General features: G+C 42.8%; 4 protein-coding genes across 5 annotated transcripts in view; 1 reads left to right on the top strand and 3 right to left on the bottom strand.

The window, feature by feature from the left end:
- Window positions 1-37,170: 37,170 nt before the first annotated feature.
- rnd3a (Rho family GTPase 3a) lies at window positions 37,171-49,980 on the bottom strand. The gene is made up of 5 exons (XM_054623783.1): window positions 49,573-49,980; window positions 48,607-48,694; window positions 41,244-41,353; window positions 39,536-39,670; window positions 37,171-39,352 (listed from the first exon to the last, which is right to left on the bottom strand). The coding sequence occupies exons 1-5, from the start codon at window positions 49,720-49,722 to the stop codon at window positions 39,104-39,106; spliced, it is 732 nt and encodes a 243-aa protein (XP_054479758.1). The 5' UTR covers window positions 49,723-49,980; the 3' UTR covers window positions 37,171-39,103.
- A 16,349-nt stretch (window positions 49,981-66,329) lies between these two features.
- Window positions 66,330-69,184, bottom strand: si:dkey-154b15.1 (uncharacterized). Its single transcript, XM_054624054.1, has 3 exons — window positions 68,950-69,184; window positions 68,179-68,273; window positions 66,330-68,086 (listed from the first exon to the last, which is right to left on the bottom strand). Exons 1-3 carry the CDS (start codon window positions 69,146-69,148, stop codon window positions 66,803-66,805), a joined length of 1,578 nt encoding a protein of 525 aa, XP_054480029.1. The 5' UTR covers window positions 69,149-69,184; the 3' UTR covers window positions 66,330-66,802.
- A 328-nt stretch (window positions 69,185-69,512) lies between these two features.
- Window positions 69,513-107,035, bottom strand: LOC129111699 (R3H domain-containing protein 1-like). The gene is given in 27 exon segments (XM_054623764.1): window positions 69,513-70,608; window positions 70,610-70,644; window positions 70,647-70,844; window positions 71,724-71,808; window positions 71,910-72,007; window positions 72,832-73,003; window positions 73,583-73,767; window positions 75,062-75,165; window positions 77,150-77,283; window positions 77,707-77,864; window positions 80,626-80,755; window positions 80,860-81,246; window positions 82,014-82,130; window positions 83,163-83,317; window positions 83,767-84,039; window positions 84,941-85,173; window positions 86,079-86,132; window positions 86,459-86,484; window positions 86,912-87,007; window positions 87,344-87,452; window positions 87,675-87,815; window positions 88,222-88,281; window positions 88,915-88,993; window positions 90,121-90,244; window positions 97,283-97,481; window positions 102,096-102,257; window positions 106,806-107,035. Coding segments are annotated over 25 exon segments (3,423 nt in total). The 5' UTR covers window positions 97,442-97,481; window positions 102,096-102,257; window positions 106,806-107,035; the 3' UTR covers window positions 69,513-70,497.
- Window positions 107,036-111,349: 4,314 nt separating this feature from the next.
- Window positions 111,350-144,179, top strand: part of zranb3 (zinc finger, RAN-binding domain containing 3) — a 69,631-nt gene continuing 36,801 nt past the window's right edge. Inside the window, exons 1-12 of one of the 2 annotated variants that reach the window (XM_054623796.1) lie at window positions 111,350-111,577; window positions 113,168-113,340; window positions 120,558-120,576; window positions 120,874-121,052; window positions 123,993-124,224; window positions 128,874-128,959; window positions 130,260-130,431; window positions 134,450-134,584; window positions 138,001-138,120; window positions 141,454-141,573; window positions 142,146-142,325; window positions 143,416-143,589. In XM_054623796.1, the coding sequence (XP_054479771.1) occupies window positions 113,195-113,340; window positions 120,558-120,576; window positions 120,874-121,052; window positions 123,993-124,224; window positions 128,874-128,959; window positions 130,260-130,431; window positions 134,450-134,584; window positions 138,001-138,120; window positions 141,454-141,573; window positions 142,146-142,325; window positions 143,416-143,589 (1,563 nt within the window). In that variant the 5' untranslated portion in view covers window positions 111,350-111,577; window positions 113,168-113,194. The remainder of the gene's footprint in view (window positions 111,578-113,167; window positions 113,341-120,557; window positions 120,577-120,873; window positions 121,053-123,992; window positions 124,225-128,873; window positions 128,960-130,259; window positions 130,432-134,449; window positions 134,585-138,000; window positions 138,121-141,453; window positions 141,574-142,145; window positions 142,326-143,415; window positions 143,590-144,179) is intronic. The other variant, XM_054623795.1, reaches the window with a different exon arrangement.

The following is a 144,179-nucleotide window of genomic DNA, read 5'->3' as shown; positions in this document are numbered from 1 at the left end:
AGCACTCATTGGGAATGGCACTGGAATAACAAGTAGACCTGTTCAGGGTCAGTTCAACCAAAATAAACACATTTCATAACTGAACCCTGGTGTACTAAGTCATCTCATACGGTTTCTTCAATTAAAATGTTTAAGATATGATATGAAATATTTTTTTGTTCTTATTCTTTGTTTCTTACTGGCTTTGTATTGATCTTTTTTTTACTGAAAATAGCAGAGTTTGGCACTTGTTTTATAAGAACTTTGAAGATATGGCCAATTATTGGAGCCACAGTTAGGGGGAAAAAAGCTAATTCTCTGGAAATATTATCACTGTTTCATGTAAATTTCAAAATTATCCAACTTAAGTTTTTGACTTTAGTTTCAAAATAATGACTTAATTGTGAAACTATTGTGAAGTTATTCCCAAAACATTCCGACTTCAGCCATGTTCTCAATATGAAGTTATTCTGAAAATATAACAACATTCTTCTCAAAATATTAGGAATAAAAATTCATAAAAATTATGACTTTTTCCATACATTTTTTTCTTGACGTGGCTCTAATGACTTGATAAAACAAATATTTTTTGTTTTTCTGCGGCGTCTAATACCGCACACGGTTCTGGTTCATTTTCATGTTCAGGTTTTGGGATAGCTGTCAGAAATTGGAGGAATGCAGCAATAAGAATACGACATTGTTTCAGTGTGATCCAACCGGGCCATGTGAGAAACCCCATCCACCACCTTCAGGCTGAATGACACAAGGCGGCATTGCGATGACTGCATGGTGCACAAAGGGTGTGGACGGGGCTCTGCAATGCCACGGCTCATAATGCCCTGCTAACCTGCGCTTTCAGTTTCCATTCAAAACAACAGAAGATCATAGTCCCTGTCAGATCTGGGAGGGTGGCATCGCGGCGCGAAAGGCGACTCTAACACGGTTTGATAGAGGGGACGGGCTTTCACACTCTATGCCCAACGGTAATGTAGCTAATCTCGGAGTACAATGCTGCTGTTTATCGACCTGTTGGAGGATGAAAGAGCTCCTTATAGAAACCAGAAAAAAAAAATGTTCTTCAAGCCAATAATGTCATGAGAGGGGCCATACGATGAAAGATCCAATTTAGGCATACACATCAGAGCAAGAAGCTAAACAATTTCACAGTGTGAGGCCTAATGTGTATTGATGTGTTCATGTCAGCTGTCTCTTTGGCTTCGTCATACGCTCTGACGATCACCATCATGCCCCTGAGCCACCTACACAGACCACATGTGGCTTCGAGACAATGGTGAGCCTATGCAATGTATAGGGGGTTTGTGGTAGGAAGGGAAGACGAAAGGATGTCCGTGTTATTCCTGATAAATAATTCTTCTTGTTTGGTTCAGAGAGGTTCTGCATCTGGATGAAAATAATGTATGAAATGTATCAGTTGACCCACATTTGCCCTCACCACCAACCAGGTAGCGCTAAAACAATTAAGAGCGCGAATTAGCCTCCAGAAACTGACCGACGCTATTATACAGGAGGATGGGATAATGTTAGCTGACAGCTGGAGGTGATCCAAATGAGTTCATCACACATCAGGTGCCCCAGGGCTGATTTAACTCTTCATGGTTGGATACACGGAGCAGCATGATACCGCGCCGAGGGGCAAAGCACCTTTGAGAAACAACGAGTGACCACAGGAGCTAAGATAAATCGTTGCAGGGACCTTACAGTTCTCCACACGTTTGCATTTAAGGTAAAAAAAATAAGTCTAAGAGAATGCTAGTGTGAAGAATAATTTATAATAATTTAAAACTTATTTAAAAAAGGGAAGAAACTTGTGTTTCCATTGAGACATTCATTTTCTTTTACCTTGGCTTATTGCTCTAAGTACAGATGAGGCTGAAATAAATCTCAGTTTATGCAGCCATAAACCAATGTATTAGACACAACCTCATTGTGGTGCTAGAAGGCTCCCCAAGTTTCTAGGATACATCATCTGGGAACCATGAATGTCTGCACCGAATTTAGTTCAATTCCATCCAGTAGAGGTTGAAATATTTCTCAGTACAGGTAAAGACAAAGATTTTGACCTGCTGGAAGCAAAGTCAAGGGATCACAAGGGTCATAAGGATTCGTCCTCAGGGCACCATGATTGTCTGTACCGGATTTCCTGGCAACGCATTCAATAGTTTTTGAGATTTTTCAGCCTGGATACAAGAACTGGACCGACCGACCTACACTGCCATCCCTAGGCCCACAACACTAACATGGCTAAGAATGTTAATGAAACTGAGAAAAACAACTTAATGCTGAAGGGAGAAAAAATAAATCATTAAACAAATCTGCAGCAAGCTGCCACCTACCTTTCTCCTGTTGACCAGTGACATTCTCAGCAGCTCCTAATTGGAGCCAACCATCTGCTGAGGCAACTATTAGGTGAGCTCAACAGATACGAAGCACTAAAAGAACACACTATGACAAAACAGCATTAATTTAAGGTTTCTCAGTTACTGCTACAAGCGCACCAAACTTAATAAAATGTCACTCACCGATGAACAATTTGAACTTTCCTTCCTCAATTTGACAAGCTTGTAGCGTAATTTGTTTAACCCTGACTGATCAATTAATAGATACCTAAACACTGAACTGAAAGTAATGATTTAATAAGCAGGAAAACATTAATTTGGGGAAACAGGGCTAAGATTAAAAAGGAGGGAAGCAACCTTTTAAGAGGTAGACACGAACGTGATTGGGTGACTGTGTGGTATTTGAAAAACGCAAAGTACGGTGGGAAAAGCATGTTTGTTTTTGTATGTGTTTGTTCTAGCACAGCTCTTATTAATCAACATGAACTCAAATGTGAAAGCAAAGAATTCAGGCCTTAAACATCCTTCCAAAATTTAAGGCTGATGTTTATTCTCCCTTTTGCTCTATTTTGGTCTCCACCACAACTCCCGGGAGAAATAACTGGCTCTTTAGCTGCTGAATGCTCCACGATGTTCAAAACAAAATAAAAAAATAATAATATATATAGTATATATGTATATATAAGACAGCTTTAAGCACCCTAACCACAAAGTGTTTGTAAGTAAGGCTGGCAATCTTGTATCTTTGTAGTTGTAATATGCTCCTCTGAGCCCTTCACTGTTTGCTGCCCTGCAGTCCTTATGGTAACCTTTGCTCTGCAGCATCATTAAATAAAAAGCCTTGTGACATATCGAAACACGTCCATTCCACTTCTAATGGCTCCCACTCAATGAACCGGAGTGCCGTCACACTTCACTAGGTTTTCTTGCTTTCCAGTCTGCGGGCAGAGTTGCAGCAGTGGCGAGCGTTGAAGCGTGACCATATTGCTCCACTATCGGCGGCCTTTTGTCTCCCGGCTCCGTTCGGCGTACAGTGCAGGAACGTGCACGTGTGTGCGGGCCGTGCCAGGCAAGGTGAGAGCACTGACCTCGCTCAATCAGACAGGGGGCGACGATCCGACGAGCGCTGACCTAATTTGGTGGGGTATCTCTGATCCGCTCACGTTACCTTCAGCAACCTGTGTGCTGGTGAAATTCCCTGCAGCTGTGGAGTCAGTGACAGGTGGAGGGAAATCACATTGGTGATCCAGGTCTGTGTAATTGCTTTTTCGACTATGCCATTTTGTTGTCAGGTAGAAAAAAAAGGACTGTAATGTTTTTCTTATATTGTAATGGAAACAATGCCTTTTTACAACACGCATATAGGAAGAAATGTTCTAAGTCATTTTAGGGAATTTAAGGCAATTAGATCTCTGATCAGCAGACTAAAACTTTGCTGTAACTTCAAATGCCATGTCAAGAAGGAAGAACGTTAACTATGTCTATTAAAGTAATCTCAACAATGTAATTCAAAAGACAGTGTTGAGTTTGACTTGGGAGACATTGAGGAAATAAATAAAATACACTGTTAGCTAACATTTTTTTTTTTACATGAAGACTGATTTGTGAAGGTTTGTCCTATCAGATTTGTTGTTGTCACATAATTTAATAGTTGTGAAATAATCTACACTAACCTTCACTCCACTGATTTTTACAATGCAAAATGCACCTTTAAGACTCTAAATCCAATTTATGAAACTTTATGTGCATTCATTGTTATACAGTGGTAAGACTACATTAGGTTAATGCACAGAAATATCATGCAGGCACTCTTCCTCCACTCTTTGGGCCCCTCATGAATATAAAAAAAAGACAAACTGTATCTATTATGGTATTGATTGACCATTCCAAAAGGTCAAAATAATCCATCTGGACCAGGAGTACACTGAATGAATTTGACTAAATAGACAAATGTATGCATTTAGGTTATTTGTGTGACAGAAAGACAGGACATGACTTGAATCTTATTATCTTGGCATGTATTTCTAAACAATTACCAAGTCAAGATCATCTCCAAGTTATCAATTAAAACATTTGAAAATAGAACAGAATAGATTTAACCACACAAACCTTAAATCAAGAAATTAATCCAAATCCTTTTTTTAATAGTCATATAAAGCTAAACTAGAGGACATTTTGGGACCAGACCTCCCATTCTTTACTTCTCCCACTGGATTAAGACCATTGATTTACCCAGTGCACTCCGAGGTCAAAAATTGGCTGTTTGCCCAATCAATGGCCACCGTCTATCTGCCAATCAATAGGCCTACCTGCTTTAATCTTCCCCACAGCTCCCCTCTCAACATGTAACCCAGCGTCTATCCTCGACATGGCAGCACTGCATCCTCACCAGCGGAGAAAACTCATAGGGGAGCCCAAATTGGTCAGTGTCTCCTGAGTGAAGAGTTACAAATCGATACTTTGAGAGAGAGGAGCCGTGATGGATTCAGGCGTTGGTGATCGGTATGATTCTCTTCCAGCCAGACGATCGAAATCTCATCGCTATTGTGGATGTTGTGGAGGTTGTGTGGACAAACTCACGGTCAGAGATCCAATTGGGACTTAAGTGACAGAAATCTCCTGTAGCACGGGCAATCCAACTCAAATAACTCATTTTGAGATGTTACAAAATACTTGAACTCTACAAGAAACATTCATCGTCTCAAGTATATAATGATGGGATCCCATCCCATTGATAAGTATTGATTAGGTGTTCATACAAGGGACCAAACCTTCAGTGGCCAACAGTCGTAAACCTGCATCAACACGGTTTTTGGCCACTTGGGGGCAGCGTAAATAGCTATAAACATACACTGACATATGCTAATATGGCTAACGTTTTAGCAAACAGTTGCCTGTTTTCGCCTCTGGCAGACACAGATCAAGATTAGCGTTTATTTGGAGACCAACTGATCAAATATTCACTCACTTTTAGCTCTGTTTTTGGTCTCCACCATCTCCTGAAGGAAGTATCCAGGTCTTTAGCTGGTAAATGCTTTACTATATTCTCTAGCTTGGTGCTAACTGCTGTTTGGAGCTGGGCAAATGGTTTATAGTGGATTATTAAAACATTTGTTTAGCTGCCATCTGCTGTGGGAGACCACACCGATGAGAATAATGAGTGAATCCTAAAAGTAAAGCTGTGGGCGGTAAAACCATAGTAATGTGTTGAAGATGCTAAAAATGCTCTGGAGAGTGAGGGGGAACTGCAAAGTCGGTGATCATTCTCTCTGTTCATGACTACGACTGACCATTTTCACATTAAAAGCAGTCATTTGATATATTGTTAACATAAAAATATTGACCAGAGCAGCTTTAATAAGGCCTGTTTTGCTAACTGCGATGACTGATGGAACAAGAGGAAGCTGTGTTTTGTTTGGAGTACAAAGGAAAGGAACAGGGCAGCATTAGGAATGACAGCCGGAAACAGCCACTAACTAAAACCAAATCAATTTGATTTGATAAGTGATCTCTGGGAGGCAGAACCACCACAGCAACAACCACTTCACCAGCAACAGTAGAGTAGAAAAACAGGAAAAAAAGGACGATCTTGTGGATTACCACACTGCACGCAGAGACAGATAGTAGGCCCTACCAAGCCCAACACCCCCACGGTGCCTTCGTGGTGCGGCAGCGGAACAAGATGAAGGAGGTAAATAGGTTTTGACAGCACATTACAAAGCCTCTCGGCTGGACCGGGCAGCAGCATCCTGCGTTTTTTTAAATCCTGTGAAGGACACGCAAACACACAGAGAAAAACAGACTAACACATTCGTATTCACGGTCGCTCTGTAATCCAGATATAATGAGTGTTAGCAGGTACAGGTGCATGCTGTTGCCAAGATAAGGACACTTCAATAGGATGTGTGGGTTTTGAACTTAAAGCCCTTTATTTAAAAATATGCTACATATAGTATGGTTTCAAGAATGTAAAAAATATATATTTTAAAGGAATAATTTCACACATTATGGTAAATTCTTTTTGGGGCTTAATCATTTTGTTGCCCAGAGCTGGATAGGAAGATTGATACCACACTCGCTCTCATGCCTGTACGCTTAATATGAAGCCAAAGCCGTGAGTCGATTAGCTGAGCTTAGCTTAGTGTACAGACTGGAAACAGAGGGAAACAGCTAGCCTAGCTCTGTCCAAAATAAAAAAAAATAAAACTCTGTCCAGAGTAACTCTTAAGATCAACACTTTATATCTTTCTTTTTTTTTATTCTACCTTTGAACGCTCAAACTACAAATACATATTTTTTTCACCTCTAAGGGATTTGCAGGCCTGTGTGAATACGTCCTGCAACCTTGAATTATTGTTTGTGTAAATGCAGTGATGCACCACTCCTGTATCTCACTACTCTATCTGAACCAGCCAGGATTCAGCTGTTGTTTTCTAATACACTATGCTCTGCAAAGGTTAAAAAACTCTACCTAGGACCTCTGCGCGCACAATGTCACCTCTCCATTGCCTATTCATACGTACAAACACACACACACACACAAACACACACACACACACAACACACACACACACACACACACACACACACACACACACACACACACACACACACACACACACACACACACACACACACACACACACACACAGACACACAGAGACAAGCAAACACACACACACTGGCTGCAGAAGATGAGGGTCAAGGACAGGTGGGACCTCGGAGAGACATTGTTGAAAGCCGATGGCCTCTCCAAAACAAACACACAAGAGGCCGGGATGCAGAGAGGGGAGCGGTAAATGAAAGAAAGCTATCAGAGGCAGCAGCTGGATTGGTTGTGACAAGGCACTGATGGGATGGAGAGGCTCCTACAATATAGAAAAAGCCCCGCCATCAGCAGTTCTGTGCCTTCAGGTAATGGGCAAATAACATGAATTCACCTCCCCGCTGATGCACTCTCCGCGACAGTGCGGCACTTTGGATGTTGTGAGAGTGCTTTCCTTTGTCGCCTGGCGAAACGCTGGCGGGCGGGAGGAGAAGAAGCAGCAGCAGCATCTGGTCGCACCATTCCTCCCAGCAGATAAACTTCCATCTTTGTCTTCCTTACTGTCGCCGCATGTTTTTGCTGAGCAGCCAAAAAATTTAAAAAAAAAAAAGAAACCCGGTAATTTCAGGCATCTTCTGTTCACCACAACACAAAAACCAGCCTTGATATGAAATGGTTCTGATTCATTTTTCCCCTGACAGATGGAGGGGAAGGGCCCTTTCTTTTCTTTTTTTTTTCGATTTGCAGCCACTAGCCGAGCTTCACTCAATTACCCAGTGGCATTTTTGCGACCTTGCGTAAGATAGTAATGAACTCGCCGTCCCGCTGAGCTCTTCTTTTTATTTTTTCCTCCTTTTTTATTTTTTTTCAAGGGGACTACAAGTCCTACATCACAGCATGAGCTGATTGATGCTTCGACGGCGCAAGAACTCATGTTAGACGAGGATGACGGCAAATCTATTCTGAAATCTCTATTTCAACATCAGATTTTTTTTTCTCTCACACGGAGAGCAAGTACTTTTATTTAAGGGCAATAGATTTCTGCTTTTTAAAGATTTTTCCTCATCTTGAGTCGATTGAACTCAAGGCAAATGAGATTTTCCCTGTTAAAGATGAACCAAACCACATATTTGCTCCCCTTGAAACCTAGAAAAACAAAACAAAAACTATGGTTGTATAATCGGAAACATAAGAAGGAACTAAAACGCTGATTTGCAAAAGACAACATGCAAACTGCTCTGCTCCAATGTGGTTTTACAAAGAATGTACCGCTGAAAGCAATAACCACAGATTATGCAGACGGGATCATTCAAATGCACTAAATCGCTGCGATCATGCAAAACACGCTGCGTTCACGATTGCTGCGTTCACGATTGCTGCGTTCCTATTTCACAGTCAAACTGAAACTAATGCTACAAAGAGAAAAGAACCTCATATACAGGGCAGCTAGGATCCATATTAGCACCGTACCGTTTAAGTATGTAACATAATGATGCTGAGTTTGAATCATTATTGTAAAGTGGCTTTTACTATAAAAAAAAATCCTTGAAAACGAAGCAATGACCACAGAAGATCTCGCATGTAGTGGCATGCCAAGCACCTATGCTAATAAGATGAGCCAACACGCAGAATAAATCACATTTTGCATCATTAGAACAATCTGCAGTAGCTCTGAGATGAAACACTGCCCCACTTAGCTGAAGGAAACCTCGGCACGAACTGCTGCAGTTTAAGCTTTTGTGGAGAATATTTGAGGAAAAGAGCCTTGACCTTTGACCTTGCTTGTGATCATACCATAGGTTCCTCGTGTTTATGCTGTCGGAGGGAGTCACGATGCATGAGCGTGACGGAGGTCAAATGATCTTTGATCTGGTTCAAAGTCAGACGAAGCTGCAACAAAGAGCAGCTGATTTTTTTTCTCCTCAAAGAAACATTCTGCAACTCTATGAATGTGAAGTTGTTTCTATGAATGCGGGGAAAATTCACAGATATCTCTGGTTCCAGTGTCGGCAACAAAAAGGAGCTGATTTTACTTTGTAGTATCTGAAGCACCTCACTGGTTCCTTAGTGTTTGCACTAGTGTCCAGTGTTTGTGGACAGTTGTGGTGTTATGCTCCACCACCTGAGCTTTAAAATAGAATCACACTGATTAATTAAGGTGAAACACAGGACAAAACACATCCATGCAACCTAAAGTCATTTGGCACATATGGTTTTATCCCCCTGCACCTGCCTCATGTGGAGGTCATTCTTCCTCAGCTGGATACAGAAGGATTTTTATAGAGAAGAAATGATCATCATATTGAATATTTTATGTTTTTGATAGATTATGTCCACACAAATGTAATATCTATGCACTAAAAGCTTCACCAAATGAATCTTATTAATGTTTTCTACCCTTACCTTGTTAGTCTTTAGGTCACTGTCCCACACTGAAATTAACATTTGCCACCCATTCACTTCCATTCGATGTGAGTGAATTGCCAAAAAAAACGTACAAATTATCAGGAAACTGTGTGACATGTAAAAAGTGTTACTAAAGTCTCACAACATTGTGTGTCCATCATCAAAACCAGCATTTTAAGTGGCAACATTTTGCAAAATCAGCGATTTTAACAGAATCAGTTTTGAATGTGTTCTCAAAAAAACTAAGATTGAGATTATTACAGCTTTGTTAACAGCAAGAGAAGCTCACTTAATGAGTTTCCTCAGTCCGACCACAGACGTACCTCATTACTACCTCATCCTCATCACATTATTGCACACCAAAACAGCCTCAAGCTGCGGCGATGTCAGATTAGAAAGCCTCGACGAGCGGTGACAGCGATCAGAGTGCAGCATCACACTCACACGACACACACCTAACGGCCGCGGCGATATGAGCAGTGACAGTCATTACCGTGTAATGAAGCATCCATATTTAATGCGTCAGCTGCTCGTGTGTGTCGGTCTGGGGCTAAACCGTTGTGACTCTGAACGCGGAGCCCTGATACAGTAGCTGTTCAGCAGTGCTGCACTGACACCCTGAGGCCTCTGTGTCACTCGTCCTGTACAAGATGATGAAGTCATTCACAGGGCAGGATTGTTTCTTGTGTGACGTCACCATTTAAAGAAAGATTTTGCATTAACTTAATGTCGTTTCAAGCCCTGAAAACGTAGATGCAATTTGGAAGTTTTAAACCTAATATCCCTTCATATTTGGCTTAAAAAAACCTGATTATGTTGTATTCTTGTGGTGCAGTGAGGCAGCAAACGCACCGCATCCAGTCTGAACCGATGAAACAAATGCATTTAAAAGCAATAAGCGGGCCTTATCAACATTTCACAGAGTCTGCAGAACGTTGGCTCAGTGAGATATCATTTGTAGCTTCCCAGAGGGGAAACGTGCCACCGCTCATTTAATCTGTGGCTCCCCGCAACACTTTATTCCCTCAAAGCGGCAGAAAACAAAAGGAAGCTAAGAGAAAGGGAAACACAACTCATGTTTCATTAAATCAGTGGGAAACCAGAAAGCAATCAATAGCGAACACGACTGGTCCATTTACTTATTCACTGACTCAGAAACTGAAGGAGAGGGATGTTGTAATTTGAGTGACAGCTGCTGTAGTCTGTACATAGATTTAAACCCATACATGCGCATAAAAGTGCATCAATATTGTGTCAAAGCTGATTATTCATCACCTCTTTGTCGAAGTTCAAAGAGCGTACAGACACTGTCTTATTGATTAAAAGCCACATTAGTGTAAAGCTCTTCTTAGCAACTTAATCTATATTTCTTTTACTGGAAATTGACAGATTTAGGAGATAATGGGACATTAGAGGTTTTCCCAAAGGTGGCAAAAGGAGAGCTTCAATATAACATCATTTGAAAGTTTTGGAAAGGATAAAAAAGAACATTTTCGGACCCTGTTTCAGCTTTTCTGCTTTTTCGTACATCTTTTCTCTTCAAACCAGGCTGTGAGTCGATTTAATTTTAGATCCAGAAATGATGGAATATTGCTGTACATGTGGAGTATTTCAAAGACATCTCTGCTTTGCATCGTCCACTGAGTGTCACAGGATGTGACAGCAGGCTGCGGAGACCACCGCGCTCTGCAGCGACGCTCTGTCCACTCGCATCAACGGCGATCGTTCCCCACAGCGGCCTGTCACTATTCTGCCTTTAACCACCTGCTCAGGTGGTTGGGGGGATAGATAAAGCAGCTATGGCAACACCTGCCCACATCTGGCGACTCTGCAGCAGCGCAGTCAGAGCTTTTATGGGACACGAGATGATCGCTGGTCATTTTTATGATGGCCGGGGACAAGATGCTGCCAGGCTGCTGAAGTTGGTTTTAGTAATGCTGCATTGTTTTGATTTACTTAAACAAAATAAGTAGTACTCAGAAGATGTTTAATGCATTTTTTTGTAGCTATAAAACCCTTGACAAAATAGTTTGCCATTTTTGGGAAATACGCGAGATTTAGATGAGAAGATGGATACCATTCTCATGTTTGTATGCTAATTCAAACCTAGAGCCGGAAAACGATTAGCCTAGCTTAGCGTAAAAGACTGGACGCAGGGGAAAACTGCTAGGCTGGCTATTTAAGCTCGACACCTTCTCTGTACAAACACTGAAATGTAAAAGTTTTGGTCTTTGCTCAAACTCTTGTCCGTGTCAACACCTTTCTGCTATTGCTTGAACAAATAATTCTACATTAAAGTTGCTCTATTCAGTTTTGTTGTATCAACAATGTGTCAAATGACTATATGGCATATATAGTGACAATTCCATAGAAGATGTATCTGCAGTCCCCTCAGAAAGACTTTTAGCTAGTTGTTTTGGTTTGCGGCTAGCTGGTGAACATAATGGAACATTTAGCAGCTATATATTTTTCCCAAAAGGTGGTTGAAACAGAGTTAAAAAGGAGGGTGAATAATGGATTTCTACTTGGTGGCTTGAAACACAACCCCAAATGAATGCTAATATTGCTACTTGTGTGCTGCATGTTATAATAGGCAACTGTTTGCTAACACGTTAGTCATATAGACTTTATGAGGTGCTACTAGGTCTATGTTGTTGACGCGGAAGTCTTTGATATTGCCCGATAATCCTCTAGTTTACGTGGGAGGATTGAATCATCGTCACAGTTGGGCTCCGCATTTATCAGAAGATTAAATAAATTCAAATGTGAACTGATCTAACTGTGGAGATATCAGTCTGTCACACACAGAATCAGACACTGCGAGATAAAAAGTGTAAAATGAACTTAAATTACTTTGTAATGAACTGGGACATATTGAGTGCTAACCGTTCAAGTCTTTCATGTTCAAACATGGGAGCAATGAAGGAAAAGAACAAGAAACACAAATTGCCGGTATGTGCTTCCACAGCTGTCACTTGGATGCACAGAAACAGCTTTGTAATTACAGTGGGTACGGAAAGTATTCAGACCCCTTTAAATTTTTCGCTCTTTGTTTCATTGCAGCCATTTGCTAAAATCGAAAAAGTTCATTTTTTTTTCTCATTAATGTACACTCAGCAACCCATCTTGACAGAAAAAACCAGAAATGTAGAACTTTTTGCAAATTTATAAAAAAAACAAACTGAAATATCACATGGTCATAAGTATTCAGACCCTTTGCTCAGTATTGAGTAGAAGCACCCTTTTGAGCTAGTACAGCCATGAGTCTTCTTGGGAATGATGCAACAAGTTTCTCACACCTGGATTTGGGGATCCTCTGCCATTCTTCCTTGCAGATCCTCTCCAGTTCTGTCAGGTTGGATGGTGAATGTTGGTGGACAGCCATTTTCAGGTCTCTCCAGAGATGCTCAATTGGGTTTAGGTCAGGGCTCTGGCTGGGCCAGTCAAGAATGGTCACAGACTTGTTCCGAAGCCACTCCTTTGTTATTTTAGCTGTGTGCTTCGGGTCATTGTCTTGTTGGAAGGTGAACCTTCGGCCCAGTCTGAGGTCCTGAGCACTCTGGAGGAGGTTTTCTTCCAGGATATCTCTGTACTTGGCCGCATTCATCTTTCCTTCAATTGCAACCAGTCGTCCTGTCCCTGCAGCTGAAAAACACCCCCATAGCATGATGCTGCCACCACCATGTTTCACTGTTGGGATTGTATTGGGCAGGTGATGAGCAGTGCCTGGTTTTCTCCACACATACCGCTTAGAATTAACGCCAAAAAGTTCAATCTTGGTCTCATCAGACCAGAGAATCTTATTTCTCATAGTTTGGGAGTCCTCCATGTGTTTTTTGGCAAACTCTATGCGGGCTTTCATATGTCTTGCACTGAGGAGAGGCTTCCGTCGGGTCACTCTGCCATAAAGCCCCGACTGGTGGAGGGCTGCAGTGATAGTTGACTTCTCCCATCTCCCTACTGCATCTCTGGAGCTCAGCCACAGTGATCTTTGGGTTCTTCTTTACCTCTCTCACCAAGGCTCTTCTCCCACGATTGCTCAGTTTGGCTGGACGGCCAGGTCTAGGAAGAGTTCTGGTCATCCCATACTTCTTCCATTTAAGGATTATGGAGGCCACTGTGCTCTTAGGAACCTTGAGTGCTGCAGAAATTCTTTTGTAACCTTGGCCAGATCTGTGCCTTGCCACAATTCTGTCTCTGAGCTCCTTGGGCAGTTCCTTCGACCTCATGATTCTCATTTGTTCTGACATGCACTGTGAGCTGTAAGGTCTTATATAGACAGGTGTGTGCCTTTCCTAATCAAGTCCAATCAGTTTAATTTAACACAGCTGGACTCCAATGAAGGAGTAGAACCATCTCAAGGAGGATCAGAAGAAATGGACAGCATGTGAGTTAAATATGAGTGTCACAGCAAAGGGTCTGAATACTTATGACCATGTGATATTTCAGTTTTTCTTTTTTAATAAATTTGCAAAAATTTCTACATTTCTGTTTTTTTCTGTCAAGATGGGTTGCTGAGTGTACATTAATGCGAAAAAAAAATGAACTTTTTCGATTTTAGCAAATGGCTGCAATGAAACAAAGAGTGAAAAATTTAAAGGGGTCTGAATACTTTCCGTACCCACTGTATTTGTAGCCAGAAGATGTGCAGTTATGTGGCGGTATATGGTTTCGCTTTTTTAATTACAGTTTTGTCCATCAGTTTTGAATTAAAGCATCAAAATAACTGTGCAGCTGCGTGTCCTGAATTTTGTTTCATTATTGAGCGGAAATAATATTCCACCCTGTCGAAGATGTTATTAACAATAATTTAAATGCTGCCGGTGTTTAGTGGGGGAGTTTCAGGATTCATCCAAGAACACGGAGGATATTAAGTTTTTTGTAGCACTCTTGTGTTGCTGGAAGTAGGTTTTGGACCGACACAATCATCTATCTCAAAGTTTCAGAAGTTTTGTGCTTACGAACAGTTAAAAGTTAAAAGAATGAGGCTCCTCTGTAAAATAAGCAGTTTGCAGTCGGCTATAAAATGTCAAAAGACAGATCTATGTTCTAATAATACCCAAACTATGAAACTCTGAAGACTTTTTCTTTCTTTTTTTTTGTTGATGGAATGGAGAAGGTCATAAAACAATTAAACACTTAATATCATACCGACAAGAAAGTGAGCAACTGGGAATACCACATTTCAGATTCTGCAGTTTCACTCTTGCTTGAAAAAGAAATTCCAAATTCCTTTGCAGCAACAAAGGACAATACCAGGAGATTAAATTTCCTCCTGAAGTTAGAAAGCAGTAAATTACTTTTAAAGCCGCAATTATTAAGTAAAGTTTAATTGCCAGAAACACTTCACAACTCATTTTAAAGTTGCAGTGTAGTTAAAATGCACAATATATTATTATTCAAGTCAATCTTTACATACTGTTATACCGTTGTTAACATATAAGCAGGTGAAGTCAAGAACATTGTGTTGAATGTGTTTTTCCTTGTATTCGTTATGTATAATTACACTAAATTGGGACAAATTCATTACTGTGATGGCCAAGTGTTTTCCAGTGGTTTCCAGTATCTGGTTTTCAGCCCTCAGCAGCCTTGTATCACCATACTTTATTTTCTGTGTGTCACTTCTCAGCAGTTTGTGACTCTTCATTCCTCCCATACCCGTTGGACCAATAATGAGTTTGTTATTAAAAGCTCCGGCGCTTTTTTATGTGGAAAAAAAGATGCTCAGCAGGACTTTCACAAGCCCGGAGACAGCAGCATGCGGCAAAGCTAAAATGTATTTTCAGAAGAAAGCTGTCTTATAGGGTTTTTGCATGTATACATTTCTATCCTAACCTACACATTTATAGTCCTCATAAAGAAGTCCAGATGCCAAAACACTGGAGGTGAAAAGCACCAAAACATGTAAATCTGTATGATGTTCAGCTCCCACACAGCACCTGTTCTTTCTGTGACCGAGCCAATCGGCTGTCTCAAGCGGCTACATCTTCCTATGTGTGATTCCCTAAGGAGTCATAAAGGTACAAGCAACACACCGAGCAGGGCAAACCCTCTCTCTTACTTAAACCGGTTTTGTTAGTCTCCCAGAAAGCGAGCCACACTGACGGCTCTTCAGAGGTATGCAGCTTTCATTAATCTTCTGCTTGGAACAGAAGAGCTCGCTGTTTTACTGCCCCGAAACTACAAAACAAAACATAGAAAACAAAAGAAAACCACAAAGAGCCTGAAGTGTCTGGTCTGGTGTCTTTTATCATGAAAAAAGGCTGCGGCTGGACTTCCAACTGTTCGGAGACACATTGAACCTTGAACATTCACTTATTGTGGCTAACAATACTGAAATACCCTCATTTATTCCCCTCGTTCACCATTCATTATAGTCGATTGCTTTATTTTTGCCTGTCCTTCTTTTCTACCACTTTCTAAAAAAAAGTAATCCCATCAACTGTGCTTCAGTTTTCCATTGATGTCGGCACTGGAGAAATTCAAAAGGAATAAAGAGGTTTTTTCTTTGTAAACATATTCTGCAGGCCATACCATTTTCTTCTGATTATTTACAAAAGGAATGGGTGATTTTATAGGACTTCTCATTATTGTTTTTGTCTGCATGCCTTGAAATAATTTGATAAAAATCTATTACAAAAACTAATTATATTGCGTCACTCCTCGGAGAGCCGGGAAGATATGATTCAGCAATCCCTCCTCGTTGGCGATCAATAACAGATCATCCCATTCACGTTAATGTTACATCTGGTGCTAATGGATGGATTATGAGACAATGAGTCCCTGGGACAAATGCCTCAGTCTTTGCTGTTGGTGGAAAACACCTCCCAAACATGAGTATTCTGTTCATGCTGGAGAAGAAGAGACACATCGCTACATAGATATCATACATAACGGATAAGGCAAGGCAAGGCAAGGCAAGGCAAGGCAACTTTATTTATATAGCACTTTTCATACACAAGGCAGACTCAAAGTGCTTCACATATAAACATTGTCATACAATAAAATAAAATAATAGATAAGTAAAAGAAAAACATATGCAAAGAAATAGGTAAAATAGAAAAAGGCATTTTAGTATTAAAATAGAAAATAAAGGCAAAGTTAAAAAAGCTTTTTAGAAAGTGCAATGTATTTAAGATTTAGCAGAAAGCTATAGCAAACATAAAAGTCTTCAGTCTTGTTTTAAAGGTGCTCAGAGTTGGGGCAAGTCTTAAATCCTCTGGGAGTTTATTCCAGCTATTTGTTGCATAGTAACTAAATCCTGCTTTCCCATGTTTTGTGTTTACTCTGGGGATAATTAACAGATTGGTCTCAGAGGATCTTAGTGGTCTAGAACGCTGATGTAGTGGAAGCATATCAGTTAAATATTTTGGGCCTAAACCATGTAGGGATTTATAGGTTAGCAACATGATTTTAAAATCAATTCTCTGACCTACAGGAAGCCAATGTAACGATTTCAAAATTGGTGTAATATGATCAAATTTTTTGGTCTTTGTTAGAACTCTAGCAGCAGCATTCTGAACAAGCTGAAGCTTCCTCAGAGTTTGTTTTGGGAGACCTGTAAGGAGACCATTGCAGTAATCAAGCTTACTAGTGATAAAGGCATGTACAAGTTTTTGTAAGTCTTCGGTGGACATGAGCCCTCTAAGTCTTGCTACATTTTTAAGGTGATAATATGCCGATTTTGTAACTGATTTGATGTGACTGTCAAAATGTAAATCTGAATCCATGATAACCCCTAGATTTCTGGCTTTGATTGAGGTTTTCAGGGACAGAGAGTGAAGGTGTTGGGTTACTTTAAGCCTTTCCGTTTTAGAACCAAATACAATTATCTCTGTTTTGTCCTCATTTAGTTGAAGGAAATTTCGGCACATCCATTCCTTCACTTGCTCAATGCACTGGCACAGCAGATCTATGGGCCGATAGTCATTTGGTGATAGCGATACATAGATTTGCGTGTCATCAGCATAGCAATGATGGTCAATATTGTTATTTTGCATGATTTGCCCTAGTGGGAGCATGTAGATGTTGAATAAAGAGGGTCCTAAGATCGAACCTTGTGGGACTCCACATGTCACATTGGTTGATTCTGATACAAAGTCGCCAATGGAAACAAAGTAGTTCCTATTTTGTAGGTAGGACCTGAACCAATTTAAGACAGTGCCTGAAAGCCCCACCCAGTTTTCTAACCTTTCCAGAAGTAATGTATGGTCTACAGTGTCGAATGCAGCACTGAGGTCAAGTAGCATTAGTATTGAGGTTTTGCCAGAGTCTGTGTTAAGACGGATGTCGTTAACAACTTTAATAAGGGCGGTCTCAGTGCTGTGCAGGGGTCGAAATCCTGATTGGAAGGTGTCATAGCAACCAGTTGATGCCAGGAAGTGATTTAGTTGCTGGAGGACAACTTTCTCAATGATTTTACTTATGAAGGGTAGATTTGATATTGGTCTGTAGTTGTTAATAATAGAGGCATCTAGGCTCCGCTTTTTTAAAAGGGGTTTAATAACTGCAGTTTTCAAAGCTTTTGGGAAATTGCCTGACTGGAGAGAGTTGTTAACTTACTATAAGACATGTTGTGTTCTATATAATAAATCCCAAAACTCAAATGTTAGAGGTGAGGAATATGCTTCATCTAGCAAAAAAACACAAGTACGGATCAATAAAGTTAACCAAAGAAAATACATATTTTTTCCTTTGCACTTCAGGAGATGTAAGACATGGTTGGTAGTCTGAAGTGTGTTTGAAAGACCAATAGAAAGATGAGGCAGGACTTCAAGCTTGCAATTCAGAAGAATTTTCTTTTCTTTGAATTTCTTGCAAAATTTCTGTGTGGTTTATACTCCGCAAAAGAGAACTAAAATATTAACGTCCAAATTAAAGATATAAATATAGAGTTTATTGACTATAATCAAATATTTGTAATACCTAACTACCTTTTATATATATATATATATATATATATATATATATATATATATATATATGAGGTTGTAAACAGGCCTTTCATGGAAAAGAGTCAGTCAACGCAGTCATCTCTCCTCACATGAAGAAAAACAGTTCACCTTCTCACGTACACGAGCGCACACAAACAATGACATTTCAGGTCCTTCCATTGCCTATGATAACCAAAGGGCAAAGTGTGTGCGCCAAATTGCGTGCCTCCGTGCGAGGAGAGGAGGCCGTCATGTTCACACAATCTGACAAGCAACTCTATGGCGGTAGGGACAAAAGACGAAAAAGCTCAGCAACTGGAGTAAAAAGTGTGCAGCTTCGGAAATTTGAAAAGATAAGTCTTTCTGCAAAACACATCACAGACATGACATATCTGGGTCCCCACCAGCGTGGAAAAAAAAGCTCGCACAAGTGAAGTCACAACAACTCGCTGTCATATATTTGTTTTGCTCCACGCCGGCATCGGTGAGTCAGTAGTGTTCAGGTTTTCAGGTTTAAATTAGTCAAGCTGCTCCTGCTGCGTGGAATGGTTTCCCAAATAACGTTATGACTCTTTCTAGACATACTCAGTTACTATGCATAACATACAGCACACTACACTGCATCCAGTTTGTATGTGGAGCAAATGTCCTTACAAGCAAAGAAAAAACATAAAAGAGATGGCATATATGGGTTATTTGGGGTCTTGATTTGGGCTCAAAGTGAAAGCTGGAAAATAGCTACATGATCTAAAAGGCCAATTTTAACCCTGCTTTCGTCCTGGCGACTGATTTTTCAGTCCTTGGAGAATCATTGAAAAATAGAGCAGGTCACTGTGACAGTCATGTTATCGTGTACGCGCAGTACTCCAGGATTTAGATTTCTCACAACCTAATTAAGCCCTACACAAATGGATCAAATGACCTTTTTCTCATTTCTTTATCTCGATAAACCGAAACACAATCCTGTAATCTGAACAGTGTGCCCGTCTGCTGTGGCAATTTTCCAAAGTCGATCCCTAAATCTTTTATATCATTGTAGGCTGTAAAGCCCTTTCCACTGCAGGATGTTAACAACCGGTAAACTAGGGTTTTCCATAACCTAAACTTTCAAGAAATCCCACACACCCTACACATCCTGCTGCTGATTAAGCCTACTCATTAGTACACAAATCGTGGATTAATCCACGACTGAAAAATCTTTACCTAAATATTGAAACTAGGGCTATAGTGCCACAAACAGAGCAAAACCCAATCGCCCAACAGGCATGCCAATATATGACAATTCTACAAAACCTAATTTTCAATGATATAAATATTTTTTTTTATGTCCAATGTCAACATTTTCCAAATTCTCACTGAACAGTATTTATGCATGGCAATTATGGTTTGATTAGGTTAAGAGATGCACGATTCTGACTCAAGTAGCTGGATCACGTATTGGTGGCAATAAGCTTATCTGGTATCGGATACCAATATTTTACTAAATAACAATTAAGTACATTTATATCTATTTAATTATTTGTTACATTTAGTTTTACAAAGTTAGGAGAGCATTGTTTAAGTCAAGCCAGATGTTGCCTCACAAATGAGCCCAGTCTCTTCCATACAGTGAGGCCTACAGCTCATTAATCAAACACTGGTATCAGATTGGTACTCAGTATCGGCTGAAACTCAAAGCCCAAGTTTCGGTATCAGTATCGGGACTGAAGAAGCTAGATCGGTGCATACTAGTTAGGTTAGGAATAGATTGTGGTTATGGCAAATAAACTATGGTTAAGGTTTGGTTAGGGTTAGGCAACTCAAGCAATAAAGACACAAAAAGGCAAGTGTTAAATCTTGAGGTGATTCCCCCGGGATACTGGCCTGCAGACCAGTGAGGTCAAGAAGTATTGAGAGATGGACGTACATCTTTCATGCGAACAAAAATGTAGTTTCATAATGAACAAATCCTCACAAGCCTGTTAAACAGAGACCGTGGCGTGTTCTGTGTAAACACCGCCACCAAACAGATTTTTTTAGCACCCATTAAACTGTAATTCTCCGCTGAACCTCTGCTTGCTCAACTCACTTTTCCGACATGTCAGCAAGTTTTGCTCATCGCAGCTCTATTGAGAGCAGCTTGAAAGAAGCGTCTTGACTGCGACGGCGCTCGCTAAGCCCTTTGGAAAGACTTCCCACTGCCATCCTCTGGCTTTCACATCCACACAGAGAGCGAGAGAGCCCCCCCCCTTCCCCTTGCCTTAACAGTGTGTAGGAAGCCTGTGGAAAACACACAGGAGATAATAACTAATGTGTCAAACCTGGAGCGAGATCAAAGCAGCACGGCTGACAAAAACCCTTCCAACCAACAAAGCAGCAGAACATAAGGGGGGAGGAAGGGAGAATTTACATGTTATGCAATGCAAAGCTGCCATTTTAACACTCGAAACATCCCCTGACGATCTCAATGAAATGTTCCCTTCCACCTCCCATTGAACCCGACAACCTTAAAATCCTTCCACAGTAATGCAGCATGAAAAAAACACTACTGAATCTTTCTGCAGCTGTATTATGGAATGTTATTTCCAAATGCCACTTGCAGCAGTGCAGGCGTTTAGTGTAAATCGATCATCTTTGTTGCACAGAGGGATACCTAAAAGCAATTAAGAACTTTTTCAGTTTGTTCTCTGCAACTGACGACTAATTGTGTTTCTCTTCGGAGGGGAGGGAAGAGATGCGACGCACCTGCAGCGTTTTTTAATTAGTCATTTTTCTGAGGCACTATTAAAAAGACTAATCTATGGAGAGTTGCTGGAGTCTCTTGATGTTTATGTTCTCACTCCCACATGGGGTTTGTACAGAGAATGTGAAGACAATAAATGTAGAGGGATAGAGGAGTGACGGCGTGCCAGATCTTTTTCTTTTTTTCTTTTTTTTGGCACCCATCACTTCACTCCCACTTCATCTTCAAGTTTTTGTGTGACAGTTTGAAAGGTACCCTTGATAACTGAATCAAGTAGTAGATCGAGTATCTCGTGAGCCTCAGCAACTTCTAACTCTTTCGGGAAAGTCTCACAATCCTTTTTTCCTGTTATCTTTAAAATAGCATTATCTATTATTAATTCTTGGTATATTCTGGCAGTAAACTCCTGACAACGTATTCCCAGTTATCTTAAATGTATTAAATGTATTTAGTCTTCTAAATAGTGTTTGCATTACGATATTTTTACAAGTAGCAGGTTAGATTAAATCAATTACAGTAACTACTCCGCTCAATTTGCTTTAACAGTTTGGGGACGACTTGTTTGATGCCTTACTGAGAGTTCAATGGATGGTTGCTAGCCGTTTGGTCTTCCGTTAGCTTGGTGCAGATGGTGTAGAGACATTAACGTAACGCAACGCCTCCTAACTGTAGGCTGACAGCTTGTTAAACCACAACGTCTACACAATTTCTAAAGGCATATTTGAGCTGTGCAAAGTAAACAAATTAATGTAACAAGTAATGTCATTTTCGTAGTTTGGTAGTAAGCATGTTTTTTTACTTACTTTATCAATGTCTAATAACTGAATGCTACTTTTCTAGACTTAACACTAACACTAGGCATCACATGCAATGCTCTTTGAGAAAGAAATGCCATCAAGAGTCTAATCAATATCCAATCTAATTTCACAATCCCTCAACACGGCACACATTTAAAGGGCAACATTAAAGGGCAACCAGAACAAAAAAGAAGCTGAACAGGGACACAAAAGCTTAACGTATTGCAAGACGGAAATTACAGTTTTAATCAAATGTTGGAAATGGATATTTAAACCCCTGAAGCTCATGTGTGGAGCCTTTTTATCTTGGGTTGTTCATATCTGCTTATCAGTATTCTTTTATCTGTATGTTGTGTATGTTTATGAATAACTGTTCTCTTATCTTTTTGTTGGTGCAGTCAGAACATAATTGTGTGTATTTCTTTTTAAATTATTTCAGTGCATTTTGGTCCATTTCTTATTTTAAACTTGACAATTTAACATAAATGAATCAATCAGACGCTCATCTTGACAAATCACCAATCACAGACCATAGTATGTTTTCAATTCAAGCCAGCAAATTGCTCACTACAATGTATTTGTGTGCTGGATGTCGCCTGTCAGTTTGTGACGGTTTACGGTTGGACACAACAAATCCTTGCCACTGCAAATAGCTTTGAAGTATTGTAGCATAGAATTAGATTATCCCATCTAACTCGTCCTACCTTGAAAATTGTTTATTGCAGCATCTAAAGGACAGGCTGATGTTGTTCACAGTGAAAAGAAAAGGATCCAGCATGCTTAATCATATAGCCATTATATAACAATTATTTGTTTGGACCTCTAAAGATGGATTCTAGCAAATGGCCTAATCCAACACCTGAATGACAAGAACAGTTGTTTTGAATGAAATCTCTCGTGGTAATCAACAGGAATGACTTTCACAAAAACATATCCACATATCTAAGATTTAACATGAAATTCAAAATTTATTTTAAGTCAATGTGTAAAAAAATAAATACAATATAAAAAAATATTTTGACAATATCTAACATTCCCAGTTATGTCACAAAGAATCTTGTCATTACAGCAGTTTGTCAGGTATGTAACATCATCTGGTGAGGCTTCAGTGATAGAAAAGTAATTAGGGAGGAAATAGTTCTTCAACGCCAAAGTAAAGCACCCCCGACGCAAAGAGAAGTCGTTGTTTCAGCAGATCGAAAGGTGTTTAATTTAATCTTTTAGGGAGTATATGTACCAGGAATTGAATGTATTTCATGGGAATTTGGCCACCAGGATGTTTAGAGAGACCAGCCCTCTCTACTCCGTTTCCCCTTTGAACACCGCGAGTTTCAGTCCCAGCTGAGAGGAAGGAAAGACGAAAGGAGGATGGGGGGGATGGTGGATGTGTGTGGGGGGGGGACACTTCCCGCAAAACCTCCAGAAGTTAAGGATCTGAAAGGAGATGAGCTCAGTTCGCCGAGTGAGCTCCTTCACCCATTTCACAGAAGGTCAAAGAGTAAAGAAACAAATCCTCCGTCTGCAACAAAGGTCTTAAAGTTTCACATCCAGTTTGTAGGAGAGCAAATCATTGTTTTCTTGAACAGCAAATGCTTTTTACGGATTATAAAACGATGAAGAAATTATCATTATTAGATAACTGGCATGATTTATTTTCCCCTCCAGTGAATAAATATCGATCATATGCTTCAGCAAAAGATAAAGTGAGTTCATAGGCAGGATGTGGCCAAACCGCTGTCATCTGAGACAGGAGATGGTTGAAGGAAGTAGCAGTATTGATTCCTCCATGTACGTGTGTGTATGGGACTGAACCGTCATACAATATTTAAGATATTTCTATTATCCATTAAGATAACAGCTCAGTGTTGCTTTGGTTTTCAATGGCTAGAGCAGTCATGGGCAAATTAACAGTATTAGAGTTTACCCAACGAACACTATGAATGTTTTTAGTGACTAAGTAGACTTTAAATGGAAATAAAAGGTCTTATAACATTTTGACAAAGGTGCTGAATGGTTTGACCTGTGTTTTTGTCACACTCAGAGAGGCTTTCAGGTAATGTGGCAACAGAAAACTTCTTCTTTTAGACCGCTGGATGGGACATTTTAAATGAAAGCTGGACCTTGGTTAAATTCTTCTCTCGTAAGTCATTTTTTTAAACATAATCAGAGCCTAAAATGGTATTGCATAACTTGTCAGAGGCTCCCAGGCTTCGTTTCTATCAGGAAAAACTTTTAATTTGATAACTAAATAAAATTCCAAGAGTCGAAACCAATCCTGCAGCCTTTTGTGCTTTATATCTTTTTTAATTTGATGCATTGGAAAACATGTCGCACATGTCACGATACAATATCCAGGGTGGACTCAATGGATCAATTCTGAATGCTAAATGGGTTTTCTTTTAATCCAACCCACAAGGTCACGTATCAGGGCTCCACATATACCGAATGCCTTGCATGGATCAATGCAAAGCCAACATGGATGACTGCCGGGGTTACATGGTCTCCTTTGATCCATTATTAATAATGCTGTGCTACTTCTTTTTGGTGTGTTTTGAGTGTGTGTGTGAGAGAGGTTCCTCTGAGGAATACTTTGTGCACACGGCATGTGTTACTGGCAGTGGCTATGAGACAAAATTGTCCTTGGCGTATTGCCTGGAAAAAGTTTTTAGTATCGCCCTTGTTGCCTTGTTATTAATGTAGTTGTTGAGTAATGTTGAAGCCGTTAAATTAATCATCAATATCGTTGTTGTTATCATCCCACTCATCTTGAACCAGGGGGAAATATCTTTGTCCTTTTGTGCCATCATTACCCTTTCTTTTTCTTTTCTTTTTTTTAAATGGATGGTTAAAAAAAAGGAAAAATATAAGCAAAGGTCTAAACCCCCTCTGTTTTGGGGGGTTTAGAACTTTGGAGTAGTGTGGATGCTAGGTGTAAACGTAGCAAAAGATATGCGTTTTAAAATGGAAACGTCGTAGTGTGGACATAGCCTCAGGCTCTTGTTTTTCACCACCAACTACTGAAGGTAGCTAGTTAGTCGGACATGTTAAAAATTTGTTAACAATTTATTTTCAAAAAAGAAACCACACTCTTGAACTCTTCCTGCTCATGTGTGTTAGCTTGGGACTCTTTGATCCTTTAAAAGAAAAAAGGGGAATTTGGATATAAAAACCACAAGAAAATGCTTCATTTCTTACACTGGGATCAGCGAATTACACCATTTGCCCAGAGACACGAAGTAACAACACGAAAAGGCGTTTTTCATTTAATGGGACCATTAAGGGATCTCTAAAGGGACCTCTTTGAATGTCTGGCATTAGAGCAGCGCAAGGCAATTTCACATACTGGCTGCTGCAAATGGAAGGAAGAGATAAGTGAGATAGGAGCTTGAAATGTAATGAGTTTAGTCGCCAGAAATTCAACTATGTGTCCTCTGTAAACTGCACTTGGCATGCACGTGTTACCCAAGACAGTACCAGAGCACACCTGAGGAGCGACCACGGTCTAACATCCAGCTTGCTCAGAATGGAGACTTCCTGTAGGCTTCATTCAACGTTCAGAAATTTGTGTTTATTTTTTGGAAGATTCCTAATGCCAATCAATACAATCTCACACTTCTGTGGTTCCCAAAGTGGCAGCCCGAAGCTTTGAATTTCTGGAGTTTCACTGCCCAGAAATGTGATATCAAGTCAGCATATGAAACACCAACATTTCTTTTTGTGGTCTGGGGGAACGTTTTTCAGCTGGATTAGCCCTTTGAGGAACAATCTTTTGGATGGAGGGAATGTTTTTTACAGTATAATTCATTTTGGAGGTTTCCTTTGTTTCTTCCTCTGGGTGGAGAACATTTCCGATCATTGTCCATATCCATCACTTAAATTGAATTATAACAAACTCTCCAAATACTAAGTGTTTTTTAGAAAAAAAACAAGACCTACGCATGATCTTTAAGTTGTTTTTGACTGATTAGATGATGGAAGGATGTTCCAAAATGCCTTCAGGATTTTTTTTCGTTGGGTTATTTCTTAATTTTCCAGATGGCGGGGAAATCCCGTGAGTTCCCCTTGAAATATGCAGAACGACAGCGGAGGTACAGCGTTCCCCCCCCTTGTTTAATTGAGTTTCAGTTTTTTGGGCCCCCATCTCGCGGGGACTTTGAGTCATCCAACCTCGCTGAGGTTTAATTGCTTTTGGCTGTCGAGCACCTCGGGGAGAAGTGCGGCAGCTGAACAGGATTCCTCTGTTAGGAGGTACTCTGGCAGGCATTCACCGAAATAAGATGCTCTTTTTTACACTCATCGTGCAGAGAATAAGTGGATTTTAAATTATGGATATACACCTCTAGTATCTCTTTATTCACGTTAGCGTCAAATGTGTTAATTTCTACCAATTAAAGAGTGCAGTCAAACCCATCCTCCCAGTCTGTTCTCTACTGTATGCAGCAGCAAAATTAAGACAACTTTATTACATTTGCAGCCCACATAATCCGTCATGATTACATAACAGAAAAGCTATGTGCCTTATGTTGGCTAACAAATGACTTACTCACAAATTCACTTTCTCCTCCAAAACAAGAAAGAAGCTGCTGCACTCCTTTGTGTGCCGAAGTTAAAAGGAGAGCCTTGAATTATTTTTGTCAGTGGAAAGTCTTTTCTTTTCCGCGGCGCTTCCTCAAATACACAAAGGGCGTTTTTCTTATTCCACCTTGATACGAATGAGCACAGTCGTTAAAAACGTTTTTTTAGAAAAGCAAAGATTGCTCTCTGGGTTGCTCTCGGCTCGGCAAGCTGCCGGCTGCTCTTCGGTCGCATGCATGTGAACGTTTCTAATAAGGTTTCTAATAATAGTGTTGCTGTGGCTTCTTCCATCTGTGATCCATCCTCAATCTTTGGCTTTGCTCAGAGATGACTGATACGCGAGGCGTCAGTGGGCTGCACACAGCTGATAAGACAAGTCTGGGCAACCCATGGACTCACCTCTAATCTCCACGCACAGTTTGATTCCAGAGGTTTCCGCGTGTGCAAGTTGTGTGTGTTTTTGTGTGTGTGTTTTGGGCCACCTGACCCTGGCAGTTTCATTTTAAAAAGGCTGAAGAGATGTTATCTAGCTAGCTTAAAGTGGACGAGTATAGACAGAGCTGCTGAGTACACACTTTGACCCTTCAAATTGTTATGTTCACAGCAACGGCTTTATTGTTAAAGTGTTATTGTTAATTAAGTGATCTTTGTCAAATTACTCAGGGTGTTCTCATACAGCGTTGGTAGCTATAACTACAAAAAAAAAAGTGCTGTAATTCGTAGATATCCCACAAAATCAAGTCGTATGTAATCCATGTACACATGAACCATGAAGTTTACAGACTGCAAAAAAAACCACAGAGCAGATGGGAGGGGACAAGAACCTAGGAGGCCGCTGTTCGTGTCATGCGTGAAACAAGAAGAAAGCGCTTAATATCTTAATATTAGTCACGTAACTTCCGCACCTAATTAACAGCACTGATATTTTAAACCAAACCATGATCTTTCCCTAAACCTAACTTGGTAATTTTGTAAGTATTTCACAATCTTTTCCTAAACCTAACTAAGTTGTTTCCTGTGAAGACGTAAGTTTATTATGAAAAGACTGTCTGCATGTAGCGAGGGGAAATTTACACGACTTGCTAGACTTTTCTAGGAAAACGCACAAAAATGATGGGCAATCTTTTGGTAAGATATCATACAAGCCGTTGTATGAGGATAATTATTCAGTATTAACAGCTCATATAACAGTGACGACAATAAAATCCGCTCCATGGCTACACATCGTGCATTTAAAAGAACTGTGTTACCATGGAAACAAAACAAAACCAATCTGATTGGTCCATACATCTGACCTTGGCGGGAGGTCGATCGGCTTAGCAAACAGTTATGGTAATGACGCCACATCTCCACCCTGCTGCTCCATCAGCACATGAAGGATCCCAGAGGACTTCTCCTCCCCTCTTCCTCCCCTGTTGAGACACCAGTCACCCAACAGTTTGGAGGAGCGTGGAGTATTTGTATGTGTACTTTTTAAAGTCAGAAATGTGCAGCAGGGAGGGGGGCTTGACTGCAGAACCTCCCATCCCTCACCCGAAAACAAATTGAGGCTCTCTGCTGAGCTAATGCAGCCTAATGCATCACAGTCCATTAACAAACAGCCGCTGCAGGAGTGTAATTGTGATTTAATAGCCTGAGACAGCAGAGGTGGCAAACGGACGGGACAGGTTTGATTAAGAGGACGATCAGTAAGTGCGAAACATCTCTGAGACGTGCATAAATAGTGTGTCAAATAGATGTTAAGATGCTTTTCTTCTGTCTGTTATTTATACGCCACAACACTCAGATGATTCTCTAATCTCATGAAAGCGCGATTCCCTTATTAATTTCCGCATGATCCAGTTTGCATGGGACTTCAGACAAATTTTTCATCATCAACAAAAAAAGCATTTTTACCAACAAAAAGAGCTCTCAAGACGCCCGCAGCTCATCAGAACAAAGTGTCGTCCGCAAGTGGAAATTAGATTTGGAGGCTAATTGAGTTACAGCTCAGCAAAAAACAAAACGCAACAGCAGGGGGGGTTTCAGCAGCGCACCGGGAGCCGCTGACAACTGATAAGCGTCTCAGTGTAGCATCGGCGGCGCGGTAGGGGGTTTTGGGGCTGGTGGGGGGTTTTGATGGGTGGCGGGCGTGCTAATCGGGGCAGGTGGGAGTCTTGGGTGCTTCTTTTTTGTTATTGTTGAAGTAAACACACTCAGGAGGAGGGGGGTTGGAGGGGTTGGGGTTGGCACTCTCTGTGTCTCACACACACAAAGTAATTTTGCGATGCTCCGGTTTCTCTAATCTTTAGGGGGGGTCCTCGGCTCATGGAGATACTGTTAATGAACTAATAGATAAACAAACACCCTCTCAGAGGCGTTAATGCTTCATTGAGAACGGCTGGAATTTGGATTAGTTGTGGCCCAAGTGTGTGTGCGTGTGTGGGCCAAAGGCGCTGGACAGGAAGTGGTGATGGCTGAGGTTAATGAGGTTAAAGCCCGAAGGAGAGGCTGGTTAGAAAGATGGAAAGAAGAGAAGAAGAGGGGGTGCAAATGGCTTTGCTGGTTCAATCATAAAGTCCACATTTGTCTAGCTAATGAAGCGACAAAACTGCTGTCCAATATTTTACATGAATTAATCTTGTTTACATTCTTTGAATCACAGTAGAAGTAAAACGTTGTCGTCATTAACAAAACCTTCCACCGGTGTCGGAAATGTATCGGGGAAAACACAGTCATCCCATAATGACTGATCACAGTTATTGTTGTCTAAGCAAATCTGAGGCCGACTTGGGGTAAACTGGTAGTGCACTTGAATTATACTTAATAAAAAAAGATATTTATATATATATATATATATATATATATAGACTTAAAAACGTATGTCATATTTTATTTTTTAGCGCTCAGTTCCTTCAGGTCTCAACCTTGAGGTCGGAGCCCCACATGAAATCACTCGATAAGCAGATGGGGCCCTTTAAGACTTATTATATTTATATATTTGCAAAACTAAATGTTATCGCCAGACATACAGAGTGGGAATGTTATGACAATGTTAACGTACTGATTTTGAGCAGGTACAATGTTAACCATGTTTACTATCTTAGTTTACCATGTGAGCATGCTAACATTTGCTGATAAGCACTAAACACTACGTATAGCTGAGGCTGATGGGAATGCCATTAGTTTAATGGTGGTAAACCAAAGTCAAATTGACATAATGACCCATTGATGGTGTCTGAAGAAAACTTCAAAGTAATTAAAATGCCTGAGCCAAGTTTCATGGCCATCTATCCAAAAGCAATGGAGCAACCGTGGCTAGAATACATTTATTTGCATTGGGTCACTTGATAAGCAGATGGGAAGACTTTTAATAAATTGGTGTTTGACCAAAGAAATACAAAACTACAGGCATATATTTCTTTGTAATGAAAACAGAGCTAATTTCATAGTTTTTCAAATAAAATGTAAAGATAAATTATACTCAAATTGATAGGAATCGGGATTTAGATGTAAAATTGTTAGTGAAATTGCATTTTATGGCAGAAGAACATGTATCTCCAGTCGTCATTGGATCGTTGGCTCCAGCCCACTGTAGCATACATGATGTGGACTGATATTACTGCTATGAAGGAGATAAATTAAGAGCTTAAGCAGGCGATGAGGACTCTCTCCTGACAACATGCTCAAACATGTGTTGAGCTTGGCTCCTGACCAAAAAGGCCGAGCCGGGGAGCAGATGGCAAGGAGAGGAGGTGAAGCAGGAGGTCAGCGGTCTGGATGGAGTCCACGGTGAGGATCAGACATATGGCAAACCGGACCGGAGAGGAGAGGATGATGGAGAGAGATGAGGGAACCCAGTTCAACGGGATATAAAAATTTGTTGTGTGGAAATTCAAGCACTTAACGTCAAGTTTCAAAACGTTAAAACAGCTTTAAGCTTTGTAGTCAAAGCTATTGGTGCCAAAATCCACAGAGAAATCTGGCGCTTGCTAGCTCACTAGCAAACTGCATCCAATAAAACATGAGTCAGGAACTTTTTCTGGTGATTTGGCAGCTGCTCTGCAGTTCACCACAGAAGCATTACACCAAGAAGCATTAAAAATCTTTTTCCTGTTGTTCCCACAGTCTGCTCCAAACACAATCCCCTATAGAGGGCAGCAGTCAGTCAATGTCAAGAAATGTTGTGTAGAAAATGTTTAGTTTTTAAGTATTTTCAAAGAAAATAAAACACATTATTCTTCCTTAAAATTAAAAGTTTAATTCATATGCAATAAAACTCCCCATTTGGTCTGGTATGACCAGTTGGTTAAGTGGCAAATGTTATAAGTTTACTTTAAAGTCTTAAAAATAAGGATCTAAAACTTTTACTTTGCTTGTTGCTTATTTAGTCATGAATATTTAATGTTATAGAGAAGATTTTAAAACAAGTTTTGGAACACTGAGTTAATATTAGTAGCTACGTTTCAACTGAGAATATACATTTTACATTGATCTTCTCTCCATTTTTAGAAGAAAAATGTTTTTTATCATTTCCCCCCAAAGAATATTCTTATTTTTGCTTCATAACCTCTAGTTGAAGCATTCTCAGACTGTTGTATACAAAGTTTCCACTGTTACTCTGCCTAGATTAAGCCACTTTTTTTTGGTTCCCATGTTGCACCAGTTCATTCATAATGAACCAAAGGCTTGTCATTAGGGCTCAAGCCGTCTGTGCGCCTCAGAGCCACAGGGAACACGTTCTTCTCTTCATCCTCTTTTCTCAAGACCTTCAGGCCCGGGTCCAGCAAAAGCTTATTCTTAAAATAAAAAAAAAAGAGCCCATTGTTTCGCTTTCAGCCCGTCTCTATTTTACAGCTGTGCATGACTGATTGTCTGAGGCAGGCGGATTGTGGTTTTGGTTGTGGGGGGGGGGCAATGCACCACCGGTTTAGACCTATTGATCTGCACGCTCCCAGTCTGCGTCCGTCCCAGCTGGTCCTGTATGAGAATGGAAAACTGTGTGTGTGTTTGTGTGTGTGTGTGGGGGGGTTAAGTTAGCGGCTGCCCTCACACACAACTTGGGGGGAAAGCTTGCTTTTACATTCAGGGGACTTTAAGGGTGTGTGAGGATATTGTGACACCTGCTTTATGGAGCTGCTTGCGTGAAGCATAACAACTCACATCCACCTCAGCCTCCACTCCAGGCGGCCGAACTCACACAAAAAAGCAATATGCAGGTGATAGATGATCACTCCCGCTCAATCGAGTTGTTGCTCTTGCCATAACGGTTCATCCAAGCAATCTTATTTCTTAATCGAGATTTCTATAAACTATAAAGATGGTGATGAATAGTTTCCATCTCCCTCTAAGTCTGTTACTGCAGACGGATTAAGATGTTTATTCTGTTTTGCGCTGGAGAGTGGGAAAAAAGGGTATTGGGCTTAATATTAAAACTATTTATCAAAACTGCACATGGGGGAACTCCTAAGTGATACTTTAAAATAGTCTCGGGACAGTTGTCCTTTCATAAATCAAAGCCAAATAAGCAATCATTAGCTTTTTAAAAAAAAGTTTATTCACTTATTTGTGTGAAATTGAAAGAAAATGTCAAAAGAGGAATGGCATCCTGTTAAATGTCGGACACCTTCCAGCCTCATTTCAAAGTGCACAGTTAGTCATTTGTCAGATTAAAAGACTGGAAGGCAGGTGTAAACAAAAGAATATGAAGACAAGATTCTCTAATTGTCTTTTCTTCAGGCTATTCTTTGTCTTTTGGGACTGAGCTGCCAAATGCTACAATGGAGCTCAACCTTTCCATGAGCCAGATAGGAGTGGCTTCTTGTCACATTTTTCTCACATAAATGTCACTGCTGTATGTGTGCGTGAGGCATGTCTGTGTCAGTCTATTTGACTGAGATTTTTATACTAAGCAACATTAAGGAGTTTACAGCTATGCTACTCTTTGCCATGATATTCACCCTGTGAGGAGCATGAATGTCTGAAACAAACTACATAGCAGTCAATCCACTAGTTGTGAAGATGTTTCATATAAAACCAAAAATGTCGACATTGTTGTGGTGCTAGAGATGACTTCAGAGGAGAACCAAAGTCAGTGGGATTGATCATCTGGGAACCATGAATAACTGTACAAAACTGTGTGCCAATCAGATATGTGAAAACTTTGATCTGCTGGTGGCGCCAGAATAAAAGTCAGGGGATTACCAAATCACAAGGATTCGTCCTTCTACGGGGACAATGCCCATTGTACCAAAATTCCTTAGCAGTCACTCAAATAGTTGTGGAGACTAAAATGTCAACCTTATTGCTTTGAAAGAGGGAAAGTAAGAAGTCCCAAAGTCAGTAGGATTCCACTGGGGACGATGAATGTCTGCTCCAAATTTCATAGCAATCCATGAAATAGTTGTTGAGATATTTCTTTCCGGATGTGGCGGACCAACCAACATTGCCATTCCTATAAGCCACAACACTAGCAATCCTAAAACACATACTTTGTGTATCTGAACAGCTGCAAATCATAAGAACACAATCTTGGGAAAACGGCGGAAATTACTTACAGCACATCTGCAATCAATGGATTAGCTCACTTCACCTCCCATACTTATACAACATGGCTGTGTAAAATGAGACGTTGTGGGACACATACTGGAGAGGACAGGGTGGACTGCAGACTTGCTAAAGACTGATTCTTTGCCAGGGCAGACCGCGGTTGGGAGGGTTTAAGACCTGAGCTGTGCTTTGGTTGAATTCCTTACTTATTACAGTATGTGGGTCAGCCCAAATAACGTTACAGGCTGGACCCGGCTGTAGAATTAAGGTTAAATGGCCAAAAAGCTGTTGTGTTCTTTCTAAGGGTAAGTGTCAGTCTACTAAAGAGAGATAGTGATGAACGGCTGCATTCATGCATTTCAGAGTGTGTATGAAAATGAACAACTATGGAGGCAATAATGCCAAGAAACCAGGTTTTTCCAGTTAGTTGTGTCCGTCACTGAAATGCTCAACATGTCAGACATTCTGGTTTATGGGGCTATAATTCGGGTGGAGAAAGTGTTATATGATCTACATCTTGCACAGCAGAGTACACTCCCTTGTGTTTCTGGTGAAAATAGAGGCAAACCCTACTCTAGGAAGAAGCCCTTTGCTGTGTAATAGTAAAGGACTGACTTCAAACCTGATTACAGCGGTTGTTTTGCTGAAAATTGTTCTCCGAACTGTATGAATGCTTGAACAACATCAGATAGCACTTAAGACTGAAAGGAAAATGTAATTGTTTGCTTTCTTACTGAGAAGTAGCTGCCAACATTATAACCACTCTCATGTCTTTACACCAAATATAAAGCAATTGTTAGCTTAGCTTAACACAAAGACTGGAAACAGAATAAACAACTATCCCCACCCTGTCCAAAGTAAGGGTGTGAATCTTTGAGTATCTCAGGATTCGATATTTGATTGCAATACTTGGGGTCACGATTGGAATCGAAAATTATTCGGGATTCAAAGTGATTACCAATTTGAAATCAATTCTAATTTAGATGTAATCATCAACTAGAATGTTTTTATCTAACAAAATACCCGACTTCAATCCATATTTGTTGGTGTTAAGCCTTTCAAAAAACGCAATGAATCACTTTATTCACAAAATATGACTGCAGACATTCAAAACTTCAGACAAAAACCTCAATAGAAGCTACGACTCTAAAAAAATAACTAGTACAGCCCTAATAAAAAAACATATTTTTAACGGGTGAGCAGAGGGAGCAAACCACATTGTTGTGTTTCTCGTAAAATATATGGTGTTGAGAAACCAAATTGATAAGACGCTCCCCCATTTGGCAGCACACTGTGCAAGCATTCATAAAAACCCACATATGTGGATATTTTTTCTAACAAAAATCTGTGCATTGGCTTTCACATGGCTGCACGGTGGTGTAGTGGTTAGCACTGTCGCCTCACAGCAAGAGGGGCCCGGGTTCAATTCCCGGGCTGGACAACCTTCTGTGTGGAGTTTGCATGTTCTCCCTGCAGCTTCCTCCCACAGTCCAAAGACATGCAGCTTAGGTTCATTGAAGACTCTAAATTGCCCGTAGGTGTGGATGTGAGTGTGAGTGGTTGTCTGTCTCTATATGTCAGCCCTGTGACAGACTGGCGACCTGTCCAGGGTGAACCCTGCCTTCAACCATTGACAGCTGAGATCGGCTCCAGCACCCCTGCGACCCTTAACTGGATAAGCAGGTTACGGAAGATGGATGGATTGGCTTTCACTGTCCATCTGTATTTCTGTTCTTTAGTTAAAAAAATACATTTAAATTGATAAAGTGAAATAAAATCGTAGAAATAAGAATCTCAATTTTTATATGATCGATTTTTCCGCCCAGCCTTATTCAAAAGGTAACAAAATCTGCCAACCAGAACCGCAAAGCTCACTAATTACAGTAATCATATTCTGTTTGTTTAATCTGACCAAAAACGAGTTATGATTTAAATTAGGTGCTAGGTTTTTCAAGCTTTAAAGGTTCTGGTAGCCAGACAGTCTAGCCGTTTCCTCTGTTTCCAGTGAAGTTATGCTAACTGGCTGCCAGCCATAGTCTTATGTTGCCAGAACAAGAATAAGCACATTCCCCAAAATTTCGAACTTTTCCTTAACTTTGACAAGTGAAAAGAATAAACTTGAATATACTATAGAAGAAAAATCTTCTTAAGGAACATAAGAAATTACGCTTAAGACTGCAAATTAGACTTAAATCTAATATAAATGCATGTTACTTTGTAAAAAAAAGTTCCCTCCATGCAGCCATAAAAAGCAGAGTTGTGCATCTTTAATCTTTGACATTTATTTTTCACCTGACAGCCCTGTTTTCCTGCCCCCGACAACCTAATGCATCACAGACCTTACACGTGATGAAGTCATTCCGTGATATATAGGCTTGCTGTGTGAGGAAAAGCAGTTTGCATGCTCGGCAGCCCCCGGGAATTTACCAAGGCCTGTACAGCATTGTCTGCTGCCAGCAATACTGTAGCTTTTCGAGCAGACGAGACGATGTAGTCTGACTCACAGAGAGCGTTTTGTTCCATTCAGCTGCTACAAAACCTGCTTTTCACTGGGATGTCAAGACGGTCAGGACTCAAGTTCAGCTTGTTTTTCTGAAAGAAAACACTGTAGAGCGAAATGTTAACTGCGCTGCGTAAATTATGAACTATCTACAGTGATTCTGTTTTTTCCCCCAGTATGTTCAGTAAACACAACACTTTTTTTTGTGCCTGCCAATGTACATGACAAGTAACGAGTCAGGCCCCATTCTCCAAGCTAAAGTAATGTTAGCTAAAATGAACCTGCTCTTTCATTGTCGCATGAATTGGTTCTTCAGTTATCCTTTTTTTTTTAACTCATATTAGTCTTAAAATGTCAACCTCTACCCTGTGTTTTCAGCTAACGACTGTGAAAAGGAGACAAATGTATTTACAGATTTTTATGGTTTTTCAAGAGAAGGTATTTCACAATTTTTCAACTAGGGCATTTGCTAAATCTCAGAACTTGTGTATGACTATATTGTTTCAAGCCATCAAGCTAATTTTTAAACCAATAAAATGCTAAATACCCGTAAAGACGTTAGCTGATGGGTTCCGGGTTGAATTTCAGACATTGTTTTCCTTCTCTTTTGCCCTCCACACGGACTGTTTACCTGTATTCAAAGAAAACCTGCTTGACCATGACTGGTCAATACTTGGACTACAAATGTAAACCAGAACACTTGGGACACCAAAATCTTATCCCATGTTTATAGAGAATAGTGCATTTGTATCTGGCTGCAGGTTCAGGCTGAAAAGTCTTGATCCAGCTAACAGTAAATAAATTGCACTTTTGCCTGAAGGACTTGTTGCTATAACAACAGCTCCATATAACCTTTAAGCCAGTCTCAAAGAACTGAAAAAAACAGGCTTGTTGAATCACCAACAATGAAATAAAGCCAATTCAGTGATCTATATACAAAGAACAGGGATTTACAGTATTGTTGACATGACTGGAGTTCATTCCCCGCCCCGGGCATCAATAAACCTTGCTGTCACAAACTCAAAGCTCCTCTCTATTTAGCTGGGTCATTAAACACACTAAACCAGCACAAACACAATCTGGATGAGGGCAAAAGTAATCCAACAGCTATACACATAAATCCACTGGGAAATATATATATATATATATATATATACACACACACACATTTTTGTGTACCGTGCAGGAAACAAGCTTTTGTTGGAGAGCAAATAAAGGCAAAAAACAACCTTCATATCCGAGCTGCAGGTCTTTGTCTGAGTGTTACAGATCAGGAAGCCAGCAGGTCTTATATGGGCAGCACCTGTGCAATCATGACAACACATCACAGGTGTGTCTTTTGTCCCAATGAGTCCAATCGAATGATGAGGGAAAACTGGTAAAATGTAATACCTTTTTGTGCTTTTAAGGTGAAGTAGATGGAATTCTTGTTCTAAATTTAGACTCTAAATTAAATGTAAAAAAGAAGGGGGGTGGATCCTGTTTGCAATTTAAACCAACTGTATGCGTTGAAAATTGATGGAACATTATTTCAAGCTTTTTTTTATCTGTCTGAATTCAATTTTAAGAGAAGAAATGATATACTTGATGTCAGCATGAACTGTTACATTTAAGAGGAAAGTGTGAAATCTGGTTGGAACCCAATGTCGCAATGGTCAGAATAATACAAACTGTGCTGCTTCAACCCAATCGGATCTCGTCAAATGGAAGACCGGTGAGTGAATTCAGAGGGTGATGGCTCTTAGACTGCACGATTGCAATACTACACCTTTTAGTTAACAATTTAAACACGTTTTTATTTCTCAATGAACAGCAAACGCATATCTCTTCAATTCCATTTGCATTTATTCTAAAGGGAAAATATATAATTCAATAAATATTGCGGCAAACAACATTGGCAAAGACATCTGAAGGTGACATCAACATTCAAGAAAACATGACAATGCACACGGGGGGAAGAGACGACAGATTAGCAAATCAAGATGGGCAACTGGGCTGCCAAATTCTACAGCGTGGGCATTTGAACACGATAAATCGGGGGAAGTTACATTAAAAGTGCATCAATACTTTTGATATATCAAACACCTCCTTAATTGCACTGTTTGGAGGGGAAAAAACAACAACTTTACAGTGTAAACAACACAGTTTCTCAAGACTTTAGAAGAGTCGCTCGTTTTCGAATTAACGCCCAATTGTTGTTTACATAAAATTATTCGGTTCGAGTGATGGCCGGGTCAAACCAGAAAAGTGGAACAGCAGAGTACTTTTCCTTATCTTCACAATATTGGTTGTTCTAGAAGGTGAGCTGCTGTAGCGGGTGAGCTAATCGCTAACGCACTAGCCAGCCAGCTAACTCAAATTTAGCTCTATTAGCTTCTTTTTTTGTTTTCTTTCTATGCTGACGACTCAGCCGCCAACGTTTTGTTCCCAGTTAGGTACATTCAATCAAGTAGTGCTAATGACCGTTTCAATTATCTGCTAATCTGCTGATTATTTTCCCAATTTGTCATTCAGTCTCTAAAATGGTAAAAAGCAATGAAAAACAACTTTAACAATTAATTGAGGGATCCAAACGGTTAGCTGGCGTGACAGGGCCTTTATGAGGTTTTTTACCCAACAGCGGTGTCAGAACATTTCAGGGAAATGCAAAGCAGAGGGGCTCTGATGTTTTTCAGAGTCTAATAAACAAGCTTTAATTGTTGCTCGCACATCTACTCCCTCCCTCAAGTGTGGTGGGAAAATGACTCATAGCTCAAACCGGCTGTAAGCCTGCAGGACGATTTGACACAATTAGACACGTTTTCACTTCAACCAAAGCTTTTCGAACCATTAAGGGTCCATTAAAGGGTTTTTTAAACGTGTAATGAGTTATTTTGCATTTTTCTCATGTCAAAAGAGATCCACTAATTAACAATGCATTTGTTTATAAAATGGACTTAAGGATCTCCCCAGTACGATACAAAAGGAGTCACGAAGAATCTCTCCTTGTGCATATGTAGGCCTTAGACGTGAAACCAACGGCCACGGAATGGCAGTCCGATTGCTACGAACGTGCGGTTGTTAACTTAAGATTCGATCAGCTGTTCATGGCTGAAACTCAACAGGGTGGAGTTTAAAACAAAACAAGGATGCGGCTATACACCAATGACTTCACATTATACCGACGACATATCAAAAGAGACATGGGACACACAGAGTCAGGTTTCCTTTGTGCAGCACTGAGAAATTCCCCTTCCTAGTGTCTAACAGTTACAGGAACGGGGAGGGGGGTGAGAGTGAATCAGGTCCAAACTAAGCCCTAAAAAAGGGTCTTTGATCCGGCACAAACGGCAGCAAACCCCAACCCATCGCCGCCTTTGGCTCTCCTCTAAACGATCACATGCTCTTAAACCCCTCTTCCGTTCACAAAATGAGTCTCCTAATGACATCATCCCTCATGCTCATTTCCTGTTGGGTGTGGAAAGCCTCGACTGCGTCCGCTTTGTCCTCCCCGGAGGAAGCGGGTCACTTCCCTGAGCAGGTAGCTCGCTGACGGATAGCTTCCTCTTCTGGCAGGGCAGTGGGTTGGGGGGGGGGTTGGGGGGGGCACGTGGGTTGGGATGCTACTACGCGTTGAGATGTACACAAATTGAAGCTTATAAAACCCCCTTCCAGACAAACGAGGGGTTTTTAGCATGCAGGGGAGAGCGTCGCCCCGCGGCTTCCTGCTCGCACTGTGTCCCGTCCTCGTTCTCAGTCCAATCCCCCTCAGTCTGATTGGTCACATGACCGAGCAACTTTTGGCTTTGTCCTTCCGCAGGTCTGAGGCCACGGCCGCCAAGTCTGGCCTGCCGGGCATGTGCGAAATCCTCTTGTTGCCGCGAGGGGACTTGCCGCGCTTGACGTTCTTGTTGTTCTTGTTGATGCAGGCCAGCGTGGCCACGTGGAAGATGTCCCTGACGCTGTTCTCCGACTGCTGGGCCGAGCACTCGATGTAGGGCGCCGAGATCTGCTTGGCCATGCTGGAACCCTGATGAGGAAGAGGAAAAATGCGGTCACAACCGGGATAAAGGGTTTGTGGGTCAGGTTAAGTAGAACGACGGGAAATTCTCTCTTAGGGATCAGCCATGGCTTTAAGCGGAGTACAATGAGTCATTATTCATGAATGATTCCAGGAAAAATGTGTCATTTACAACACTTTCGATCGGCATACCTGGTCATATGAGACTGGCGTCTGTCTGTGGTTGGAAAGCTCCACCAGTGTGTTCAGGTCGGTTCGCAGGTCCGACTTGCAGCCGACCAGTAGCATCTTTGTGTTCGGACAAAACTCCTGGATCTCCCCTTTCCACTGTGGAAGAAAACAAAAGCTTGCGTCATGTAACATTCAGAGAGAAAAACAATGTCTTCTACTGTTGCTGGAATAATATGAGAAGAATATTCTGCTCCATTTTCCACATGGTCAAATGTGCAAGTTTTTCCAGAATGACCTGACACAACATCCCATTGTGTCACCCAACATCTCCTTTAAGCGCAAAAGTTAAAGCTGCCACTTCCTGGAGCCCCTTGCACTTTCAACCCTGGGAAGGAACTACAAATAATCCCCATGTTTCCTCCCGGACAACAATAAATGCCCTGTGATCGATGGCATTTCTCAAGGGGATTTAAGCTGAGGCTAATGTGCCTAAGGGCTGACTGGCTGGCTGGCTGACTGGTCAGGGGATCAAGATCATCAACGTCCAAAGAGGAAGTTGTTCTGTACAATGTGTCCGTCACTTTCAGTCTGCACAAACACCACTTGACTAAAAAGCCAGTGCTAATTCTAATCTAGATAGTCCGAGACACGACCTGCGACTGACGCAACGTCAAGGAAACACTCTTAACAGGAAGTTCCTTACAAAAGAATAGCACATGCCAGGTGTGTTTTTACTGTCAAAAACAATGGTTTCAATATTTTTAGCAACCTTTTTCTGAGAACCTTCAAAGCCTTCCACTGGTCAGATGACTGGCTGATGCTGTAAGTCCTGCTTTAGGTTCACATGTGGGAGTCAGCCAGCACGACCACAGTCATCAGACGGTAACCACTGGCGGCTCCGTCTGAGTAAATAGTGGCTACATCACGGATAAAAAGTCAGTCGATGGAGAGCAGCCGCGTCGGGGGATTTAACCCGGCAAGCCTCTAGTCACACTACATCCTCACATCACAAGATCGGTCGTGACTGAGGCTGCAGAAAAATCTCTTGACTGTAGTCTTGGCCTTTGTCAGCGGATCAGACAAAATCAAAGACTTTACAGTGGAGGAATGTTTGGAGTTTTGAGGCTAAAAGACGTCTACTGAGCTTATCAAAGGCTCGATGATCGCTCTTTGAGTTATGTGTGAGTAGAGAGCAACAAACCTTTTCTCTTAGGGTGCTCTTAAAAACGATATATTGCTACTACAGCATTGTCCGGTCTTTCGTCCATTAATCGTTACATCTCGGTTGCCTTAAAATGCCCTTGCTCCAACCTCTCGTTTTACGTCTGGTTGACAAAAAAACAAGATGGCGACGGCCGAAATACAAACTTAAGGCTTTAAAACTCCAGTCTACAAACCAATAGGTGAAGTCACAGTGACTGCCACCACTTATACAGCCTATGGGTAAAACATAAGCCCTCTTGAACCAAAGCAGGTCTACTTCTGAGAAGTCACAGAGAACGCTGATGCCGTGGCTCCAGTCCAGCCGAAACAAAACAAAAATGTTGAGCGTTCATGATGATGTTATTCTTCCCATCAATTGTTTTTTTTAAGCTCAATAAACTTGGATAAACACAGGTCTAATATTCAATCAGAACTTCTCCCTTTGTCCGGGCCAAATCCTTCAGGAGAGAAAAATAGCTTTGGACAATTGGCTTCAAATAAAAACCCGTGTCCAGAGCACCCTCACCTTTTTCAGCACGCTGTCAAGTGTTTCAGGGCGGCTGATGTCAAAACAGATGAGGACAGCGTCCGAGTCTGGGTAGGATAGAGGCCTCACGTTGTCGTAGTACGGAGATCCTGAAACAGAGAAAATAAAGATGATGAAAAAGTATTCACACATGAAACAGATGTAATGGTAGGTCTCTTAACAACAACACTGTGTTGGTAGAAGGAACTTATATCCCTGCTGGGCCTTAAATTCTTTACTGAAAAGGAAATACCTGCATAGAAGTGAGGGGCCATACCACATCTACAGAAAAACCACAAACGGATTTTTCTGAACAAATGAACACACCCAAATGATCACTTTAAATTCCTAAGCATTTCTGACAGTTATTCTCATATGGCATGATTGCAGCTCAGCCATAATCCATAGCAACCAAGCAAGAGAAAAAAAAACAAATAATGCAGCATCAGTGGGAAAATATGCTGACTACGGCGAGATCGCTTGGTGAAGAAATCCTCCCCGGAAAAAAACGAGGAAGTGACTCCCATGCTCGAAAAACTAAAACCATGTGTGAGGGAGACGCCCCATCTCTCCAGCAGACTGAAACATCTCTGGGGAGGAAGGGGGGAGGGAGACGAGGGTGGACCTCATGTCAAGGTGAGTCAAGATCACATGACGAGCCGGAGCTGACCACACACACAAACGGCTGCCAAAAAATCTGGAGAATTTTGTTTATGGTAACTGAAGGTTCTCCCTTAGGAGGTCCTTTCTAAACACTGCTGTGGAGAAAAGTCAGGAATGCACTGTCACGTGCACACACACACATACACAATCAGGGATCTAGTGTTCCTAATCCAAACAGTCCGGATGGGAGACGACACCGCTTATACAATCCGCGCTTCCTTCCAGGCCCGGGCCTCGCACAACAAAGCATGACGCTGGCTGATGTGTGCACAATAAATGAGCCGCTGCTGCACACAGAAATCTGAACCATATCTATGTCCACAATCATACATTCCCAGTGTTTGAGCCTGGGGAGAGGGCTGGTTAGGTCATTGCTCCATCCAACTGGGATAATAAACAATACTGTGAAAACTGTACACCCACTGATTGCAACAAAGTCATATTTCAATGGTATGATAATTATTATTAGACATAAGCTCTTTGTTTGAACAGGGTTGTGCCACTGACAAATACTTATTAATGTGTTAACTAGAATACCACACATTAACTTTAGCTCACATTTAGTTAAGTAATACCTACACTTCTGTGCTGCAAATTTCCCCGCTGCGGGACTAATAAAGGATTATCTTATCTTATAATTATATTTTCATTACTCTAATGAATACATTTAAATGTTGAATAATATTTAGTGATGACTGCTGGTAAGTCACGTCTGACAAAGCGTTCAAAAAGAAAAGGAAAAAAAAAGGAATCAGAGATCATCTAAATGTTCCTGTTGGCCGCTCCAAGTAGCACATGTAGAAGTAACGTTAGGGGAGTCCCGGTTGCTCATTTAGTAGAGCATATACAATGAAGGTAATTGCAGCTGTGCAGGTTCAACTCCAACGCGTATATGCCGGTGGTGACACCACCTAAACAAAAAAGGCCCCGACGGAGCAGCCATCATCGACACGGCACAGGAAGTGCAAGGGCTAGGAGGAATGTGGGATCCCCTGCAAGAATTTATTCCCCATTTTCCACAGCCGTCTCGCAATCAATCACGACCGCATTGCATTGTTTGAAGGTTTTTTTTCCCTCTTTTTTCCAGCCCTCGCTGCCTGGAACCAATCATTGGAAAAATAAGACCCTGCGACTGAAAGGGTTGACATTTTACGATGAATTGATTCTTTTGACCAACCCGATGGAGGGGGGAGACACACATATCTGAGTGGCTGGGTGTGTGTGGTTTCAGTGCCGCTCTGCACATATTCCTCTGAATTAACCTTTAGATTTAAGTATTTATAGCTGCACACAGGAGATCAACATTTGCATGTCTGTTAATGGTTTAATCTGAGATGCGAGTGAGTTTTAATTGGAGACGTTCTCTTTCTTGCTTGATGTTTGTAGCAGAGTCGTAACCGCGTTGAGGTCATCTTCCTGCCAAGCGGAAAGACAAGAGGACATCCCATAGCTAACACACACACACACACACACACACACACAAGACCTGGTGACTGTCATCTAATTAGCTCCTGTCATTGTTCTCCCACAGGATCTCTAAATCTGGACGAAAACACACCCTGTCCGTCCTTTTAAACACACACTCCCCCGCCCCCTCGCCTACTCTTAAACATATCCCCCCTTATGTCTTGCTCACAGCCAATGAATGCACAACGACGTGAGAGGACACAGCATAATCTGACACAATACCAAACTTCCCACTGATGAATAACTAAATGTCTTTCCATGACGACGCAGAAACTATTCCAAAATGTAAAAAAAAAAAAAAAATGAATAATGTTCTTCCTTCCTGATGAGCCGATTTCCTCAACAGCTGGGATGAAAAGCCCCGCTTAATGCACATGAAACGAGTTGAAAAATGCATCCTGCTCTATTCGTGTAAGTGTGACTCAATATTCAAATCCACAGATGTTCTGTTGACTTCCATCGAAATGACGAAAGAATCTAGTTTTCCAGTCGTTGCCTGTCTGGAATACGGTTCTTAAATAATTCTGTGATGTTTCAGACATCTTGTTTTCTGTTGGAAGCCCTCACACAAAACGGCTTAAAGACATGGAAATGTACTTTTATCGCACATGACACACACACACACCACACACACACACACACAGAGTCCTGAGGTAAGCCAGCTGCGACCCGACAGTCTGGAGGTACGGTCTGGCAACAGGTCTGCAGGCCTGCTGATTTACTGCATAGCTAACATAGCTGAGTTCACTGAGCTGAAGGGGGTGGGGGAAGCGTGTGTGTGTGTGTGTGTGTGTGTGTGTGTGTGTGTGTGTGTGTGTGTGTGTGTGTGTGTGTGTGTGTGCCCCGAGACAGGCGTTACGCCTTCAGGGACACCTGTGGAAACAACAAAACAGCGACAGGCACGGCCAGCCATCCCCCCACACTATTATCGAGCCTCAATATGTAACCGCTCGCGAGGCAAACGCATTCAACGCAAACAGAGAGGAAGACAAAGAGCAATTTAAACTGAAGTAACCTGAACCAACATCAGCTGTTGTTGCTGTGGTTACCAAGATATCTGCTGCTGCAAACACTGCAATGTAATACTTGAAAAAAGCCATCTAATTGCTTACATGTATGATGTGATATAAGATGTGTTTCTTTACCATGCAACATTACAATATGATAGAAAATGTTACCATTCAATAAGTTAGCATAATTTAAGTTATGATATAACATTAATATTCATTACTATACTGTAAGACAGTGTTGGGCGATGGAGAAATATATATATATATATCTGCGATCAGCAATTGGCTGAGTACATCACAGGTTGTTTTTTCGGGGAGATTTTTGTAATTTTATTAAGAGAAAGAACTGCACGAAGACCTGGTATATTTTCACATGTAACTGTGAATTACGGGTTTATTTCTACCAAACCAGTGTTGGTGATTGTTGGAACAGGGGGAGCACTAACCAAGACTGTTTTGGTGTCTTTACTTTTTGTGTGTTTTACGATGAGTTAGTTGACTATAAGGGAGAGACTTGAATTCAAAAGGTTTACGGTTGTATTTTTCTGTTCAAGAAGATAAACAGGTGCAAGAATATTTCCTTTTGTTGACATTTTGCGAGTTTATTGGACAAAAAAAATGCTAAGAGAGGTTGTGAAAAGTAACGAACGGTACAGCCGGTTAAAAAGGGCGTTAATGATGGTCGAGACCAAATCAACAACACAGCGTTAATCCAGTAGGAATCCAAGTTAGAACACATACAGAAACTTGTGGACTCAAACAGGAACGGTGGGACCAAGAGTGCAAGGTGTTCAGTGTCAAGACCGACACAGATTTTAATGTCGGGTGTAACATCACACAGAAAGCCCTTCCAACGCATTAGCACAGAGGAAGTCTATTCATCTCCCCCAGAATTCCACTGTCCTCAAGTTGATACACTGCAACGCCACCGTTGGCTCAAGGCCCTCTCGGCAAATTCCAGTGTGATTCAATTTCCCCCCTTTTGGAACCGAGGTAGGGCTTTAGCGGGCCACGCCACTTCTCTTTCACTCAGCCAAGGATCTAACCCGACCCGGGTACAATAGGGGTCTTTGTAGGCTGAGGAAGTAGAAACCTTTAGTCTGAGGAATGCCAGACATGCGGCTCCAATTCGCTGAGCCCAGAAATGTGATCCGATGCAACAATGGCCGCCGACGCGGAGAGCGGAGGGGGCACGGTTTGTGTGAGCGGCGGAGGAGCTTACGGAGTGCATGAAAAAAGTCCCACAGTTCAACTGTTCAGCGTGACAAGGAAAACCGCACATGCACTGTAGAAGCTTCACAAGTAAACAACAACCTGGGCTCCACGATATCTGACTTTTTTCCTGTGTTTCAAAGTGGGTCGTCTTTTGATTTGTCGGCAGCCGTTCAAATCAGCACTAAACAAAACACAACAAGAAGTTTCCCTCAAGGTTTACCCGAGATAAATATTACCAAATGAGATCCATGGGGTCCAACACGTGGGTCTCTTTGGGAGTCCTTGATGTAAAAAAATGCCTTGCAGTTGAAGCTCTCGTTCTTCCTGGCTTTGGCAAACTGCCTTAGGATGTAGGAACAAATGCCTAATTTCTGAAGAACTAAGCTGAATGTGCAGTCTACTCCAACATAAGTATCTTAAAAGTATTTCACCAGTGCGAAAGTGTCACATCTGATTAAATAAATTCCGGGATTAGCGCTGAAACGATTTGTTGATCGACAGAAAATTAAAGACTAGCATTTTTAAAGTAAATCAATATCATAAGATGTGCATTTCAGTTAGAATAACCCACCAAATAGCAGACAGATAGTTAGGGACTAGCTGGTGAACATGATGGGACAATTAGCAGCTAAAATATTTTTCCCTCGGGAGTTGGTGGAGACCAAACAAGAGCAAAACAGGAGTGAATACTAGACCTATCTATCATGTTGCCACAAACATGACCCTAAATAAATGCTAAATGTTGCCCGTTTTCTGCTGGATGTGTAAATAAGCAGATCTTACCAAAAACAAATGTTTGTCAGTGTTGTGTTTACAGCTCGTTGTGCCCCCAGGCAGCCGAAAAAGGATTGTATGCATGTTTAAGAATCATTAAATTGTCCAAAAGCATGTGCTGCTTTTTTGTTATTTAAAGACATAACCTTGGGCTTTGGGAAAGTGAGATTTTCTTTCATTTTTCTGACATTTAATAATGAAAACAGTTGCCAGCTGCAGCACCTCTGCCTGAGCTTACCTACTCTGCAGGTTCTGAGATGGATTTTTTGCTCATTCCAACTCCAAAGGCGAGAGGCCTCGGGGCCACAGGGGTTGTTCTGTTTACTTTCCCCCCGTCTCCCTATCCTCCTGTTTACCTCGCACGCAAAAACACCTTTGCAACACATTTAGACATGCGGGCAGACAGCATTAAACCACTTCCTCTGCTGGTGAGAGACGTGCGAAGCATCAAAGGGCCCCCGTCGGGGACCCGCCCTGGGGCCTGGGAAGCAGAGCTAGCGCCGACAAGCCGAAGGGGGGAGGGGGGTACAAATGGTTGGCAATACGACAGGCAGGCATTTACCTTAATGACCTAAATTACTCCCATCACCCTCCCTTTTAAAAACACACGGCAGCCATCTCATTAGGGCCACTCGTCACTGCAGAACAAAGACCACCCCACGGTGTGTGTGTTTGAGAAGGAGGGGGGGTTGGATTGTTTGTCTTCTTCCGTGCGTCCTGGTCTTTGTTGCGGTGCATGCTGGGGTCACACACAGCCCTCCCCAGCACACCTTAGGAGATAAGGGGATCGATTGGATTGGCTGCGGCCGATGGGTTATCTCTACAAAGAGACCAGTCAAGCCGAAGGCCATATCAATCAGTCTCTGGGTGAGTGTGTGTGCATGCTGGGTGGGGGAGGTCTGGCTCCATCTCAGACCCACTGATCTAATAGGAACGGCGCCCCCCCCTCCCCTCCACCACACCCAACCCTCGCTGTTTTATGAAGCAGAGAGAAAAAGAAAAATGGCTCCAGGCGGCCGGCCAACACAGCGCAATAAAACTAAATTCTCACTCTGGCCGACTTTCATTTTCTTCTTCCAAAGCGCACACAGTCTGTAGGGGTGAAAGAATTTGAAACCCGACCTCCTTGTTTTCGCGAGCTTGCTGAGCTTGGGAAAGAGGGCGACTTACTCCGAAGCAAACATCTAACTGTGCGTTGCGCAGCTCAAAGGAGGCCCAGCTGATTGTGTGCAAAATCAAAACCTGTGAACCGATTCTGTGGTTTTGCTTCGTTTTCACACTGATCTTTAAAGTTCGACCAAAGTTGCTCAAACGTCGCTCAGGAATTCCAGGCTAGAGACCCGCAACAGCTGGCTGTCTGCTAGTCCCCGCCCATCAAACACACACACACACCACATGCTCACACACGCAACATACGCCTCGCTCACGCCCGACTGCTGTGCTATTCACTGCTCGGGGATTGATGGATGGGAAAGTGGGTTTGTTTACCCACACACACATTTAGGCACACACGAGGGGGACGCAGCAGCTGGTTTTGGACCCCGAACACAAAGTCCAACCAACAAGTGATAAAAAGCCGGGAACACGCGTTGCACAACACAAAAACTTTCCCCGAAAAAAAAAGAAAAACCACATTGGGAAGAATTTCAAAGTGTGTTCTCCAGATGTAGGAATAAGCGCTCCGTTCGGCCTGTCATTATCTTTTTCTTTTTCTGCTTTGGCTTTTCCCTCAGCTGGAAGAAATCATAAATCAAATCAAGCACTTTAATGCATTTCTCACTGAATTGCAACACTAAAATGTTGCTATGTAGGTAAAAGGTGAGCCACTTTTACTAATTTAAAGGAGGGGCGGGAACGAGTCTGGTTTGTTGGATCAGCTACTCTGGACTATGAGTAGAGGATTAATGCAGTTTCGTTGATTAAAATGGGTCACAGATTAATTTTGCTATTACAAAATGAGAGCCTGGGCCTCTTTATGTGTCGCAATCTGGACATTTATAGGGAAATACCTCATCGTCAATGTCAACTTATGAAGATATGGCCAAACATGGATTCAATTTGACCCCCCAGCACATCTCCAAACAGCAGGAGAGCGTGTGCACAGGGGTCACGTGGGAATTGTGCAAGTGACCTGCATGTTTCGACATGTCCGGACATTTCACCAGAATTAATTTGCAATGAAGATGAAGCACACAAGAGGTGAGGTGATGGGAAAGGCGGGGGGGCATAATTACCTGAGGTGTCCCACAAACTGAGCTCAATCCTCTGCGTGTCGATTTCAAAGCTGGCTGTGTAGTTTTCGAACACTGTGGGGACGTAGCTCTGCAGGAAACACCAAAAAAACAAAACACATTAACTTTTGGTTGGCAATGAGTATTAATTCTACAATATGACACCATTATAATAACTAGAGCCAATACTTCAACTGGCATAATGCTACAAGCCTGCATTTCATGTAAGCATTACAGCCACAACACACATATACATGCATCATATAGGTTACATTAGTTATAATAGTGTGTCTGTCTGTACATATAATATTTCAGTTGTTGTGGATTCTTTACTGTATTGCTTATTTATAATACTTGTTTTTTATTTTACTATATATCTTGTGTATATATATATATATATATATATATATATAAATATTATATTCCTTTATTGATCCCCATGGGGAAATTCAAGTGTTGCAGCAGCTCAACTACACAGACACAGACAATAAATACACATACTATACAACTACACAGACAATAAATACACATACTATACAACTACACAGACAATAAATACACATACTATACAACTACACAGACAATAAATACACATACTATACAACTACACAGACACAGACAATAAATACACATACTATACAACTACACAGACAATAAATACACATACTATACAACTACACAGACAATAAATACACATACTATACAACTACACAGACAATAAATACACATACTATACAACTACACAGACAATAAATACACATACTATACAACTACACAGACAATAAATACACATACTATACAACAAAATAAAGATAGAAATATAAAAGCTATGCTGCTGTAATCCTGTAATAATAAAGGATTATCTTATCTTATCTTATTCAATGCATGCCCATCTGACACATCCATTCCCACATTAATAGAGCCAGCTTCATCATCATCATCCTCATCTCATCATCCTCATCCTCTCACCTCTGGGAAGCAGTCCTTGGCGAACACATGAAGCAGGGCTGTCTTCCCGCACTGGCTGTCTCCCACCACCACTATCTTACACTTCACACTCTGACTGGGATCCATGCTGGATATCAGAGATACTTTCTGACACGACCGTCTGTCCTTCATTGGTTTTCAAACACGCAATAAAAGGTAGAAAAGTCCAAAATCCCGCATGCCTGCTTGTGCTGTCCTCAGTCCGGGGTCTCCGGTGTCTCTGAGCCGGTAAAAGCCATTTGCTTGTATTTATAAGGTCGTATGGAGCCAATGGCAGCCGAGGCTCTCCTCCCACCTCCTCCCCCATCCCTCCTCCCTCCATCCCTCCTCCATACAGTGCGCCCCCGTTTGGACGACCACAACTCCTACATGACATACTCTTCAATGATAATAAATAATAATAATAATAACTTTTAAAAACAAAGTTTGCAAAGTGCAGCAAAACAGTGCAATAGAAGAAACATTAAGAACAATGGTTAGGATAAAACTAAACAAAGAAAGTCATTAACATGGCTGATAATAATGATAATAAATAATAATAATAATAATGATAATAAATAATAATAATAATAATAATTTTAAAAACAAAGTTTGCAAAGTGCAGCAAAACAGTGCAATAGAAGAAACATTAAGAACAATGGTTAGGATAAAACTAAACAAAGAAAGTCATTAACATGGCTGATAATAATGATAATAAATAATAATAATAATAATAATAATAATAATAATAATAATAACTTTTAAAAACAAAGTTTGCAAAACAGTGCAATAGAAGAAACATTAAGAACAATGGTTAGGATAAAACTAAACAAAGAAAGTCATTAACATGGCTGATAATAATGATAATAAATAATAATAATAATAATAATAATAATAATAATAATAATAATAATAATAATAACTTTTAAAAACAAAGTTTACAAAGTGTTTGGACAGACAAGGCAGCAAAATTGTGTTTTTCTACTGTTTTTATTGCTTATTTATAATACTTGTTTTTTTATTTTTATTTTTTATTTTTCATTTTTCATTTTTATCTTGTCTTTCTTTACTATGTCTCTTGTGCAATGAAACATTAAGAACAATGCTGCTGTAAGCCTGCAAATTTTAACATGGGACTAATAAAGGATTATCTTATCTTATCTTATCTTATCTCTTAAAACAGTGCAATAGAAGAAACATTAAGAACAATGGTTAGGATAAAACTAAACAAAGAAAGTCATTAACATGGCTGATAATAATGATAATAAATAATAATAATAATAATAACTTTTAAAAACAAAGTTTACAAAGTGTTTGGACAGACAAGGCAGCAAAACAGTGCAATAGAAGAAACATTAAGAACAATGGTTAGGATAAAACTAAACTAAATGAAATAACAAGTGACAATCAAATAAACCAACAAAATAAATTTTAAAAAAATCAAGTGAAATAGGTAAAATATAGCAAACGAATATAAAATACTAAGACCAAATGAAAATGAAACATTAAAACGACGACATCACATAAAAGCCATTCTGTAAAAATGTGTTTTAAGAAGTGATTTAAAAGAGATGATATGTATCATTATAATACTAGGAAGGGAGTTCGTCTTTCTTTACTGCTTTGCTATGTAAAAATGAATTAAAAAATGCCACAATTTTGAAAGTAAACTCATAATGCTTCTAGATTGTTTGCTGTAAACAAAACCTCCTAACTACAGTTAGCATTCAGTTTAAGGAAGATTACCGAAGAGTGAACCATAATTTAGTCATAGAAATGTCGTACAAATATAGAAATTGTCATAGAATGGAAATTAGTTTGTTTGTTGTTTTGTTAGCTTAATATTTAACATAAACTATTGCTTTTAAATTGCATTTTACTCAGTAACGTATACGTCATTATAACATATGCTCTTGATTAGATAGCTTTCTTTGAATTAATTCTAATACGCAAAAATCTAAATTACTCAATGCTGAGTAAGCTGACGTTTTAGCATATTTCTTTTCTTTTTATTTGTTACAACGAAACCCCTAAAACTGGCTTGTTTTATGTATGGTCATATTCTATAAGTAATATCTATATTTTTTAGAATATACAACTTTTTTAATTGAGGAATTCCCCAATATTGTCATGTACACAGGCGTAGGACAAAGAAGGAGTAAATATTTATGACATGACATAAATATTTTGGGAGAATGTAGTTGGGAAAATGTATATTTTTTAATAACGTGTTTCATATCAGACTTGTTAACAGAAGCTTGCTGATCACATGTCGTGTCTTTTCTTTTAAGATCATTAAAAGTGTAGCACTGCTTACCACTGGGAAGAATAATTCACTCGTTAATATATTCCCTATACTTTAGATTATATGCTGATTGTGTCAGTTTCAATTTAAAAAAAGTGTTTTAATATTGTTTCTGCTGTAACCATGTAAATAAAGGCTCCCCTTAACTCCCAAGTTATCGCAAAGTGATGCAGCCATACGCCTTATTACCGTCATCCTTCTTATTTCACTCGATTCCTAAGAAGAATGAGCCCTCTGGCCCCTGTGAGCAGGTATTGATTGACTCGCACACATGGAGGTTTTTTTCTGTAGGAGTGATCAAATCTGGAAAACCAATAAACCCAGTGAACCCAGTAACAAGCGATTGCTCATTCTAGTGAGCAGCTTTGGTAGTTCCCCTCATTATCGGTGAATAATACACATACTTATTGTGGCGTACGCAGACGGAAAAAACATATTAGCTTTCCTCTTTATGAGAATACAAAGAGAAAAAAGGGTAAAAAGGAAAAAATTTAGATTTCCCGTCGGGCATGATTAGGCTTTTCTATCTTTTTTCAGAGTGCTAACAGACACCCTTCTGGTCTCAAGGCCTTGTTTCGGCACACGGCAAGACCGCTTTTTTTCCTTTTCTAACAGAAATGGGAAAACGGCAGCGTTCTGCATCAGCTCTCCCCTCTGTGACGGAGTGATTGGACTCTCTGTGTGTTGCTGGCAGCGTTTTCTCCTTTACAGTGAGACAGCTCCACCCTGCAGGCTGTGTGGTGGGAGTCCCGTCTGTTGTGTGGGAGCTCTGCCTCCAGGACTCAACGCTGCCAGGAGAAAAGGGACGGGGGGATTTTACACATTATAGCTCTCCTATTTGGCTGCAGTCTTTGTAGCGTATGCATTTGACCTCATTCACATTCTGGCTGAATCAGAAGATTATGGAGATTTTACCTGCATGTGTTGCAAAAACAGCACCTTTGTGCTTTTTGTTTTTGTGTATTTATGTGATATAAAAAGAAAACATGCTCTCTTGCTAAACCGATATCCTTCCTCTGATATATTTCTTCATGTTCAAATAAATGCAGCTTACTGAGATTGAAACAGACACAGCAGAGGAGACAGTGAACAAAACCACATTAGCTGAGGTGTTTGCACACTGTGCCCTTGTGCCCTTCTCCAGTTTTCTTTCCCCTCTAGTTTCCAGGCTGGCTGCCTATGTGTGTGTGTGTGTGTGTGTGTGTGTGTGTGTGTGTGTGTGTGTGTGTGTGTGTGTGTGTGTGTGTGTGTGTGTGTGTGTGTGTGTGTGTGTGTGTGTGTGTGTGTGTGTGTGCTGCATTCTGCCATAGCCGGCAGCGTTGCCAATCTCACTTGGGTGCAGCCACACATTTGGGCCAAAGTGAGACTGTGCAGAAGCATCTTAAAGGGAAATTTCACCCATTTATATAAAAGATAGCATCAATCTGTTACGCATTAAGGAGTTATTTAATTTTGTGTGTTAATCTGTTCTTGTTCCCTTAATCTTGCCATGTCTCATTTTTTCCCCAAATCTCTTGCAGCAAACCAAAGAGAAAAGGTATAAACTTACCTAAGCATTTCAGGTTTGAGAGAAGAGTCTGGTAAAGAGAAAGCTATAATATTAATCATCATTACTCAGTTGTCTACTGAAGTCAATTGAGTCTTGCATCAATATGAAAAAAATTGGTTCCCTGCCCCCTGCATCTACGGCATGATTGATGCTGAAATAGACATCATAGTGGACCCAGAACATAGAGCGCAGGCCACATTAAAGTGGGTCTTTGTGTGAATGGAATTGGCAGACAAGTGCAGTTGCTCAAACACTGTACATGTCTCCCAGAATAGAAATGAGGGGACCACCTGTTTCTGGTCAGATGCTGCTGTCAACATCTTGTACATTTCCACAAGGGAAACTACCCCCAATTCTTACTCCAAACTTCACTTTTTTTTTATCTTTTGTGGATTTTCACTGGTGGAACTCAAACTCAGACTTGCAACAGTTTTAGCTTATAGCATCAGCTGGGTTCCAGAGATGATCTTGAGGTGTCCTTGACTGAAACGTCAATAAGCTCAAATACTGCATCTCTCCTTTGGGAACCCTTTAACCACGTATGCAGCTACCCAGCGTCCCCACTGACCGTCATATATAGAATAATGCAGAGATGCCCTTGGAAAGCGAAGGGATCTCTAGTAGCTCTGTGGATGTATGTTACTACTGCAGCACATAGAATCTGAGTCCCTGACTGAAAATACAATTTAAAATGACAAAATAATCATCGGCCTTACATTTGCATGAATACACAAATATAAGGCGTACAAACTGTGAGAGATGAATACTGGATGACCTTGGTGTGTATTCCCGCAATGCTTTATTACACAACTAGGTCAGCACACGTCTACCTCGCAGCATTTCTTAAAGCAGTCCAATGTGTTGGCGCGGTGAGCGTTGGAAACAGTACACTTTAAATCTGCCACAGATATTTTTAAAGCTATAAATAATCTGAATTATTCATACGGAAAGTACCTCATAGGCAGCAACACTGTAGTTTCCAGTGATGAACTCACATCCCTGTGTGTTTTTGAAAGGCAAGCACACGTTATCTGTGGTAGTTCAGCATAGTTCAGGTCTGGGTCACAGAAGGGGAACACGTCATTTCTTGTGTTTTGAAAAGCTTTTTGGAGTACGGAATGAGGGGACTTTGTTGCAATGGTTCCCATAAACCTTAGGCATCACAGGTACGGTAACTGTTGGAAAATGACGATTAAAGGCAGTTTCTCCAAACAGGTCACAAAGATGCTTAAGAGTGAGTAACGAATAATGCAAATTGAAGTGGTTTGGTTTTTAGCCAACGGGCCAGCAGTGCCGGAGGTTTGTGCGAGGAGTCTAGGTCACTGGGCCGCTCTGCCCTGACGGACGTGACAGCATGCTGCCCCCTCAGTTATCCCTGTCGACGTGCATCCGATCAGCGGAGCGCTGACATTTACCGCCGGGGCAAACGCGGCGCACACTCGCTTTGTTTCACTTTTGAGAGGGGTTTCCTCGACGGTGAGTCACGGGGACTGGGAAATTAAGGGCAGATTCCAGACAGTTCAGGGAGGAAATAGCAATGGACGTCACTTTTTGTTCTTTGTTCAAAAACAAGCGCCGTGGGAGTCGTAGATTATATTTGCTGCTTTTATTGATTTGCGTTGACTTTGTCTCCTTGTGACCAAAACTTTTCTAAAAATAAATCAATGCATAGGTTATAATTGTATGCGGGTATTGACTTTTTTTTTTCTTTTGGCCTAGTGCCCATAAAAAAGGAGGTAATTAACATCCAGAAGATTTACAGACACAGTATTCCATAACATATACATAATCTCTACTCAGTCTGTAACGGTCTACACGGTCCATAAATCACGGCTATGGCTTTTTTTGTTAATGACTTGAATGAAATTTTCAAAGCGCCGCTGTAAAATAAAATACATTTAGTTAAAAACGAGATGTCAGAGAGTTGTTTGACCTCTCACAGCATTCTGATTTACTGCTCTCAGCTCTCAGCCTTGATCTTTGGCTGACAGCAGCAGGAGGGCCTCAGTCTGAAAGTACTCTAGTTTCAGAACAAGGACAGATGTTATTTCACACTAGTGAGTCACCCTTCATGACATACTGTACTATATTAGGGTGTCCCTTAATGTAATCTGCATGGAGAATAACAATCAAAGCAATGACATCACAGGAGCTACTGTAATTCAGCCAAGGCGACACCATAAAAGAGACATAACTTCTCATACATGATATCGTACTGAAAGGCCAGAGCTTTTAAGTCAACATCAACTTGCTGAAACATGTGGAAGTCATGGAAATAAAGCAATGGCACTGTTCTTGTATTACAGTGCAGAGCAAGTTGGCCCTAGTAGTATCAAGTATGACAAAGACAACTGTAATAAGACTGTTCTGATATTTAGCTTATATTTCAGTAAGAAAGACAGCATTTAGATTTGAGCTCTATATTGTCAAACAGCATGTTTCCCTTTAAACATTTTAATTAGTTTGTAGCACTTATTGTATTCGTATTAGTTCGCTGCACTTATTGTATTCGTATTAGTTTGTAGCACTTATTGTATTCGTATTAGTTTGTTTCTGCACTATACTTTTGCTCTGGTTTATGCTTTAAGATGCTTGTTTAAGAAAGGAGATGCACTTATGACTTCTGGTGACTAGTAGTCCTCTTGAATACCTATGTTGAATACACTTCCTGTAAGTCTCTTTGGATAAAAGCATCTGATAAATCACTGTAATGTAATAATGTAATGTAATTAAGAGCAGGACAAGAGCACTAGCGTTACACTACAGTAGCGTCTGTGACTAGCTAGTCATGAATAAAACCGGTAAACCCCAAATGAAAACACCAAAAATTGCCAAAGTTTCACAATAAAAAGAGTTGTGGTGATATCACTATTGTTGACCACCACAGTGATATTTTCCAGAACTAAAAGTGTAGCTATTGCTTTATTTAGAACCCACTGTCACTGTTGTGTTATTACTTAAAACACACCATTTTTCACTGTATTGTAAAATCACTTAAGTGATCACTGTATTGTACATCACTTTGTCTGTTCTGGTATTTTCTTACAAATTAAATGTGGATTGGAACGTCATGAACATTGCTCAACACTACCGGGAACATTTCCAAAATTCCTTTTAGTATTAAATGTCTTGAGAAATGTGTCATCCTGTTTCCAGGAACCCTCTTAGCAAATCATTTTCTTTTAGTGGCGTAAGCTCTTGTGAAGGAAAGAAAGAAATTAATGCCAAAAACTGTTTTTACATATTAATGACGTGTTCATTTTCTAATGTAAACTCTATTAAGGATGGGCTATTATATTGTAATCTCTATTGCTAGTAATTATGAGTAATAACATGTAGGGACAGTCTGCCCATATCCTTCATTGGAATACAAAGTTTTACCAAATATTTTATGAATCACCTGCTTTCACTAAACATGAGATAAAAGGTTAACACGGAGCACCAGAGCCAAGATGTTTCATCATCTAACAGGTAAAAAAATCTACACAATGACATTCTGAGTTTTCTAGTGCATGAAACAATGGTAACTGACTGGAACCCCCTAATGAATCCTAATAAGCGTCGGCTCCCCCCGCCCCCATTGGCTTACTAACACATGACATTTTGTTTTAATAAACCATTAGCTTAATATCCTCCACTGAATGTACTGTAGGGCAGCGAGGGCACGGCACACACACACAAAGACGGGAACACACACAAAGACAGAGGAGAAAAGTCAATGGCGCGTTTGAAAAGTACAGTAAGTCTGTGGAGTGTCTCCCGTCAGTCATTAGGTCGGTTCAGGCATGGATACACACTGATGTAATGAGGCACAGTGAATGTGTCCAGTCTGTGCGTGTGTTTAATAGATTGAAGGATGAATCATTCCAGGGATGACCTGATTCTTCAGGGAGGTTTGAGTATGTGCGTGTGTGTGTGTGTGTGTGTGTTGTGTGTGTGTGTGTGTGTGTGTGTGTGTGTGTGTGTGTGTGTGTGTGTGTGTGTGTGTGTGTGTGTGTGTGTTTGGGGTTTAATGGCGCATGAAATTATGTCTTCATTAGCATCTCCTCAAGATAAAAACCACATGATGGGACAATAATCATATCTGTCAGTTACATGACGGGAACAAAGCGGGATTTGTGAGTGTAATCATTAAATGACAGTGGGAAAATGTATTAAACCATTCTACCTGTTTGAATCTGATCAGAAGTACGCCAACGCTACGCCTACGCACTTGTGTGGCTCTATAAAACGCAAGCTTATATTTTTATAGCCTGCTTGTTTTTGCAGTTTGCAATTTTATGGTGGAATTGTTAATGCGTTTAGTTTGTAAATAGTTACTTTGTTAGTTCCAGGAAGTGGTAACGTTAGCTAAAGCTACTTACAGAGATAACGTTATTGAAATGTGAGCTAAAAAGAAGCTAAATCCACTATGTGTGTGATTTTGCGGATGCACGTATGTGTGCTTTTTGTCCATTAGTCCATCATTCACAATATTATTTGGTTAAAATCTTTCATGAAACTTGTAATTGTAGTTTTTGTTATCACAGGTTCTTTATTTTTATCTCGCCATGCAAAAAAAGGTTATTTTTCGTTTAACGAAATGAACACTGCCTAGTTCACCCCGGTTCTCTGGCTGTATTTTGCAGTCATGTAGTCTGTGATCCAAACCAGTGGCTGCTGGATAATCCCTCACGATCCTCGGAAATGTGCGGCTGCTGAGCGAGGATGTGGTTTTCGTTTTATTTAACAACCGTGCAGACCCACCACAGTCATGGCGATGAGTCAAATCACATCACAGGGGCGATCCAGATCTGGCGGAGTGTGTTTGTGTGCGAGTGACGTGTGAGGTGGAGATGAGGTTGACAGCCTTCCGGTGTCATCCAGCTCTTATCATAGTAATGATAAATGAGGGGCTCCATATGCGTTGGGATGATTTTTAATGTGGGGTCTGAAATTTGCCCCTCAGATATCAAATGCACAAAAGGCGAAAGAAAGATAATGCAACCACTGCTGTCGCCAATGTGGGTCTGATGAAAAGCTTTGAAATATTAATTGCCATTGACTGATGTTAATGTTGACATGATGGTAGGGTTTGGATGTGTTCTTTCATTGCTTTCAGCTGATATAATGTGCCCCCTGGCTGCTATATCAGAGGTCCTCAGCTGTTAATGACAGACAGCAGCTGATTGTATTTCTAAATGCATGACCAGTATCATGCAACAAATTTTTCTGAGGTTTCAAAACCTGATATGAACAGTTTTTCCTCATCTCAAAGACAGTTAATTACTTTAGCACACAAGATCAATCATTTAATGTTAATTTGGGTGGCTGTGGCTCCACCCACAGTTCCTGCTGTCTCTGCTACTGCTGCACTGCTACCTGGACGCTTGTACTAAAACAAAACCTGAACATTAACCCAGGCAGCAATTCCGGTTCTGCCAATAAAGCCGATGCCTACTTCTCACTCAGTAAACATTCTAAACAAGAGTTTATCTTTTGAAATGCTCGTTTCAGGTATTCTTCATTACAGCATGATGTTCATTTAGGAATTTATGGTCCATTTAAGGAAAATAGAGCATAAAGCAGAGTATGCTTTAAGGCGGGCTTACTGTGATTGACAGTTCTCTATTGCTAACAGATCTGTGTCCGGCGTCACTACATCACTCCTCTGCATTTCAAATATGGTAACTTCCGTTCATTGGTTGCAAAAATAACCTACATGGTGACGGCCATATTCCAAGATGGCGACGGCAAAACGACGAACTCAAGGCTTCATAAAGGCAATCCACAAACCAATGGGTGACAACACAATGCCTACGATAAATGTTCCCTTGGACCAAAAGCCCATTTGTCCATCAGCCCGTTATCCAGAAAACAGGCGAATGCATAACCCACCCCTCTGCCTCTGTCTTATGTGGGTTAGTAAGGTTTAGGCATGAGGAGGGAGATTATTTAGGTTAAGTGTAAGAATATCTTGGCCATGGTTGGTTAAAAATAATGCTACCAGGAATGTCAGAAAATGTGAGTCTGATAATAATTAGCCAGGCGCTTCAGTTTGTATTTTCTGAGCAATGGGCCTTTGAAGCAACAGGCTTTTGCTTTCCCGATAAGGCTGTCGGACCAAAGGGCTTTTTGTCCCAGATTATATTTTTCGGACTACTGGACCTTCGGAATAACGGGCCAAGGGGACACAACAGGCAGTCCCCCTTAGCTTAGCATAAAGACTGAGCCAGGGGAAAACGCTTAGCCTGGCTCTGCCCAAAATGTAATAAAATAACCCAAGTCAGTTTATACTGAGTTTATACGCTGGACTAGTTCTTGGTAGGGGAGCTTTACTAAACTAACCAGAATTACCTTGTTTTTTGACACTTTTGAATGTCAAATTAAGAAATCAAAACTCTCAAAATAAGGCCTCTACATCCACGCTAAAACAAACCATTCCACATATTTCAGGTTCTATCTATATATAGCTAAGAACCAGGCCATCTCTCTGGCCCATATATGTGTTAACTCACCACCAGACCTATATGAACGTGCCAGACGTGGCTGCTGGGAGATTTGAGAGCCTCTACAGGGCAATGGTGTGCTAAAGTACACCGTGCTTCGTTAACTGTTGACTGTCTGACATGCCACCTCTGTCAACAGACTTAAAATCTTTAAATACTTAGTTATACACTTTTAAAAATGGTTTGCTTACATTTTTATCAGTCTTCATTAGGCAGTTTTCACAGCAAACATTTTTGACATGTCACAGTAGGAAAAACACAGGTTTAAATAAGAAATACTTGCTGACTGTCGCATCATCATGGCTTACTGGGACAATGAACCATTGTTATTTATAATATTAGTAACACCTGTGCTTTGCTTATATGCATATTATATAATATGTATATATAAAAAAAGGCCCATATTGGGACTAAACCATTATTCTCATTATGGATTGACAGTATTTCTTTATGTAAAATGTATTTGAACAATTTTTTTGTGCAGCTAATGAATATTTTAGAATTTAGAATTATACAAAACTGAGAAATCTTCACCTTTGAGAAGCTAAAACATGCAAATATTTGTCACTTTTACTCAGTAAATAGGTAAGATAATTACTTGTTGATCTAATTAGTAATTTCTCATCCATCAACTGCTTTTTAAAAAAAACCCTGAGCAGAGTCGCACCGCCTGATTCAAACGCTTGTTGTGTCAAAATGAAATGGTTTAACGCGAGTCTCCTTCTCTTTGTCAGCACTGTGGTGATCTTTGGAGCCCCCCTTGCCCAGCAACCTATGGCAAAACCCTTGGACTGGGAATCAGCAGCAGGCATGGCGAGGATGCAGTGTGCAAAGCCAAACGGTAACGCTGCCCAAACTGTTGGCGGGACTTTGGGAGCGGGGGAATGGGTGGGTGTAGAAGCAGAAGGTGCAATTGTGTCAGCATCTGTGAGGGTGCTTTTAAGTGTTGGAATATGAGGATCCTGCACACAGATATGAGAGTGAATATATTTCATAACCGTTGGGATATCCCACAAAGGGGGCACGCTGACCCTCTCTCCCACAGCTGGGTCTTTTTCGGGGCTTCTGTTAGGGCTTCCTGAAGGGGAAAGAGTACTTAAAGCAGGAGGTGTGTTGTGGGGTTACTTTGAGCCACTGTGGTGCTGGGATTTAGAGGTTTTTGAGGGGCGGCGTTTGAGGGTGGGGGGGGGTTTCATACCAACATCTCTTTGATCTACTGAAGTGGCCTAAGGTCTGAGCATCCCGCTGTGAATTGGGTGGGTGTGTGCGGGTGAGATGGGGATGGTGGAGGTGTGTGTGTGTGTAATTCCACACATGAAAACACTGTAGACTGTAGTGCATAGTCTTCTATTGTAAGGTAATTGTTTTAACGAGATTACTTGCACACACACCATTATATGTGAGAAAGAATATTGGTGTGTATGGCAAATAATTACATTGTTTTTAGGAAAGAATTATGTTTTTTGTAAGATTAAGAATATATCGTCAAGAGGATAGCAGTGTCTATGAAATAGAATAACAGTCTGCATATATGTGAGACAGTATGATAATATATGCAAGTGTTTTATTGGACAGGAAGGCAGTGCCGGATTGGCTCACAGCTTTAATAAAAACAAATGTTTCCTTTAAATCATAGCCAGATTGAATGATTTTTTTCTGATAATGTACCATATTGTTTTCACAATGTATAAGGTGTAAGCAAATACGATTCTATTTTAATCAACCTCACATATAATTATGATCAATGCCATATATATATATATATACACACACACACACACATACACACACACACACACACACACACACACACACACACACACACACATACATATATATATACATACATACAGTATGCTATGTCTGCATACAATCAATTACATTTCACTTAACATAAAATTAAAGGCACGCTGTTGGGTTTCTGACCACTAGTAGCGCTGTGGAGCAATGGTTTGAAGAGCACATGCAAAAAAAGAATGACAACGTGCCCAAAACGGTGATGGAGAAGAAGACTGCAGGCAAGCAAACATGGATACATGCAACGCACGATTTAAAGTATTCTTTTTTAAAACAGATTTGCAAAGTATAGAAGGAAGAATTTGAGTTTTGGTGAGAAAGTGACATTTTGATGCCGAGCAGAGATGCAGTAATGAAAAGAGAAAATGCATTAATGTCATATATTAGGAGGCAAACAGAGTGAAATTCCTTGTAAATCAAGTACATAAGTACCCGCAACACATTTGCAAAGCCTCTGGGGGCTGCAGTTAAGAGGAGGGGAAATGTCACTTGTCTCTACGATTTTCGGTCTGCCTCCACTTATAAAACTCCCATAAAAACCAATAATGTTGTGCAGATGCGGACGCGTTTTACCCGTGAGCTAACGACACGGAGGGCGCAGTATGTCGGGAATGCCTTTGATCAGGGCTTTATGAAGGAGACGGACGCTTTGATGATTTTGCTGACATTTCCTAGAGACTTTTTAAAGACTCCAGTCGGGCTAATCAAAACGGTGTGTATTCTCTCTCTTTCGAGGTTAGGTAGCATGTATGCATTCAGCCTCTTAGGATTTATTTTTTATTGGTTCGGAGATGAGGAGACACTTTGTCTAAGTGCTTTTTTGAATGAACACGTGTATGCTGTTTACTGTATATTCCGGTATATTTAGCCGTGGCCCACTGTCTTGGACCGTCTCAACCAACCGGCATGTTGGGAAATTTCCTCCTCCTTTCGAGACATATCTATGTTCTTTGTCCAAGCATTAAGATTTTCACTTAAAGCCGTCGCCATTCGTCTTCCCCACGCGGCTGATTTCAGCTGCCGACAGCATACAAATGCACTCATCAAACACACACCTGCATGTGCAAACGCACCCATGCTGGCACATCCTGTTAGCTCACTGCGCCACTGATGTATTCTCAAAAACCTCTCCTCCATCTGTCACTTCTGTTTTTACCGGACAGAGCCGAGTCTAAGTTATGAATTAAATGAGGATTCTTTTTGTAATACGTTTAATTTCAGATGTAAAAAAGGTAAAAGCTCCAATTCTATGCAGTGAACTCACCGCGCCAGTTACATTTGAGCCTTTACAGCGTCACAGATTTGACTATCTACCCGGGGAACTATCACGGTCAGTACCGCGTGCGTAAATTGCGGACAGAACACGAGATGGTGCCACCGATGCCTTTTTCTGCAGCGGCTTCAATTTAAAAAATGTCCGGCGGGCCATTAAATCGTACAGGTGCTTTTTCACACAAATCTCAATTATTAGACCTATTCTGCCTCCCGGGGACGCCTCCATAAAAATAAGACAGAGTGCCTGAAATAATCTAGAGAGGGACAGATTTTCTGACGCCGAGCGGTGCCACCGGAGATATGTGCCTCCTCTGGTGTCTTTTTGTTCAGCTAATGGAGCTGAGAGACAAGGGCTGAAATTGAGAAGCTCTCCCACGGGGCGGCATAACCAATCATATGATATTTTTGTGGGACCAGCTGCGTACGAGCGAAGCAGTTCGGCCCATTAAGCCCGTGTCTGGGGCGAAATCTATCACTTTCAACCACAAAGAGTCACATGGATCGCCCTCCCAACACAAAAAGGCTTTGAATGAGATCCAGAGGCCCTTGTCTTTAAATATCCAAGTGCAAAGTAATAGTTCGAACTCAAGGGTAGGGGAGTACACATGTGGCATCCGTGTGTTGCGGTTTAACAGGCAAACGCGTTACTTCTTCACGACCCGCTGACTGAGAGCGTTTTTTGGAACGATCAGGGGGGAGAGAGACTGATAATTGTAGCGACACTTCCTGGATCGGCTCGGTAAGTGAGGCCGAGCAGATGGGGCGCATTTTTATTGCAATGTCGGGTTTTAATATCTGTGCATCATCAACTAGACTCACATAGCAGCAACAAAAGATAATGATAACCGTTGATCCTTACTGTTTAAATGATCACTCTTCCCCTCAGAACAGATCCACAATGGCATCCTCTTGGCTGGTATATATATATATATATATATATATATATATATATATATATATGTATATATGTGTGTGTGTGAGTGCTGTGGGGATAATGGGGTAACAAGAGGCAGGTGTGACGACAGGAATGAGGGACAGGTGTGCAGGGTCATGTGACTGGGAGAGGCGGGAAAACTCTCTGAAGGGCATCTGGGAAAAGAAAGTGAGAGAGCAGCAGAGGAGATGAATTCACTGAAGAGTTAAACATTAATCATTAGTCACACGTGGGTCACGTTTGTACAATTCGAGGGGATTCGCGTCGTTTACATTATGGGTCATAAGTTGCGAGACCAATTAAACAACATTCAGTTTTTTTTTTCCTCCCACAGCTAACACACAAACACACACAAACACACAAACTGTTTTCTTGGTCCGTTGCCCCCAATTTCTCCTACAAGGCTCTTCCATCACAACATCACAACTCCCTAATACCCAAACCGCATTTAGGGGGTGGAGGTGGGTGGGGGTATAACTCATATTACCACCCACTTTACCCCTCCCGGGCGGGTTGATGATCTGTAAAGAGAGTCATTAAGATGCAATTTTGTGGCCGCAACATGCGCACACACGCGTCGCCGTCTCCTGGAGAAGACCATCCATCAGCCGGAGGCCGCCATTCCTCTCTGTGAAAGAATGTGACGCAGAGGCTGGCTGGCTGTCTGCGCGACCTCTGACCTCCAAGGTGTGTGTGTGTGTGTGTGCCTGGACATGATAGCACGAGCATACACACTCAAAATGAAACAATAGGTGGTCAGGTGGTGATGAGCACCGTACAATCCACAAAGGTTTTAGGTTTTACTGTTGTTGTTGTTGTTGTGCATTTTTTTGTGGTTGTTTAGAGACTATTTCTATGTGTTTTGTGTCACTGCAGTCATTTTGCTTCTGTCTGTATGAATGTTGCATCCCTTTGTAGTTGATTTATGTCTCTTTTTGGTTATCTTGTGTCTCATTGTGGTTGTTTTAAATCTCTTTGTGATTATTTTTGGTCCCTTTGTGGTTATTTTGTGTCTCTTTATGCTCGTTTTGCACCTCTTTGCGGTCGTTTTGCATATCTGTTTGGTTGTTTTGAATCTCTTTGTATGCATGTTGTGTCTTTGTAGTCGTTTAGCATCTCTGTTGTTTTGTGTCTCTGTATGCATTCTGCATCTCTTCATAGTTGTTGTTTTGTCTCTTTGTTCACGTTTGCTTTACTTCCCAATAAGAACTGTCAGACCACTACGACCTGTGCCCGGTAGGCCCGACCAGTAATCCTCCCATGGTCCAATCACAGCTTTGATCCACAGCAGACCTAACCCCCCCCCCCCAGGGAAAAACATCCCTTTCCTGGCACCGCTGCTGTTTTTGACCTCCATCACGAAAGTCATCCGCGTTATTATTCAAAAACGCAATTACCTAATTATACGTTACGCATAATGAGGAGGAGGATGAAAAGAGACGTAATGGACGACCGGGAAAACAAATTCACGCTTTCTGCCTGTTGACCCCTCCTCTCCATTTTACCACAATGGACTCCGGCCCCCACCCAAATGATGGGTAATTGTTGAAGGAGTGCCATGAAAGGGGGCAGCAGAGAGATCAGGGTGTTAAGATGAAGGGTTCTCCTGCTGTAATGTAATTCCTCCATCCTCCCTGGATGTTTTCATTGTGTTTGGAGAGCTTCCCCCCTGACGACGCCCGCGCTGCAGCTCGCCAACCTCTTCCACTATGTTCCTATGGTAACAACCCAGAGTGTGTGTGTGTGTGTGTGTGTGTCTGGGAGATGAGTGATTGTCTATGTTTGTGTGTGTTCATTACCGTTGTGTGGCTTATTTTTACATAATGAATCAATTATCGAGGCTGTGGAGCGAGCTCATTTGAATAATCGCAGAGAGAGAGAGAGAAAAAATTTAACTGAGCATCTTCACACATCACATGTACGGATCAGTATTTCCCTTGGAGAAGGTGTGTGTGTGTGTGTGTGTGTGTGTGTAGTGTGTGTGTGTGTGTGTGTGTGTGTGTGTGTGTGTGTGTGTGTATAATGGGACGTCCAACTGACATCATTTGCCTGCCAATCTGCACCCGGCTTGCCAAACCCGGCCTCCATAATGGTTTCACTGAGCAGGACTGTGGCAGCTACAGCCTCTCTCTATGTAACCGGTTCAGCATGCAGGAGAAAGCGCCACACCGCCCCCTACTGTCCAACGCTGGGACACCATTCCAATCACAGCAGAACTCCAGTGGGAAAGCCTCAAAAAGCAAAGCCTCAAAATAGGGAATTTACATTTTTAATCAGCCTCAAATTTGATCCTGTAATAAAATATATGTTCACTTTTTTTCTTGGTCCGTCTGCCATGACATGTAAAAAATAAAACAACAGACTTCAAATCAAATGATTTATTGTCAATAAATTATTAATTAATCTCTAGACAAGTGTGTAGGAAGGCGAGATTATGTGAGACAAGTTGTCGTCCGTCATTTTTGCTTTTAATTATCTTTTGTGATTAAGACGTGAGGAGGTTAATTAAGCCTTGTCCCTACTGCTGTGAGGACAATCATTCGGATTAACACCGGTTGTTTAAAAGCCTAATTATTAAACAGAAGAGGAGGCTTCACCATAGAGACGAAGGGAAAGCAAAAGCATCAAAAAATGTTCATCTAATAGGAGAACTAAACTGAGTTGTCTGAGTAAATGACACAAACATGTGATTATGTATGTGTTAGTCATTTCTATAGATGTCATTTTAAGCTGCAAAAATAAAAAATAACTGTGTGAGTGTAACAGGAACATGAAACCGAGGCTGTCATGTTGATTATGTTGTTTAGGCCTTTGTGACACGCAGCGCAACTGCACCACCCTGTGGTCATTGGTGGAACTACATCCCTTTATTTTTGCCACATCCTTTACATTCTCAGTGTCTTTGAGTCCAGTACTTTTTCCTCCAACCTCTTAAAGAACAGGTGACTTGACACCATGGGGCCGATGACTTTGACGCAAGAGTCCTCCAGCAAGTAAAGAACGTCCGGGTACAGCACATTCACATCACGGCAGATTTCAACCAGCTTCTGTCTCTCGGTCTGCTCATCAAAGTCGATCTGATGAACTCTTAACATCAGCTCCTGAAACGCCACCAAACGCTGGAGGGCCTCCGACGCCTGCTGGACCCTCGATCCCGTCTTGGAGGTCTCCCTCTCGGTCAGCGATATCCGTGTGAGGTCGGCGCTTTCGCGAATGACCCGTGCGTCGAGGCCTCTCAAGCAGCTGTCCAACTCACACTTTTCAAACTTTTCAATGTAGCGGAACGCGTAGGAGTCGACCCAGACGGACTCGTCCCCCTCGACCTCCGGGCTGACTGCAGACAGCTTCTCTGTGTCCAACGTATCGCTTTTGTAGGATGTTGAGACATATTTGGTCGGGGGGATCTTAGCAGTGCCGTCTGATCTACTCTGATCTCGATCCTTCAGATAGTCCATCGGATTCTCTCCTCTGATCCTGTCTGGTCTTTTGTGTTTTTCTGAATAGCCGTCTACTGGCTGTTTTGCTGAGATGTCCTCTGCTAGTTGCAGGTCAAGGCCTGATGAGGAAGAACTAGTACCTGCCTTCAGTACTTGTCTGGGCTTGGACTTTGCTCCCTCTGTCCTCTTTTCTCTGGGCGTTTCCAGCCTGGACCGATTCCTCTTCTTTTCTTCTCCGTCGCCGTGTGTGTCGTCGAAGCTCCAGACGGCCAAACTCTCCTGAGAAGCTTTTTGCCTCGGGGAGTGGTTTCCAGTTTTTTTCCCATTCGAGAGCGGGCTTTGGGATCCTGCTGCCTCACCTGTGGTCTGCGGCGGCGTCGATAAGCAGTTTGAGCTCCCTGGCCCCGGCTTAGCTTCAGAACCGCCGCGGCTTACGGAGCCGACAACCTCGCGGTGAGATATCACCCTCGGATTAAAGGTGGTTTCTCTCAGTTTGGTGGTAGCAGCTCGGGCAGATACTCCGTCGGATTTGAGCAGGCCGGCCCTGAGGATGAGGTCCTGTCTCAGGGCCTGGACGGCAGAGAAAGGCCCCTCAATGGTGGCTTTCATCTGCTGGAGGGAAGTCCGGAACCGCAGCGACCTGTGAGTTGACCGCAGACTCTGGATCAGTGAAATCTGATCTGTGCCAAATACGGAGAGGTCGACCGTAGCGCTGGGGACGTACAAAAACACCTGCAGCACAAGAACACATCCAAATGAAATATCTTACATCATCTGTGAAAAATGTCATTGTAAGTCTTTTTTAAAACCAAGCCGGCACTCACATCTCTGGTGAAGGGGAACACAGTGATGATGAAGCTCGTAGGAAACTCGTCGTCCATCATGATATGCCGCTCCTTCCGCACCACCCTCTCTGCATCTGCCAAGAGTACCGTTATGTTCTGCTACAATCTCCGCTCGGCTGCTGATGTTTTGCATCATTAATGCAAAACATCTGTAAACATTCAGGGAGTGGTGATCTGAAGAAACTTCCACATTTGAAACTGCGGAAGGTGTCTAACAAAGGTTAGTGAAACAAAGAATGCACTGCTTCGTAAGGCCACTCTGTTGTCATGGAGACTATGATATAATGGCGAAATAAACCTGCTCAACAGCCGGGCATACATCCAGGAAGCACTTCATGTAAATAAATGTTTGATCTACACTTCAGCTCTCCACACACTGAGTTAAGTGGCTCCCATGGGAAGGGATTGCAGTTCCCATGGGAGCCAATTAACAGCACACAACAGAAGACACATCTAACAATGGCTGCAGTTGGTTTAGATGTACTGCTTCAACTTGGGCCTCACGTCCTGCCATCACATTCCAGTCACAGCTAATAAAACACATAAATAGACCATTCTGTGGATTTCCAAGATGGCTGAGTATTAGTTTATGTGCATCTCTGTGACTTTATGCAAAGATAAACTAAAGAGGCACACACTGTGGGGCTATGAACAGATATTAACCTGTTTATTGTTCATGTATTATTTGCATTATGCTCCTCCTGCAACCACACACACACACAGACACACACACACAGATGCTCCATTTACCTTCAGCTTTGTGGAAAGTGACAAAAGCGACTCCATCCATGTTGGTTGGATACTTCACCTCCTCCACATCTCCTCCACTGCTCCTCCTGCTTTGGAAATGAATAGTCAGCTTGTCGACCATCCTGTCTTGGGTCAGCAGGTCGGCCACCCCGGTCACCACCACCGTCCTGGTCCTCTCCTCCAAGCCGTCCGTCTCCATTACGCGTGGAAATTACGCGCGTCTTTGACTGCTACCCGTTGCTATAAACACCCACAAGTCAACTGCATAGTGTTTAGTTTCACTTTCACAGTGTCATGTGATGCTGTAGGAACATACTTTATCCTCTAGATGTCTCCATTTCTTTATAATTCACCCACTTTTCCCCCCAATGGCTAATTGCATGCATGCGTAAATTAGGCTGCAAATAATCTCTGCAACATTTTCCCAAAAAGTTGCCTCATCATGTTGCTTTTTCCAGAACATCTTATATATATATATATATATATATATATATATATATATGTTTTAATACACCTTCAGTTTCATATCACTGTGTTCAGCATTGGAAACAACACGTGTGGTGCAAACATTTATTAGAGTCCAAAAAAAGAAAAGAAAAGGAAAAAGAAAAGCCACACCAGACACAGAACACCTCTCATGAGTCACACAAATAAAATCCCCCCCCTGCCCCTCAACAAAATAAAAGAAGCCAAGTAGTGACAAAGTCGATTGCATTTTCCTTGTGCATATAAACATTTTAATTAAATATATAAAAGAAAGTGGCCTGGCCGAGTGCAACAAACGGGTACGAGGGAAGGGGAGGGGGGGGGTTGATAAAAGAAAAAAAGAATCCAGGCCCTGGCTGATACCAATCAGATCTCTTCATCACTTCAGTGCAAATCCAACATTCACTGTGTATAAAAGTGACTTTCAATAATTCAGGTAGTATTATCCATTATTCAGTGTTTATTATTGTATGGGCTCAACATTGTACAAGTGCCGCTGTGTGTTATTGTTGTTGGGAGGCGGGAGATGAATGCCGCTCATTGTGTCATGAGTCAGCGGTTAAGGACACGGATGATGGAATTATTGATGAATGTTCAATAAAATATAAACACTTTTGATATGAATGCTCAGTTTCAATTTCACGTGTCTTAGGTGGGCACAAAAACATTCCCGAACCAGAAACGAGTGGATTATGTGAACGTTTAGCTCGATATGGCGCCGTCACGCTCGTACGCCTGCTTTCAAAAGAGCCACAGTGGAATCCTGCTCTCTGAACACTTTCACTTTTGAACAGCAAACTAGATTTTCTTTTCTTAGAATAGAGAAAGGGGCCAGCTCAGCAGCCGCATTTCACAAACAAAACCAAACTCGGGGCCCCGTCGGCCAGAAAAAAGATAAAATGAACTTAAAAGAAATTAAATAAAAGTGAATGTTCATTCTTCAAACATTTGATACGGTTTTTTTTGTGTGTGTGATTTGGACAGAGTCTGGGACTTGAACTGAGGAGGTCCAGACTGAGGCAGCAGAGGCAGGTGGTTGGATGTGCGTTCGTGTGGCGTTCCTCAGACGCCCCCGAGGATGTTTAGCAGCTGTGAGCCGGCCTCGTCCGAGCCACACAGCTCCCCGTTGTGTCTGGCGCTAGTTCGGAGTTCGGAGGTGGCCCCCGGGGCCTCCGTGGTGGAGCGCGGCGCTCGGGGCTGCGTATCTGGGGGTAGCATGGCGAAGACGGAGTATGACGAGGCCAGGCGTCCGCCGGGAGCGTCTCTGGGTGCGCCACGCAGCTGGGGCTGATGGTCCGACAGCCGCCGGATCAATTGGCCCCCTCTGCAGAGCTCTGCCAGGAGGTGGTGGGAGTCTGTGCAGCCGATCCCCTCCGGAGGCGCCGTCACTTCCAGGATCTGACTGCTCACTGCAGACACACAACACAGACACACACAGACGGCACCGTGAGCAGCGGAGCCAGTAAATAAAACAACCGTCATGGCTGAAGAGTAAAGTCAGACCTGCACCATCAGGAGGCTTCAATAACCTGCTGCTGCCAGCTTTAGAGCTTTATGGGTAGCTCAGACAAATATCTGGCAGAAATATCCTGCAAATTGGAGTTTTTACCATTTCTTGAATACGTTCTTAAAGAAACTGTGATTGTCAGTTTAAAGATAACGCTTTCTTTTCTTATTTCCAGTCAGCGTGACATTTTAGAGGCAGCGCTGTAGTGTTAAACTTCCCACCGACACCGCCTTCGCCCCCCTCCCCTCCTTTCTTTTTGAGTGTACATTTGGGATTGTTGACAAAAGCACCTGAATAATGCATAAAAAATAATAAAATAAAATACCTCGACAAGTGCAAAAAACCACAACGCCACATTCTAAATAATCAGCACTTTTCTTTCTCTCGGCACAAATACCGCCGGGGCTGCAGGTTCCACAGCCAGGTGTGAATTCTGCCCCGTCTGTCAATTTATTCTGCTTACATTCACAAACAGGACGCTTTCCTTCGCAGCTGCGGGAGCGCAGCAAGCACATTTTGATAAAAAATAAAAACTGACTTTATTTCAGCTAATCTGCTAAATAGACGACACAGCAGCTGAGTTTATCACGTGACGGAATCTCAACGCAAGTTTCCTATTCTGATTGACATCTAAAACATGATGCTTCACTCCTTGACTTTTTATTTCTAGCAATATAGAAATCCCTTTTGTGCTTCTTTCTGCAAAGGAAATGTCAAATTTGATGGCCACCGTTTGCTGGAGGTTCACTAAACTCAAGCCTCCCTCTGGACTTCCTATTACCTGCTTCACCTACACTGAGATCTGAAGACAGAGGTTTTCTGCCGGCCTTCCTCCCGTGACCACTACGCCAAACCCCCAGTGGACCCTGAGGAGACAAGAGGAAACCAGTGAGGTTATCTGTGGAGGGAAATGTATTTTTAACTGATGGGAGACTATTGTAACATTATTATTTCATGTGCGCCTGACCTGGTGTTTGGCCACCATGTGGGCCGTGTGGATCAGCGGAGGTCTGATGGAGGGTTTGAACTGCAGAGGCTGGCCCAGTAGAGAGTAGTGTGTTTCACCTAGAAGTCACAGCCCACACAGAAAAGTTATCACAAGCTGTTGAGTTTCAGTTCATTAAATACAAGAAGATGAAGAACATCTATTTTGAGTTTGTACGGAGGAAGATTTGTGCCTGAAATCCTGAGCGAACTATGACACATTTGGAGAATTACATTTTAGAAATTTAATTAAATAAATAAATAAATAATAATTTGAGGCAAGAAATAATATACTGCGCTACATAGTCAGCTAATGTTCGCAATATAAATATAAAACTACTCTTACTTGTAGTACTGAGTTAAAAAAGTTAATGTTCTTTGATTATCAAGTTAGCCAACTAAGTTAGCTAAGTTTAGTAAGCCACTTGGATGCAAGTTAACAAAAGTACAAACTAACCTAAAATGATTTATTATTAAGGTTATTTATTAAGGTTCATGAAATTAAATATGTAACCAAAACTGTATAAACTATACATGTGTGGCAAATTACCCTTCACCACTGCTTCAGTATCTCCCTAGTAACAGTTTATAGCCAATCAGAAACTACCTTCTCCATGAATGTAATTGGCTAAATGGATGTTGAGAAAGGACGAGTGAGGAGGTAATAATGTGTACTCATGTAGATAATAAATTAACCACAAAATACATTTTTGTTAGGTCAAATTAAATCATTGTTGTATGAAAACTTCTCTATTAAATATAATTAAATGCTTCATAGAAAAATCTTTGCACACACAGGATTTAGGCGAAAAATACAACTTCAAAAGTTTTGATTATCCTGATATGTAAGTAGCCACTTGTTTTCTTTTTCCATTGGTCTGTGAGTTGGCCTGTGTGTCTCTGACCTTGTCCACTGTGGCAGAAGGCTGTAGGGAGCGGCGGGTGGTGGTGGAGGTGGCTGAGGTGGTGCGGGTGTCGGGCCATGACAGGGATGGACGAGATGCCTGATGGGAGGCCCTTGACGCTGGGCGGCTGGCCTGGCGAGGGAGTGAGTGCCGGGGACAAGGGCAGGCTGCTCTACACGCAACACACCGGCGGTGAGGGGGGTGAGTCGAGGGGACGGGGACGGGGGGAGAAAACAAGACACTTTCATTCACACAAAAACAAAAAGATCACTTTCTCTCTTTCGCAAAGTCGTCGATTTAATGTACCGTTCTATCCACGTGAGTCCGACCTGCTAATGTAGCGTTACAGCCTAATGCTCGGGACTATTTTCTCCTCATTTTCAGGCTACGCCCGAGCCAGCCACTTCATTTGCAGAGCCTGTTTACTACCACATTTAACCCGCCCGCAGGAGAAATGTGGTAATTCTCGCGTCACTGTCAGACTCAGACAACCAAAATAAATTGCCTCTCAAATTGGTTTCTTGTGAGCGTCTCAACTTCCTGACACATACTGTATAGTCCTATGGGCGGAACGCTACCTGAGCAAATTCATAATTTAATCTAACATTATTTGGAAATTGTCGTTGTCAAGTCATAAACGTCCGGTCCACTGAGCAAGACAACCTCAATAAGGTTATTAAAAGGTTATTAATACCATCTTATGAGTGCTGTTTTTTGGATATTGTCTGATGCACATGTGCTGCGTTTGTACCTGGGCGCTGTCCGGCGGCGCGGGGAGCTCAGCGGGCCGGCGGCCGCGCTGGTGATCGGGGCCCGGGTGTTTGTGGCCGGGCTGCTTCCGCTGGCAGGGGGAGGGGGCCCGGGGCTGCTGGCAGGAGGGCGCCGTCATTTGCAGCATCACCATGCCACCGCCGCCGGGGGACGTGGGTAACAACCCTGCACAAATGCGCATGAAAAAACAACAACAATTGCAACAATGTTGAAAGGAGGCAAATAAGGTCAGGCAGACACCTAAAAACACTCAATACTGCTTTTTTTTTTTTATTGAATTCATCCTTTATGCACCATGGTACACTGACAGACTAAATGCGTTTTTACAGCACCTTTGTTCAGCTACACAGCTGCTAAGCAATTAGGTTCTAAGAGCCTTGATTATAAGGCCACATCCGCTATAAAGCAAACAGTCCATTCCCCTTTCGCTGCTAAAATCCTCTGCGATAATGCTGGAGAGCTAATTATCTTATTAGTTTGTGATGCATTAATGTGAATAAAAAAAAACAAAAAAACCAATCAGAGAACCCTGTCCTCTGTGAACTCAAAAAAATTAAATAAAAAGCCATCTAATTAATTTCTGTTTACTTTAAGCTTGCATCAGGTAGAAAATCGCGTTCTAAAATTTGCACAGCCGACGCCGCTGTTGATTTATGAATCGTCCTCCGACAACAGTTGCGAGGACAATGGAATTTTCGGACTTAAAAAAAAATTGCTGTACTAGTTCTTCCAATTAAAACAGTGTTTGCCGGTGACGCTGTGGGTGAGGCCGCCCGCGAGACCTTCATCTGACCTCATTACTGACGGGGCTGGAAGTGATGGCTCCCTCCATTACGACACCCCCCCCTCCCCCATAATAATCAGCCATGAATAATAAAGGTCATTAGTAAGGAGACTGCCCCACCTGGGCCTCTGGACAGCAGATCTCTGAGCCCTCGGAAAGGCCAGTACATGAAAAGACGGCTCATTATGGCAAATTGTATTCCTATAAACTACATTTTATTCGATTTTTGGGAATTTATAGCCCCTGATTAGCCTTATACCCATATATCAGCTGATTACACATATATACCAACATTCACCACACGTTGACGGTCATTTATTAGAAGGACAGTTGGGAAACGAGGACAGCAACCTCAGCAGTGATGTCTCACTTCAATGGTTTTTGAGTTGTTGTCGACATAGCGGTCGCAGAGGTCGATCTCATGGCGGTTTAATCTCGGTGAGCACCAAAAGGAAGAGCTGGATGTGAAAATCACTTTCACTTATCCAAGCCGGCGTCACCACGCCTCAATCTTTCTCATTTTGAAAAGATCCCTAGTGTGAATCTAATCACCCTTCTGTGATTAAGCACATATCAAAGTAAACCCGGGGAAGATTATTTCATTATGCAGAGCGGTGTGGTGGTCGTGGAGGAGCACATTCTGCGGTTATTGACACTGAGGTATGGGGAGCGTACCTGCGTACTGCTGGCCTGGGTGCTGCTGGGAGACGCAGGGGGACGAGGTCTGAGAGAACTGGAGCTGCTCCATCATCTGGGCGGGCAGGAAACTCACTGTGGAACTGTGGGAGAACACAAAGAGGAAGTGTTTTAGAACGGCGGTTCCAGCTTCTCAAATGTGATAATTAGTTGCCTTTTATTGTCTTACATTAAATTCAATATATATTTGGGTTTGGGACTGTTGCTATAACAAAACAAGACTTTTGACACCATCAACTTGTACTCTAGGAGCTAGTGAGTTGCAGTTTTTACCATTTTTAAAAGGTTGAATAGAATAAGAAACAAAAAGAAAAGAAAAACGCAAATTAAATCAACAATTAATTACTAATAAAGTTGTTAATTGGCCATTAGATGCAGACCTTAATAAGCAGCAGGAAAGGAGTGGGTAATTGAGTGGGGTGGATTAACCAATTAATGGAAAACCAATTTGTAGGCTGCCTGGTTCAGAAAACATGTGATTCAACAAGCCAATCAGATTTTTCGCCCCTTCCTATGCCACATGTAGGCTAATTAGAATATGCCAGCCCCATCTGAGAACTAGCTTCAGAAAGGCGCCCTGTATGTTTTACAGGAGGTGGTCTTAAAGAGACAGGCGTTAAAACAAAGCTTCAGACGGAGTGGGAACACTGTTTTATTCAGACAGACAGTATGAGAAAAATGTGGGGTTTCTTTTTACATTAAAGCATGTAAACATGTTCTAGTAGAAACCCCAAATACAAGTATGAACCTAAAAACGAGCATGATATGTCCCCTTTAAATGTTGCCAAATCTGTCAGCAGCCAGAGTGCCTCTCAGCACTTGAAGAAAAAAGTAATCCAACACGATGCTCACGCCTACGTGATTAAAAAAAGACTTCTTAAAACCTGCACAGACGTATATTTCTCCCCGCAGCTGGGGTATTCAACTTGGAATTTAACTTTTAACTCCATCTGCAAAAGCAGGCGCTCTGCTTTGTAAGCAACCCGCCTACAGGGACTGGAGTCCAGCTGGTGAGAAAGCAGGCTGCAGGAGGACAGCCGGGGCCCTCGTGGGAGAACGCTGAGCTGGTTCGAAAAACCCTGCCGCATAAATCATTTTTCCACGCCGGCTGCCCTACTAAAGCAGCCTCCTTTTACAGCTGGGACAATGAGAGAGGGCGACCTCTTCTTCTTCTCTCTGTCTCCCGTGTGTGTGTGTGTGTGTGTGTGTGTGTGTGTATTGTTCTTTCTGCAGGTGATGAGTAACGTACATGCTGGTTTTCCTGTCTGACGTTTGTCATGTGTACTGCCGTGTCCCAGCGGTGCTCCCCTCACCAGCATCCACAATGATTGGGTCCACGGAGGTAGGAGCTAATTACATGTTGTTGCTTGCTGTGAACTAGTTCTATCAATCAGCTTATAATGAGAGCAAGCGGCAGAGGAACTGGTGAGGCTCTTTGAGAGGACGTTCGTCAGCTACAAGCAAACCCGGTTCACCAAAAACGTCGCCCCCCCCTCCCCAGCCAGTGACTAAAGATGACCTTCACCTTGAGGCTTTGGGGATTCACCGTCAGGTCTATAAATAAGAGGCACCTACAGAATCACGTACCTGCAAACCGGTTTCTGGGACAAAGTACATTTACAGTTAATGGTTTCATCTGAAGATACTTCAGGTATTAGCGACTGTCATTATTAAAAGGAGGATCATAAATCAAGAGTGAGTTTACTATCGGGCCTTGGGAATGAATATTAAATGGCTCAATGTAAACTGGGTCATTGAAGAAATACAAAACATCAGCGTGCAAAGACAAATTAAACTAATTACTCACTTTAATCTTTAAACTGTTTCATACTGGTCTTCCTATGAAAGGAATGAAACCCTTTGATTGAATCGTGCTTTTATTTTGAAGGAATTGTTCATTAAAAGTGGTACCATTGTACACAGGCTTCTCTTGAAAAGAGGTTTTCATCCCGATGAGACTTCCTGATCAATACAAATATCTCAAGTGAGTCATGAAACATATCTCATTTTCTTTTCTGTTGCTGTGGTAACGCGTGCAGAGCGTCGGCGGCGGATCGGACGCGGTACCTCATGGTGGTGTGCTGGTTCGGGGGGAGCAGGCTGTAGCAGGGCTGCATGCCGGCCACCGCCATCGCCCCCTGTCCCGGCTGACAGGACACAAACACCGGCTGCTGGTACGTCTGCTGTGGCACAGAAACCTGCTGAAAGGAAGAGTAGAAATAGAAAAAACCAACAGATTAACATGGAATTCAAGCAAATAACGCAACAAAACACAGAAAACTGCCTTTATCGGCCAATTCAAGCCCATGAATGCTCGATCAATTTCAAAAGGTCTGTCAAATATTACTTTTCTTTGCTTCGAATTTTTCTTTTTTCTTTTGCTATGAATACCAAAATAAAAGCACCTCTGCTATCACGCTGACTGTTTTGAGTGAGCACTCCACTTTTGCATTCAATATTATTGGACATTTGATTCCACTTTGGCCAATCTTAAGGACAAATAACTCAAAAGTCAAAGCTGTTTTTTTCCTCCATTAATACCTGGAGCACGCTGTTATTTGAAAGCTCTCTTTCATCTCTACGCTGGTAATATTAATCAAAATGGAAAGCTTGCATAAAAATACCTGATAAGACTGCATCGGAGGGTACTGGACCATCATGCCTTGCATCTGGTTGCCCATATTGCTTTGCTGGTTGCCGGTGAGAGCCAGGCTGGACGTTGGCTGCATGCCCACTATGGCCTGGTAGCTGGACGCCGGGTTGGGCATCATGGCTTGGTGCACTGAGGCAAAAATGAGAACAGACACAATGCTGTGACCAAATGAAAGGATATCACTGATGGGAACGATGACAACAACACTGTGATTAATATTCACGTTGATTTAAAAAAACATTTTCTAGTCGGAGGAGGAACAAGCGGCGGATTGAAAGATGATGGAAGTCGGAGAGTTGAGCCGCAACAGCCGAGCCGGTGTCGGTCACTCGGGGATAAATGAGAAAGTCAATATATTTGATTTAGCCGGCGGTGGCTTGAACCTGCAACCCTGAGCGGTCCAGCAGCCCACTTCCACTCCAACAAGTGATTAAGTTCAGGGGGTAAACAGAGAGTGGCAACACATTTCTATAGTGCTGCTTAAAAACCCATTTAGAGACAGAAAATCACACACACACACACACACACACACGCACGCACACGCACACAACACACACAAAACACACACACGCACACACACTTGGCACACACGCTTGCTCCTAGCCGGAGGGGGAGAGAATCGAACGTTTAAATGTCAAGGTGACAGAAAAAGAGACATCTGAAAAATACGGTCCCTTGTGACACACACACACACACACAGACACACACACACACACACACAGACACGCACACACACACACGCACACACACACACACACACACACACCAAGTGCAATGGACAAAAGGAGAGGACGTCCTTTTGTGAAGGTGTCTTTACAGTCTGCCGCCCTGGGAGAGAAAAAGTACAACTAGACAATGAGAGTGCTCTGCGAGGAGGAGGAAGGGGGGAGGGAGGGGACTATTTTTATCCACCCTCACCTCCCACCTTCGCTCACAAACCGAGCATGAAATGACGGCAATATCAAACGCACCCGCGGTTTTATTCCGTTCCAGCAGGCATGCAGATTGGGTCTTCTGTACTGAGGATGTTCCTTCACGTTTTTTTTAATTATCATTTCTTGCGAGCACATCCTCCGTTTCTTGTGCCGACTGAGACGTCCTGCAAGGTGAGGAGGTGAGGGAGTGAGGGGCTGAAAAAGAGACCGGTTCACTGTGAGATTCATAGAGGCCTCTCAGACAGCGTCCCGGCCCCGTGTCCCGCCTCTCGGGCTCGGCGTGCTTCCACTCTGGTATCCAATCACACTTCGAACAGACCATAAAGACCGTTAAGACAGCCGTTTACCTGCCTCATTTCAACCATAATGGACACTGCAGGGTTTACGTCTGTATGCATCTGTTATGTGGTGTTTTAAATGTTTGCAAGTACCATTTAAAGTTTGATCTCATCAACCCTTTAAAGTGTTTTGTTTCACTGTAGTTAAAAGGACATTTGGCCATATAGTCTTTCCAGCAATGACGTTCAGTTTTTACTAATATTAGGGTTGTGACTGATGATTTCCTTAATCGATTAATCTGCCGACTAATTTCTCATCCAATCGTTTTGCCTTTATGTCAGAAGATATAAATCTAAGCCCTGTGTCAAACAGCAAATCCTCAATTAGAGAAATCGACAATAGACTTATCGTTTGGCTCTTTTTCCAAGTACCATTTCAATTTAGATGATCACACAACTTAAAATATAAAAAGTGCTTTACTTTGGTGCAACTTTCAAAAGGTTCTGTCGCATTCTCCTCCTGGCGATGACTCAAACGTCACTGAACGCTGAAGAGGAATGAGGACATACGCTTTCCCAGAATGACCATGACTGCAGCCGAAGCCCTGCGGCGGCGGCGGCGGCTGTTACGGTCTGATGCAAGGCGGTGGAAACGCTCACAGGTGTCTCTGTGGACCCCCGACCGCTCCATCAGAGAACCCCCCCACTGATTACTTAGTTATTGTGTGCGCGCACCCTATGCTTCAATATCTTCACCTTTAGTCGTCCTATATATCTTTTCTTTTAATTAATGAAAAAACAGGAGGTGAAAAAACGAGGCACTGAAGTCATCCCCCCCCCCTCCCTCCGTTTCCCTGAGAAATAATTGCTGTCCTTTGCCTTTGTAGGTCAGCTTCATTTGTCCGCTGTCTTACTCCCCGGGTTCCCAGCAGGGAAGCCACATTTGCTGCCGACAGATGACAGAATAGTGCCGCAGCCACTTACAGAGAGGTGCACGTGCATATGTGTGTGTGCGTACAAGAGACGCTATCGTGGCGACATCACATCCAGTTAAGCGAGAGTGCGTGCGTGTGAGGAAGACCGAGCAGGAGCTAACAATCTTGTCTCCTGTGGCGAAATGAAAAAAATAATTAAATAAAAGATTAATCAAGTGGATGATTCCCGGGGAGAGAAAAAACAAAAACAAACATAGGAAAGAAAAAAAGGGGCAATATTTGTCCTTTGGTAGAGCCGTGGGTCTGGCCAGGCTCCCTTGTGAAGAAACACACAAGAACAACAAATAATCTAAGAGCTGAAAGTGAGACGTTAAAAGTATATTAATTTAGTGCGACTCTTTATACAGCAGTCAGGCTGAGAATTTCAAGGAAGAACCAGTCGCTTGATCAGAGGCCGCAGACCTCGTTCATTAAAACCTGCTTTGATTTGTCTTTAGATCCGCCATGACTATTTCAAAGCCATGTTTGGAAAAGCTAAATGAGCTTTGGTTTATCACAGGAAACTGGAGACATGAAGGGTAACCTGCTATGTTGTGTCATAAAACACAACTTTGCCTCAGATTTAATGTTAATTTACGTGAGCGTAGCTTAGCATGTTAACTCAGCATCTCATTTTTCTCTTAAGAAAATAAAAGACCCAATATCTAACGTGGGTCTTCTTTAAAAACGGCCGTGTACATACCTTGTTGCTGGGGCAGGTTTTGGCTCTGAGGGCAGTTGTAGGGCAGCGGGTTGACGGGGGGCCGGTAGTGCTGCTGCTGCTGGTTGGAGCAGTGCGGGTGGTGGACTGACGAGCAGTAGCACGCGGACATCTGGAAGACACAACAAGAAAACTCAAAGACCGTGTGACACCCGTTTGACTCAGAAATGGAGGATTCCTCGTAAAGCTGCAGGATTAGCTGGGACGTCCCCCTACCTGCTGCACAGGCTGCTGGATGTAGGCGTGCTGCTGGAGCAGCTGCTGGTTCAGCGCCGACCCCGGGAAAGCAGCGGGGCCCGGTGTGGAGCTGGGATACGCGTGGTTGGGGCCCGAGGTCGGGAGTGGGACGGGCTGACCCTGCAGCAACCCCGGGTGACCCCCCGACGGCCCCGCCACCATGTAGCTTGCAACCTGCTGCTGATGCTGATGCTGCTGGTGATGCTGCTGCTGAGGAGCTCCCTGCAGCACCACGGGGGAGGCGTGGTGGTGGTGGTGGTGGTACACGGCGGGATAGTGGCGGGCGTCCGCCGCTGAGGCCCCGCCGTCGCTGGGCGGCTGCTGTGCCAGAGTCATGTGACTGAACTGGGCGTTGAGGACGTCGGGCTGGAGAGAGAATTCAGAGTTAACAGACGGCTTCATCGTTAAATCCGCTTAGAACACCGATCGATATGGACCCACGACCCGGGGGGGACCATCGGCTAAGTGCAAAGACATTTTATTAATTGACTTTTACTTGGCGGTTTTAAACAAACGCAGGGAGTCTAAATCTAGCCCAGGTCTGCGGAGACTAAAGTCTAAAGCGAGCTATTTATGGGCATCGACGCGGCGCGCCAGCCCGGGTCATTTCTGACATGTGGTTGAAAAAAAAAAAAAAAAAGTGGTGTTTTCAGTCATGGATTATTCAGCGCCAACATCTGGTGATGAATTAAATATTAATGGAACCTTTTTTTTCCACGGGCGTAATTAGCCGCAGAGGCACGTCTTTCACTAAAACCAGGTCAGAAATGAGGTTAAGTGAATGCATGATCTATATATGTGGGTACCGGCTCCGGCTGGATTCAGATACACCTTTCCAACACGGAACACTTACTGAATAGTTGAGTGGCGGAATAATAAAAAGACGTGCTTTGAAGTTCGAGAAAGTGAGGTAAGACTTGATGTTAGATCACATTAATAAGAATCGTGTCATGCCAAACCTCCAGTTATACACAGTGAGAGCGACACTGAATGTGGCTACCAAACTCCACTGGACAAATTCACAATTTAAAAACAGACAAACTTTGTAAAGCAACTAATAAAGTCTTAAGAGAGCTAGTTCTGACAGGAGAGGGGAGGGGAGAGTAATAAAATGGAAGAAAGGAGTTCTGTACCACAGTGTACTGTTGGTTAGGACAGACGGGCAGGAACTGAGGAGGAGGAGGAAGAGGATACGAGACCGTTGGGTTGTTAACAGGCTCAGAGGACAGCTGGAGAGGAGGACAGATCGGCTGAGGAAAATAAGGGGGGGGAAGAGATGGACAGGAGGTGAGACAGGAGGAAGGATGCTGGGAAAACGGTGGGAGCCTCAACTGACTGTTTGCTAAACCCCGTTTATGTCTTCACTTCTAAAGTTACAACAGACATTCCTTTGATGACTGATGGGTGGGGCAGAGGTAGAGCTTTTTCAGGTAATGTAGGCTGGTTTTGTATCTTCCAGGACCAGCTTCTGGAGAAATTACAGAGTAGTTCTTTGGAAGAATATAAAGAAGTCCTTTCATACAGAGAACCACTCTTAAAGGGATAGTTCCGATTTATTGAAGTGGGGTGGTATGAGGTACTCATCCGTAGTCCCTGTATTGTGTAGCAGACTACACTGACAAATACTGTCATTTTAACTCGCAGAACGCAGAAGCTGCTGATCTACTGCTGGCTTGATCGGTACGTTTGTTTGGAGTTATTGTGTAACTTTGTACAATTTGAACTCAGCCTTTCAAAAACCAAAGTCACACAATAACAATAAAAGATAACCGATGGAGGCCGAGGCAGACAAGCGACTCCAGTGTTCTGCGAAATAAAATGATAGAGTCTGGTGGTTTGGAGGAGAGCATAGATAACGGCTTCAGTTTCCTGTTGAAAGGGCTGTCTGACAGCAAGGGGAAGCTGTGAAAATACTCTGAATACCGAGTACACTTTAACTAATATCAAACTTTTTAGGTGTCCAACGTAATGAAAAATACACGACTATGTGAAGTATCTCATACAACCCCACATCACAACAACTATTTCTTGAATACTTGCTAAATCATGTGGAGAAATCCAGAGCGTGCCTAGTTACAGTTGCCAAGCGATGAATAAACGATGGCTGTTTGTGTGAGGGGGTTTAACAAACTTAGTGAAGCTCCTACCGTCCTAACAGCTCCCATTTCATTACTATTAGTTAGTAAGGTTAGAGGAAGTTAGAAAAAAAAAAACACTTTTCATGAATTTCATTTGAATGAGGAAAGAGGAAAGAGTGAGGAAAGGTAGCCCCGCCCACTGACCTGGGAGTGGAGGTGATTGGTCGGCTGCTGCTGCGTCTGGGCGGGGATTGGCTGCTGCAGGGTTTTGCCCTGCTGTGGGTTCCTGCCAGCAGCGGGGGCGATGGAGGCCGGGTTATATACGACGGCGCTGCCATCGGGGTGGATGAAAGCCTTGCCTGTTGAATTGAATTCAGAAGAGACAAAAAATAAAAAATAAAATGTGAATACACACTAACGGGAAAGAAAAAACACTTAAATTCTGCTGGTGGAAACACCCAAACATGGTCCGTGAGAGGGAGAGGCGGCGGAAACGACAAACTTGGCAGCATTTGAAGTTTGCTGCTAAAAAGTCTACAACTGGCCCGCGATGAATATTTACAGATTTCTGCCATCTGTTCGGTGCATTTTGAGCAGCATGCTTTGGTGTGGACGCTTGTTTGACGGACAAACCGAGTGCAGCCCGATGCCAACCTGTAAGTCTGTCCCAAAGTGATGAATAATTCACGGCTAAACCAGAATATTACAAGACACGAGGAAGAAAAATAAGATGGAAATAAATCCTGTGCCGTCGTGGGATTTTTGTATTTAGTGAAATGGAGTTTTAAAATAGAAATCTTTCACCCACCTGTGTGCGGGTTCACCAGAACGCTGCCTGGCGGGATCCCTGAGGCCTCCAGCGGCAGCACGTAGTAGCTGGTGGCGTCCGCGGCCGACGGGGTCTGCGGCAGGACGCTCTTGATCATCTCAGGGTGCCCGGAGCCTCTGGCGTCGGGGGCCGGGTGGATCAGAGGTGCGTTTGGGATGCTGGACCAGGACGGGGCCGCCGAGACCGGGAGGGGCAGCTGCGGACGGGACAGCGAGCTGGTCGAGGAGCCGACGCTGCTGCACGATTCTGAGCCTGAGGGGAGGCGGGACAATGAGATTATCATCTGCCTTCTACATTTTCAGAATCAAGAGGAAGGAGCGCTGCATTCTAGTCTCTCGAGGCAACCGCTTATGGAGAAACTGGTTTCCGCACGCCGTCTGTGGTTGGATTTCTCCCTGTATAATCACTGCATGGCGTGCAAAGAAGTTTTTGGGAGGAGGCAATCAGAATCTGAATTATGACTAAAGCTATTGAATAAATGAAGTGGAGGAGAGAGCACAATATTACTTGATACAAACGCCGTAATTCCTTGAGTAAAAGTACTTAGTCACCACTTCTGGATGCAGAATAAAGGACAACCAAATACTGAAAGATTATGCTGAAATTCAATCATAAAAGGCAGAAACAGTTTTATTTCAGATGAATTTTGCACTTGTTTTTAATAGGAGACCGCGTGCCGCCTGTTGCGAGTAGAGGTCATATGAGGACTCGGGCGAACGCAGCAGAACAGTCACGAGATGTCTCCTTGACTTATTCTCCCAAAACACAACGTTGAGGGCAGCGAGCCGCCTCGTAAACAACTTCGAAAACTGCTCAGGCAAGAAGCCTGCTGCTGCTACCGCTGTGTGAAAAACAACAAAAGAGGAGATTGGCAAAAATAGAAGAACGGCAGACGGGAAGCGGTGTCGGGAAACATAATGGAGAGCAGAGGCCGAGCGAGGACATCACGACGAGATAAAGAAGGCTGACCCCCTTTAAAACTTATCTTATCGAATAACAAATGCAGGTGACTTCTCCATTATGCAGTTACTCCTCACTGCAATGTTTTACACTTTTCTTCTCGCCTCTCTGAGCGTCTAAATTAACTACAAAAATATGTTTAAAAACGAAAGCAAGGATGTTTGTGAAGGGGAAAATGATCCGTATCTCTTGCCTGTCTTGGAGAGCCTCCCGGTGCTCTTGCTGCTGGCCGTGCTGTCGCCCCGCACCAGGCCGGGGGAGATGCCGCTGAAGCTGCTGGCCTTGGTGATGGCGGGCCGCGGGGCGAGCCGGTTGGAACTGTCCGAGCTGTCGGTGCTGCTCCACGGCCGCGGCTCGCCGTGACGCGGCAGCGTCTCCGTCTCGGAGCTGCTCTGCCGGCTGGCGCCCGACCGGCCGGCCCGTAACCTGTGGAAAGACGGTATTTGTTTTCAAAATGCGTTATGATTATTTTTATTTATGTGCGAGTCCAATCTTAAATTACAATTTGTTTTTTATCGACAACGTAAAACGCTCCAAAAATATCAGAAAGATTTACATCACTGATCTTTTCACACCTGCACACATTCATTTTGTTTATAAATTGTCAAAATTTGTTATAAAAATGGTCCATCACAAAGTACCAAAGTGGACATGTTCAAATTGCCCCAAGACATTTAGTTTTGATATTTTTGCATTTTTACCTAATTTGTTAATCAATCAACTAAACAGTTGCTGATTCAACTCTAATTTAAAATTTCTTCCTAACTTAAAGGCGATATGAAATGGATAAAACAACCTTTTAGGTCATATTGTGCACCTTTTAACAATATATGTAAAAAAAAAAAAAATTTAACTTCCAAGCCTTCAAAAATGAAATCACTAAACTGATCCAAAATGAAAAACAAGAACAGATGTATCTGTTTATTTAAAGCCTTTAGAGTTAATCTATGACATATGAAACATGGCCTGTGGGACTGCATTCATCAATGTAGATGTAACTAAAACCAGACTGTACTCTGCAAAGCGTGATCAAGAAAAGACGCCGTTTAAAAAAATAAAACCCATGGTGTAATTGGCGAGCTCTGGGTTGGAATAGGCCGGCCCACACGGGCAGAAAATCCCATTTAACAGAAGCTTTTCCCCGAGCGGCTGAAAAAAAACCACCCAAATCCTCAGATCAGCACTCCTGCTCCTGAGCGAGCCGATTAAAGCGCACGGCGATTCAAAGGGCTCTCTCCGCCTGCGGCCGCAGCCACCTGAATGGAGCTGAGTGGTGTGTGACGAGGGAGTGTGGGTGGAGGTGGGTGGGTGGGGGGATGAGGCGGACCTACCTGAACATTTGCCGCCTCTGTTGGGTGCTCATGCATGCGCCTTCATCCTGAGCGCTGAGAGGAAAGGAGGGAGAGAGAGAGAGAGAGAGGTGTTGGAGGAGAGAGAACGCTGGCAGAATGAGATATCCACCATTTTAAAAAAAGAACATACAGAGCAGATTCTCATCGCCGCTCTGACGCAAGGAAACTATAAAAATGATGGAACATCATTTAGAAAACGAGAAGCCATCCGAAGAGATTAAGCCACACTTTATAGGATCTTATTGGCCAATTAACTGGCAATTCATCATCGTTATTAGAAGGAGGCTTTTTTGGGAACAAAATCATGCGTCAATGAGAGGTGAAGCAAAGTCATGTGGTCATGTGATTCCACTACTTACCTCCTATCGAGTATGAAGTGATCTCCCTGAGAAAAAGAAAGAAAAAAAAAATTCAGTTTGTTCTTGTTGGTATATTCAAACCTTTTTTTTCTTTGCATTTGCTAAAATCTGCGTTATAAAAAAAATTGCTACGGCTTCAATCAACTTATTAATGCTTGTAAAATATGTGACGCCGCGTTGACAGGATGCTTGGACCTCGGTGCACCTGCTCGCAGGTCTGGTTATGAATTTGGACTTGATAGATTTGGCTCCACATCAGAGGAGAACCCCCCCCCCACCGCCCCCCTTCCAAAAGAAAAATCATAAATCCAGCGGCGGTAATTGGTGGCAAGAAATGCGACCGAATTTGCACATGAATAGAGACGACACAAAGATTTGTGCAACATGGCGCCCACCCTCCCCCTCAACACCCCCCCTCCTCCCCCCCGCCCCGCCTACGCAAACAGCTCTCACATCATGTGCGAATATCCTTTCTCTGGCTCGCTGGTACTCCTCCTCCCTCTCCTCCATCGATTTGCTCCTCTTGTCAGCTTTCAAACGCATTCGAATCTGGCGAGGACACACACACACACACACACACACACACACACACACACACACACACACAGACACAATGTCAGAGACGCCAGATTGTCCCACTCTTACCAACATGTCAGAAATGAAAGTGACACTTGGTGAAAAAAACACACACACACACACACACACACACACACACACACACACACACACACACACACACACACAGACAGAGACAGAGAGAGCAATGTCAGGGACGCCAGATTGTCCCACTCTTACCAACATGTCAGAAATGAAAGTGACAGCTTGGTGAAAAAAAAAAACACACACACACACACACACACAAAAATAAATATAAAAAACACCTACCGTGCTGTCTTCGCGATCAAAGCTGGAGTTGTCTCGTTTGAGAATGTAGCGCTTCTGAAAATCGTCTGCCCTGTCATCCTTGATGTGCTCTGAGAATTTCTGATCGGGTCTGTCGGTGAGAGTTTGTCAGAGGCGGCTTAATTTCAGGCGGATGCTGACAGCAACACATATGTTAACCAACAGGCAAAGAAACTAACGGATCTGTCGACCGTTAAATTCGCCGTGAGTTCGTTAAGCAAAACAGTGACAACAGTGGAGTGTGTGAGAGAGTGTGTGTGTGTGTGTGTGTGTGTGTGTGTGTGTGTGTGTGTGTGTGGGGGTGGGGGCTCACATTCTAGTGTTGGTGGTTTTGTTGATCACCACGGACTTCCCGCTGGGGTCCACGTTGTGGTCCATGCCGAAGTAGGCGGCCACTCGGTGTAGCAGCATCCTGTGGTAGGACGTCATGGGGGGGAACTTTCTCTTATGGCTTCTGGAAGGAGACACCGAGGCGGTTAATGGATAAGCTGCATGGTAGAAGTCTACAAAACAGTAATGTTGATCATCAAATTCTCCTTTTAGTGTCTTAGGAAGAATGTAATATTGAATTTTGATCAGAGCCGATAGTAAGGTCATTTAACAACGATGCCATGCACCTAAACATGGCTGTTAAAAGAGCTGAGACAGCAAACAGCTGCCCGTCTTAATTGTGCGACAACGAGCACAGCCCAACCGAGAGTGTAAAGAACCCGTCTGTGCTCGTGTTCTTGAGTCAATTTTTACTTAAAAAGTGCCAGATTTTATTTCCCCATCTGAAACGACTGCATCTGGCTCGCTAATGAAGTCCTCCTCCTCTGGTTGAAAACCTGCTAAATAATATCTTAATCAACGTGTCTTACTCATTATTGCTGATGAAGTCCAAGATGTCCTGTTCCAACTTCAGTAGCATGATTCGATCCCTAAATAGATGAATGACACACAGTGAGATTGTTTTTGAGACATCTGAAAGGCAAACATTGGACTCATACTCACCCGTGTTATTACTTTTTAGATCATTAGAAACATACTCAATGTTCAGATAGTAGTAATGAGTAATCTAAAGGCCTAGTCTCATGCCAATGTCCTCCCTGAACCCTACACCATAAACCCTACATCCCAAAGCCTTAACCCTACACCCTGAACCTTAAACCCTAAACCCTACATCTTAAACCCTGAACCCTACACCCTAACCCTACACCCTGAACCCTACACCCTGAACTCTACATCCTAAACCCTGAACCGAACATCCCAAACCCTACACCCTGAACTCTAAACCCTATGCTCACATTTCTCTGGTTTCAGGTGTTTTCTATGTACCATCTTAAATCCTTAATACTAATGTTTCTGTGTAAATGAAGGTACACCAGCAGACTCAATATGTAACACTGAAAAAAGTACTAAACATCACTGTATACAATATCTGTTAAGTAGACTATGCAGTTTTTTCTGTGACTGAAACCAGTAATCCAGGTGTGACCAGGCCTTTAGGCTCAAACGATGACCTCCTGAGGGTCCCTGCAGGAGTCGGACTCGGGTGGGGGTGTGGAGCTTACCTGGGGTTGCCCTTCAGCGTGTTGACCAGGAACTCATGGAGATCTATCCCAGTTGAATCTGTGTAGTCTTGACTGGAATCTAACCAAGAGAGACACAACGCCCGCCGTTAAATGAATGTCATTTTCTCAATAGAAATCATTCATATGAATAATAAAATGTTCCGGCCTGTTAACCCCACAAATGAACGATAAACAGTTAATGAAATGCCTGTTACGAATAATCAATCAGCTTGTCATTCAACTATTTGTTAAGAAAAGAAAAAAAAGGAAAAGTCAGACCGCACGTCTGAGGGTGACTTTGCTATTTGGCGGTTGTTATTGGCGTGACCAATATGAAATAAATAAATAAAAGCGTTGAGCGCTGCCAGCTGAACCATTTAAGAAATGAGGAAGTGGTCGGGTAACGAAGTTGACACCAAAAAAAAAAGAAAAGTAAAAAAAATAACCGCACGTTCCTGTGTAGGAGCAACAAGAAGGATGGGACCCATGGGTGGGAGCCGGGGGACAGGGCGGGTGTCTGGTGGCTATAATTGGCCGCCGCCTCATCAGCGGTGTAGCTCCACAGAGGGGAAGCAGACACCTTTTTTTTTTAACGCGCCTGTGGGAATCCGTGTAATTGCTTAACACCTTGAGCTCGTCGCAATTAACTGAATCGCGCCAATTATCGGCCCATAATGAGATATCATTTCAAACGCAGGAGTGCTCTCGGACAAACCTGAGGGTACTGTGTAGGAAAGAAAAAAAAAAAGAAAAAGTTCACTCTTTGTCTTGATGGTTAGAGATATAATTATAAGAAGGAGCAGTGACATTGATTGTGTGATCATTTAAGCATCTGCCTTCATTTTAAGTGACACACTGCGACCAAACTATCTATCTATCTATCTATCTATCTATCTATCTATCTATCTATCTATCTATCTAAATAAATACATTCTATAGTATAAAAAAAGAAGTTCTGTATGTATGAATTCCATTTTTTGGGATGGGAAAAAGCACATGCATCTTTCACAGAGTAAGCAATATTTATAAATGAGGCCCCAGGTGTTTGTGGGAAGATTTCTGCTTCTGTGACTGTGATGCCCATCAGCAGTCTTCTTTCTAACCTTAAAATCCAAACAATATAACTAAAAATGTGTACGAGTAAGAAGAGGAGGTGAAAACAATAAATCTAGGTTGACCTTCTGAAAGCGAGCACACATTTCTCACCTCTCGACAGCATCTTCCTCTGCGTTTTCTCGGGCTTGTCCGCCTTGTCGCAGCTGTCCTCTTTCTCCGCCTGGTCCTGCACGGCTCGCTCTTCCTTTTCGAAGGGCGGGAGGAGGAATGCATCCTGTTGGGCGAGCAAAATGAAACCCAGATTAGAGGGGGAAAAACGGACTGATTCGCGAGTGAAACCGGATCTGACCGAGGGCCATTATTAAATGCTGGGTTGCGAAATGTGTTAGTTCCCCCCCCCCACACACACACACATACGAGTGTGAACAAATGTGACTTGAGAGTGCTCTGATGGAAGAACAGACAGGAGGAATTCACTTACAAACGAGTTGCTAAATATACAGGCGTTTAATTCTCCATGATCTTGCCTTGAGGTTCTAGGTTAATTGGAGAATATCATGGGCAAGACAGGTCACGGCAATAAACTCCCCTCGTTTCATCCAAACCTGCGTCCATAAATTCCAAATGGCAATTATTGGGTCCGATTAACTTGTTTTTTTTCCCCATCAAACTACTTGAATAAACACAGTGAGAGTTTAGCTGTAATCCCCCTCCGACTGTAAAAACAAATAAAAACAAATAAATCGACTGTGCTGCAATCTGAATGGAAGATGTTTTGGTGAGATCTATTTGAAATGGCCTTGATTTTCCCCAGTCCTCCTTGCCACACACACACACACACACACACACACACACACACACACACACACACACACACACACACACACACACACACACACACACACACACACACACACACACACACACACACACACACACACACACACACACACACACACACACACACACACACACACACACACACACACACACACACACACACAGAGCACACACACACACTCGGAGCGGTATCTGATCTGCTTTTCAGCTGATCCTACAAAGGGCTGAAAGGAAAGCTGGAGAGAGGAGCCGGGGTTTGCCGGCGCACGCCGCAAAGTGGATTAAACGCACACAACTCTGGGAGGTCGACATCAGAGAGAGAGAGAGAGAGAGAGAGAGAGAGAGAGAGAGAGAGAGAGAGAGAGAGAGAGAGAGAGAGAGAGAGAGAGTGAGAGTGTGTGTGTGTGTGTGAGAGAGAGTGAGAGAGAAAAACGAATGAATAAAAAGGAGAGACGAGGGTGACCTGGTGGCGGGAGAGCAGCACCTGACCCTGAAAAAAAAAAAAAAAAAAAAAAAGGGTCACGAGTTCGATCCCCGTAACAGCTGCAGAGCAAGCTAATGAGACGCTGCATTCTCGTTTTGCGTTTCTGGATATATGTGAGAATGTAATATGCAAATGAGGAACGCGACTGACTAATTGCCTGAGCGAGACTGGGAGCCGAGGACTGTGTGTGACAGCCAGTTCATACGCATGTGTGTGTGTGTGTGTGTTTGTCAAAGCAGAAAAAAAAAAATATATATATATATATATATATTTGATTTGATTTTTTTTCCCTGGCACGAAGCGGTGATGTTTTGCTACTTAATGCCACCCTCGGCATCACACGGAAGCCGCCCGGTTGATGTGCAGCTGTTGCGGGCCGCCTCGTTTGTTCCCTGACACCCATTTACCACGAGATAAAGGAAAAGCAGCGTGAAGACGAATATGTAATGAACGCGCTGTCAGTCTCAAAACAAAACAAAAAAATAAATGCACGCCGCTCTTTTCGGAGGCCCTCGACTGTCGGCCATTGATTGGAGTTGACAGCCGATGGGGGGGGGGGGGTAAGATCTGTTTTTTTGGGAGATGCCTCGGACGGTTTCTAGATCCATGCAGTCTTTTGTGAACGCTTACAGTCTGACATTGGAGACAACAATGAAAACAACGGGGAAATGTTCAGATTTGATAAAAATTTGAAAGGGTATCAGGGCTCTTTCAGCCCAAAGCGACCTCCCTCTTTCTTTTTCTTTATTGCGTTACCTCACCCCTCCAGGTTAGTTTTTCCGCAGAAGGAGTCTCGACTCCGGGCCCAATAATGGTAGCGGGGGTGGTGGTGGTGGTGGGGTTGGGGAGAAATATCGGGAGTATTCAATTAGAGCGCTCCACAGCTCTCCTGCAGCTGACGTGCGGAAATTGTAATTTCCCCGACATGATTGATGGCTGTAATAGAGGCCGTCGTGTGAGTGCAGGCGAGGCGGGACTGCTGTGGGAATAAAACCCGCCCTCTGGTTATGGGATGCAGGCTGCTGACTGGCTGAAACGCCCGGTAACAAACACACCTGTGCGTCCTGTTAGTGCAAGTGTGTGCGTGTGTGTGTGTGTGTGTGTGTGTGAAAGCAAGCCAGGAGCTGTGCAGAGTGGCATGTAATGGAGAAAGTTCTTCCAGAGAGAGAGAGAGACAAAAACAAAGAGTTGATTTAGCAAAACTAGCGCCCGGCTTGCTGTCGGAGCTCGCTGCTTTGATGATGTGATGTTTTTATCGAGAGGCAGGTATTTAATCACAGCTGTCAGAGGAAGGATGCTAATCAAGCATGGGAGGTGTACCCGCTGTGATGAGCTGATATAGAGGGCTGATCCCCGGTCAGCACTTCGACGCTGGGAGTGTGGGCGTGTAGCTTAGGGAAATGGGCGGAACCACCTTTGTCACACGGGGGCTTGATAAGATGACTGGGATGAGTTCTGATCTAAATGGACCATAATGTTCGAAATGATCGTCATGCTGTATTGAAGAAGACTTGAAACTAGAGATTGAGACCATAAACTCATGTTTACTGAGGGAATAAATCAAAAGAGTAGTAGAGTCATGTTCTCATGGACTTCTATACAATCTGACTTATTTTTGCAACCGGAGGAGTCGCCCCCTGATGGCAGGTAGAGAGGATGCAAAGTTTTGTTGAGTTAGATTTTTGATTTTCTACCGTTATGCAGCGACCGTCTCTATATCGAGAGTCATAAAAAACATAACCGGTATTGTCGCCATCAGAGTATTTCACATGCTAGATAGTATAACTTGCATACCAGCACATCCCTCATGAGAATACACTCCCTGGGTTGTTCAGAGTGGGTTACCTGAGGTGCTGCAGAAGGCTCGGGGATAGGGCAAGGAAAGGACTCTTCGCACACCGCCAGGCTCCGCACAAGCTTTAGCCTGGTGTTGGACTAATGGGGGGGGAGGGAGGGGGGAGGAGGTGCAGGTAGGTGGGCACAGTTAAAACAATTCACACACACACACACGCGCTTGCTCCGCACACACACACAAAACTGAATCAATATCATCACAGTGACAGGCCAAGAGTGAAAACAAGAAACAGCCGGCGAGCACGATCGATTCTTGCAGGCAATTCATACAGTTTCAATATTTCACAGTTTAGCTGACAAAAATATTTTCCCTCCTCGAGTGATTGTAGACCAGGTGGCTGCAGATAACTTGATCAGAACAATCTTGAATAAAATATGGAGTTAGCACTTTCACATGAACTCAAGCCTCGTGGGTTTTTTCTCTCATCCTGTGGGAACATCAACAGCGATGCAAGCAAGCAAACAGGACACGTCCATTTCAAACTGTTTTTTCAGGCATGAATCACACCACAGCCTCCACTATCACTCATGTAATGGCATCCCAACATATTGCAGCTCATTCTAAAAATCGTTTGGAGCCGTGTATGCACGATGACAACTCAACAGGAAAACAAGGGTACAACTTCCAGCACACAACGCAATCCATCAAGTGCACATTACACGGGTTTTTCGAGCATCTTTGCACAACATGCACGTCGGAGCGTACCGTACCTTAGAGTACTTCACGGGCTGTCCATAGGGAGGGGAGGGAGGGGGGGAAAGAAGTGCACAGGAGGAGAAATCAAACAAACCACAGGAGTTTGGTTGGGACTGACAGGATTGTTACTTTATGAAAGTGGAGAAGTTTGAATTAAACATGAACTGCCTACATTTTGGTGCATGTGAGCGCTACTTGCTCCTAAAAAAAAAAAAAAAAAATAGGAATAAAAAGAGCAAAACAAATTCATACCAATACAGCAAAATAAAAATGAACGTGTGTTCCTATTGTGTTCACATTGATCAGGCAATAAAGAAAAAAAAAAAGAAGAAATTCCCCTGAATGGCATGAAATCCTCAAGCTGAGCATTTGCCGTTTCCCGGAAGCTCGAATTAATTTTGCAGAGCATATGCTACCACAGCGGCTGCACTGTAGAGCATGCACGCACACGCACACACACACACACACACAACAAAAGCCAGACATGTGGCTGCGAGCGATTCGGGTCCATTTAGCTGTCATGTGAATCAGACCCCGGCACTGGAGGTGAGTTGCAAAAAGCAGAGAGAGAGAGAGAGAGAGAGAGAGAGAGAGAGAGAGAGAGAGAGAGAGAGAGAGAGAGAGCCGCCCCGGCGGTGTGTGAGACAGCTCAGTGCCTCTGTGCTTCACGCGCCGGTGGCTGTGTGTTTGTTTGTGTGTATGTGTGTGTGTGTGAGTACACACAAGCAGAAGGTCTCACAGTAGCGGTCCATGGCTCAGCGGAGGAAGGGAGGGCGAGACCTGGCAGGAGCCATTTCAGGCAAAATTGTAACAGAGCCCAGTCCTCTGCTTCCTAATCCCAACATGCATTCACACACACACACACACACACACACACACACACACACACACACACACACACACACACACACACACACACACACACACACACACACACACACACACACACACACACACACACACACACACACACACACACACACACACACACACACACACACACACACACACACACACACACACACACACACACACACACACACACACACACACACACCTCTGTCCTTCCCACCTGTCCTCTGAAATCAGAAAGGACAACCCCTCCCCTCCCTCATTGAGCTCGGGGGCCAAATCACATGGAGAAAAATGGGCCGCCGTTCGTCCCATCTCCAGTGCCTGTGACCTGCCGCGCCCCTTTTTCTCTATATCAGGTAATGTGGATGGAGGTGAGGGAGGGAGGGGGGGGGTGGAAGAGAGGGCTGGGACCATGAGCGCACCGCACCACTGGCTAATTGAGCGGCGTGGGGGCCGTCGGGGGGAAAACGAACAATGCCGACAGGAGATAAAGGAATGAGGGAAAAGGGGGAGTGTGTGTGTAGGAGGGGGGGGAGGGAAAAAGGGCTGAAGTCAGCAGAAGTAGGACGGCCACCAGCCACCTGTGCTGCCGCAGAGGATGGAGCTGGGGAGCTGGAGGCAGATGGTGGCAAAGTCACCCAGTCTCTCTCTCTCTCTCTCTCTCTCTCTCTGTCCCCTCCATTACCTCTGTCAGAATGCCTTTCCCAGTACACCTATCGCTGCACCCCCCCTCTCCCCCCCTCCTCGTTCCTTATCTCCTCTATTTCTGAACGTTTCAGGCATTTAACCGGTGCCCTTACACCGAGCGAAGAAATTAACTTCACATCAGTCGCTGCTGAAAAATTACGAGCGTAAAAAAGGTCAGGGGCTTCAGTGCCGTCGGCGTGTTCCTGTGTGACCGCGGAGGGTGAGTTTTGGGGGGAAAAAAGGAGTAGAAGGAGAAGTAAGTAGCTAGATTACGTTCTACATTTTGAGAGGTCACGTAAAACATTAGAGGAGGAGGTAGGGATGCATGCAAAGTCGACTTAAGGTGAGATGTGCAAGGAGAGGATCCAAGTTTTTACTTTAGGGTGTAAAGTTTCACCAAAAACACGTATTTCAACGGCTAGTTTCAAATCTATTCCCTGATTAAATGTTCCGAAAAGCTTGGTTTAAATGAAATGTGGTGACGCCATACAAAATCAGTCCTCTTGTGCCGTTTGCGCATCTTGGAAATCATGTTTCTCATTATTAAAAAAAAAGGTTGGTCCCATCATTTCCCCCCTTAGATTGCCTCAAATTGCTTAAACAAATAGAAAAACTCAACATTTAAAGTAATAAGATTGACGAGAAGATTAACACCAATCTCAGGTCTTCCAGGATTTATGCTAAGCTAAACTCATCGGTAGCTTCTTGGAGTAGCTCAGTATGGTCAGTTAAACAGCCATATCTGTCAGTTTGCGATCATTAGCCCCTTTAATCTACCGGTCATACCAGACCAAGTAAGGCTGTAGCAGCAAAACAGTGTGTTTTTGAGTCGAGCAATGGTGCGTTTTATTGCTTATGAAGTCAGCTTTATATTTCCATAGGAGGATTGTGTTATTTCATCATGCAAACATTACATAGTGTAACTTTAAGTTTCTCTTCTGCTCCTTCTGATGCACCTTTAAAATCACTGTGACTTCCACCTTCATGCTTCATTTTCACCTTCCTTCCGCTTTCCTTCCCCTTCATTCCTCACCACCACCTAATGCGTTCTCACCTTCCTCCTCTCCTTGATCCCTCATCCCCACCACCCTCTCGTCCCATCTCTCCCTCCCTCGTCCTCCTGTGTCCCCCCCATGCTGGTGTCATTCTGTTCTTCTGAGGTCGGGTAACGTAGACGCAGGAAGTCGGGAGATAAACCAGGATTTGAGCTCCAGATTATCTGCCTGTCCGACTCCCTCGCTCTGCCTTCTCCCTTCCGACCACAAGGCCAGATTGGCCTGAATCCTATTTTTAAGGCTGCGGCCAAAAGACAAAACCCTTCCCTGGATTTCCTCGACCACACTCGGGAGACATTTCCGCGCCAGTTTTCGCCACTTTTTTCTCTTTAAAAAAGGCAAATTAAGAAGTGCAAATTCTCTGTGGTCCCAAAGCGCATTTGTCGCAATGACAAAGAGAGACCTAATTAATTAGCAGTTTGTTTGAAAGTGATCTCAGCTGCCCTGAATCCCCCCCGGTAGATCCGCCACTTTACTGTCCCCCGTGGAGGATAAATGAGATTCCACCAGCAAATGCTCTTAACCACATTCAGTTTCAGTAGTTGGCCGACCTCGGTGCTGCCCCACATTATTATTTCAGTCTGTGCAGATGATACTTTTCGGGGATAATTTGTCCTGCTGACGCTGCTGAGAGAAATCCGTCTTGAACGCCGCGGGTGACAGGAGGTCCCCGGGGCAGTTTGGTGTTTGACGCTGACTGTATCTGAATTTTCATGGAGATGAGTTGTGGAGGGCTGCCGACACCGCTAACCTCCCTGAATAGACGACTATGTGAGGAAACGCTGTCTGGGTTTGTCATTCAGTCGATAGCGGTCACATGAATCTCGTTCAGCTCTTTACCTGTGGGTCCATCTTGTTGTTGCTGCCGTGTTCGTCTCTGCCGCTCTGGCTCTGGTCAGCGACCTCAGAGGTGGTGGCGTTGTCTTTTGGCGTTGGCACCGTGTCGGCGGCTTCGGAGACCTTCATCGTTTCAGTGTCGGCTGTATCGGACATTCTCATTGCAAAGTCTTACTGGGAGATGCTGGCGAATACAGAGAACCTGAAAGAGGAGGAGAAATGTCCATGAGGAAATGTTCTCTTTGAGGTATTACAAACAAGAATCACAGTTGGAACATAGAAATTACATTAAGTATAACTAATCCTTCCCCTGGGTTGTACTGTATCTAAACTAATTGACCAAATAGGGTCGTCAAAGACCTTTTCGATGACTAGGATGAGACTGGAACTTCTGTGATGATAAAAATGCAATATTGGTTTAAAAAAAAGTGGATTGAAACACAAAAACTGTACCAAATTCTTGCTTTTATTTTTATTGACAAAAAAAGAGGAGACCCAATATTGTACGGTTTATTTTTTTTCTTTCAATGCAACAGTTTCATGGACCAGGACGTGGAGTAATGAACTTCAGTTAATTTTAACAATGACAACATCAGGGCTTGTGAGGAGATGATATTTTGGCTATTTTTTGACTAGATTTACAGACATCAACATTTGTGTTGCTTATCATAAAGCATGTGCCTAAGTGGTTGTATACATATACCAACACAAGATCTTTATTTTTTTACTGGTTGGAGTGGATTTATCGTTTATAGAAATAAGACAAAGTAACAACTTAATCCTATTGTAAATTCAGAAATAAACATGTACAGTAAAGAATGATAACACTGAGAATCACGGGTGTGTCCAACGGTTATGGAGGCCTCCAGTCTTTGTCCTCAACATTCTTCTCGACACTGTAAAAGAAACAGTTTGTCAGCAACTTCCAATTTTTTTGTGGAAAATGTCCAATAGAAGTAAACGCCATAATCAATAAATACAATAACACACATTACATTACACTACATTATTACATCATAAACAGAATAAAAATATATACTGTATATATATGAGGTGTATTACAATGACATTATGTAAAAATAGACAATAAACTGGACATGAAAAAAGCTATTCATCCATAAAGTAATTAATCAAACTTACTTGTTTAATCTGCATCATTAAATCAGGCCGACAGCAAAGCACCTGCTCTTCATCCGTTGTTTTTCTCACGGGTTTTATTTTGAAAAGAGCAAGCCTCAATACCGCAGCAGTAATAACTAAATGATTTGCCGCATGTGTGCAGATGTTAATTTCCCACGGAGCCGCCTGACTAATGTTTCCACAGCGGACATTTGGAGTTGTGGTAGCACAGGTGCTACTAATGACTCCACTGATGGCTCTATATCAACGTGGAAACTCAACGTGCGGCGCGAGGAAAGGTCTATGAAGTAGCCGACAGGGGGAGGAGGAGAGGTGGAGGTTTGTGTCGCCGACGCAGCCTGTGATCATCAGTCACTCCTTTCTGTCGGTGCTGCTCACAGCTCTGCAGCTGCTCAGACGCAGACAATGGACGCGATTGGACAAGACACAGCGGGGGGGTGGGCAGTTTGTGTCCTGTGTGATCTAACAGCTTCGGGTTACAGCGTCTGCCTCCACCCAAAATAATAAACCTTTGACATCGATGTGTGGAAGTATCCGAGGGAGGAGTGGCTGGTCAAGGGGTTGCACCCAACCGTCCCCAACCCTTTTTTTTTGGAGCACCAACAATTGGACAAAATGAAGTTTGAAATTTGTGGAACCCCTTACACATTGATATGACGGGGCTTCATTTCAATAAACTACAAGAAACTTGTCTGCAATGATTCTATGTCTAAGGACTTTTATTGTGAAAGGTAAGAACGGAAGGAGAGAATCTGGTCCACGCCGTGTTCTTGGTTCAGGGTACGCAGCCTCTGTTCCACACGACTTGATTGGTTGATGCCTTTATTTCAGGTGAGAAAGCTCAGAAAAATTGACCTTGGCGTTCCGTGTTAAAGTATTCACGAAAAAAAAAAAAAAAAAAAGAGAAACATATTAACGTGTGAATTAATCACAAGACAAAAACGCCCCGATGTTTAAAGGCCTTGGAGGCTGTGAAGTGATGGAAACACTCAGACTAAACCATATAAAAAAGGTTTGATTTGGTGACAAAATTATTTCCGTGATGTTAAATAAATGTGATTTATCATGAGCAAAAATTCAGAATAGCCTAAATCATTTTGGAACAATACAAAGGTATATTACTAAAGTGTGTTTTTATTAGATCGATGTTGCAAAAGGAAACGTTTCTAATTGAATTATGGGTGCAGAAGTTCAAAAACTTGAATACCAGCAGGCAGTATTTAAAGGCAGGAAGGTTGAAATGTCTTGATTTTACCAAAAACACTCAACTTGTATGTTGTAGAAGAACATTACACTCCAGATTACAGCCAGATTTATGTTAATTTAATGACTTGGGTTCAAATGTTGTGCATAAAACATGGAGAGGAAAAAAACTAATCTAATTTTTCTAAATAAAATGACTCCGCATTAACATTAGCAGCTTTGCACCTATGGCCCTTTGCACGAGGCGATTGTGTAACGGTGTGACCTCCGCGTGTTGATGTCGTGGTGCGAGCGCATTCTGCCGATGTGCCCTCATTATGCAGTCGGGGCCCCCACGCAGTGAAACACACGGAGGGAGGGGCGACATCTGCTACATGAGAGCTATGATTAATAGGTTAATTAGAAACGGGCTCATCGAAATTCACATCAAAACCGGATCTGCACATGACAGCACCTACTCTGTGCTTGATCGGTGCGTTCAGGCCCCTCGCCAATCAGCGGGGCGGGGGGGGCTCGACTAATTTTGCCCGCCGGTGATCGGAGCCATTTCCCTAGCTGATCGCCGAGCGGCAAAGCGGGCCGAGACGTTGAGATTGTTTATCTCCGTCCCAAAAAGAGCTGAGACAGCGAGCGTTCCGAAATCCCTCTTTGTGGGAGTAATTGACTTCTAGCCCGGTCTGCGCTGAGTTCCAGAAGCTCCCCGCCAGGCCAACGCGCCACTAACCCAATGCCGCGCCGGGGCTAAGAGGTTAGCTGAAACGCAGTCGGGGCACTGGAGAGTCAGATGTTGAATCTCAATGACCTGTCAAGTGGGTTTGACAAAAGCAACGGCGGCTGCTGCTGCTTTACATTATTTTTACATTCGGGGAGGAAAAACAGCTTAATACTCCAGAGGGCCGCGCGCCGCCTTTGAATATTTAGTGTCTGGCGCTGACATTTTGATGAGTGAAGTCTCTGGAGTTTTGCAATATTGGGACAGATATTTTTTTTCCCCTCCAAGAGTCGGGCCTCGTGACGGATCTGCGTTTTGTCCCCCCCCCGAATCATTCATTCTTCCCACGCACGTTTTTTTATCATGGGACCGGAGCGTTGGACTAAGTTTGGCTTCAGACTTTGATGCATTCCGACTTCGCCCCGTCTCGTCTCTTCACGGCGGAGGTAATTGCGCCTGCGTGCCTGTTTGGAATCCCTGATGTTTTTGGCTGCATAAGTAATATAGATCATCATTTGATCCTTCGTGTTTGCATTAAGGGAACGGATGGGGATTTAAAAAAAAAAAAGGAGCAGCAAATTGGTCTCTTATGAGAGAGACTGCAAACGGACATCACCGTATTTAAAAAAATCAAGGCTCCCCTAATATCATATTATGGATTATTCACGCCATGTAATGATAGCTATTTGCTTTTATGCTGTGATACTGTAGCAGGAGGGAAACGTCTGACTTGAGCCACAACCAACCAAGAGCATTGCAGAATAACTGTTGTGCTTGAACTGAATGAACTTCTGCTGTACAGGTGAACTGCACCAACCAAACCATTAGTTTGAAAAACCTTTTACTGTGTTTGTTAAGTTTTTTTCCCATTTATAAAGACATTTATTTGAGAAACACCTCATAACAGAGTTTCTTGAAAGAGTACTTGGTGTTACTACGCTAGTCTTAAGGCTGAAATTGGCTAAAAAATCTGTTTAAATACATGTTAATTCCGGTATTGGTTATTTTTGATTGACTCGGCATTGCACAACTATTTTACTGATAACATTGTGGTATTGTTGGGGAAAAAAGCTCAACGTGTTTTGGGGGAATATGATCGATGATAACAAGAGTATCATGTGAATAACAGGAAATAATGCAATGTTTATTCGTAATGTTTCAATGGAAGTAACAACTGGTGAATGACGTGAATAAAGGGAAATAGACATGTTTTAGAAGAATGTGGGATATAGTTTCCATATCTTTCTTTAGGCATGTCAGGAGGTTGCTGCTCTTTCGATTACATCATCATCTTCAGCGATGGTTAATAATAATAATAATAATAATAATTAAGCCTTTATTAGTCCCACAATGGGGAAATTATTTCTCTGCATTTAACCCATCCCGGAGGAGCAGTGGGCTGCAATGAAGCGCCCGGGGAGCAACTTGGGGTTAGGTGTCTTGCTCAAGGACACCTCGGCATGTTGCCGGTAGAGGGGTTTGAACCACCAACCTTGTGGTTACGGGACAAGCGCTCTACCTCATGTGCCACAGCCGCACCCATCAGGAGAATAGCGCCACCAGCTGTTACTTCTAATATTCACCTTACCAGTAGCTGATGGAAATGCTCATTCCCATGCATTTTCTTATGCTGATTTTCTAGAAACTTCGCTATAACTTGCACTATATTCTGACTTTTGGTTAACATTAAGCTCCCCAGAGAATGTCTCACTTTCCCTGGCTGACTATTCTTGACAAACATGAAGTAAAGAGGAGACGTACTTGTTGCGTAGCCAGTGGTGCTTGTGGCGAAGGAGGATGCGGCTGGTGAGGTCGATGAGGCTGAGCCTGCCGGTGCCATCTGAGACACTTCTCTGCCCATGTCTGCTTCAGCTGCTCTGAACGGCAACCGGGGCCTCCGACGCCCTCATGACCCCTGCTGACCTGCGGGCGAGAGAGAGAGAAAGAGGCACGGGGTTAGCGGGGTCGGGGTCGAGCGGACTGACAGCGGGGAGGGGGGGGGGGGGGACGGGGTCAGCAACTCTTCTGTGTGTCGGAAAAAAAAAAAAAAAAAAAGTTCCAGTGTGTATTTCTGGCACTGTGCGTGCCTGCGCGCCATGAATCATTGATGAGCACAAGAGATGGGAGTGTGGCGGGAGGAAAGGGAGGAGGCACCCCCGCCAACCTCGTCAAAAAAAAAAAAAAAAAAAAAAAAAAAAAAAAGCATTAGTAATTCAGGGAGCGATGGGGGGGAAGATAGCATTTCTCAGCTCAAAAAAATACTCTGCCATTTGGTGGCAAATAAATTGCAAATCGCCCGGGTTTACAATCTCTCACCGCCCTCCGGCTGAACTGCGTGGGGGTGACACTGCTCGGGGCAGAGAGGACATCCGAAAACACCAAGAACAACTACGGGGCCGCGGAAATAATGCAAGCTTTTCCTACTAAATCTGTATTTTAACTATTCTGCTGAATCGCTTCCTTAATTAGCCGTGTTCCTCCTCTGCATTGGGAAAATGTGACATTATGGCTGGACTTTATTGGGTTGCAGTTGGTAGTAGTTTGCAAATGAGGATGACAAACATTAGATTAGCGCTGCAGCTAAGTATTACTTTCATAATTCGATGAATCTGCAAATTGTTTAGTCTAGTAATCGATTACTAGCTTGGTCTATAAAATGTCAGAAAATAGTGTAAAAGTGCTATCTCTAGGTGGCATCTCTCAAATCCGTGTTTGGTTTGACCAGCAGTCCAAAACCCAAACTGGTTTACTGTAGAGATGCAACAATCTGACTGTTAAAGATACCGAGTACCGACCGACACCAGTGTTCTATTAATTAGATGTCACTGTGTGGAAGTGACTGGGATCATTCTTTGATGTGTAAAGCAACATCAGGCTTGACTTGAACATTGCTTTCCTAACTATGTCAATCAAAATGTACCGAAGCATTAATAGAAATTTACTGAATTGTTATTTATCACGTTAAAAATAAAATCGTTAAAAACAAGTATATAATGTGTAAATATATAATTGAATTGCATAGATCGGCCATATTTTAGCGATATGCGATTCTTTTATTGGAGTCCGTATCGGCCTGGTATCGGTATCGGTGCATCACGATTTTACACGGGAACCAATATTTGGCATCTTTTGCAGGAAACAAACAATAAATTGATTAATAAAACAGTTGACGATTGATTTTTTGATCCAAAGACTAATCCATGAATCAATTAAGCTTAACATCCTTAATTGATGCTTGAAGTTCCCTTAAAAAAAAAAAAAAACCTGCGTTCCTCTCGGAGGGCCTCTCCCTCCTCCCATAGTCTCCGTGTTGGGAGCAGCAGCCTGGCCTTGGCACCGCTGGGTGCCAGAGTCACAGTGAGACCCCCCCTCTCCCCCTCCTGCAGCCCATAAAAGGTCAAGTGGAAACCCTGCTGGCTTTATAATCTCCCCCTCTAAGCCTGCGGCACAGTGAGGCGACGTTGGATGGGAGCGATGAGGCGCTGTTGCTTTTAACAGCCCGAACCAACCACGAACGCCACGGGTGACTTTAAGAGGACCGCTCAAAGTTAATGAGAGCTCCACCACCGTTGGTTGACATTTTACCAAATTTCGTGAAACAAACAAAAAAACCAAAAACATCCCCTTCGGGCTGTCGCGTTTCTCCATGGCGATTGGCAGACGGACGAGTGTGAGGCCCGAGGCAGGACTCATCCATCAATGTTGATGTCATTTATATAATTACCTACATCTGGAGAGTACACAACCTAGTACATGCAGTTTGTGGGCAGTAATTTAGCACTGCGCATTAGTGATCTCGAGACATCCTCCATCTTTCCCCCCCTCTTATCGTTACCTTTCGGCTCCTCTTCTTTGTCTCTTTCTAAAATGCGCAAAGCCACTTTTACGTTGATATTCTGGCTCGACTCGGGGCTACTGTGGCTCTGGATTTGCGAAAGTGGTGCCAAATTTAAGCCGTGGCGAATAGAAGTGCCAGCTAAATGTCTGAAAAAGGAAAAAAATGTAAATAATAATTGGGGCCAGCTCTGTGATCCGGTGCTGGTCCTGCAGCTGTAATCGCACACACACGAAAAAGTTGTTCTGCCGCGTGAGTCCAGCCGTCGGCACTCTAGGTTTTATGAGCTCTCTCTCTCTCTCTCTTTTCCCACACTCACACACAAACTGATGCATCGCACCTCCCAGCACAAACGCATCAATATGTCAAAACCCAGATATGCTCAATTAGGTGGGGAGCAATGCAGATTACATAGAAACAAATGTTGCACGAATCAAAAGATGACAGCTAAACCAACAGGATTTGATTGACAACGCACAGTCTCCGCTGCATGCATATTCTTGATAAAAATGTATATATAAAAAAAAAACCCCCAAAAAAGTCAAACACAGAGGGGTCATGAGGGTGGCCGACAACTGAGCCGAGTTAATCAAACACCAGGCTCTTAACGGACCGCTCTCATGGGCGATTACGCTCGACAGCGAGCTAATGAGAAATTTTTCAATCATTGTGAAGCCCACTGGTGATGGCGCGCACTCACACACACACACACACACAGGAATAGGCGGGCAGGCGCACTCCAGCACACTTATTTTGCTTCCCCCCCTTCATACGAGCTCACACACACACACACACACACACACACACACACACACACACACACACACACACACACACACACACACACACACACACACACACACACACACACACACACACACACACACACACACACACACACACACACACACACACACACACACACACCTGCCTCTTTCTCTCTTGCAAAAAGGCTGACCTTTCCCTCCTACGCCTCCGCTCCGTTCTGCTCGGCGCTCTTGTCTGGAGCTAAAAACCTGGCTCAACTAGAGGTGAAGAACCCTCCATCCCTCCCTCTATCTGCCACTGGCTCTAGTTGATGAGTCAAAAACAAGGGAGGAGGGGGGGCAAGCCGTCACCTTTCACGAAGCCTCTGCGGGATCAAGAAGAAAATCCGCCGTTGATTTCTAAAGTGTCGGCATCTCCCCCCCCCCGTGTGCAGCTGCAGATCGTGCCTTGAAAAAAAAGAATCAGGCTTTATTGCAGCTGATGAGCTTTTTCTATACGGCGGAGCGGCAAACAGCTGGGATATTGTCTGCAGAGATGGAGAATACTAAACGGAGCTGCAATTCAGCAGAGCGTCAGTCAAACAAAAGCAGCAACTCAAATACAAAAAAGGTGATGCCGTGTCTGAAGGGGAATGCGGCTCAGCGTCACCTCACCTGCTCCCAAATTCGGAGGAAACAAACACCACGCAATTAATTGCCGAATCCAAAAAAACACTCCAACGATGAAGCATTTAGAGTCAAATCGGTGGAGCGCAGGACCCAAAGTGATAAAACCAGACATCAAATAAACAGTTAATCAGGTTACTAATGCAGGTCTGCACTTGTGGCACTGCAATAAAATTGATTTCGGCGTTTTGCTAAACTGAGTAACTAATCTCCCATTTCCTAGCTATTCCTACTAATTGCGCACACCGAGCGTTGACAGGGGAGCTGTGTAATTGGACCAGAAAAAAAACGATTGGTGTAAAGCTTATGAAATGATATCGCGCTGCTGGCCTTTCGTTTTCCGGGGCGACCGAGACGAGCGTCGATTTTAAGGAACTGCCTCTAATAGCTCAGACTGAATTAACTGAAAAAGCATAAACAGGCACAAATGAGGCTCTAATTGCGCCTCTCGCTCTGCCTCCGGGTCGCATGAGGCAGAGGCGCAGTCAGCCGGCATTAATAAATTAAATCCACAGCAGAGCGCGTAGGTAATCCATTACCTTTCCCACAGGAGAGCTTCCAGGGAATATCAATCTAGGCAATTAAGGGGAAGAACAATAAACACGGAAAAACTAACATGCAAGTCTAGCAGTTTTAATCTATGGAGCCCTATGAGAGGAGAATAACTCAACAAAAAAAAGTCTGCCAGACTCATTAAAAGTCCATTTGCAGTCAACACCTGCAGAACAAACAGGCGAGAGAGAGAGAGAGGGAGGGAGAGAGAGAGAGAGAGAGAGAGAGAGGGGGTTCGAGCTTGGCTGGAGAACAATGCCGAAGCGAAGCCTCTTATTGGCTGATCTCGGTTAATTATCCTCCTAATGAAAAGCAGAAGCAGCTTTGGCAAGCCGGGGCGAGGAGATTTGGTGAAGCTCTGGCTCGGCTCGCCGACGCGGCCGCCGGATCTCCCGCTGCTCTCGGTTTCTAACGAGCAGGAGAAAGCGGCCGAACACTTGCTTACCCACTTGCTGCCATGCGATGGTAAAAGGAACAGAAAAAAGCTGATGCCGAACAGGTTTTAAAATGAATGCATTGAACGCAAGCAGAAAAATCAACATGACAAAGACAATGTAGAAAAAGCAGAACAAAATAATAAGCAAGAAATATGAAGAGGAAATGGGGAAAGATGGAAGAAAAGCATGCGAGGTTGGAAGCTGCAGGACCTACCTGCCCCGGCAGCTCTGCCCTCCATCCCTTCTGCTACTCAACCGTTTAGTTTCCATTGTACAGGAGGCACTATTTGCTGGAGAGGAGGCTGGAGTCGCCTCCCAGCTCGCTCCTCGGCAGCTGCCTGCTGCCTCCTGTTCGCCCGCTCGACTGAGTGAGAGCGGAAGACGGCGAGAGGGGAGTGTAAAAGGGAGAGGGCGAGTGGGTGTCACAAAGAGAGAGAGAGGGAGGGAGGGAGGGAGGGAGAGGGAGGGAGGGAGGGAGAGAGTGCTGCGCGAGCACAAGTCTACCTGCCACAACCCATCAAGCCAGCCAGCCTTGGAGACAGCGCCAAATCAACAGCTGGCCCCCGTGTGATGTCAGAGCCTCAGCAGCCAGTCACGGCGGCCCGAGGCCGGCCGGCGCTACGGAGCAGCGACTGAACCAAAGTCACCGGCTAAATGGGGCTCTTCATTAGCCACTCTGCTTTAGGATGGAGGCGGGGGGGGAGGAGGAGGAGGAGGAGGAGGAGGAAAGGGCAGTCAGGGACATGGGATGGATGGAAGGAGAACGAGAGGAAGATGAGCAAAATGGGGAGGGTGGGAGGTGGTAAGAGAGAGGGGGGGAAGGAGAGCACAGAGGAGGCGAAAAGAAAGCGAAGGGGAAAAGGAGAAAAGAGGATGGGGGGAGGACGGGATCGACGCGTCCGCGGCCAGCTAGGTGCTCAAAGACCAGGTGGAGAGTCGATGGGGAGGCGCTGGCCGCTGAGAGGCCGAGCTGTTCACTGGGCCACCATCCCATTAAAGCTGGCACCCTGCTCTTCACACACACACACACACACACACACACACAAAGCTACAGCTAATCCCACAGACTCAGAGAGAGAGAGGGAGAGTGGGAGAGAGAGAGAGAGCCACCACCTGAAACACCCACCCATTACCCAGACAAGAAGGGTAAAACACCGCAATAAAGACACTCGGCTTTAGGCAAATCTCACACGAGCTCTTCGGCGGAGCAGCTAGAGAACAATACGATGCCTGCAATGAGGAAGATGAGCCGATCAAACCGCACCCTTACCTCCTCTATTTCATCTAAATCTGCCTTTAGATGATTTAAGAGGAAAAAAACGTATCAGATCAAGCCTCCACCAGCATTCACTTGGCTTGTTAATGTCATTAAAGATCAAGAATTCTCTCTCTCTTTCCGCACATTGCAACAAAAAGATACACTATTCTGAAAATAAATGAGGCGCTTCCATTGCTAAGTGACTGACGAGCAGGTCCTGTCACAGCCCGAGTCTAGACCAACATAACGCCATTATTGTTTTGTCTTTTTTGTCCTTTCAGTCACTCAAGACTTTAACGGCAAACACGGTGGGCGAAAAAAAGTAAAAAAAAAAAAAAAAAAGTTCCTGCTGTCACTTAGCAACCATCACCGTTTCGCCACTGTCAGATCCCGATTCCCATGCCTCATAATTGTGCCGTTCATTACGCCGGGTCTCTGAAGAATATATTATTGTGCTTCCTTGATCTCGTGTAAAAAAGGTCACCGATTTGGACAAACAATTTACGGATAGGTGGATGAATTATTTAATGGCCCAGGCCAAATATTATGGGAGCAGGAGAGAGAGAGAGAGAGAGAGAGAGAGAGAGAGATTTCTCCCCTCACTGGGAGGCGATGAATTATTTAGCCATTGGGGCCCACATCTTGGGGTGAAAGCTATTACACAGCATCCTCAACCCCTTCAATATCTGATAATGTCACCAGCTCCAAATATGCCCTCACCTGCGTAATGAATGGTCAACAGAGTGGAGGTGAAACGGTTATGGCAAACAATTATTAGCATGTATTTTGAGCCTCGGGAGGGCTGCGACACAATCACAAGAGAATTAGAGCAATGATTTAGTGCACTTTTCTGTAATGCACTATAGACTATGCACTCTGAGCAGCGCAATCCGCCCGGCACTGCAAAGATTAACACATCATCTCCACTCTGTAGAACAGCAGCCGGAGGGACCGAGCCAGCATCCACTCTCCACCCGCCAGGCTCCGCTGGTGCCTTAATGAAAACGATACCATCACGATGCCTCCATCGGCCTCGGTGGTGGCAACTTGTAAGCTCTCGGTGCCGTCTCTAGCAAAGTCTGTGAGGCGGTGACAGTCGGGGTCAGTGCATCGGAATTACAGCGGGTATGGGTTACTTATTACATGTGTACCAAAGGGAGTCATTAGATGTGTGATTTATGGCCTTTTCCCAGCATAAATCTACTTCAAATCAGCTTCCAATGTCCACTTTGATAATCTCTAATGGAGAAACTACTGTACATGTCAATGTTATATGCTACCATATAAAAATGCTTTAAATTGAATTCATTACCATCAACACTAGCAAAAAGAAAACAGAATATCTGATAATGCTTGTGGTTAATTGTGTGCAAAGCTGCCCTACATCATTCATTTTTTTATAAATCCATATTTATAATTATATTTTTCTTTTATTTGTCAATGCAAAAATACATTACCCACCCCCCCACACACACCCCTGCCCTTATTTGGTTTACTACTTAGCACTTAAGAGGTATCTGCGCCACGTCATTTATTAATACACGGGCTTGATTATATATATATATATATATATATAATAAATATATATAAATAAATATATATATAAATAAATATATATAAATAAATATATATAAATGCCTCATCGACCAATACAATGTCTCATTGCCAATCATCTGCAGAGATCAGAGAGCAAAGTGTGAGGAATCAATGGAGAGCAATGTATATATATATAAAAAAAATATATATATATATATAAATAAATATAATAATATAAATAATTAATAAAATATATATATATAAAAATTAATATATATATAAAAGCCTCATCGACCAATATGTCTCATTGCCAAATCTGCAGAGAGCAAAGTGTGAGGAATCAATGGAGAGCAATATATATATAAAATATATATAAATAAATATAATAAATAAAATAATATAAATAAAAAATATATCTATAAAATATATATATATAAATATATATAAATATATATAAAAAGAATATATATAAATATATATATAAATGCCTCATCGACCAATACAATGTCTCATTGCCAATCATCTGCAGAGAGCAAAGTGTGAGGAATCAATGGAGAGCAATATATATATTTATATATATAAAATATATATAAATATAATAAATAAAATAATATAAATAAAATATATATATAAAAATAAATATATATAAAAATAAATAAATATAAATATATATATAAAAAAAAAAATATATATATAAATGCCTCATCGACCTCATCTGCAGAGAGCAAAGTGTGAGGAATCAATGGAGAGCAATATATATATTTATATATATAAAATATATATAAATATAATAAATATATATAAATATATTATATAAATAAATATATATAAATAAAAATAAATAAATATAAAAAAATAAAAATAATATATATATAAATATATATATAAATATAAATGCCTCATCGACCTCATCTGCAGAGAGCAAAGTGTGAGGAATCAATGGAGAGCAATATATATATTTATATATATAAAAATAATAAATAAAAAATATATATAAATATATTATATAAATAAATATATAAATAAATATATATAAATAAAAATAAATATATATAAAAAATAAAAATAAATATATATATAAATATATATATAAATATAAATGCCTCATCGACCTCATCTGCAGAGAGCAAAGTGTGAGGAATCAATGGAGAGCAGATGCATCAGATTAATCTCTTCTCTTCTCTCTCTCCCGTGTCACCAGACTCCATTGCAAATTTACCAATTTTAAGCTTTCCTCGGCATCTGCAAATAAAACTACAAATCTCGGACAACATGTGACATCTCAACCTGATAACTCACACATGGGACTCCAATTCGGCCTGCAAGAAAACCCACAAATGCATTGCAACAGATAAGATATATAGAAAATAAAAACAATTACACACCGCATTGCACAGCCGCAGCAGGCCTGTGAGTTATTAAATAAAGCTGTGTTTATTATGCATTTACTAATAGTTGCTTTTTAGGATGCATGCCGATAAAAAGAACAATAACTAACAACCTCCAGACTGCGTTTTCTGAAAGCAAGGCTCCTTTATGAGCACATTTTTGTGTCCTATGGTGTCCGGGAGGGGCTAAGCTAACGATTACGCCTGCAAAACGCGGAGCAAAAACACCGGCGCTGTTTACTGCAATTTTTAAATTATTATTATTATTGTTGTTATTTATTAACTGCAATGTGGTGCAGATATGCAACGTTGCCTTACCGCTTTTGGTTTACAAATCGGTGCACAGCCGAGGGCGAAGCAGAAAACGGAGAGAGAGAGACGGCGGAGAGTCCGGCAGGCAGGGAGAGTGCGTCAGATCCTTACGTTCGCTACGTAGATCCTTACGCTCCGTACGTAGATCCTTACGCTCCGTACGTAGGTCCTTACGCTCCGTACGTAGGTCCTTACGCTCGCTACGTAGATTCTTACGCTCCTTACGCAGGGTGGAATACGTCACTTTGTCCCTTTTACTGCTTCGCTTTTAATAGTAACGCAACAAACAGTTTTTTTCCACAGTTTCTCCCCTATATGCTTTGATATTGATATCTGTGTATTATTTTAGGTTAAATGTGATAATTAAGTGGCATTAAATACTTAAATATGATGATTCTACGGGTGCCCGGTGACATAAATCTCATATTTTGCCGCGAATCTTTTTTTTAGTGGCGCGGTTCGGTCTGCTGCTTCACTCCACCGCCTCAACTGGTAGGAAACCAGTGCATACACCTTTTTATCTTTAATGCACAATACTTTTGCATGTATTTTATGTACTCACGATGTCATAGCAACGCTGTGTATGTCTGCTCAGAGCACCACGTGTGCGTTACGTAAAGCACGTAAGCGTGTTTGTTACTCTGCTAGTTTCCTGCTCTGTAAACATCTACGGGGGTTTTAAACGCACATGGTAGCGAGGTACCAGAGTCAGACGTGAATACGTATCCGGAATATAAAATGAGGAATTTACGTGTGAAAGTACGAGTGGTGCTTTTATTTCTATAGGCACGTTTGTTTACTTCCGGTTTGAGTAAATCCTGACTTTATTTTGGTGATAAGATAAGGTAAAATAGGATAAAATAAAGATAAGGATTAAGATAAGATAAAATAAAGATAAGATTAAGATAAGATAAAAATAAGATAAAGATAAGGATAGGATAAGATAAAGATAAGGATTAAGATAAAATAAAGATAAGGATTAAGATAAGATAAAGATAAAAATAAGATGAGATAAAATAAGATAATCCTTTATTAGGAAATGTACAGGATTACAGCAGCATAGAGGATAGTGCAAACAAGAGACATAGTAAAAAAATAAACAAGATCAAAATAAGTATTATAAATAAGCAAATGAGCAATAAAAAACAGTAAAGAATCCACAGTAACTGAAATGTTATATATAGAGACAGAAACTATTATAACTATTGTATTGCACAGTGTATTAGTGTCGTGCAATACAAATAGTTATAATGGAGTTATAACTCCAAATGTGTTATTTGCATACTTCATTGTGTATTAAGTAGTTGTTTCCCCTTGGCTGGCAACTTGTTCTTTGGTTCCTCTTTATAAATAGCTGATAAAAAATATGTTTAAACTCAATGCATAACTTTAGATAACTTTTTTAATCTACTTTTAACTTGGCTAACTACAACATACTCCCCTCAAGAACACAACCTTGAGACATGGAGGATGTTTTGGTTGAAAATAAACTATCAAATTTAATTTCTAGTTGTTGCAATTACATATAATTATATGTTAATTATTATAAATGATCCCAAGGATACTTATTTTGATATATATTCAGTACATTCTATTAATCAAGCACAAAACATATGACTTTTGCCTTTTATTGTAGCCACAGCTTGTTTCTCTATCTGACTGCTGCTGTTACTGGGGACTTGTTACTATTTTAGACTTAAGATTTGTGTGGTTGTCGGTGTGCACTCGCCAATATCTGATAAAAGTAGCTGAATTTTAAGAGCAGAAAGCTTCAGCCTGGACCGACCAGGACAGATCCAGGTGAGGTGAGGCAACACTAAAAAGATGCTGTTGTAACCGTGGGGCTGCTGAGATGGGCAACTTTAACCATCTCTGACTGTCTTTGCCCACCGCACTGCATCAACCAGCTTCTAAAAACGGTATTCCTGTCAGTGCGGGTAGGCAGCAGAGGAAAGCTTATTGCCATTATTATTATACTTATATGTTTAAACCCCAATCAATACGGCAAACAAAGGTGTTCTTTAATGTCTAAAATATTCACATCATTAAACCAGTGTTTTTCCTCTTCCTGCCTCAAATCAGGGCCGAGAAACGGATGAGGACTTGCGGATGGAGATGGACGATAACGGCCTCCAGACCTCTTGCTGTGACACAAGATGGTCACAGCAACTGTCAGGCCTTCCTCGCAAGCTCCTGCAGCGCCTGATGCCTTTCCAAATGGAGGGAGTGGAGTTCGCTCTATCCAGGAACGGCCGGTGAGCAGTCGGGTCACTTCACGGCTTTATTGTTTTGGAAGTCAGGAATTCTAAGTTATCTCATTTTTAAGGACCTTTTTAAATTAAAGGTCAGCTTGCAAATCAGTAATAACATGACAAGGAAGAGGCATTGCGTTTATGTAAATGTTGGCCACTGTTATATGTTTCGATATTTCACTTCCTGATGATGAAAATCCCGCAACACTTCAGCATTATCTGTAGTATAACATATTTTCGTCCCTTATGCTGCACCAGTGTGTCATTTAGTCTAATAGGGTGGCCTTTCAAGATGGATAATTTGCCTAATGGAGCTTTAAAACAGGCAGTCCCACCCCACCTCTATAGTACAATAAGAAAACTCATTCCCAGCCCAGCTACGATACAGTGTGATGGCAAAAAGTCAAGAATGTATGAGTCCTAAGTTGCCCTTAAGTCCATTAGTGTTTGGCTGTGTTGAGCATTAGCTGCAGGAAAGGACCAGGACTTGCCCGTTTCCTCCCCCCCCCTCCCCCACTGCCTCTGACCAGTCGATGTACGCTCGGGCTCTCAGGAAGGTCAGCGCAGGGGGAGCCAATCTGAGCGCCGCCGCCGTGATGCGGAGCGCCCGTATTGATTCCGAGAACACTGGGAGGCGCTGCTTTGTTGCACGGGTGGGTCAGAAGCCAATTGGCTCTTGCTGCACCGTGTGGACAGCCACCCTCGGTCAATTGGCATCAGTGTGACAGGAGGAGCATCGCGGGCAGTGCGTCTCCCTGGAGACGGGCAGTAGTGGCACTAGCAACAGATGTTATAGTTAAGAAAGGGAGCCTGGAAGTAGAATGAGCACATGATGTGATTTAGTTTGTTTATAATCTAATTATAGCTACGATTACCATGCTCTGATTGGAAGATCACTGTTTGGGGGAGGGGCGTAGTTTGTTGCAGATCTTTGCCAAAGCCCATAATAACAATTAACTTTGTGTTGTGACAGTAATGTAGCGAGCATCAGAGGGAGCTGTACCCAGCATGCCGTTCCACTGTGTAAGAGTTAATATTGTAGCGTACGACGCAAAGTGAGCTGTACCCAGCATGCCGTTCTGCGGTGGGACAGTCAGTATTGTAGCGAGCGACAGAGAGGACCTCTTCCCAGCATGCCTTTCTGCGGCGTGACAGACAGTATTGTAGCGAGATGCAAAGCGAGTTCTACCCAGCATGCCGTTCTGCAGTGTGACAGTTAATATTGTGTGAATGATGCAACTTGAACTATACCCAGCATGCCGTTGTGCAGTGTGACAGTCCGTATTGTAGCAAGCGACAGAGAGGGAGCTATACCCAGCATGCCGTTCTGCGGTGTAACAGTTACTATTGTAGTGAGCGATGCAATGTTAGCTGTACCCAGCATGCCGTTCTACTGTGGGACTGTCAGTATTGTAACAAGCAACAAAGAGGAAGCTTCACCCAGCATGCCGTTCTGCGGTGTAACAGTTCATAATGTAGCAAGCGATGGAGAGCGAGTTGTACCCAGAATGCCATTCGACGGTGTTACATTGAATAGGTCTGCCTCAATATACTACACAGTGTATACATACAACTAATGTTCATTGAATGAACGGTTGTCGGGAAGATCAAATGGCATATACACACACACACAAATATATATATATATATACATACATACATACGTACATACATACAGGCAGAGACTCTTCCATTTTAGTTTAGTGTGCGACACAGCGATACAGTGACTAGGAATTTAAAAAGCAGCGTTTTAAGCCTGCAGTACGACACTAACAAACAGACAGACGGAAAAGAAGATTACAATCTAAAAATGTTCATTTTATTGACAGTAATCTTGATCTGTCTATGTATTTGAGGCACCCTGCTGCTCTTTATTTGATCACTCAATACCCTTGAAAAGAGCCTCAAATTAAACAGCAGTGCTTTAATTTTTTTTCCATCGGTACTAAACATAGACTCATTCTAGAACAGGCAGAAAGACTACCCACATTAGCTTGAATGGACCAGAATGCAATGCAGAAGCAGACTTGTTGGGTTTTTAGGAAGGGAGTGTTACAATTATGGGAAATGTAGGATACCACTACATGAGGTGGAACTAGTCGAATGCAGTCTGACAGACAAAAAAATAAAAATAAACTGCTTCATTATAAGATAACTCCTGAAATGCACTGAACATCATAGATTGATGTTGGATATCTAACAGCGTGGGAGGATCCGGGGGCGGATTTTTTTCCCTTTTTTAAATAAAATAAATAAATCTCATAGCCGTTGTGTCTTTTCACACCAAGAGCACCGAACCGAAAAAACATCAGAAGCCGTCGCAATTCAAATACTTATGGAGCGCACTGACTGTGTAGGAGGGAGAGTGAATTTTATGGAGGTAGATGAGGGATAATGCGGGGAGAGTCGTGGCACAGAGCGACAATAAAAACCCTTGAGATGTGGTTGATTGCATTGTTTGAAAAGTCGGGGCAGATGTGTGCCGTTATACTGCTCACATCTGTATAAATTCAGCTATCCTAAAACATACATTGGTGCCATCTGTAGAATGCAGTACTCTGGATACTGTCACCCAGAACATCAATTTGGAGTAAAAGTACATCCATTAGGGCCTCTTGGTCACTTCCATTAAGGTGTCGTCTGCAGCTGGAAGCGAGCCACATGATGTGCCGCGTGTTGTCCGCCCTGGTCTGATTTGTCCGTAATATTATTGCAAGTGACTGCCCGTGCTTTTATTGAATAAGGCCCCGCTCTGCTGATGCGAGAGGAGATCAATAAGCAGACAATAATGTCGTCTCTCCCCTGCAATGGCCGAACAAACTGAGAGAAGTCCTTTCCAGAGATGGAGCTTGTTCTCTGTGCGCATACGGGTTGATTTATTTGCCCCCTTAAGTATTTGTCATAATAAAGAGTACTGTACACAGAGTTCTACCATAAAAATCATTTGGGGCGATTCAGCAGCACAGTGCTATGCGGGTACAACACTGGGACGACAATTCCTCTTATTTCCACAGTCCAACAGCTCCATATTTGGTAGACTTGTACGGCCTTTAACAGTCATTGATTCATTTAGTTTGCCTGAACAAATAAATAGAAATAGTTTCTTATTAAAGGGGTAATGTTTGTGTTGCACATCCATAAAATATTAAAGACAGAAAAGAAATGCAATCAAAGTAGAAGCAGCATAGTTTTGGGACAAATTGCATGTACCTGAATAATCAGGAGGGACACATGGTTCAGTATTATCTTTACAATAAGGAAGTGTCTCAGTTACAGTATTTACCCTCTAAAGTTGCTATATATTCCATTTCCTCCTCATTACGCATTATGTTTGCTATAGGTTTTAATATAAGGGGATAATATATAGTTTGTTGTGAAGACGGCAGGAGCTGCGTTCTATTGTACAGAATGAAAAATATAATCTTTGCCACCATCAGTAAACCCCCCTTAATAGCCGAGTTTCCGGAATAGTATAAGAGGTTTCTATAGAAACACAAAGTACTGAGGCTAGACATGATAGATACACTTTGTGGCCTGCTGGGCGACTTTGTGTCTTAGGTAGAAGAGTTATGCTGGTGGGAAACACCTTTAACGAGCATTGTAACACAAACAATGTTCCAAGAAAGCGAAACCTTCAGAGCAATCATCATTAGAGCCAAACATTCATACATCTTTGTGTACATTGTACCTCCTACTGTAATAAATAAAGGACCTGAATTATGATTAAACATCCCAAAAGGAAGTATCAAGACTCACCTGAGGCCATAATGTAAGGGATTAGTAACAGAACAGCTATATATTCACTTTGCATGGTGAGAGTCAGGTCTTTCTTGCTAATGTCAGCTAGCATTAGCCACAGTAAGCAACCCAGACCAGGTGAGACTGAATCAGTTAAAACTCCTGAGATGAACAATGATGCATTTAATTGCTTAAGAAATGAATCTTTCATTCATTCGTAAGAGGCAGATTGAGTTATTACGTCGGCCGAGACCGGTCATTAGCGTGCGTGAGTGATTGGTGTTCATCTATGTGTCTGTCCGCGGCAAATCTCGCATACTGCTGCACCAAACTGCATGATATTTTGGCTGCTCTTTTATGGACGCATGGGCAGGGACCTCTCGTGGTTTGCAGTGACTCGCACTTTCTTAAAACACTTTTTTTTTGCCCGTCCAATACTGCCATTTGTTGACTGCTCAATCCTGACTCACTGCTCTCAGCCGACCCCCGGAGTCACAGTTATTCCGTGCCTTTGTCGGAAATAAATTTCCTTGAAGCTTAAATAAAAGCGTCAAGTTGCGGTCACGAGAGTGTAGAGTCTTCTGATAGATAGTCTCACTGCTCCCCACCTGGAAACTCGCACTCCAGTTGCCTTCCTTACCGACTACCATTAGCTGTCGCCACCAGTCTTAGCTGCAACACAAAGCTGTATATTTAACTGGGTGTTGCTTTTTTATAATGTGGTCATTTCTGTGTCTTATGTGTAGATCTTTTGTTTGGATATGATTGATAACATAATATAGAAAAGGGAGTCAATGTAAATGATGCGCTGAGGGGAAAGGTTATCAAAAATATACAGGGGAGAGAAAAAAATGGTTTCACTTGGGAACCAGTGGAATAAAATAAAGAAAGAGGTGTGTGTATCTTTTGTCAGAGTCTATGTTTTTTGGGGTAATTTAAGCACCAGTGAAACAATAAAAGAAGCTCTCTGATAGATTTGGGTGTGCTTAACTTTGGAGGAAAAAAAGAACTCGTAAGCAAAACGCTAGTTGTGCATTGCCCCATATAGCTGTGGTTTAAAACTTTTCCTTTTAAAGTCACACACACTATTAAAACATCCTCCATCTACTGCTAGTAAAAAAAAAAAAGGCCAAACCTTTTCTTTCTCGCTAAAAGGCTACTTCAGTGGGAAGTTCATGTTTAGTATACAGCCAAACTGCACTCTGAACCGAGCGTGGCACGCTGTAATAACCCTTCCAGTCGGCATTTTGTACGGCATCCAACCTCTGAGGCGGCTTTTCCAACTGACCACAACGTCTCCCAGTCCCTCAGAAGAGAGAAACCATAGCTGGGCCGGGAGATTGGGGTTAGACAGCCGGGGCCGCGCAACACATCACCGCACGGAGGTCAAACTCATCAAATCACCGTAGCCGGCTTCGGGATGTGCTGGTGGGTGGGTGGGTGGTAGGGGGGAGGCCCATTTCCTGACACTTTGGGGCTTGTGGGTTTCGGAGATAACATTAGAAAGACAGGGCCGTGCCGTCGTCAGGCAACGGCGCCGCAGCGTCCTCGCAGTCTCAAACCATCAGGACGACACTCAGGTTATTTAAAGGGGGATGATTAATGTGTTGGGAAATGGCAAGCACCTGCCCCAGCCACACTGCCTCCCCAGATTTGCGAGCGTTGTGTGTGTGTGTGTGTGTGTGTGTGTGTGTGTGTGTGTGTGTGTGTGTGTGTGTGTGTGTGTGTGTGTGTGTGTGTGTGTGTGAACACGTGTTTGCATGTGCGTGTATATCGTGTATTTTTGCTTCTCTTTTTCTTTCTCTCTTTTGTGTGCATTTTTTCACACACATACTGCTCTCTCTCTCTGTGTGTGTGTGTGTGTGTGTGTGTGTGTGTGTGTGTGTGTGTGTGTGTGTGTGTGTGTGTGTGTGTGTGTGTGTGTGTGTGTGTGTGTGTGTGTGTGTGTGTGTGTGTGTGTGTGTGTGTGTGTGTGTGTGTGTCCATTGCGCTGACTGGGCCGGTGTGCTGGCAATTAGAAAAACCACCAGTGGCAAGGTGCACATTAATCATGTTCCTCTGCTGAAAGAGAGAAATGGGGCGGAGATGGGGGGGGAGGAGGAGGAGGAGGAGGAGGAGGAGGAGGAGGAGGAGAGAATAATGAGAGAGCGTGTCTGAGGTATTCAGAGCCGCACGGTCGCACCGTTTGCTCCCGACATGGTGTTGGAAGCGTTTATGAATACGAGAGGTCGTGACAAAAGGTCCTCACGATTCCACCGGACAGAGAGAAGGTTGATCTGGCTTTAGCCAAGGAATGTGTCGCGCTTTCATTGTTTTATCATGCTCAGTGTAAAGCGGGGGGGGGGGGGTAGATGGCTTTTGTGTGGTTGGCAAAGAAAGTAACATATCAGAGACAGGTGAGCTGTTCTGTTATCCTAGATTAGGGTTCAGTTAGGTCCTAAAAATGTGAAACAAAAAGAGAAACAGAGATAGATTTAGGCAAATAGTCCTCAAACACGTCATCATTGTTCACTGATGTAATATCAGTAAACTTGTGGTTTGTGAAGCGTGCGTCACTTGAATAGAAGATGCTGTCAAGGCTACAGCAGCCACGTCATGTTAAAATGCTACTTCTTTAATATTAAAACTCACTTACTTTCTGCATTTTTATAACGGATATTTTGACATTAGCCGTTCGGATGATGGACTGTGAAACTGCTCACACAGCAAGAAAGAAATTTAGAAAAAAGACCAGGATGTCTGACGTCAATCAATTCGAAAATTAGTCGGGGACAACAAGTTTGTGGTTAAAGTAAGGCTGAATTTTTGCTGAAGTATCGAATTTGCTGAAGTTAACTTTTCATGAACATTTCTAAATAAAGCGTCCAGCTAGATTTTGTTAACTTTTTAGTGGAAGACTCAAGGTTATGTCAGGTCAATAGAAGTAAAGAAGCTCTACTCTCTATTGCCACTGCAATATTAAATCTTGCTAAATCAGCCAGTAATTCCTCAGTCGGTTTATGAGATACATAAACCGACATGATTTAAATCAAAGGACATGAGACTCAATGTTGGTTTCCTCTCAAAATAAAATTGGACTTTGGCAATTCAACTCTAGCGTCTGCATCACCCATCGTTTTACTCCCTTTTGCTCGGAACCAGACAAACCTGAACTGGTGAGCCTTCCCCCGAACTCCCTACAAAGACGCAGACATTTTCCACAGGGGCGACATAAATATTGAATAGCAACAGACTGGAACAAAGCAACCGAAGCAGACCTAATATGTCCAAAATCTGCTGCCTCTGAGGGGACTTTGTGTGTTCTTTGGCCGGAGAGGGTTGAGAAGTCTGGAAGCTTTCTGGTATGGAACGAGCCAGGAGACCACGAATGATGCTGTGTTGCCCTTGAGCAAAGCCCTCCTGCTGTGGTTTTAACATGTAAGCTATATACTTTCATCAGGTCAGTTCTGATGACGTTTCCTCTCTTTGCTTCTGTCTTGCAGATGTATGATCGCTGATGAGGTAAGCACACCACAACAGCAACGCTGGCTCAGGAAATCTATTTTCCCAAGAACAACAACTACAAAAAAAAAAAGAAGAAAAAAATGAACCTGGAACTTCGCCTTCCAAATTCATTTGTCAGCCCCGTGCAGCGCTCCCTCGTGCCTAATCGCTTTTGACACCAGAATCATTCTGAGACTTTATTACTCTCGGGCCTCGCATCAGCTCGGCCGTCATATGCAATTTGCCTTGGAGTTGGCGTGTCGTGCAATTTACTTTTTTTTTTTCCTCCCCCGGTTCGATTTTGGTCGGGCCCAGATGGGTCTTGGGAAGACGGTGCAGGCCATCGCTGTGGCGTACGCCTTCCGGCAGGAGTGGCCCCTCCTGGTGGTGGTGCCCTCGTCCCTGAAGTATCCCTGGATCGAGGAGCTGGAGCGGTGGATCCCCGAGCTGCAGCCTGGAGACATCAACCTGGTGGAGAACAAGAGCCACACCATGTAGGTCATCCCCCACCCCCTTCACTCCACCTACATCTGTTCAACCAACCTCAGCAGCGCCACAGATGCATGTAGTAACGTGTATTTACAGCTGCGTTAACACATTTCTTTGGGGCCACAAACGAGCCGTAAACACAATTCTGATATATTTTTTCCAAGGATAAAGTGACGTATCGTTAGCAAACATGTAAGCAGATATGATGCAACATTTGCATTCATTTGGACTTGTGCTTCTGGCCACCTGATAAGTCCAACATTCACTCGTTTCTGCTCTGTTTTTGGTCTCCACCATCTCCTGAGCGAAATATCCAACTCTTTAGCTGCTAAATGCTCCAATTTGAAAAGGACATTTTGTTCAGATATGCAGAAGAACAGCGCTATACTTTATTAATAAAGACTTCATTATAAAACATGCATCTGGTTATGAAGAATCATCACTGAAATGTCTTATTAGAATTTCGATCATGGGCTTCAAATAGATGATAAATATGTAATCGCCAAACTTCGCATCAGCTGTGGAAGACACTGACTGGCCGTTATGTGTTTTTTTTTTTTTAATGAAAGGCTAATATTAGCAAACTGATAAAGCCTCACGTCTGTCAAACTGTTTATTAAACTTGCACTTTGAGAGCGAGAAAGTCAAACCTTGAGGGAAATGCGCTGAATTCCATACATTTAAGTGCTACTGGTTTTGGTAAAAACTTGCTGCATTTATTACTACTTTTGTTTAAAGGTGAAATCGTCGACAATATATTAATAATTGGGGTACAAACAGTTAATGAAGAGGAAAACACCTTAACCTGTAGTAAAAGTAGTAGTTATTTACCTATTTATTATCAAACGTGACTAAGAAAACCTAGTAAATATTTAGATTTTTTTACCTTATAAAAAGTAACGATTTACCAATTACACATATTATACAAACCCTTCATGTTATCATAAAGATAGGGACTCATTTTTCCCCTTCATACCCACGGTCTTGTGCCCGGGATAACTCTAAGCAGAGCGCAAAATCCCCTGGATTATGTTCATCATACGCAGGATTATGTAAGTGAAAGGTCGCGACCCCTATTTGAACTTAAGTGGAAGTTGGGGCAGTGTCCCATCCCTCTCCGACACACGGGAGCGATGGTAATACTCTCAAAGCAGTGGGACGGATATATGAACACACACGGTCACACACACACACACGCAGCGTGACGGACGGAGAAGTCGCGGCTGACAATTTAATCTCAAAGTGTCCCCTCGGTGTCAGGAGCCGGCAAGGGGCCCGATGTTTGACAGCGCTGACAGACAAATCATGTCAACGCCAGAGACTGCAATATTGAACAAGAGCTGATTTTATTTTTTTTTTTTCAATGCAGGGGGGGAAAAAAATGCTGTGTTGGAGGAATGTGTCTCATTTTCAGCAAATGTTTGTATTGATTCGGGTTCGCCGTGGACTAATACTTTTATTATCATCTCAACTTTCCCCTAGTTCCACCTAGAATTTTTTATTTTTTGAATGAAATAAACTTTCTGTATCTCTGACTCGGAGGGAAAAAACCCGAAAAAAAATCCCTCTCCACCTCGCATCACAGACGAGGTGCAAAAAAGAAATTGTGAAAGCCTTCTGGGGGGGAAAAAACATGTCCTTGAACGGGGATGTGTTAATGACTGAACGGCGAGGCAAGAGAGAGAAAAAATTATGCAGCACCTCCTTTCAGTGTTTTGACTCGCTCGTTCTTCTGTAGAACATGAATGGCACCTTAGGTTTATTTCAAGCGTTGGAACCGTGTGCGTGTGTGCGTGTGTGTGTGTGTGTGTGTGTGTGTGTGTGTGTGTGTGTGTGTGTGTGTGTGTGTGTGTGTGTGTGTGTGTGTGAAGACAAAGAATTAGAAGCTGCCAGATGCTGGGAGGTGTTTTTCATGATTTCTCTGAGATTCTCATTGAGTTCCGTGCATCCGAATGCCACCGCTGTGTTTGTTTGTTTATCTGCAGAACTGTGTGTTTTGTGTTATGGGCATAAAGCTGGAAAATATATAGAAATTGCAATACAGCCCAGGAATGGATTTCTTAAGCGCCAGTTTGTGTCTTGCCTCCTTTTGTGTGCCCTTACATTTATCAATTCCACACACACACACCATTTTTAAATAGTCTGGTTTGCTTTACCTTCAGGGCTCGGTCAATACGCACTAGAACAGATGTTGAGTTTGTATTTATCTCCGCCTGTTAACACGCGTTTGTCAATGTTAAAGATGACTACAGTGGCAGTTTAAAGGATGATGTTCTATAACACGCATTCTGTGTGTGTATGTGGGTATCACAGCGCGGTGTATCTTCTTCCCTCTGCACCACGGAGCTCCTTTGTTGTCTGTTAAACTATTGAAAATGAATCGGTGAGCCACACTGTTGTACTGGGTGACTTCACTACAATGCTCATTGGCACTGTAGTTCATTTGGACTCCATCTCAAATCCGCCCTTCTGCCTTAAAATCGGTCTTCTTACCAAATGTGTATTAATCTACTGCTGAAAATAGTCCCCACTCCATGCGTGTGGGGAATGTTTCCACTTGTTTGAGCTCAAAACGTCATTCACAAACCTTTTATGAAAGATAACACATTTTAAAAAAAAATGTAACATTCCCTTGAAGTATTTTTAAATTGATAATAAAATAAAATATGACTTATGCCCGCCTCTCAAATGTGAATATTTGCTGAACCAAATGATTTTGTGGTTTTGGACTGTTGATCAGACAAAACAAACACTTTGAAGACATCTTTAAGAAAACTGTGATGGATCATTTTCACTATTGTCTGACATTTTCACTTCATGTTTGTTTTTAAAACGTGGTATTTTTACTCATGATACATCAGCTGAAACATGTATCGTGTGTGTGTGTGTGTGTGTGTGTGTGTGTGTGTGTGTGTGTGTGTGTGTGTGTGTCCTTGTCCTTCCAGGGGTATCGGCAGCAGCAAGGTGACGGTGCTGGGTTATGGCCTGCTCACCACGGACGCACGCCCCCTGGTGGAGGCTCTGACCAGGCAGCGGTTCGCCGTGGTCGTGGTGGACGAGTCGCACTACCTCAAATCCAGGAACGCGGCCCGGACCAAGATTCTGGTGCCCCTCATTCAGAGCTCCAAGCGGGCCATCCTGTTAACCGGAACCCCGGCTTTGGGTCGGCCTGAAGAGGTAATAAAACTGGATTATATGAAAATTGGAGAAACACCTGTGATGGGAAACAATACAAATTTAAGTGGAGTTTCTTTCTCCCTGCATATTCAAAAGTCCTGATTCTTTACCCATACTCATGAAGAAACATTAGTGGGCCCACAGAGCTAACTCAGGGCTCATCTCACGCTCCTTACAAAGATGCCTCTCAATACAGCGCAGGTAGATCGCCATGGCAACTTGCTCCGGAGCAGGTAACGCTCAGATCCAAACACTCAAAAAAAGCCAATTAACTCTCTCCGGCAACACTTATCCTCGAGGATCCTGCGGTCTTATTTCAATAACCTTTGTTGCAAAAACTTCATTTGCAAAGGCCGATATGAACAGACACCGCGCCGCAATAAATGAGACGAGTAATAAAAAGAGGCGCACAGGGGGGGTGGGGTGGGTGGGGGGCTATTGAATTTAGAGACAATAAGAAGGGGCTGTTCACAGGACAACGGTGTTTGGAGAGCGCTGGAGCCATTCCCCTCTCCATAATGATTTATTATATCATTTTTATATATGATACATCCAAGCAGTGGATTGCAGCCGTATTCCATCACTGTAGCGGTGCGTGGTGAAGTGAATGGAAAATCTTTTCGCGGTCTCAACTTGGAGAGACAATACAGTATCAATAAGACCTACTTTATGTCCACTGTGCCCTAATGATGGGGCACTGATACAGCTCCGTGCTTCGGCTTTTACACCGTCTCCACTTTGCCTCCAGTCATCCTCTCCAGACCCTCAGGAGCAGTATTAATTTCAGCTTTCACAATGTTGCTCATAAGATCGTTATGTTGGCTGTAGTTCATTATGTAGTATTAAGAGTCAGTTTATTTACTGTTTACAAATGATGCTGTTGATTTGGAAAATAATTGGCATTGTCTTTAAGATATTTTTCTGCCATCATAACTGTTGATTGTGTTGAAAATTAGCAGTTCATGTTAGATCTACACTAACTGTTTGAGAATATCTCTGTTCTGGAGCATACGCACACACACAAGGCTTCATCATAAATTATTCATAATCACCTGCATAATCTGCGTCTGTGCCGGTTGTATATTGAAAATAATACTACTTTATGTTCACATAATGTGTCTTAACAGTGTTACAAGGGGCTTTACAGATATATAAAAGATGCATAAAGTCATTGAATTACCAATACAGAGCAAAAACTGAGCCCCTAAAATTTCTTTGCAAAATTAAAATAACATATTTATAATATCGGATAGAAATAATTCATGTTAAAACTTGAGGGGAAAAAACATCAATGGGTATTTATTATTTATTAAAAGTTTAACAATTCAAAACTAACCTACTTCATCACCTTTTTTCCAACTGAGACACGCCCAACTCGCACAGTTGGAGAATAGCACATACCAAGCAGCGCGGACAGAAACCAGCCTTCTATACTCAAACAGAAGACGGCGCATGTATGAGGGACTATTTTCAGCTGCAGATTAATACAAATTTGGTTCCTTCAAGGTTGTTTAATCTTTTGTCGCACTCTGGTAAATGTATAGTCCGAATCTGAGCAGTGTAGTCTGATGTGGGACCATGAAGAATATTTAATTTAATTAAAAAAAATCATTCATTTTCAAATAAAACAATAAAAAAATCGACTGGGAGCCACTGGAAAGCTAAATCTAGGGCTATTTGGTCACACGTTACAAGTTCTGTCCCTGTTGTTAAAGGGAAAAAAGTGAGTGAGCTGATAACTCACTCCATTACTAGTCTGACATCATAGTTTTTGTGTTGACTTCTTTTAAGTATCTGATGTGAGATGGCACTCAGATCCCTCTGTCATCAAACTGCCACGTCGCTGCGAGGAAAACTTAATTATTGCCTCAACTCGATCATGATAATTAACTGAGATCCAGGCAGCTAATTAATTCCAAAATGGAGCGAAGTTGGTGCTTGTAAGAAAGCTGGAGAAGGTGTGTGCTTATATACTGCGTGTGTGTGTGTGTGTGTGTGTATGTGTGTGTGTGTGTGTGTGTGTGTGTGTGTGTGTGTGTGTGTGAGATACATGCCATCCTGTCTTTGCCATCTCCTTGCCCCGCAGTGTTGAGGTTACAGTTTTTTTTTTTAAGAGATATCATCTCTCTCCTCTCCCTGCCACTAGAATCTGAAACCGAATATAACATTTTATCATCCGCAGCATAAAACCTGATAAGCCCCCTGTCCCTGCCTCTGTGCCAGTCTCCCTGCTGCCATCATTACTCACTGTGGCTCTGACATCGAGTTAGCACACAGCTCAGGGCATGCTGCACCGTTCATGATGTGCCCTCATTCCACCCACCTATTATATCAACAGTGTGAGAGAGGGGTGAAGCATGGAGGATGGAGGGAAGGGGGGGGATGCAAAGTTCCTGTTAAACAAGCGCTGAATTTAGAATAGCGCTCTCACCGTGTGGCTGCTCATTCAGATCGCCCCGGCCGATGATTGCCCGTCATTGCTTCAGAAATCACTGCAAATACTGAAAAATTGACAGAAATGCATACACACACACACACACACACACACACACACACACACACACACACACACACACACGAGAGACATGTTGACGTTGGCATACAATCTCTGAGCTTTGTTGCAAGCTGTGATGCACACGCTCTTTACTGTGTGAAATTTTCAAAGCGCCATACGTCCGCTGAAGACATAACAGCTTGTCATTTTTTTTTAAGATGCCAAGATATTTTGATGACTCCATATTTAATACAATTTTCAAATCAGTCTATTTTTTGCGCCTAATCTGACTACACTGGCGGTTTGACCTGGTTATTTCGCGCGCTGACACAAATAACCGCCGCCCAACACAGGGCCGGTAAACTAGGCGGAGGACAACATGACCTTGAATAAATTGCACACAAGATGCACTTTATGACAGTAGACTAATCGTGAGCAGAGGTAGGGTCTGTGATTAAAGCCCCAAAAAAAGCTCTTGGTACTTTGAGTTATTGGGTGCAGCTTTCAGGAAGTAAAAGGTGAACTAGTTGTTGCTACTAAAATAGCGTGCCATATGAATGTCGTGCTGCTGAAACTGATAATTGCAGTATGGTGTTATACTAAAATAACTTTTTTAAATTAAAAGTTAACATAGTTGGCATTTGGGTGACATACAGTACGCTTATTCATCTTCCTCTAAAATCTTCCTTCATGAACTCAGATACATTTCGTGGAAGTTTTTAGAAGTTTTATTTTTCAAGCTTAGAACATCTATGTACAAAGATTTGTAACAAATACCACATTATCCATGTTGAATTCTTCTCATCTTTCGGCGCAGGCTGAAAACTCACCTCTTCAAGAAGTACTACCCTGAGCCTTCCTCGTAGCACGTATTGCATTCGTATTCGTTTACTGCACTTATCCTATTCGTAGTAGTTTGTAGCACTTATTGTATTCGTATTAGTCTGTTGCAATTATTGTTTTCGTAGTAATTTGCCTCTGCACTATACTTTTGCTCTGGTTTATGCTTTAAGATGCTTGTTTAAGAAAGGAGATGCACTTATGACTTCTGGTGACTAGTAGTTCTCTTGAATACCTATGTTGAATACACTTCCTGTAAGTCGCTTTGGATAAAAGCGTCTGCTAAATGACTGTAATGTAATGTAATGTAATGTAATGTAATGTAATGAATTAACCTGGTAGTCGATCGGTATCAAGGCTGTTGTTCCGGAAAAGGGTGACGTGGTAAGGGGGTGACGAATCAGGGACTGACACGTCATAACTGCTAAGAACGGTGCCTACGTCGTGGTTTTCGGACTTCTTCGTTTCCCGCCACCCACACTATCAGGAAAACGCGGCGTTTTCAAACTTATCCGTTTTCGGTGCCCTGAAACGCCGTGTAGTGTGGACGCTCGGTGCAAACGCAGAAAAATACATGCGGATTCATTTGAAAACGGGTTAGTGTGGATGTGGCCTTTTAGTCAGGTCAGTTAGCAGCATTTAGCTAACGTTTGCTAACATGAGCCACATGACAATTACAGGATAATGGTGACTGCTTAAACATAGTGTAACGTTAGCTTAAGTATAGAGGGAGATAAGGTAAGTTAATAATGTAGCATTAGCCACCACTATTGGTTATACTAGTCAAGAAAGACTGTTGCAGTGTACTGAAACAAGTAAAGTTGATTTTTATTGCTCACGAATTTAACTAAGAATATGTAAAATGAAAAATATGCTATTTCTTTGTCTCACTCAATTAAAAAAAGACTTGCATTCACTACTGCAAATGCTTTTTGCAAACTATTTCAACTTTTCCTTGGAACAGTGTGTTCTTTCTGAAGTTACATTCTCAACTTGAATCATTTAATGGGTAAGATGACAAATAGGACAAACCATATTGCATTTAGAAATAATAAGGAGGTAAATATTATGGGGAGGAAAATATACGAGAGATTGCTAAGGATACTGCAATTAAAAGGAGATAAATTCCATTTTTTTTTTAAAATCACACAGCGATATTATCACACACATTCTCCAGAGTGTCTGTCTCCTCTTCCCCTTCCAGACACACACACACACACACACACACACACACACACACACACACACACACACACCCTGTAATGGTTTAGCACAGAGCACCTATTAAAGGCCTTTTCCTCCCTGTGTTTCACAGCTCTTCATGCAGATTGAAGCCCTCTATCCCAAGAGGCTGGGAACCTGGACTGACTACGCCAAGAAATACTGCAACGCCCATTACAGGTGAGTCTTCAACACGCACCTCGTACAAATACTTCCACTTATATGTCGTGCAGCTTAATGCATGTCCCATACGACTTATTTGACATTTTGGTAAATACGCTAATTCACCTTCCTGACAGGGGATCTGTCATTGTGTAGCGAGAGCCGGGGGTCAGTTAGCTTAGCATAGCATAGTATAGAGACTGGAGGCAGTGGGAAACAGCTAGCTGGCTCTGTCCCAAAGGTAAAAAGAAATAATAATACACCTACCAGCATGCTAAAGCTCATTAAAAACCCAAAGTGGGAAACCACAAGTTAAACCTAATTTTAATATGTTCTTACTTATACACTCTTAATTCCTAGTTAATGGAATTAGCGGACTTTCAATCCCATTAAATCCTCACTCTTTTCAAGTGTCTGCTGGGATAAGGTGGGCTGTACCTGAGTCTGGTGCGGCGGTGCTGCTGAGTTGAGGGAGGGTTTTGTTGTAAGAGCCAGACCGCGACCGAAGCCAAGCGTTTAAATGCCAACTGGCTGCCAGTTGCCATTGACGATCAGTTACACGTGTGAACACACACATCAAATGCATTGTTTTGGATGTCCATCAAAGTCGGGCAGCTCGGCTTTGGATGGGCCCTCCGCCATTAATGATAACACTTTGTATGTAATAGCACTCAGTGTGGATGGGGAGCCACATCAACACATTCACGCAAAAGATTGTGTACACACAAGGCAGTGTCAGATGAGTTAAGACTTCCTATTCCCTTCAACAGAGTGACGTTAATGTGACAAATGGCATCAGCTATGGAGATAGAAAAGAAGCCACACAGCTGTAGAGCTGCTAGTTCAAGACCCCCACACCGAACCAGAAGCACAAACATTTCTTCAGCTCACCTTCCCTCAACAACTACACTTTTAAATACCGAAGTGTGAAGCAGCACATTTTGGCAGGGCCTTGTTAAGTTTGTCCACACTTCCAGCCAATATGGCAGATGACCAGCCTTTGTGTGGAGGGCCAGTTCTATTCTAAAAAAAAAAAAAAAAAAAAGAAATCCGCTTGGCAGATAAATTGTGCAAAAGTTGTCGAGCGAGTTTTGGGATAAACCTGCTGCCATGGCCATTAGACAAAATAGTTTGCAGCTCTGCAAAGTTGCCCTTAAGCAAAACAACTGCTCCAGCAGAGCTGCTCAGCGGTACACGATGGAAGGCTGCTGCAGTGCCGGGCAGCTCCCAGGTGGGAATGTTTTAAATGTGTTGAACTACTAGTAACTTTTCTTGGGGCGTTTCTCTCAGTTTCGCCTCTCATTTTTTTCTCTCACAGGTTCTTCGGGTCTCGCAGGCAGTGGGACTGTCGCGGGGCTTCCAACCTGGAGGAGCTGCACCAGCGGCTGAGCGAGATCATGATCCGCCGTCTGAAGGCCGAGGTGCTCCCTCAGCTGCCCCCCAAAGTCCGCCAGCGTATCCCCTTCGACCTGCCTAAGGAGGCCGCAAAGGTACGTGGTGGACACCAGCATGTGGCCTTTTGTCAGACATTCATTTCACTCTGCTTATGTTATTATTTTCTAGGGCTGCAACTAACAATGCTTTTCATTACAGACCAATCATTATATGATAGATAGTTTAGTGTGAATGTCAGATAATAATTAGGAGGCGCTCGTAATTTCCCAGAGCCCAAGGTGACATTATCAAATGTCCGGCTTTGAAAAATGACTCAAACCATTAATTAACCATCAAAATAGTTCCCAAATCATTTTTCTGTTGACGGGCTGAATGATTAATTGATCCAGCTCCGCCGTTTTTACACATGCCCAGCTCAAATTCCAAAAGCATCATGTCTAAACATCCAGTTGCGTGCCACGTCTCGATTAATGGAGATGCGGCAGATTCACGCTGTTCGGTAAAATTAAATTTTGTTATCTCCATGTTTGTGTATTTCTCAACACACGGGCAGTGATTAAAGATGATATATAGACGATGGTCTCCTGCTCATCACCATTTGATTATTTTTTATTTTTTGCTGCTTTAACTTTTGTTATTTATCAGCATATTCCGGCACAGCCTTTTCTGCAGTTCTGTTGCTGGGAAGATTCTCTCCAACACTCCTGTCCCTGTCAGGGGGGAACATACCAGATCTCTTATAACAGCTGACGGTGTAAAGTACTGTATAATATTCTCTCGTCCATCTCCAGGCCTGTCGCATCCCCTCGACCGCCTCAAGTCATAAACCGCTTCGAGAGACGTCTTTTTGCATCTGACTCCATGTCAAAGTATTCCCTCATTATTTCTGTTACAGTGTAGGGCTGCTCTGATGACACGTCACTGGCAGATGTATTCATATTTTTTTTTAATTATTTGGTTTTTATTTTAAGTGTTAACCAAAAATATATATATGAAGAGTTATTTAATAGTAAAAAAAAAAATTTGTACATAGGATTTAGGAAATATTTATTCAATAACTATGTTTTTATTAGTGTATAATCACCCTGGAACTAACTTTTCGTTACCTGAAAATGAGTCATTCATCTGCATAGAGAGCAGGTACTCTTTACTAAGTCCGCCATGTTGCGCCGCCTTGTTTCTACACTAGCCCGCAACGGACAAACCAGCTTTAGAGAGGACATTTTGCGTTTTTTACGTTACCTGAAGGCCACAGTAGTTCTCTACCTGTTTAGATCATGGAGGAGTGAGGGAAGGGGCTTTCATTTCGATGCAATCTGCACCCTCGCCACTAGAGACCACTAAATCCTACCTGCTTCTTTTCTGAAATTGAAAACTGCTTTAAAGTTAAATAACTCCCCTTTACACCATGCACAGATACACTGAGTTGTGTGATTTGTGTGCATGTGTTCCTTACCAGGGCATCTGTAGAGTGGATGTCATGTTTGGTGTGTAGGTGTTTTGCATCTCTCTTTTTTTTTTTGGCCTGAGTTATGGATGGGTCTCCACCTCCCACGCCACGCTGGATGCATTAGCACACGTGAGTGCTAATGTGGCTTTGACCCGGGCCTCTGCGCCCGGCCTCCACTCTCTGCGCTGGGTCACCCCTAACAACGCTACGGGTCTGTTTCCTAATTGAAGCAACCGGCACAAAGTACAATACACATTTAGAAGCAGCGGGAGTTGAAAAACAAGCTCTTCCAACTCTAATTACACCATTGTCGCAGGAATGACACAACAATAAGGAAGTTGCTAATGAAAAGTGATGATGCAGGATTTTTGTTTTTATCCTAAATGTTAAGGGACACTTTAATTGGGGGGCTAAATATGGTCACATCCTACATAGAAGTCCTAATTAGGCCGCCAAAACGTACGCGGGGAACCGTTGGAAAAGTTCACGTCATGTCTCGCGGTTGTTCTTGCTTTGCTCGCTTATCTCATGTGTTCTAAAACAGCAGCTGTGATGCTAAAACATCCTCAGATAAATGAGCTCGCAGATCATTTGTCTTTGTGGAAAAAAAAAAGAACCGGCTTTCGTTGTTCTCTTTGTCCGTCCCATTCTCTACAACGCCATAGAAGCTCTTCAAATTTGGCACAAACATCCTGAACCGAGGATGAACCGATAAGATTTTGGCCCCAACTCAAGAATTCATATGCTAATTATGATAAATTATTAGACTAATATGATGAGGTGATGACATTTTACAGTTGGCGGAGGCATACAGCCACAAGGCGGTACTTCTAGTTGTGCTCATAAGATGAATGCACCAGTTTTTTTCGTGTTTTTTTTTAAACGGGTATTTGTCCACTGAGAAGAATAGACAGGCGGTTTACCCTCCCAGCTAAATAGACTAGTTTTTGAGAGATGAAGACGGGAGATGTGAAGTGGCCAGTCACCCAAAAGCGACGGCCATTGTGCCTCCGCCACGTGAAGCGAAAACCATTAACAATATGAAACATAAAAAGGCTGGGTGGGCATTATCTCCCTCCAAACAAACTGTCTTTTGAAGCACAGTTTTGCCGACCGACGATATCTAATGTACAGCACCACTCGCCGGTTCAGCCTCGTCCCCCCAGCCCGTCGCATTTTACTCCCTAATGATGCCTTTTATCTCCCACAGCAGACACTTTTTATGCCCCTCCTGCCCTTTACGTTTTCAGCCCTGGCCTTTTGTCAGTGTTAGTCTAGTGAATATCATCAATGTTGAGCCACTCAGGTTTTTTTCCCCCTCCCCTCCCCCAGCAGATTATAAAGCAATCCTTGAATGTAATATTTTTTTCAATTAGAAATAAACATTGAGAGACAGTCCAAGCGGCATCGCCCAGGTGCTGCCGAGTGAAACATCTGAGGGATGGAAACATGAAGGAAAGCGGCTTTGCGCTCCCGCAATACGATGCTGTTCATTCAGCAGGCCGTCCTTGACTTTGACGAGGTTTCCGAATCCGCTGAAATGCTAATTATTTTCACCAAATGGCGCAAAGCTTTCATGTTGCACAAAACATCTCTCATTGTAAAAAAAGAAATGCAGTTGTGAAACTTCACAGAAAGCATCCATTACGCGAGTGTGCGCTCGCATTAATAATGGTTCTCACTCTTTTCTCCCCCTCCCCTCTCCCCCATCACTCACTCATCGCCCCCCCCCCCGTATGTATGTGCTTAATCACGCGGACCACCTCTTCCCTCAGCCTGCCATATGGCTTCACAGTTTTGCGTCGTTTGATATGCAGCGCTTCGAGGAAGTGTTTGTCACTGTTTGCTTTTTTTTTTTTTTTTTTTTTTACACATTTCCAGCTTGAATTCAGACAGATGAAACTGGGAGTTGTGAACAAAAGGTAAAAATAACCTGCAATAAAAAAAGTGGTCTGAAGTTAGACTATTTAAAAAAAGGCATTTTAGATTATAGAAACGCAGCAGTTATTGCATAAAAATTGAATTAAACCCAATTACAGCTTTTCTTGTCACATTTCAGCCTAATATGTTGGATTGTAGTGTAAAGTATGGGGACTCCATATGTTTTTATGATGAACAGGGCTAACCAGCGGGCCGACAACAAATGCGCGGCCTCTCTGCGCGTCCTGTTTCCGAGCGGGGAGGAAGCATATGCTGCTCTTCGCCGGCAGCCTCTCCCCCACTGCGCTCCCCCAACTCCCGCCCTTAAATACTTCTCGCCAATCACCTTGAGAGAGGGAGAGCGCGCAAGGCGTCTTTTGATTTATTGTACCGGCCCGGCTGCTTCTCCATCTTCGACCCCGGCTTGTCACACGGCTGGCTATAATTGGGAGATGCTCATGACCCACCTAGCGAAGCAGCCCAGTCAGGAGGAGAAGGGGGAGGACGGGTGGAGGGGGGGTGGCATCCTTGGGAATTCTCCATCTCTCTCTACTTTCTCTCCCTTTTTCTTTCTGTCTTTCTCTTCCAGGGAAAGTAGGACACCCAGCAGCACCATTAATTGTTTTGCCCTTTATATCACAAAAAGAAACATAGCAGAGAACAAGGGAGAGAGGGGGAAAAAGGCTGGATGGAGATATGAAGGACGTGGCCTCACTGTGTCCGTGCTCTTTCTTTGCCCGCAGGAGGCCTCAGCCAGCTTCGCCGAATGGGAGAGACTGATGAAGGGACTGGGGTCCGGGGGAGTCGCCACCGACAACCCCTTCACTCAGGTCATGGGCCTGGTCACACAGATGTACAAGCAAACAGCTATCGCCAAGGTAATGGGAGAGCAGGTGGTGCAAGAGTATGTCTTGTTTGAACCCCGGCCTTTGTCTTTATTCAGCATTTCTATGAATCCTACTATCAAGTACTGTGTGTGTGGGAACAAAGCCTGATCCCTCCTCTGTGCTATAGAGCTCCGCAGCTGAAAATAGTCCCTAACAAATGCACATTTCCTCCTGTTCCTGTATTGCTGCTAAAAACTACAGTTCCCATTTGTTGAAAGGCGGACTAATACTTTCAGGGACACCAGCACTTATCCTTCAAACGTCAAAGTTGTTTGATACCTATATTCTGCTCTCTTTGTTATTATTGTTTAAAACAAGAAGGAATAAATGACTAATTAAAGAAATAGCTCGACATTTTGGTGAAAAGGCTCGTTCTTTTTCTTGCATAGGGTTAGATGACTTACTTTGCTAAGCAGTAAGTCAGTGCAGACATGTTATTTCAGTAAAATTACATAAAACGTTGGCTCATTTCATTACGTTTCCCTAACATAGTTATTTATTTATATATAAACAAAACAACATCTTCAATGGCAATTATAATAATAACATATGATGATTAAATTCATACAAACATTTATTCAAAGATGGGCATGTTTTTATTGAAGCTGCCCTGAAAATATCTCCCTGTGACGTCACATTAGGTGAGCCGCATCCGGCAGGTAAACTATTAACAAATATGACACCCGACAACAAATGCAGCCAAAAATATGACTCCTTTAATAGTTTATGTGTTTTTAAGTAAAGCTAACCCCAGTTTAACATACCACACAAACTGTGAGAAAACAGACGCCATCTCATCATTAGCGCCATGTTGCCTTACTTCCTCAAGGATGGGAGCGTGTCCTGCGGCTGAGCACCCAAAGGTGTTTAACCTCCACGGCTCCCATCGGTTAAAACATCAAACTACATACATCACCCGCAACCGTTTAAATAGTCTCCAAGTTGACGAAAGAATGCCATTTTTACTATTTCGTTTTGATGTTTTCAGGAAGTGTTGAATTGAATGGTGCGGCATCATGTTCAGAACGCTTGGCCGACCACTCAGCCAGATCTCATGGGAAAGCATCGCCATGGTAACAGAGCCTAATGGTCGCCGGTGAAAGCACTTAGACAAAGTAGGGAGTTATAACCGAGGTATTATTTAGTTGCGTCCAGCTTGGCATGATTACACCTTATCTGAAAGTTACACACCGCACTGAAAATAGCATCTCTGTGATGCTGTTGCCATGGGAACTCGGCCGGCTCTCGGTTTGAAGTGACGGCTCCTTTTTTGTTTTTTTTTAATGAGGGAGAAATAAGCGATGTGGGAAAAGGTGGCTTGATGCGCACAGTATGAGGAATGTCGGGGTCAGAGCAACCGGTGGCGAGGATCTAAACAAGCATTTACATTTCCTGCTCCTCAGTGGAAACATCAGTGAGACGGTCAGATAGAGCGATCAGTTTCCAGATTGAGATCGGCGTCTCACCCATCTCGATGCTGAAACTGGCCGCTCCTCTCGCATTTGTAGTCGAGTAAACATTCTCACCAAACACAGCAACCCTCGCCAATCATCTGCCACGTTCAAGAGCCGGCGTTCCTCTCAATTAGCCCGGCGCCCCCCTAGGAGCCCCAAGAAGCCGCAGCCCCCAGGCCCCCCTGGAGGTCAAGGAAGACCGGAGATAACCTCCGAACGCAATCATCGACGCGCCACTCGCTCAGCCTGCCTCCGAGCTTGGATCTTTTTCTGCTCTCGCCGTTGTTTGCTGATTGGATTTCTGCTCAGTTTAGCCTAACACTGGACCTCCTTTCATTAAGCCCCCCCACCGCCCGCCCACCTCAAAGCCGATACACCCGACCCAGACTCATTTCCTCTCCTATTGGTTTTCCCAATAGTCAGACACTTTCCACTTCAGAAAACAAAAAAAACCCCTGCATTCTTTCTTCTTTCTTTTTTTATGTGGATCATCAGTAGGGGTGATATGTGGTATGGACACATATCTGACTGGCATCATGGCCCCTGTCTGCCTGCCAGTCGGCCTGGCGACGGAGCTGCCAAACGCCTTTGGGGTATTTTTATTGCTTAACCCGCCAAGCATCTGCTCCCAATTACCCAGAGAGAGGACAGCTCTGATGCTGGACTTTAAAGCGAGCTAACGGGGCCGCATCAGACAGCCGAGAAGTTTGTGCACTAATTAAACTCAGCGGAAGGAAACCCGGCGAAGCCGAGCCATCAGTAATGAGGACCCCCCAGATCAGAACGGGGTCGGCAGGCCCGGGCGAGGAGATTCATTATCGGGCGCGTCGGCTAATTATCGGCAGGGCGAAGCAGAGGTTCTCCCACCAGAGCAGGTGTGATGGCAGCAGAGGTTGTCAGGTTTCAGGAGGTGTGGAGATTCACACCACGGAGACAGGGCCCCGTCTCCCCCCCCAAAGAAAGAAAAAAGGTCCAGCAACAAGCCTCTGTTTGACTGGAATCAGAACTCGTGTTTCTCACTAGTCGGTGCTATTCTCGGTGCTATTCTCTTTTTCTGGCCCCCGAGGCTCGGAGACGAGACGGGGCCCCGGATTCTCAATGACACGCTCGCTCAGCACATCCACTTCGGCTTTGAGAAGAAAAAAAAGTAGCGGGGACAGGCCACAGCCGTCACGGTGCGATCGCTGGGCAGCAGCGAGCGGTGATATGATAGATAGGGATACCTGCAGGGCACAGTTAACTCACTGGCACTTCTGCTGCTTCCTTTTTTTAAACTCAGATTATTAGCGTCACACTGTCAATCAGGGTCACAAGATACTGTAGAATTTGACTTTTTTTTAAGCTGTGTTAGCATTTTACTTCATAAATAAATCAAGACCAACAGGTCGAAACATACCCGGAATTAATAAAATCAGTGTTGCATAAGAATTAACCAAGCAAATTACTCAAGAGGGAAGTATGTGAACTTTGACACACAACCAGCTGAATATATTTTCTAAGTGGCGTTAGCCAGACCTGAAAAAATCTGAAAGAAATCTGAAAAAATGTATGACATATGGAGAAAATAAACAATCATTGTCTTGATTAAGTTGTTGGTAAATTCTGAGATGCATCCTGTTGTCTGCGGAACAAAAGGTTACTTTTTGGTGTGTGGCAAAAAGCGCACGCACCAATCATATCTCTCTAAGTTGCGAGTTATTGATTTGTTCTCACTATCTGAGCTGACAAATGCGCCCCCCCGCCGGGGTCGACTCCGCTGCTTTTTAAAAGTCTGGATCCCCGGCATTCAATAGAGAATCGATCACGCAGAGAGGAATGCCGCGGTGATTAATTGACTTCTTCACCGATCTAGCCGATTTCTCCTCGGTGCGGTCGACCAGTGAAGTGATGGATTCAGCAGCTCTCTTTCATCTGTCTATTTCTGTCTGTGTGTGTCTGTGTGTGTGTGGTCAGGCGGGGGCTGTGAAGGACTACATAAAGATGATGCTGGAGGTAGAGCAGCTGAAGTTCCTGGTGTTCGCCCACCACCTCACCATGCTGCAGGCCTGCACCGAGGCCGCCATTGAGGCCAAGGTAACCTCAGGAGCTCTGCAGGCAACTGGAGGGAGACAAAAGCAACTACACGCAGCAACACACACACAAAGAGACAGTTGAACACTTGACATGTTTACACGCAAAAAAAAATTTTTTCCGACACAAACAATTTGGAGGGGAAGTCGTTGAATAAAGAAACAATTTTGTGATTATCACTATTATTTTTTCCATAAAATGGCCATCCCTAGTAGTGATAATATTGATAACTTTATTTATTTATATAGCACCTTTTGCTTTGACAGACAAAGCAAAGCAAAAGCAAGTTCATATAAAATAAATGAAACAATAAAACCAATGTATCTCATTGTTGAAATAAGTTAATTAATAATTATAGATAAATTAAAATGACGCACTAGATTCCCCTCTGGGCCACTGACCAGCGCCAACAATGTTCAGGATTCAGAATGAAGGCCTTTGCACACCAAGTCTGTATTGTTTGTAAGTGTTTTTAAAATCCATTAACGGATAAACATCGTTACGCACAGAAACGTTGCAGCGCCAGTCCCAACCCAGGCTAATGAACTAATGACATTAGCAAAAAGCGGACGCTTATATACGTAGTACACAACCGCTTCCGTCCAATCTTTCGCACATCCTTTGTTTTACATCCAAGCTGTTCTGCCACAATCTATCTCTAAATCCCATATCTCTGCATTATTTTACTCTGTTTGCGGATGAAGGTTTTGGAGTCGTGTGTAAAAGGGAAAGACACAACGCAAAGACAAATTTATTTTAAAAGAAAATCACTAACTAGTACTATTCCCTCCACAGTCCCGCTCTTTAGTGACGGTATATCCGAAATGGCCAGATTTGTAAAATTCTTCTCCAATCCATCCATAATTTCAGAGCTTTTGTCAACTATGATCAGTCAGAAAACCGGCTTCCTGTGCACTGAAAACACACGAAAGCTAAAATCTAAAAAAGAGCTGGTTTAAAAAGCTGGAAATTGTATTATCCTTGCACTATCAATCACTTTGAAACAAGTGGGATTACTGTTTCTATATTTTTATTTCATTTTGGCACAAACTTTAATTTCTGTCAGTTTTTTTCAGCTGCAGAGACCTGAACTGCCCCTTACCAGTAAAACTGGAAGCACTAAATGTGCAGCATTCATATTTCACTCCTACTTTCCGGCTAACCAGAGGTAATTGGCCCCATAATTTAAGTTCTATTCTTTCATCATAGTTCCGCTGCGTTTATAAGTCAAATCCTCGCCGTAGCTGTGATTAACAGACTGAGTCGGCCCTGTGCTTCAGCGGGGGGGTGTGCAGCAGGTGTTGGCAGTCAGGAATTATTTGCATCCTCCATTTATATGCCAGATTCAGGTGTGCAGTGCAATGCCTGTACAATATGCAGATAATTAGTTATATTTTGAAACACAATAGACGTTTAGTATCAAGCACCTCCCTATCAATTCATCAATCACCTTTAAAGTTTGAATTTTTTTTTTTTTTCACTCTTGAAGAAAAGTCTGCTGAGTCTCTCAGAAAGTAAAACTTCCACAACTAATCTCCCAAGACGTGTTTCACAAGTCATCACGAGCAAACGGTCGCTCTGAGCTCGGCGCCGGCAACCTGTGAAAGAGTGTGTGTGTGTGTGTGTGTGTGTGTGTGTGTGTGTGTGCGTGTGACACAGGGGTCGAGGAGGTGTCGTCGACTGTAATGCAGCGGTGCGACGTGTGATCGCACGTTCCTCGGCGAGACGCTCCCTCACCGTTGCGTTCGCACTCACCAATTAACAGAGACGAGGCTAAAAAAAGGAACGACAGGCGGCGCGCTGTGATGAGGAGCGTGACGTTATGCCTTTACGCTCCGAGCTTCTCCTCCACAGATGCTAACTGGTCGGAAGGGTTTGTTTTTTGATGAAGTTGTGAATGTTTTTAGTGTGATGAAACAGCAGGTTTGACTTTCCATGGCCTTGTGCTCACCTGCCTGGATGCTCTATCTCCACGAGTGAATTTATTTTTAACCTTTCATTCTTCTAGGAAAAGTCAAACAAGACCTATGTGTTCTCTCTCTCATCTTCATATCCATGCAGTCACAGATGCAGCTGCACAGTGCGAACACACTCACCCGCCGCGGGCCTCCGAGCAGCTCCGCGGGAGCGACGGACCCCGAATCAAAAGAGTGCATTAGCAGCCCGGCGAATGTCAAGTTCAGCTTTAACAGACGCTCGCTCTTTGTTCGCCGGAAAATGTTACAAAATATTCCGTTATCACCATTCCTCTCATTTTCCTTTCAAAGTGGCAATATTTTTATTCAATGCAGCCCTTCTAGTCACGTTTTCCACGGCTCGTTCATTCACACATCTGTCATTGAAATACCTGCTGTATATATATAATGCAGGTTAATGGAAAAGCCCCCGAGCCTTTTAATGTTCCAGCACAAATCTGCTCCGGCTTTGTTAGACCCTGACAATGCTGTCCTTTAGCAAACTGCGTGAACGTTTAGTGGATTCAAAGAAATGTCCAAACAACGCGCTTACATCATCTGCTCCGGTTCTTTGCAGGCGCACTATATGGGGCTTCTAGGCCATAAACTTAATGAAAATGGACGTCGTCACCGTGAAGTCACCCATTGGTTTGCGAATTGCTGTTTTTGGAGCGTTGAGTTTGGCAATTTAAGCATTTCCATCTTGAAATCGTCGCCATCTTGGCCTTTTGCAACCAGTAAACAGTAGTTACCATATATGGAATGCAGGGGAGTGATGTAAAGACGACGCATTTGGCTCTGGTAGTCGCACAACCCATCAATCACAGTAAGCCCGCCCTAAAGCATACCTCACTTTATGGTCTATTTGACTCTAAGTGGACCACAATTTACTAAATGAACATCATGCTGTATTGAAAAAGACTTGAAACTAGAGATTGAGACCATAAACTCATGTTTACAACATTTATTGAGGGAATAAATCAAGAGAGAGTCATTTTCTCATAGACTTCTATACAATCAGACTTCTTTTTGCAGCCGGAGGAGTCGCCCCCTGCTGGCCACTATGGCCAAATGCAAGTTTTAAGACACTTCCGCATCGGCTATAATCGTCAGGACCTGAGGATGTCATACTGTTCTATGCTAGTGATAAATAACCTTTTTGACTTGGTTAGTCTGGCCTGAAAAGTTTGAATTATGTTGAACTATAAAAATGAGACTGTTTAACTTTTGAAAGGAGACAAAACATATATTAATGAAACTTTAAAGCATGTGTTCCATCAGCTGCGAACACGGCAGCTGTCGCCATCTGTTTTTTTGTTTATCTATCATCCACTGAGAACTGAGTTTTTCCTCCAAAGAAGTAAACATTGTGTCGCTGCAGGCCGGTTACATCCGCATCGACGGCAGCGTCCCGTCCTCCGAGCGAATCCAGCTGGTCCACAAGTTCCAGAGTGACCCGGAGACGCGGGTGGCCATCCTCAGCATCCAGGCAGCCGGTCAGGTACTCACACACTCGCGCACACACAAACACACACCCACTCTATGAATCAACATCTTCCTCTTTTATTTCAGTTGCCAAGAATCTGCTATTCAAGTAAAATGACTCTGGAATAGTCCTTAAAAAGATTGAATTCGATCATCAGAAACACTTATGAGCACTCAGATGAACTAGTGCTGTACTTTGGTTCAATAAATAGGCATTGAGGTGCATGTTAGTAATAATGATGACTGCTCTTGGTGGTAGGGAATCAGAATCGAGGTTTGTGCAAGTAGAAATAAATGCCATAAATGTGTTTTTGCTCTTGATAATAAACTTGACATTAATTATTTTGGATGAGCGTATGTGTTCACAAATGTTACGCGTTCCAATCAAAGGAAGTAGGTGCTCGAAGCTCTCAAACGGCAATTAGCTGCTAATATTCTAGTTATTAAAAAAAAAAAGGATTTCACCAAATTACATTTCATTGGATGTGGGCAGGAGTGCTCCATTTGAGGTGAATGAGGTATTTCTGTTCTAAGTGGGCTGTTATTAGTGTGTGTGTGTGTGTGTGTGTGTCTGTGTGTCCTCTGCAGGGTCTGACCTTGACCGCAGCGAGCCACGTGGTGTTCGCCGAGCTCTACTGGAACCCCGGCCACATCAAGCAGGCGGAGGATCGAGCCCACCGCATCGGACAGACGGCCTCGGTCAACGTGCACTACCTCATCGCCAAGGGCACCTTCGACACCGTCATGTGGTCCATGCTCAACAGGAAGGTGCTGTTTGGACTAAGCCTTTGATACGTCACCACACATTCCACCAATGAAGCAATCTCTGATGTGAATGATAGATCACTGGAAACGCTACACAATCTCAATAAACATTCAAGGACATATTTAAGACGTATAATTACTCTATGATCAATATAAAAGGGATAGCGCAGATTTCTTTTAAAGTGGCTTTGTATGAGGTATCTATCCATAGTCAGTGAATTACAAAAAAGATCAATCAATCAATTGAAGTGTACCACTTTTCACCTATCTGATGGGTAACTGAAGCCGTTGTCTATGCTCACTTCAAAGCTACCAGACTCCATTGACAAAAACTGTAATTTAACCTCACCTGTTGATCTGCCGTTGCTTCAATCGGTAAGTAAGTTTTTGTTATCGCAGAGAATTTGGTGAAGCTGGTCTAACTCTTTAAAAACCCCAAAGTTGCACAATATCACAAGTATGCTTAAAGATGGAGGCGGCAGAAGAACAGCTACTCCCGTGTTCTGCGAGGTTAAATTACAGTTATTGACTTTGAAGAGATAAATAACGCTTCAGTTCCCCGTCAGAAAGGGATGTCTGACAAATAGTAAAGCAGTAAAATTGTTCTAAACATAGCTGCTATTGATTATTTTACGTGTCTAAAATCCGTCCACAGCAGTACATTACTTTACTCCCGTGCTGGTACTCCTGTCTGTTTCTCCAAAGTAATACGCTGACTATGGATAAGTAATATACAGCCCCACTCCAAAACATCAGAACTATCCCTTTTAATTGAAAGCAATCTCACTGACATATTCCTCTTGCATTGATCAGCTGATCTATGGGGAATCAAAGTAACCATTTGGCAGTGTGCGTCTGTTTGCTAAAATAATTAGCTTTATATCCTGCATGCATTCGTTAAGGAACTTGTGAAATGGATTTGCATGTGAGAAGAGGCTTTGGGGATTGACATTGATAATCACAGATGTCTGGATTTGTTATTAAAACTGCGTTACTGTGATTATTTTTATTCTTGTGTTTATGATACAGCAACATTACAGAACACGTGATTAGGTAAAGAAAAGAGCTCTGAATGTCCCCTTGTGTTCAACAGGAAACGGTGACGGGCAGCACCCTGAACGGCAGAAAGGAGTACCTGAAGGCCGACGAGGGCGACAAGGACAAGTGGGAGTTCCTCAACTTCGCCGACGCGTGGACGCCGAGCGAGATGGTTCTGCCGCTGGAGGGGAGCACGCCAGATGACAAAGACGACACGTTCTTCACTCATGTGAGTCAGAGGTGTTCACCGGGAACTTAAGTTTTATTTTTATTTTATTTTTTTTGTTTGTTTAAAAAACGTGTTAAAAGTGTACAAAAAAACTCTTCAGGGGAATTCAGTATTATTTATTTTAATGAGTCTTTATGTATCTGTGGAAGTTTTCTTATGAGGAGGCAGAAAGTTTAATATTTTGGTTGCCATTATGGAGAAAGTTGCACACGCTTCATAAAGACCTTGGTAAAATAGGAACACTGTCCCTCACAACAAGCCAGGCCTTCCCTCCACTGATGTTGTCTGAGTGGAGCCTAATGAAGTCCTTTAAAGGGGGTGAAAAAGCCAGATTGTGAATAATTGTAAATTATCACAGTTTTAAAAACTTAAGCTGGGCGTGGAGCAGAGTGATCACGCTGATGTTCAGAACTTCTGTCCAAGAGCTTCAAGGTTGTTTTTTAATAGACGGAGCAGCGTGCAGTAATCAAGAAAGAACATTGGAGCTCATCTACATTTAAATAATAATGAATATTTCTGACTTTTGTCAGATTGAAATAAAGTTTGTCACTGCTCCATCGCTCAAGCACATTTCCTCAAACACTTTTTCT

The sequence above is a fragment of the Anoplopoma fimbria genome, chromosome 22 (genome assembly GCF_027596085.1).
Source record: "Anoplopoma fimbria isolate UVic2021 breed Golden Eagle Sablefish chromosome 22, Afim_UVic_2022, whole genome shotgun sequence".
In the NCBI taxonomy this organism is placed as follows: domain Eukaryota; kingdom Metazoa; phylum Chordata; class Actinopteri; order Perciformes; family Anoplopomatidae; genus Anoplopoma; species Anoplopoma fimbria.
Note: the sequence above shows the minus strand (reverse complement) of the source record. Positions and strands in the feature narration are given on the sequence as shown.

Coding starts and splice junctions, on each gene's coding strand:
- si:dkey-154b15.1 (XM_054624054.1), bottom strand. CDS start 69,148: ATGGAGACGGACGGCTTGGAGGAGAGGACCAGGACGGTGGTGGTGACC. Junction 68,274..68,949: donor CACTTTCCACAAAGCTGAAG/GTAAATGGAGCA, acceptor TACTCTTGGCAG/ATGCAGAGAGGGTGGTGCGG. Junction 68,087..68,178: donor TGTTCCCCTTCACCAGAGAT/GTGAGTGCCGGC, acceptor CTTGTGCTGCAG/GTGTTTTTGTACGTCCCCAG.
- rnd3a (XM_054623783.1), bottom strand. CDS start 49,722: ATGAAGGACAGACGGTCGTGTCAGAAAGTATCTCTGATATCCAGCATG. Junction 48,695..49,572: donor CCAAGGACTGCTTCCCAGAG/GTGAGAGGATGA, acceptor TGTTTCCTGCAG/AGCTACGTCCCCACAGTGTT. Junction 39,353..39,535: donor CGCCAGTCTCATATGACCAG/GTATGCCGATCG, acceptor CTTCCTCATCAG/GGTTCCAGCATGGCCAAGCA.